At 41.0% G+C, this 124,125-nt stretch overlaps 6 protein-coding genes across 6 annotated transcripts; 4 read left to right on the plus strand and 2 right to left on the minus strand.

The window, feature by feature from the left end:
• Positions 1-11,138: 11,138 nt before the first annotated feature.
• Positions 11,139-60,328, plus strand: megf11 (multiple EGF-like-domains 11; the record flags this gene model as incomplete). The annotated part of the gene is made up of 25 exons (XM_079163635.1): positions 11,139-11,245; positions 12,552-12,653; positions 13,087-13,187; positions 17,443-17,535; positions 17,706-17,726; positions 37,687-37,933; positions 38,105-38,225; positions 39,147-39,283; positions 41,187-41,399; positions 41,879-42,053; positions 46,838-46,958; positions 47,656-47,819; positions 47,927-48,029; positions 50,712-50,858; positions 52,247-52,381; positions 54,434-54,562; positions 55,233-55,361; positions 55,962-56,090; positions 56,254-56,382; positions 56,486-56,722; positions 57,383-57,543; positions 57,630-57,693; positions 58,960-58,998; positions 59,681-59,887; positions 60,153-60,328. The coding sequence occupies 25 exons, from the start codon at positions 11,139-11,141 to the stop codon at positions 60,326-60,328; spliced, it is 3,387 nt and encodes a 1,128-aa protein (XP_079019761.1).
• A 15,027-nt stretch (positions 60,329-75,355) lies between these two features.
• dennd4a (DENN/MADD domain containing 4A) lies at positions 75,356-92,700 on the plus strand (the record flags this gene model as incomplete). The annotated part of the gene is made up of 30 exons (XM_079162236.1): positions 75,356-75,666; positions 75,876-76,122; positions 76,220-76,289; positions 76,433-76,602; positions 77,469-77,707; positions 77,825-77,891; positions 78,056-78,114; positions 78,213-78,357; positions 78,692-78,867; positions 79,147-79,247; positions 80,935-81,153; positions 81,560-81,705; positions 82,126-82,146; positions 83,722-83,855; positions 84,213-84,345; positions 84,702-84,908; positions 85,011-85,139; positions 85,242-85,386; positions 86,265-86,387; positions 87,431-87,541; positions 88,170-88,244; positions 88,340-89,178; positions 89,274-89,490; positions 90,088-90,179; positions 90,284-90,459; positions 90,710-91,052; positions 91,347-91,464; positions 91,752-91,914; positions 92,019-92,083; positions 92,564-92,700. 30 exons carry the CDS (start codon positions 75,356-75,358, stop codon positions 92,698-92,700), a joined length of 5,178 nt encoding a protein of 1,725 aa, XP_079018362.1.
• Positions 92,701-94,933: 2,233 nt separating this feature from the next.
• On the minus strand, positions 94,934-100,389 carry slc24a1 (solute carrier family 24 member 1; the record flags this gene model as incomplete). Its single annotated transcript, XM_079162548.1, has 9 exons — positions 94,934-95,183; positions 95,292-95,458; positions 95,645-95,734; positions 95,824-96,081; positions 96,259-96,347; positions 96,939-97,019; positions 98,282-98,390; positions 98,638-98,697; positions 99,346-100,389. 9 exons carry the CDS (start codon positions 100,387-100,389, stop codon positions 94,934-94,936), a joined length of 2,148 nt encoding a protein of 715 aa, XP_079018674.1.
• A 2,861-nt stretch (positions 100,390-103,250) lies between these two features.
• ints14 (integrator complex subunit 14) lies at positions 103,251-107,571 on the plus strand. Its single transcript, XM_079163711.1, has 12 exons — positions 103,251-103,313; positions 103,628-103,910; positions 104,047-104,154; positions 104,307-104,462; positions 104,655-104,773; positions 104,865-105,007; positions 105,098-105,190; positions 105,578-105,722; positions 105,847-105,980; positions 106,330-106,448; positions 106,764-106,829; positions 106,920-107,571. The coding sequence occupies exons 2-12, from the start codon at positions 103,689-103,691 to the stop codon at positions 107,151-107,153; spliced, it is 1,539 nt and encodes a 512-aa protein (XP_079019837.1). The 5' UTR covers positions 103,251-103,313; positions 103,628-103,688; the 3' UTR covers positions 107,154-107,571.
• Positions 107,572-107,756: 185 nt separating this feature from the next.
• hacd3 (3-hydroxyacyl-CoA dehydratase 3) lies at positions 107,757-111,728 on the minus strand. The gene is made up of 11 exons (XM_079163712.1): positions 111,554-111,728; positions 110,678-110,720; positions 110,515-110,588; positions 110,245-110,409; positions 110,025-110,070; positions 109,825-109,935; positions 109,581-109,708; positions 109,359-109,471; positions 108,369-108,475; positions 108,162-108,293; positions 107,757-108,042 (listed from the first exon to the last, which is right to left on the minus strand). Exons 1-11 carry the CDS (start codon positions 111,629-111,631, stop codon positions 107,966-107,968), a joined length of 1,074 nt encoding a protein of 357 aa, XP_079019838.1. The 5' UTR covers positions 111,632-111,728; the 3' UTR covers positions 107,757-107,965.
• Positions 111,729-111,864: 136 nt separating this feature from the next.
• ppcdc (phosphopantothenoylcysteine decarboxylase) lies at positions 111,865-115,409 on the plus strand. The gene is made up of 5 exons (XM_079163612.1): positions 111,865-112,052; positions 112,865-112,960; positions 113,297-113,425; positions 113,536-113,704; positions 114,682-115,409. The coding sequence occupies exons 1-5, from the start codon at positions 111,909-111,911 to the stop codon at positions 114,774-114,776; spliced, it is 633 nt and encodes a 210-aa protein (XP_079019738.1). The 5' UTR covers positions 111,865-111,908; the 3' UTR covers positions 114,777-115,409.
• Positions 115,410-124,125: the final 8,716 nt, after the last annotated feature.

Below are 124,125 nucleotides of genomic sequence, written 5' to 3' on the forward strand. Positions count from 1 at the left end.
GGCAAGTGATGGATCTCTGTGCTATCAGTGAGGCACTTCGAGCCCTATAACATAAAGCCCCTGCGCTTATTCAGCACCCGGGTACCTTGCTTGTGATCAATGGCCAGCAGTCAGGACAGTGAATGGGGCACAGATTGAACCACATCTGGGATTCGGATGCTGAATAACTGCCCACTCAACAGGGGCGACTCATGAATAATACACCAGGCAGCCGAGTGTCCCGTCTCCTTTGGCCCCTCACAGGCGATGCTTTCCGTCCAGAGAGCAGAAGGTCAGGGCACAAATACTTGGCACCCCAAGCACCAGCGCCAGGCAGCCCTGCCTGCCACAGCCATAGGAGAGTGGAGAGAATAATGGCTGGAAAAGTAACAAGTAACCTGTGAGGGTGTCGAAGAGAGGATCAAAATGTACACCAATGGTCATTGTGGTTAGGTTTGTATAGATTTTTTTTAGGAGTATTTTCTTCATATATATATACAGCACAAGGCTGTGTAGGTTGAGATGGCAGAGAGAACTGCAATCAAAGACAGAGCATCAGAGTGCATAACATTTATTTTGTTTTGTATGTTGGATTGCGTGGTGATATTTACACCATTGTAATATATGACACAATCATATTCTAGTATTTTATACTACGGAGAAATGGAGATACAGGAATAAAGTAAATCTCCAATGAAGCAGATTATTTATAAAGAACATGTTTCAGTGCATTGTTTCTTCAGCCCGGTGGTTGTATTCTGTACTCTAATGATTGTACAAGCAAATTCCTAACACCTTTGACTTTGGATGTGTCTGTTTTTTCTCTATCTATTACATTTTGGCTTCATTTGAGTTTGTCGTGTCAGTGATGAATACAGGCATCTTCCCCGTGTATTCATCAGGCAGGCTGAACAGAGCCATAAGCGCTCCTCTCTCTTTTGTTCATATTTTAAAAATTCATTCAGTCGAAGTACTGTAGGCGTGTTTTGCTCAAGGGGATTCAAGGATATCTAAAAGGTCATGGTGGCAAAAATTGGGCATACATCTTTGATGCAAATCCGGTTGATGGAGCTCTCATTTCACTAAATTGAGATCACCTGGTTGCTCGATGGCCGGGCCTAACGTGCTGCAGAAGCATTTTTTCAGATTTAATAATCCCGATGGTAAATCATTCCTCTTTTTCAGTCATTGACAAGTCATCCAGAAGGTTAATGTGCTACACAAGGGAGTAAACCTTTGATCTAGAGAGAAATGTGGGAGCTTTTAGTCAAATATGAAGAGTTATATTTGTAATTGGTTATTTTTAGAAAAAACATTCCACTTCCCACAGCGTCTTGTATTTCTCTGAGTTAGCAGTAGAGTTTGTTGGCTTGCACTTAATTGATTGTTAAAATACCAAAACTACAGAATGTCACTGGTGGAAAGTAATTGAGTACATTAACCCAATTATTGTAATCGAGTATCATTTTGTGGTACCTGTAGTCGTAGTTAACCACTTTTTATTTCAATTGCACTACATTTTACAATGGAATTCTTCTACTCTTGTATACTGTTATGATAGCTGCAGTTACTTTTCAGATGAAGATTTTTTACATAAAACAACTATGTGATAAGTTTTATAAAGCGCAACAGATTTTTAAAGATTAAATTGGTATTCTGACCCCTTTTATTGGTGACCCCTTATAAAAACATCTGCCTAGTTTTGAATCCTCTTCATGTTTCAGATGTATGAGTTGTTCCACCAAAGATATCCCCTTTTTAAATTTGATTTCATTTAAAATTGTCCAGCATATCACAACAAATAAGTCTAATGATGTCATATATATCAGTCTCAGAGACCATTTTATTGTAGAACCATTTACTTTAGTACATTTTATTCTGTACTTTTATTTAAGTGAGATTTTAAGTGCAGGACTTTTACTTGTAATGTAGTATTTTTAGATCAACATATCCGTACTGCTTTATCTATCTGCGTGCTTCTTCCACCACTGCAGCACTAACAGTGATCAGTACATCACTATGTTATTTGTTTTCCTATCTGTGAGACTAATGTGAAGTGCAGTATTCTTAACAAAAAAAAAATCAACCCTCCTGTGAGATCTCAGAGGGTTGTCTGCACAGAAAGCAAGGTGCATCCAGGCGCAGTGGCTTTTCTGTTTCTCGCTCCCCCCGTCTGCTTCACACACCGCTTACCCTGAGACATTTGGGACGAGTTTCTCACTGCTTGGCTTCTCACATCTTGGACACTGACACAAAATAAATGAAGACACCAAGAAGACTCAAGGTTCAGAGTTGGAAGGGGTTGGTGGCTGAGGTGTGAAACTATTGGGGTGTAAAATTGCCCTGGCAGCCGTGCTGTTGTTTCAGCATTTCATGGCGAGCTGCTCAGCGAGCGTCCCTATACTTGCCTGTTCAGTGCCTTCTCCCCTCCACTTTTTTTCCATTTGTTTTGCTGTCCACAACATTCCTCTGCTGAGTTTGGCCCTCTCTCTGTAGAGGATGTAACTTTTAGCCGTTTGGCTGCTTCGTGTGCATCATTTTGTGGTTGTGCTTCCTTGACCGAAGCTCCAGATTAAGTTCGGTTTTGTTCTCCTGGTGGGAGAGAGCAGACGGTTCAACAGGCTAATAGTCACACGTTAATTTGTCCTAAGATGTCCAACTGTTCTCCAGCAGCTCTCATTATTCGCATGCAGTCACAGGGAGGCTAATTGTCTGTGCGAGGAAGGAGAGAGAGCCTTACTGGTGCGAGGAGGACTGGTGCTTCCTCCTGGTGGCAGCAGGATGCCAGAGTCAGGCCATGGAGAGAGGACAGACGTAGCACAGAGGGCATTGCAAGACATTTGTCTGTCACTGTGATGCCTGGGGTTTGTTATTAGAAGCATGGGGTGAAACATAGTGACTATTCAAAGTAGCATGGAGAGCAATCTGACATCAGGCACATTGTTTTGATTCATCAAGTGCTGCTGTTTCACTAATTAGTTTTCTTAGAGAAAATATACGCCTAAAGCGGGTAATTGTGACATGTTTATGACTGTAGAGATTCCGTGCCTGTTATGTGGAGAAGGGACCAAATCCAATTAATTACACATTTTTTTTAAAATAATGTTTGACAGTAACAAAAAAAAACTATCGGGGCAAAGTTGCTATACGCTCTATTCTATTATCTATATTTGATGATCATGTTTACTCACATTAGTTTCAAATTTTCTGCTCTTTCTTTGAACCACTTCTGAACAGATGGCTCGACTGGTGCCGCTGCTCCCCTCCCAAGTGTGCCTGAATCTAAATTCATAAAACTAACGTTAGACTAGATTAGTTCCTCTGATGTCCATGAGGCAATTTCTTATTATTGCCTGTGGTTGAGAGTGAGCAGACCGCTGCCTGGGTTCACACAGGACAGTGTTTTGTCTGCACAGACGGGCTGCAAAGAGTCTTTGTGCCCTGAGTGAAAGAAATAAAAGTATGAGGAGAGCTTCCCTCCAATGGGCCATGCCTGGTGTCTGCCTGCCCTGCGGTAAGGCAAGGTTATTCAGATGAAAGATGGTGTTGAGATTAGTGAGCCCTGCCCGAGCGCGTGGACGTCCAGCATGCCGCACTGCGTGATTTATGAGAGTCGTGATATCAGCGGTCGCCACATGAATAAACCATGTGGCCAGAATTAAGCTCCTGTTAAACGACGCACAGCATTTTCCCAGGTGCCTCAACCTCTAAGTAGAAATCACAGTCATAAAAGTTGTGTTGTTGCTGTTATGTTATAGCGGTTTCATGAGACCGCTTGTTGACGAGCTGAAGAGCTACCAGTTTTAAACCTTCTCTGGGGATTTTCTTAATTGCTGACACTTCCCACGACTTGACCAGTGCTTTACCAGCTGAGGGGCGGATGGTTACATGTTCATTACTGGTTGGAGAGGGACTTAGCAAACCCAACTTCAATCTCACCAAGTTGAGATGGTTTGACACAGGAGAGTGTAACTCCACTAAATAATGTATTTCCATCCTATAATTTATTCAATACCATAATAGCTTGTTAAATTAAAATGTTTGTATTTATAAATACTGTCCTCCTTTTTAAAATATAGAGCTGCGACTAGTGACTTTTATTATTCTGCCGTTTTTCTGATTGAATGTACTTAACAATCAAAGTTAGAATTTGTAGTGGACACCTGCAATACTCAAGATTAAGTCTTCAAATGAAATAACAATATCTGTATATTTTCCATTCTTTAATACAATATATAATCAGAGGCACAATGCATAGTGAAGTACTGTGCTGGCTGAGGACATCAGTACTCATGGGAAACTGAATACTGCATACAAATGTCATCCATGCTATTAATATGAATATTGCGCATTTGTCTTCGGATCATCTTCACTCTCTGCTTGGGAAATCATATGCAAAACCCCAGAGCTAAAGTAGGACAGAACTTTCTTCCTGTGTTATTAAAATAATGAAAACTCACTATGTCCTATGTCCATTACTGTAACTAAGCAGTGTTATAGTCACACAGTGTCCGGTCTGAGATTGAGAGATTGTGAAGTAAATCCTTAGCTGGATCATGTCAAGCTGGCATTCCTAATCATCCAGGTGTAATAAAAAGTGAAGTACCCAGGAGTGCATTTTTACTGAGATCAGGTAGAAGACATTGCTGCCTTGGCTGCACTTCATGCTGTCAGCATTACGGAAATTCCCATAAATGCAGCGACAAACACCCTCTTGGGCTTTATGACTTCAATACGCTTTATGCCAATGCATGCATTGTCTCTTTAAAGTGATGTGTGAAGAGAGGAATACAACAACAAATCAAGAAAAATCCCTAACGAGATTCTTCATTCCTATAAAGCACAGCACAGATAAACTTTTAATAGACATCTTTGTCTGTGCTGTAAGAAGTGTTTAGATCCTTTCCTGGCAAAAAGGAAAAATACTACAATTTACTCAAATAAAGATCCTTCATTCAAAAGTGTAATTAAAGTATTAAAAGTTAAAGTACTCCTTGTGTAGAATGGTCCCATTCTATCATTATATATTATATTGTCTGAGTATCAGTATTAATGCATGAAGCACTACTTTAATATTGTAGCGGTGGGATTTGTGAGATGCAAGTTGTTTTTTTAAATCTTAATCTGCAAAGCAGCTAATAATTATAACTGTCAAATAAATGCACTAGAGTGAAACATATTTGATCATTTTCCTCTTAAATGCAGCCGAGTGTAAGTATATGTGCACCTTTCATACCAATTTTGCGAATTTTGGAAAAAATAGAAAGTAAAGTACCAGTAACTTCTACTTAAGTACAGTGCTTGTTTAAATGTACTTCATTACTTTCCACCACTCGGCAGAGTTGGAACATTACTAACACTATCCAAGGAGCTTTTAACTTCGGTTTTCGCGGTCAATAGCAGCAGGTTTTAGTTTTATGCTGATTTGTTTCTCCACTTGTCAGAAACCAGCTTGTCCCCCTGACATATCATTGTCCTCCTGGCTCCCAACACATTAGACACTGAGGTGTGTGGCTGAAGCCAGGAAGCAGTGTCCATGATGTGCCACACCATGGCCTTTCTAATGAGGCCTGACTCGTAATGACTCACAGCCCCCAGCAGCAGACAGCGATGGCCAGCAGTGGGGCTTATCTCATTGGCACTCTCTGCTGCGCGGTTACACCTGTAACCTTTAGATCACTCCAAATTAGGTTGCTCTGGGAATCCTTCAGTACTGATTACAAAACAGAGTGGACTGGAGAAGTCTCATAAAAATTGTATATGAGCCCTCCGCTCGAATCTGGAGGAGTGATAAAAGGCTGATTGTGCAAAGACTTGTCACACACACAAGCCCGCAACTGATCAGGCATTCTTTCTGCTGCTCCAGACAAGATTGCAATACCAAGCAATGTTTCCGTTGACTGGTTTCCATTATGTAGATGTAAATTAACACAAGCAAGATGAAACTGAGCATTGTGATAAATGAGCACATGACCAAGTCGAGGCTGAGACGCAGCTGGGATCTATAGATGGGAGGTGAGCCTCTGTCTTGAGTGAGTCAGTCATGCCTGCTGAGCATCATTCATGGAAGAGTGCAGGTGCTGGTCAGCCAGGGGACGGGGTGGATAATTGCATTGCACTTTAATAAGTCACACGCTGAAGACACATGGCTTTAATCATGCAGATGTCTCTGCTGATAGGCGGCGCTGGGGGCCGTAGGTGGCTCTGGCTAATCAATGTCAGCAGGCTGGTGTCCGATGTTAACCATGGGTATCCGTGTCAAGATTCAGAATTCCTTACTCTCACAAACACTACATCCTACATACACCTTAACGCTATACCCTGCCTTTTGCACTTGTGTCTCCATCAGTAGCCTAAAAGATGTTGCTATTTCAGCAGTTTGTCAGCACGATCAGATGCAGCAGCTCGCCGATTGAGATGGTTTCGTAGTCTCAGCTATCAAAGGGGTGAGGAACAGCAGAGAAATGCATAAGCGGGAAATAAGGTCTCTGGAGAACATTTAGTTTGGTGTGAATTGAACACGTTTGAAGTGAAAAACAAAAACAAACTGTTTTCGTGGATGTCGGCGGATACAGGGAGGAGAAATACAGGAGAGCCCCAAGTGATACGTGTCGTATTGATCAGACTTGTCTGTCTTATGCAGTTATGCTTTGCTCTGCAGAATCAACAATGAACAGGAGTTCACTTCGACCCAGTGTACCATTGTTGAAAGTGTGTTACCATTTGTCTTTTCTTAAACATTCAAATGTTAAAATCCATGTTAAAGGACACGGCAGGGGTCTGTTTGGGTCTGACTACAAATCAGGGAGTCCTTGTCCTTGACATTCAGCTTTTTAAAGTCACCAGCCTGTTCTACTGACATATGCTGCGCTGCACACAAATAACTCCGTGGAAGAGAAACTGTGACCAGATCAAACAGGGTAATATTTGGCATAGCATCTCAGTGTAATAATAACAACAGAGAACATTTTATTTCATATCAGAATTTGCAATTGCAACCTTGCTTTTTTTGATGACATTGGACAACAAATGTGTGCTGCCTGCATGGTGCTTGCAGATTATGGGGTGGATCGAGAAATAAATGCAGAGTTCTAAATAATTCCTGTTCACTACAAACAAAAAATGCATCATGTTATAGGCAAATCAAGGGTTTTGGGGCTATTGCAGAAATTCAGGAAATTCATTGTGATTAAGTTCACAAATTTAAGAGAAAATAAAAAATAGTCAAGGTACCTCTTTGCTTCACTATTAAATGTTAGATCAACCTAAATTTGTGACTTTAATCTCAGAGAATTGCTGAGTGTTTTTTTCTCTCGCAAATTTACGACTCAAATCCATACTGTATATAGGAAGTGGACGAAGTCATCATTATGTCACCCATTGGTTTGTGGACTGCTGTTTTTAAGCCTCGAGTTCGACGATTTGGCCGTCGCCATCTTGGATTAGCATTTTGCAACCAATGAACGGAAGTTACTATATTTGGAATGTGAAGGAGTGACGTAGAGTGAAAGTGTACACGGCTCTGGTAGCGACAGCGACCTGTCATTACAGTAAGCCCGGCATGAAGCATACTCTACTTTATGGTCTATTGTACTCTAAATGGGACCATAATTTACTAAATGAACATCATGCTGTATTGAAGAAGAAACTAGCGATTGAGACCATAAACTCATGTTTATGTTTATTGAGGTAATAAATCAAGTGAGGAGTAGAGTTCCAGACTTCCATACACTCGGACATCTTTTTGCAACCAGAGAAGTCCCTTGGTGCTAGCCATTAGAGAAAATGCAAATTCTAAGACATTTTCGCATTGGCTTCATTTGTCAGAACCGAAGGTTGCCGCCTGCTTAAATCCTGTAAATTCTGTATTTTTTTCAGAATATTGCCCGGTCCCCCACCTCCGTAATTATTGGATTTAGTGCTTTGTTGCCTCAATATAGTTAGAGAACTGAAAATACTATATTTTATTATGAAAAAGTCATATTTTACCACAATTGAGCAGAAGCAAAATACCAAAAGTTTATTATGGTTTCTGTTGAGTGAAAGGCTTTTTATCTAATCTGCTCAACTTGACCCAGTTATCAGAAGGTTAATGTCATTTTGTTGATATATTCATGCTTGATATAGTAACGGTTTAGTGTATTTGTTAGCCAGCTGTATGATGGTGCCTCTGTAGACCAGATAATTAGAATTCAGTTCTGATTCAGTCTTCTGTCTCAATGTCCACAATGGCCTTAGCAACAGTTTACATGTGAAATATGTTGAATTATTCATTTAGCCAAGGACAAAAACAGCCATATAATGTTGTAGTGCTTATGTTTACATTTTAATTCAGAATTCACAGCGCATGAAGGGCAGAAGAATCTCAAACCCGCCCTCTGACCTTCTGGAGGAATCATTAAGAGCTTTGTAGTGAGAGAGTTGATAAACACGTCAACGTTCTGTTCATGCTTGTATTATAATTGCAATAACCCTTATGTAGGCTTCGTCAATGAGCACACATAACGTCATCTTGTCACATTGTCGACAAGCCACTTGTAGTGTTGAAGTGTGAGCATAGTTCATTGTACTGGGCCCTCTTGAGTTAATGTAGGCTTTTATTCTTGTGGGTAACGTAGTGTGTCTGTGGATACCAGGTAGGAGGGACACTGGAAAATGGAATAAAAACTGTGTGGTCGGATGTGGAGGCTGCGCACAGTAAATTGGCCTTTCAAGAGCAGCTTTTGTGAACTATATCCCTGTTGAGATTCTTGATCCCATAAAAAAAAAAAATTCATGAGTTTGTGTGCGCGCATGCGTGTGAGAGCAAGCGAGGATGGAAGCATGTGTCTTGTGTGTGTCATCATAAGCTCATTATTTTTCTTTTCTCCCACAGATCTGCAACCTGTCATCACCTCTCCCAGCGAGTGTGTGTGTGTGTGTGTGTGTGTGTGTCGGGGCACAGCGGCACTTCTGTCACTTTGTGCTTCCAGAGCCCCCTCAGCATCCACCAAAAAAAACCACCCAAAGACCACAGGCTGCAGGATTAGGTGAGCTTAAGGCCAAGTGCCTCTGGCTGCTTGTACTGGCTACCTCGCCACATATTCAGGATAATCTTAGTTTTCTCACCTCTCGGCCTCCCGCAGCAGGCTTGTGACTGAGAGCTTGTGAGGTTTGCAAAATGTGTTGAGGTATTTCCACTCGCCCAGAGCCATTCAGAGAAACGACTGAGGGTGGTGGTCCAATCGCAGGAGGAATGAAAGCTTTCTCGTCAATCAAGCAGGGTCCCTGTAGTATTTAACAGGAGTGTTTCAGAGGAGGGGCTACATTTAAAAGCAGCTGAAGCCCTTTAACATGTGTGCATGTTGATTAATCATCCTGTTGCGGAAATGAACATGAATTTAACCTCTGCCTGTTCAAATGAACTGCTACTTAGAGGAAGTGGAGGTCTGATTGATTTTCTGTCGCATGTGAGTGAACTACATGCAGCTATCAATGCAGAAGTTTAGCTGAACATGTGAATGCTTGTGTTATTGGATACAGTCGCTCAGAAATATCGAACACATCCCCTATAACACAACGAAGCACATGCAGGGCACACAGCCTAATGTAAACGCACCATCTTGTGTGATCACCATACATTGAGCCATACAAAGATACAGTTTCCTAGTATTTATTCCTCCTGTATTTGTTGTTTATGACACAACGATGTGTGAGTTTTTATTTTCCCGTGAGGCCACATAAAGTTCAGATTCCCGAGACACATCAGCATAGATAACAATCATTAATGTTACTGCTGTTGGCATCCAGGCATTAATCTAAAGTATGAGATATGTTGTGTGTTAGTCATACATGTGTCTCACATCCTTTTATCTCCGGTAGCGATGTGCTATGGTATGACCTGCTCGTGAGGTGAATCCATCACTGTCATGCATGCCCGTTGATCATATAGACTCTTCCTCTGTACAGGTCTAATGAAATAACCTGCTGCGCTAAACAAATCAGCATCTCCGTCACTGTCAAACAGACGTTTCATCTCTGCAGCCGCTCACAGAGTAGAGCACGTACATTTTGAAGGTCTTACTGAAAGAGAGAAGCACAGGAGCAATTCTTAAGCATAAGAATAGGCATGTATTGTAACAATCCTAGCTTGAAAATTACTTTAAAGGAATAGTTCGGCATTTTTGGGAAATACACTTAGTAGCTTGGCTCTGTGCAAAGGTAACAAAATCCACTTGCCAGTACCTTTTTAACTGTGTATTCAGAAAGTGATACAATTTGCCTTGCATCATTCACGCAAATTACATTTTCACTCCAATGTAATAACTGTACAGGCGTTAGTCAGAAGCCAGCTAGCAACGTACGCACGATCCGTGTGCATGTTTATCTACAGCTCGGCCCCTCACCGCTCTTGGACCTCATCAGGAACTCTCATCTCTGTACATTTATGAAGCCACAGGAGAAGTTCAACTCACTTGGTTGCACCTTTGCCTCAGTTGGTACCAGGCGGCAACCTCCTGGTCTGAAAGGTGAAGCCAATGTGGAAGTGCCTTAAACTTGCGGTCATTCTGATTGCCAGCAGGGGGCGACTCCTCTTGTTGCAAAAATGCGTTTTAGAGGACTGATTGTATAAGTCTATGATGAAAACGACTGTACTTAATTAATTAAACATTGTAGACCTGATTTTAAGATTACAATTGTTCATTTTTACTCTTCCTCAATACAGCATCATGTAAATTTACTAACTGACAGTCCCAGTAAGGGTAAAATAGACCATAAAGCAGGGTATGGTTTAGGGCGTGGCTACCTTGTGATTGACAGGTCTTTACCACGGTGGTGTCCGGTCTTGGTGTTGACCATGTTTTTTCTCTTTGAACTTTAATCATTTCACATTCGGTTTCCATTTTCACGCTCCAGCATTTACGTTAACCTAAGCTAACCGGCTGCTGGCTTTAGCTTCATATTTACCGTACAGACATGAGAGTGGTTTCTATCTAAATGTATTTCTAAAACATTCAAGCTATTCCCTTAAACAAGAATAGGCATGTGTTTTGATGATCTTAACTTAAAACTACTAGATGACTGGAGATGTACCACCAAAAGGTTCTTATTTGAAAACGGATCCAAGTTAAAGCGCAGCCATCTATCTTTCCTCCCCTGTCCCCCTCTCAGAGTGAAGAATGGGGTCATCTGTTGCCCTGCCGTGCCTGCTGCTTGTTCTGGGCTTAACCACTAATGTATGGAGCCTGAACCCGGACGACCCCAATGTCTGCAGCCACTGGGAGAGGTGAGCATTATCCGCATAATGTTTACCACAGTACATTGAATTTTAGATTTGAAAGAGAACCTGCTGTAGTTAAGCAGCGCATGCTTCCAGCACTGACGTTGTCGATCTTGGAACTTTTCCGATGTACCTGCTACAAGCGCTCTTAACTAAAGTTCCAGATCTATTCCCAAATCTATACAGCAGTATATCGATCTCACACAGCTCATGTCGCCAAGCTCTGAGAGATGGGAGGAGTTGCAGCTTCAAATGAAATACGCAGGCAAATTGATCAGTGTACTCTCATCCCAATCAATCACGACAGCCATGGAGCCTGAATAATTATTAGTTGTGCTGGGCAGTGTCATTTATGAGAAATAAGCAGGAATAATTTCTGTCCTCGATGCAAAGGGGAGGAAAGGAAGCTGTGAAGATATATGATCTGAATTATTGCCTGACCAAGGTGAGTGTACTTAGGGATCGTGGTTCCACCTTGTTGGCATTGAAATGAATTCCCTAAGTGGGTTGTGTTCGTGGCTTTGAGGTCCCGAAATATCCTCAGACTGCCTCCGGCTGCATATAACACTAACATGAATCGCCTAAAAGCTCCTTTCAAGTCCTTTCTTTAATATCAAAGTCATTGTATTACTTTGATTGGGACTGTGTCCATTGACAGGACCTGTGTGCTGTTATTGTTTTTTTTCTCTCCAAACATCTCCAAGGAGCATGAAAATCTATGTTCCCAGGAACGTTTACGGTGATTGCAGCAAGTATTCAGATCCTTTAGTAAAGTAAAAGTACCAGTACACCAATGTACAAATACCCCTTAAGTCAAGGTAATCTAAGTATTATCATTAAATTGTACTTAAATTAAGAACGTAATTGTTCTGTAGAAAAATGTCTCCAAAGCAGAATTTGACTCTTATAGCTGGTCGAGGTTGAGTAACCACGTTACAGTTTAACAGTTTAGTCCAGTGGTTCTCAACCTAAGGGTCAGGCCCCAAAGAAAGGCCCCAAAGAAAGACATGACAGATCTGACTCGAGATGCTCCATACGGTGAAAGAAGTAAAAACTAAATTCTGCTTCACACATTATTTATTTTTTGTAATATTCTTAGTTTTTTTGTGAAATATTGGATACTTTTACTTCTTTGGGCCTTCCAAGGCTAGTTGTCTCATAAATGTAGGAGAGTATAAAGTGTAGTGGAGCTCAAGTATAAAGTAGCGTAAAATGGAAATAGTCAAATATAGTAACATTTTCTCACAATTGTTATTAGTAGGTATACAGTCTAACTTTCTACTACTGGTGTCTTTACATTTCTGTCTTTTAGCTACGCTGTGACTGTTCAGGAATCCTACGCTCACCCATTTGACCAGATCTACTACACCAGATGCACAGACATCCTCAACTGGTTTAAATGCACAAGGCACAGGTACGTTTGGAGGAGCCTCCTTATTTGTCCCCATATTTGTTTAATGTGTGACTCACCCTCTACTGTCCCCCAAAATCAGAGCCCAGTCATTGAAGGCCCGGCAATTGTCCTTGTTAATGTGGCTGACAGTGAAGTGCTCAGAGGCATTCTGACTATAATCATCTCACAGTAAATGTTTTAATTACTCCATTAAGGTTTATAGTGGGCATCCAACTAAATAAGTACACAGTCACCTCCCAAATATTGGCTTTTATGTAGCAGGTGTTTTATACAAAATTCCAATGTCTTTTAATTCTCTTTTTTCCTCCTCATACTTTAAAAACTTGCCAATAACAACAAAAGAATCGTGTTACTTTTACCTGCTACATGTTCCGTGCCCTTCAGAAAGAGTCATTTTTTACGTCACGTAGCTGTCTCTGTGTGTTTTCTCCAGGATCAGCTATAAGACGGCTTACCGGCGGGGAGTGAGGACCATGTATAGGCGCCGCTCGCAGTGTTGCCCTGGTTACTTTGAGAGCGGAGACTTGTGTGTTCGTGAGTATCCTCTTAACAAAAAAAAATCTCCTTTGATGATGACATTTCAGGTTATGTCTGCTGGGCTTTTAGAGAACAGGAGTAAATATTAGGATTGATTGTTACTGTGGGTGGCTTGCCGATAAAGCCACTACTCCCCGCCAGGCCAACATCGGCCTTCCGCCTCTGTCGCCCCCCCCCCCCCGACTCCAGTCTGGTCCTCTTTATCATGAACAACCAATAACACGCCACCACAACCTCCTCTGTTAGCATGCCACCATTCATGTGTATTTACTCAGCTTAAGGTGATTGAGCATGATTTAATATGAAGGCACAGTAGTCGGCTCTCTGCTTTGCCCTTCCAATAAGAGTAATTTAATTGAAGTTGTATAACAATGAGAAAAATTAACGAGCCAGCAGGGTCCTGGTTACAGACTGAGTGGGTATAGCACCCGCCATAAAACCACCCTGGAATTCAATAACATAAAAAGAGCAGAAGCCGTGAAAATTGGACTGTAGCAATGTGCTGATAACAACCCTTCCCTGTCGTTTTTATGGCTTCATTAATGGTCATTGATTTCTATTTTTATTCACTCACATCAAACTGAATATTTTTGCATGTTGGCCAAATAAAGACAGAACATATAGCTTCTGAGAGTTACGTTTTTGATATTCTCGCCTTAGCTAATGTTTTATTCCCTTTAAGTAAGATTTGAATCACTTTTTAATATTTTCCTAGACCATTTGCAACATGAGGGAGTTACTGACACAGTGACTGCAGCCGTGTGGGTACGTTCTCTGACCACAGCCAGGCTTGTCCTTGTCTCGACTTTACTGGCCTCAGGGCAGCAGAGCGCCGGGAAGCCAGCCAGCAAAGAAAAAGAGCTGGTGTGATTATCTGGGGGTCTTGAGAAGGGAAGCGCAGATTGATCAATAATGTATTCATTAACCATTTGACTGACAATGGAGCTACTTGGTCATTTACAGTCTTTTCAGGGTGTTTACCAGGTGAATCTACAAACCGAGGAGGCGGCACTCTCATATCTGGCCTCCCCACTGTATTAACAAAAGGTTTTTATTTTGATATTATGTCAGACTCTGAGTGAAAACAGCTGCCCTCCCCTTTAACACTCTTTCAGGTGAAGTGGGGAGACTGAGTTGATAGGGGCCGAGAGGGCAGTTTTGCTTTCTGCTGCCTTTGCAAACTGTTCCACCCCTTTTAATCCTAGCACTCTCACTACAAGGATTAAGAGATTTGTACTCCCCGAGCTTTTTTGCATAGAGTGACAAAAGTGTGCATTGGAGAGCAAATCGACCCAAAATTAACTCAAGTCGTCTATTTCAGGACACTTTGTTGTTTACTGAAAGTAAAATACCCCCCCCTTGTGTATTGTTAGTTTACTGTAGCTTTCTTCATGAAGTCTATTTCATTAAAAGGCCAAAATACTTCAACAGTGTTTGCCTCTTAATCCTGCCTGCTTTGTTTTTTGTCATATGGCACCACATCAACACTTAGCTCCAATGAGAGACATCTAAATGACTCTGAGGATGTGAAGACCTTGAATGAACCAAAATTATCACATAAACGCACACCAGGCGAGTACTTCTAACATTATCTTTAAGGATGTTTTTTCTCTAGTTTGTTGTTTTGCTTCACTCTGTTTCCGGAAGTCATTGTCTAATTTTCTCCCGGCGATATGTTGAACTTGAATCCGTTTCTTGGTAATTAGTGCTTGAAGTTTTCGACGAGAAGGTCTCTATTAATTTTGTGACCTTTTGATCTGGCGTAAGTCATTACCTTAGTCTGTAACCAGTCTATGTAGAGAAAGTGAGGAACCCATTTCCCTCCTAATAAGCATGATTATTACAGTTGTGCATGAGGGGAACTCGCTAATGACAACAGCTCGTAATATCTTCAGAGGCTCACAGGCTCTGCAGGGTTATGAGTCCCTCTTCCTGCGGTGCATTTAGGTCAGATGACTTCTGCATGACTCTTGCCTGTCCAGTGATGCAGTGTAATTCTAAAAATGATTTAGGCGGCAGAATTAATCGGGTTTGGGAAGATGATGAGATTTTTCTCCAGAAAGGGATTCTGTGCCTTTGATTTCATGTTCATTTTTGGCTTTGTTGCATTTTTTTAATGCATCAAAGACTGTTTTTAAAATGAATCCTCTCTGTGCTAGATAGAGGCATGAGGAAGAAGCTTTGGAGGGAGTTGTTTGATATGTTCTGTAGGCATATCTTTGAGATTGATTTATCCATCAGCTTCATCATAATGTTCCACATTTAGTGCACCATTTTCCCCACTAGTGTACTACAAAACTCTACTACAAAAATCACAAACACAGACTTTCGCTGGTGGGTCTTTTTTCCCTTACTGCAGCAAAACTCTCCAAAAACAGGGAGAATAACGCACATAGGGAATAATAAAATCCATTTCATCAGACATTTTAAAAGATTGTGGTTTGGTCAAAAATATAGAATTTATTAACACCGAATGACAATCACCAATTAGCTCCATTGTTCCCTGTTCTGATAACACCTCTGCATAATGAGTTAGATTAGCCTTTTATCTAGATGAAAGACTCAATTTTCCAACAGATTCCTTAGACATGAGTTAAGCAGAGTGATTCATGAATTTCAATTAAAATGAAAGACCTACCTCCTCCTACTTTATTATGCCATCCCTTCAGAACACTGGTTCAGATCTCAGGAGAAGGGTGCGCTTTATCCTTTCTCCCATATTCAAAACTTCATTTCCATATTTCTTTTTTTATAGAAAGGATGTGACACATTTGCATTTCCCTGTTCTCGCTGATCAGAATTTGCTGATTGAAAGTAAACGAAATCAACTCATCGTGGTGACATTGAATTTGCCTCCTCTTCTCTTTTGAATACTCTGCATACTGTGGACTCATTGATTACAGGTAGTCGAACTCACACCTTCGTCAGCATAAAACATTCAAGCTCCGATCCCTTTTCTTTTCGCTGGCTTACTGTAATTAGACGGTTTTCTACCAGAGTACTGATGCTCAGAAATCTGTCCTAAATTATCTTTCAATCTGTGGTTTACCATTTTTGCCTTGGGAGCGTTTCTGCGATTAGCACCGGCTTGTGGGTGTTTGGGATTCACTCCTCTTTCTCCTCTCTCCCGCTGCATCTCTCCCGCTGGCGGCGGATCCTAATCGAAACCTGATTGAGTGATAATCTATAGTAGCACTGTTCAGGCCTGCAGCCAGCTCTCTACTGACCTCTTTGCCTGCAGGATGAGTGCCATAGTGGTCCACACAGAACTGCAAAAGCACCCCAGGGCGTATGTCAGATGCTTTCCTGCTGCCCTTTTCTCACTTTTGATCATAAAACAAGAATAAATACAGAACAAAAGAAGCATTGCTTGGATGAAGTGTTGATCAGTTAAGGCGACGGTCTGACTGTTCTTCTGCCCTTGGATTGTGTATCATCCCTCCACAGGCCGTTAGTGGACTGCTGATTCCCATCAGGCGGGGTTTCTCTCTCGTCGTTTTGGCCTGACTGTCTCATTCCTCAGATAAGAGCCTGTCTGTCTTAACCCTGCTGGCCAGATGACCTTGGCTGCCACAGATTTATTCATACTAAGTGCCTATTTTTGTGATACTTTTACTTCTTGGCTTAACACAAAAAACTGGCACTGTGGCAAAAAAAAACCCATCCATGTAGGTCACTTTATTATCCAGCTGAACCAAACCTCCAACTCGTGTGAACACGCTCCCAGGAATACTAATGCCGACCCAATCAATCGGGTGCCGTGTTGCTCAATATGAATGATCAAGAAAACTGCACACTTAGTAAACACTGAGGTGCCTGGACCTGCAACATTAAAGCATCACTATATGACAAAGCACCGGCTGATCAAATTAGAGAGGATTTACAGCTTGTTCTTTCATTGCTCAGCCTTCTGATAACAGCTCATTGTGGAAAGTAAAGCTATGTGATAAACGGAGATGCTAACCAAGGACTGAATCTCCGAAGAAATCGTTGGGCCCAGCGTCAAGTAGTGCAGATGGATGTAGAATATGAGTGCCATGGCTAAGATTTAGTCCCCTGATGGTATTGGGGAGATATTGAGTGTTCAATTTTATGTGCCATTTTCTTTCAGCTGTTATCTTGGTGGTTTTCATTATGCTGTTTATTGGTGGTTTAATGATGTTTTTACACTCTGCTTATGTGTGTGTGTGTGTGTGTGTGTGTGTGGTAACTCAATTATACACTGATGAGAAAATGTCTCTGTGTGTCTCAGCTCTGTGTACAGAAGAGTGTGTCCATGGTCGCTGTGTATCTCCTGATACATGCCAGTGTGAGCCTGGATGGGGCGGACTGGACTGCTCTAGTGGTGAGTGCACTTTACTCCTAAACCCACAATTAGTCACTTAGACTCATTTATTCCTGAATGGCGTTCACAGCCAGTTAGTCCGAAAGAATTTACTGTGAATCCTTCCAACTGTTTTTGCCTCAATGTACGTCTATCTCAAAGCTGCTCAGCTTTGTATCCTCTCTTCTTAGCAAACACAGCCAGTGGAAGAGGTAAGTCACAATGAATTCATTTTCCTTTGCTGGAAGTGGAAGTGATTTGCTTGATGAATATAACGGATGGATGGATGGTTGCATCCCCCCCCTGTGTCTGCCGAGCTCTCTGTTATGGTCTTAATCATGATTAGACTGGTGCCTACGACTTGTTCACTGGAATGATGGATCAATGCCAAGCTGAAACAAACCATTGTGCTGGCCTTTCTGTTTACTGGGGTTTCCTCCCAGCTCCCAGAGCTGCTCTCCAAGCGGGATGGGAGGGTGGAGTTCGGGCATATCCATCCTGCAATCAGCTAAATGCTGGAAAGGCGTCACCGAGGCCAGAGAGGGGGAAATAATTTATTTACTCCTTTCTGATATTTATGTCTGCAGAGAAATAGTGAATGTGCATACAGGAGGTCAGCGACCCAGTCAACATTTCTGACCCCAAATTCTTAACTTCAGCGGTCTGCTCCCAGTAGCATTTAACTGTTATTGCCCATTGCATATTTAGGAATGATTAATGGGGGCTAAAATCATATCATCACTGTTATTGTATAGATCTATGAGTTTTCATTAGCAGGAGAGCCATTCCCTGATTAGCAACTGTGTGTAAATCAGCTGCTCTGGCTGCGGCAGCGGCGGCCCGGTGGAGGTGGATTCATGATGACGAGTCTGAGCTGTTTGCTGCTGCTCACTCCTACAGACTGGTGAGGGTCCAACGGGGAGGATGTGAGGTTCAGGGCCCCCAGGGACTCTTGTCCCACTCTTGGTTGGTTAGGAGTGCAGCCGTGTGTGCCTTTCAGCCTGCAGGTGCTGGGCTAATCCACCTTATTAAAACAGACTTGATGATTGAGACAGAGGCATTATTCATAACTTTAGATTTCCATACCAGGCATGATTCCAGGCTTTTTCATTTACGAGCTTTCATCTGTAGAAATGAGGAATGCGTGCCAATTTTTAAATTAAATCTGCCCTCTTTTTCCTTCATGTAAATGGTTCAGCGTGGCTTTTTTTGTCTTTCACGGTAAATTTTACTTTCACAGCTCAGGTAGGGGATGTGAGCGTCAGTAGTCCTCGTGTTAGTGGATGCAGCCGTCATATTATTGGTCAGGTGGGCTGAAAAGCACACAAATGACATTTATTCAGTTCCAACACAATCATTGCCGTGGTTTATTTGCTGTTTATTTTACCGCTATTATGTTTGACTTGAGGTATTTATGTTCACATAAAAGTCAATCCCCTGATTCGGTAGCTGGTGATAAGGCAAAGTGAGCCGGTCACATGATGTGTGAATGTGATGAAAAAGTGTGTAGCGCAGGCTTGAGAGATGAAGAGCACCGTGGGATGCTGAGCGGCCTAAAGCCGAAGTGACAGCCTTTCAGCCAGTGATCTGGAGCTACATCAAAGGCTTGGACCTCATTTCTGGAGCAGCACCCACCAGGAAGCGGTTTTGTATATGGGTCAGGTGGTGAAAATAAAGAGTCGGACTGTTTGCGGCCAGAAAAGAGAAGGCGAAAAAGGTGGGAGAGTACGCTGTGTTGAGTGCGGTAGCAAAGGCTGAAGAGAGATCTCCCCTGTTTCTCACCTGCTGGTGTCCACCTGCTGTAGCCATAAAACATTTCATCCTCTTCCCTGCCTGAGGCAAAGGTCCCACTGAGACCAGGCCTGCCCTGTGACCCGCCTGAAGTCCTGGGGTGTCTTAGACTCATCTCAAGGACACACTGGTAGATGTGGACCACTGATAAAAACGGCAATACACAATGTTTGCCGCTGACTGTTGTTTGCGAATGTTGTCTAGTTCTACATCTATCACACGTGGATTTGGAGCATTCTGAGTTGAGGTTGTGTTTTCCCAATAGAGTGATGAATGATTAATTGTTGTTGTTGGGTGGTGTGATTCCTCTAATGCCTGTGTGTTGTGTTTGTGGAACGTGGTCTTGAACGTGTTTCTCTGATCACATGTCATTGAATTGATTTTTTTTTTTTTTACTGTTTCATTGAACAGCCCAGGGCATTAATGTGGTGACATGTACCTGTTCATGTTTGCTTTGTTTGTTTTTCTCTGTTGTGCTTGTGTGCTGTTGCTTTGCCTTCTTCTGTTTTTATATTGAAATGCCCTGTTTGTCTTCTTAGTGCCACTGTGTATACTTTGTTCTGTCAGTAGGGTTCGTCTTAAAAAACAATGTAAATAAAAAAAAAGAAGACTCAATAAAGCAGCCATTTTTGCAAAGGCAATTCAGATAGATGCAGCTCTGCTTATGGGACTGAACAGTATGTCTTTAGTCATTTTAGTTTACTGAAGTATAGTGCTAGGCTTTGCCAAAGTGTTCTATTATTGGGTGTAGTCTGCAACAAATATAGTAAATTGCTGTAAAAACAACGGAGCAATATGAGATGAAATGGGAAATCAAATCTTTGTAGAATATCATGAGTTTATTGAATGAAAACTATAAAGTTTCTTGGGTTTAAAAGTAGACTTTCCTTTTCTAAAATTGCAGAGAAATGACCTCTCTCTCTGCCTCCATCGCTGTCTACATTTCAACACTTGTGATTTAATCCCTCTTGATGAGTGTCACACAGGGTCCCTATATGCTACAGTAATAACACCTTTCAAATAAAGAGAATGATAAAGATAGACATTAAATGTACAAGGTATATTTAGCTGTGACTGCCATCACTTGTAAAATATTAGGTGCAATGAAGCACTATCATTGATTTCATGTGCATCAATCGGATAATGATATGTTCCAAAGTGCCGAGGGAGATGAAATATGCATAAATATGGAGCTTTTAGTGTACGGAGCTTCTCCTTCTTCTTGGATTTAGCTTTTCCTTGTTGTGGTGGAATTGTTTACATTCTTGTGTAGAGATTGTAAAAATCAATGCTACCAAGATAAGTGTCTGATAAGTCGAAGGAGTAGTTTAGCTTTGTTAACCACAAAGCATCTTTTGTGTTTTAAGAAGAAATCTATCACACTTAATAGTCAAATCTAATGTGGTTGGTCAGCCGTGGTCCATGAGGTAACATATTCCTCCCTAATGTATTCAAATGGTAAGGCAGCCACTGCTGCGGGGGGCTATACACATGGTTAATTGATGAATGTGGCCTATGAATACTTGTTTATGGTATATTGCACCAGACAGAGGGGGCTACTGCTACTTATTTTATGTTAATTGTCAACTAAAACGGTAGGATTATTCATTATTAAGGCTTTAAATCGGTGATTGGTTTCATTAGATATTGAACTCATTGGGCTGGGTCAAGCAGGGATGGCAGATATTTCCTTTAGCTTCATTAACTTATTTATTTGCAGATTACATTTTTTCCAACCAGCGGGGACGTGATATGAAAGACTAACCAGACCATAACTGTGGAAGTATTTTGGCTTGAAAAACACCCTTGTGAGGACTCCCTCTGGCACCCGTCGACAGAATTTACGCGTTATGATCAGAAGTGCATCTGAGCCAGATGGTTCCTCTCCAATCCCACAGCAGCAGGACATTGACATGCATCGCTGTCAAAGACCAAGAGACTGTGAATTACACTCACTGGGACAGAGATGCGCACACACAGATTTACTGTGGCTACACTCATCCCTCGAAACGTCTCTGTACTTTTCTCTCAACACTTCTCTCTTCATTAATCGTACATATAGAGAACTCAATGTGTGTGTGTGTTTATCTGTGTGTGCCATTGAATGTGCAGAAAGGCAACACGTCGCTTTTCTTTGAGCTGATGGCCCCATATCAACAAAAAACTGAAAAAAGTGAGGTTTGATCTCCACACCAACTTAAAAAAAAAAAGAAGTCTAAATCAATTGAATTCCTCATTATACAACCATGTAAAAGGAGACATTTTGGGAGAACTATAAATATTCTAACTATCATTCTGAAAGAGGTTCCTTGTTGCATGTAACAGTCGATGCCGCCTGTCTGATTCATTTTGATAGATCAAAGCGCTCAGGCAACTGTATTTCTCGCGGGGACAGAAGACGGACTGATCTATAGTGCCTCGTGGAACACGGTTACGTGTGTGTGTGCGTGTTTATCCATGAAGCCCTCCTGTGTTGACAGAGCTTTGTTTTTGTATACACTGGGCTCCCGGTAGTGTTGCAGTCAGTTTATACGAGTTCATTCTCATTGAGATATCACCTCATTTCTGGCTTTTTATCGTACTGATGAACTAAAGCTGGTTGCACCAGAGTTTTTTTAATTGAAACTTAACCCAAGTTATTACATGTTTATTAGTGTAAATCTTTAGTCCCAAAACTGTCCTGCATTAATACTACGTAAGGGGCTGCTTTGGTGGTTGTGTGTTTTTTAATATACTGGTGAGACACTCGAATACAATCCAGGGAGTCCAGGTTGAGTAACCTCGTAACAAATCCAGGATTTCAAAGGCTTTTCAGACGTCAAAACTCTACACAGCGATTTAAAGTCTGAGACAGCTGGTTTTACAAATCTGGAAAGTTATTATGGCACCAAGTGATTCATCTTCGATCGCAACAACTTTGAGTTAGAAAGAGTAGAAATACGGCATTCAGGGTGCAAAGTAATTAGCAAGAACATGCGCTTCCACGTATTTGAACAGCTGTGTGATGACATCTGGCAAACTGCTGTTTGCAAAAGTTGAGCCAGGCTTCATTTTTTTTGGACAACTTTTGTGTTGTTTTTTCCAGAGCCCTGTGTTAGCACCCTGTGTCATGGGATGAATGAGAAGGATGCTGTTTTTATTTTTATTTTTTAAATGCAGGGTTAACGATTGTCTGGACGCAGCCTTATGCATTATTAAATAAAAATTGGTTTCACCACAAAACATTTTTTTTACCATTTGCCATTAAACATTTACACCCACTAAATGCTAGATGTAATTGTTACGTAACCGACTGAACCAACTGACAAAGAGTTACTGGTTACTTCATCAAAATGCTGTTTTGGGAAGATTTTAGATGGTATCTCCCAAAACACACAATACCCTTCAAATTGACCAAATAACTGTGGTTACAGTAGTTTAGCGTAATGAGATATCTTCCACTCATTGTAAACCGCATAAATACTGCTGTGCAAACTCTGAAACACACTTGTTTCTCCATGTTTGCATATATAAATAAAATAAAGTCATTCCTACATTTAAGATCACAAGGTAAAGTTGCCTTGTAGAGCAGGCGTTCTCAACGGTTTCTATCTCAAGGCCCAATTCTGATTGTTTAGAATTTCTAGGAGAAACCCCTTCCCAAAAAGATGACAAAAAACAAACTTGTTGTAAATATGTGTTGCGCCTCTGTCAAATGTAATAACCAACATATATAATCTCTTTATCACTGCCTGCCAGTGATTAGTTGTCATTTCGCTCATTTTGTGTCACTGCATCCGAGGAAATGTTAGCTATCTAGCGTGGTGACATTCAAACATAACTGTCATCAAAATTAGGCTTTTTGATTTGTATGTTTTTATTTATGTGAATTCTTGGGAACATTTAGATATAAAAAAATACTAGTTTTGTCGGTTATCCCCCAAAAAATATTTCTTTAATTTAATCTAACAATTTGTCAGTAGATGGCGCTCTGAGGCCCACCAGTTGAGCCTGAGTCTTTGCAGTAGTGATTGGGGACCATGAGAGCCACGCAGCTTCTGTACTTAACTGACGTTGTTGCCACGGTAGCTGTTTGACTAGAAAGACTTAACTAATTTTTGAATACCTCTTTCATGACCTATGCTGCATCCAGCCAGCAGGGGGCAATCAAGATGTTTTTGCTTCACCTTTGGACAGCTGTCATGTCGTCCATCTCTTTATACATGGTACACCATGCAACCACATCCTGCTGGTGCTTTTTGATTGACAGTTGATGGCAGCAGAAATGTAGACTGCAAGCTGGATGCAAATAATGCATGATTTCAAAATGAGATTTGTAAGAAATACATAAATGACATTTGTGTTTTAGACTTAGACTTTGACCAGATATTTTCTAGCATCCGATTTACCAATTACCAACCAGCGAGTTCTTTGACTAGTACACAGCTGATAGTAAGAACTTAGGAAGGACTTCACATACAAACCCATTTGGTTTGATTTGGTTGTGCAGTTTAGAAACAGACACTGATGGTGGCGGTTAAATAGATCAGATTGAACTGTGTGGATATTACTGCCGAGGCTCTGACAGAGATGTTTAAAGATGTGGCTCTCGTAGTTATTCACGTGACTTATGTGTGGTGTAAATCACTGTGCCAACCCTTTAGCTGACTGACTGAATTAATTGTGGCACACGCTTTGTAGCTGACAGCCTTCTTTACTGCTGAACACACACACACACACAAATGTTGATAATGTGAATATTAAAATATTCTCAGTGAAATGGACAAACAATCTTTTGAAGAGGTTTCACATTAGTATCATGCATCAACTGGTTTGACGCACACATGCATACATGTCTTGAGAACAATTTCTGTTCATGTAAGCCTCATTGGCCCAGTATGCAGATTGACTTTGCCCGGCTCTTAAGATTTTTTTTGTACCATCCCATTAAGCAGGATTTATTGTTCCCCAAGAGCTCACTGCTCCATTACCTTTGGGAGGATGCCTAAAATGTGTGTGTGTGAGTGTGCTTCTATATAACCTGAGCATAAAAAGCCGATGGATATATCTGCACATCCTGGTGATGGTTAGGATGATACGATAATTTTGAACAGAACAGAAACAGCATCCAGTCCCACTGGTCATTATCACCGCGATGCTTATTAGTCAGTCAGGGAGAGAGAGAGAAGACACTACCAAGCTCTGAGAGTCTGCATAGATGGCTTGATTTAATAAGGACATTAAAAAGCCTTATCTCCTGTCCTTAAGAGAAGGTCAGCGTGTCTAAAATAGCTGAAATGCTATGATAACAGTTTAAGGAGATAAGATATGTCCTGAATACTAATGAAGATAAACGCTGTTTTAGGCTTATTTCACAGTCTATAAGTCACACTTGATTTTGTGTTCTATTGCCACATTTATGAAGTTTGTTAGCAAAGAGTCTCCATTATATTTTTAAAATTATTTTGATTGATTCATTGCCTTTTGGTGATCTTTTCACAGTTCTGTGTGTGTGGTACACATAATTCCACACACCTGATTTAGACTGGCATGGTGTTAAAACGCTGGTGAAGTCTCTCCAGCAGTACCAAATCTTCTCCTTTCAGTCCTTAATTTCATTTTTGTCATTTAGCTTGTGGCCCTTTAAAGTGAAGCAGCATCTTCTTTTGAAGCTTTTAGAGGTATGAAGAAGTAAAACTACTCTTTACTGTAAAATGAAAAGAGAGAAAGATTGGATATCATTTTGTTTGTTACTTTGTTTGTCACTTTGTAATCATCTCACAGCGCCTAAGATTTCTACCCCCAGGTTGGAAACCACTGATCTTGACCAGTGGACATTTCTGGCCCCCTAAAATCAATAATGTCTACTTGTAGCCGCTCCATAATTGATGCATACATGTACAACTTGTGATGATTTCAAAGAAAGTGTGATTCTATTTTTAAAAGGCTAGATGCCTGAAACTACCCAATAATTAACAAAGAAAAGATTAGAGAAACGCCTGAAAGGCGTGAACAGAATATTGCGTAGAAGAAATTATTTCTTTCTGCTTTAATATCCTGTTAATCATTTCAGGACCCCTCAGATTGAATTTTCAACCCCTTGTGGAGGCGTCCCGACACTCAATCTAGACTACACTCATGCAAAGTCTCCTACAGTGTATATTTGCAAGATATTTGTTATAGACACCCGTATCATCTCTCAGGACCTTGGGTTCATGATGATTTTGGTCAGAATAATAGCTTGAGGTGTAACTCTGTTCTTAGGTATCACCACAGTCCTTTGGGAGCTGTGTTGCAGTGTCCTTGGTTTGCTTTGGGAGTGGGAGCATATTAGCAGTCTTTCTCAGATCCTCTGGTGCACCTGCAATCTCCTGATGTTTAACCCTGGACTTCATTGGAGTGTTGCAGTGATTACAGGCCGTCCTGAGGGACATCGATTGTCCTGCTCCTCCTAGGCAAGCCCCACACAATGCTGACGAATGAACTCGTGGCCCTGCCAAGTCCAATTAACTGTCAGTGCCGCATCGACGAGCTCCTCGGTTTGTTGAGAGTGAAGAAAAACAAACTTTTAATCAAATTTGCCTCCGGGCCCCAGGGTATTTGGGGTTGTATTTTGCATTCCACTGTGTTCTGCCTCGCCTGCAGTCGTGCCGAGCTCTCAGAAGGTTATATTGCATGTTGTTTGTGTGAGATAGCAGAATGCCTGCACCTTACTTTAATGACAGCCCTATCTTTGACACTCAGTCTGTGACTGATGAATCATCCAGCGCTTGTATTTTATTATTATACAGTCACAAAGCAGAAAAAGAATAGGAAGCTAGGTCAACTCATACAAAATGTATTTGCCCACTCTGGCATTGTTTTATATAAAACGCAGTGCTTTGGTCTGTGAAATCACAGCAGAGTAGAGTGTATCTTTGGTGTGAGTTTACAGCATTTTGTCACCAGAGCAAGTTTTCTCCCTGACGCCTGACTGTCGATAATGTCTATAAGCACTTGTGACTAGTTGATCAATATAAACTCAGGTTACGGTTGTGCAGGTATTTTTTTTTCAAAGCATTAACATCTCCACAAATACCCTTTGCTAATTCTACCAAGGTCGAGATAAACAAATCCACTCTCCTTTCTGTGATTAGCGTAATGGAGACATTAAAAGCCAGGAAATTCAATTAAATTGGTGTCTTTTTGCACAGAGAAAAAAGGAAGAGGACAAAACGCGAAGAGACTCTATCGCATAGCTAGGGCGTACTAAGTGGAACAAAGAGATGTAGCTTGGGATCCAAACATGACAAAAGGGCATCTGGATGATAAGGATCAAAGGAAATTCTAGAGGAAATGTAATCATTACCAGACACAACAATGCATTCACGAGGATGCAATCTGTGTTGTGCAAAAATTAGTTGAAAAGCTAAAGAATAAACACAAAAACAAGGTCAACGCCACTGACGTCTTGCACAGAGCAGCCGAGCATGTGTCGTCGGCCAAGTCTGAGCAGAAAACCAGACCTATAGGAGTTCATCATGTCCTGTGGCGTGAACTTCATTAAGACCCATCAGTTGAATTAAGATGGATAAAAGACAGAAAATGCTGACTTACTGGTTCAGGCACCCGCATCCTCAAAGTGATGAGTCCCCCCCCTGAGAAATTAGATTTGCAAAGAAACTTGACACCATGTGATTCTCGGAGCCTCACACTTTAAACATTGGCTGGTATTATGATTCTGGGACTCACTTCCATTCCAAGCGGAGGCATACTGTAGTATGAATGACAAAATCGCCCTCAGCCACAGAACAAAAAGATGGTTAAGGTCCATGGATCAATATCACTGGTCTGTGCTCGACTCTGAAATAAGGTTTTCGATAGAAATGTTTTCTCCTATGTCTTCTGTCTGCCCTCAAACTAGACAACTTCAGTTTAATCAAAAGTGACCAGTGATTAAATCTTTTGTTGCCCTTGTTTTAAATATTTTAAACGCTCTACCGTCACTCGTAGTAAACGTCATGTGGACTGAGATTTAGGATTTATGCCCCATGCTGACAGGTGCTGGAACCTCCTGCTCTTCCAGATGGCTCGATTCATTTCTTAGCTGCCTCTTTAATGTTGGTATCTTTCTCCCTCTCTCTCTCACTCTCTTTTTGTCTCTCTCACACACACACACACACACACACACACGTGCACGCACAATACCGCCTAAGTTGCTGTTGTATACTTTTCACTTCACTTTGACTTTGAGAATCGGGGAGAATAATTCATGGACCTCAGCGAGTTTCAGAGACTGGAAGAACAACACTGCTTTCAGAGCCAGCAGTTCATTTGAGATGAACTTTTTTAGGGGGAAGAAGTCTCCAAAGGGTGCGCATTATCCTGGAGAGATGATGGTATAAAGGAAAAACCCTTAATCTACAGTTTTTCTGTGTTAATCAAAGGCTAGAGATGTTTTCCTGTTTCCGTCCTTTCATAGCCATCTATCCATCCACTGCTGCTGCTCTTGGTACCTAATTGAGCATTACGCAGTGTTGTGGTTTTCAAACTTCTATTTTTCAGATATTTGAATATTTCACAGGAGCCAGTGCTAATTTAGTAGACTATTAAACACACTGCTATACCACATTTTTATATAAATATCAGATGGACTTTTGTGGAAGTGAAAATTATATATTTCTGGTCTTTTAGGGCTTCTGTTTTAGTTTTTTTTTAGATCATTTCAATTTAACTATAACTTAACTTAACTTAACTTTCCTCATACAATAAAACATGTCAGTCTGTTGGCATTACTCGTGGTCAGGCTGGTAGAAACTCTTCCAAAGATTTATGGCCTCATGATGAGCATTTGCTTAATGTGAGATCATTAAAAAGCAATTAGCCTTTCGTTTGTGTGTGTTTCTGTATTGTTGGGATTCATTTGGTAGGTGGATAGGCACAATGATTGTCCGTCTTTAAACTAAATCATGTTTGTATTTACAGTGAGGGACGAATCCATACTGTGACATGTTAGACACATAAAATCGGTCGTTTGACTAAAGAACTGACGAGTGCTGTTTGCTTACACTCCACAGACAGAAATGATCAAAGGCGTACAAACATTTTCATTCACACACCTCTCTTTTTAAATGTTTTTAATGCTCTTTGACTCCAATTTTATTCCTTTTATAACTTACTCCAAAGGTACAACCGAAGGTCATTCAGCTAATGAAATTGATGGATGGAAGACATTATTTACACCCTTACACTTCAAAATGTTTTGAATGACTGGTCTGCTCGTAGACGTCCACTGCAAAACATGTGGCATGGAGGCCTGTAAACCTATAGTAATAAGTGATAAAAAGTACCCGTCCTCTATAGGATAATGCTAGTTAAATTTGTATTTTAGATTTGTTCTCTTTGTAAATTTAAATTTTTTTATTTCTGGAAATAACTTCTTCTTTTTTTTCGGACAGCCTTTTAGCCTACTTGATTACATTATTGTTGATCAGTTACAGCTAAAAAAACAACAACAATAATACAACATCTTCAAAACAAATCCATGATTTGTTTCATTTTTTCACTTTCACAGCATTTAGAGCAGTGTGGTGGTGTCTAACCAGATATTAAAGGCCCTGAGAGTGATGGGCCTGGAGGCTTAGGTGCGTTCACACCTTAGGCTCTGGCCGTCGCCATCTTGGCAGTGAAGACACAGCCCAAAGTGGTAAAAGAGGTAGATAGTCTGTCTAGCTGAGACGGGCCCATGTCACTCAGCAGAGCATACAGCAAGCGACCTAGTACGACACCCACCTCACTCACCCAAAGCGGCCACACTCTCAATTATGCCTAACATTAAGCCTTAATATAATTTAAACGGGTGACTTGTAAAATAGAACCACTCTGTACAGTAAAGCAGTTAAAATGTCACTAACAGGAAAATTAGTGGTAGAGACCAAAACTGTTTTTTGCACCACATTGTAAACACTTTTTGCTGTAAGGTTGGGCATTTTAACATGGGGGTCTATAGGTCCTGCTTTTGGAGCCATGCCTTTACTGGCCATTTGAGGACCTGCAGTTTTTGGCACCTCCACATTGGCTCCATTTCTGCCCTGGAAGTTAAATCTTGGAGCGAACAAAAGCAATCAATGTAAGCAAAAAAATGGCACAAAAATATGTGTTTGCAACATGCTGAGCAGACTGGTATAGTCACCTGTGAATTGAATTATGCTGTAGAAGTAGAAGTGTAGAAGTGGCTCCCTGTAGCGTATAGGATCCACTTTAAAATTCTCTGCTGCATCTGTGGCTGAACTACTTCGCCATTATTCACCCGCCCACGCTCTCAGGTCAAACATGTTAAATGATCTGTCTGTCCCACGCACTCGCCTTAAGACCCGTGGTGACCGAGCTTTTGAGGCAGTAGCACCAAGGTTGTGGAATGCTCTGCCTGCACCCCTACGGTTTGCTGTTTCTGTGAACTCATTCAAAACTCAGCTCAAGACACACCTGTTTAGACTGGCGTCTGTATAAAATTAATGTCCTAGTCCTGCTTTTAAGCCATGTTTTAATTTTGTACTTTCTGTTTTTTGTGCATTCTTAAATGTAAATTATTGGCCCTTATATGGTCACTTTGTGTTTTATATGTTTGTAATTCTGCTCTTGTTAAGCACTTTGTGACTAATGTCTTTGAAAAGCGCTTTATAAATAAATATGACTTACTTACTTACTTACTTAAGTAATTCAAGAAATTTCCTGTGGACGTTTTAAAACATTTATTACTGAGAAAACACCATTTAAGTACAATATAACTGCCACACATGTAAGCTAACCGCTGTTCTCTATGAAGGATTAAAGTGCCATGTTTCAAGCCTCAAGATGTTTTGAGCATTAAGTACTGAAAAGACTAAAGGTAAAGACAGTCATGCAGTACTCCTATTGGAAGAAGACATCTTCGCTGCAGTTTTGTTTTGTTTTCGGTTGCTTCCTTTATCACATTTTCTCTGTTTGTGAAGTTTTATGTATAATTTTCATGTTTTCAATGTTTATTCACAAAAAACAACACTGCACGCTGGTGATTTTATCCAGGCTGTGAGAGTGACCTACAGTTCAGAGGGATCATTGAAATTTAAAATCATAAAGAAACAAAATGATCAACATTTAACTCATTCCTGTTTGTTATTTGTGCAAATGTGTCAGAAACATGCGAACATTAATGTTTTCCTGCGGTGTGATGTTGAATGTGATGTGCAGTGTGCTACTCTGAGCTTGACAGCTGCAGGCTGCTGCTGTCTCTATAGTGTGAAAAGCTGCAATGGTACTAATATTTGTACTGCTTTTATTACCTGCTATTTTCAGTACAGCAGCCTGGCACGTACATAGATAATTCATGTCATGTTAATGTTAAAACAGACTGGTTTAAAAAATCTCTTTCAAGCTTGTTCGCCCTGATAGCAAGTCCTAGATTCACCTCTGACTGTCTCCGCCTCCTCTGTTTGGAGAGAAACCAACTTGTGTCACATTAAAGTCTCCGTGTACAGTAATGTTTACATTAAATCCAGATCCGTTCATGGGCTGAGTTGAATTTGTTTCATCTCTGCTGTTGGATAAGTCAAACTATATGACATGGAGGTGCACTAATTAGTAACATGCGCAAATTTAACAGACGCAACTTTCTCTAGTTTAGAACCTAATTTATGACAATTTATGCAAATTAAGACAGTCATAATTATTAGATAACCATTACCTGAGGCACAACAATATCCCTTCACACTGCAGCCTCGCATAAACAGTACAGGTGAAAGAGCTGTCATGTTACCACTATAAACCACCACAGGCTGTGAGATTGCCATGTCGTCAAGTTGCTTTATTATGTAGCCTAAGCTGTAGGCTTCTTTAATGTTGCAGTGGATCGAGGTTGGGCATATTTTATATAAATACTGTTTGGTAGTTCTATCTATGACCATGCATCTTATTATATTTACTGATGTGTTTTATTTGTATCGTCTCAATCTTAAAGGTAACTAATAACTATAGCGTTGAAGTAAATGTAATGTTGTTAAAGTGCAATCTTTAGGTCAAATATGTAGAAGTATAAAGTAGCATAAAATGGAAATAATAAAGTACAAGTAGCTGAAAACAGCACTTGAGTAAATGCACTTCAGTACTTCTTGTGCTCTAAGAAGCCAAATTACACACTCCGCTGCATCAACACCACAGCAAACATTCATGAAATACTTCCTTGATGATTCTTTCACTTTCTCATGATGCTGATGGGGGTGCCCCTATTGGCATTATGTGAACGTACATCAGTCTCCACTCTGTGACCTCACCCCTTCACATCGACTGCTGTTGCCCCACGGCACATTCTACTTCATCCTAATTACGATTAATAATTGAAAATAGGAAATCAATGTGTGCAAATTAAGTGTGCTAACAGTGGGTTTTATCGGGTTGACATTGTTTTTGAGCGGCTACGTCGTTGCCCGTGACCGAGCCACAGTTCTGTGTTATGACCGGGATGCAGCACAATCGTGACTTTATTTATACTCCAGTCACTGTGTACCGCGTGTACTGTAGATAGACGTCCACCTCTGCTCTGATTGCTTTTTTTGTTGTTGTCCTGTGGCAAGAGAGCAAAGGCTTTGTTTTTTCAGACAGGGTGAAGGGTAAATTATTAATTGGAACGAGCAATGGGCTGTGTATCAATTTGCTGATCCAGAAGCATTCATGAGCCGTGTCAGGTTCTGTTGAACAAGTGACTGGTTTACTGCACTGAGGCAACAGCGTCTCTCACAACATGCTTGCGCTACCGCTGAACACAGCCAGTTTTATTAGAACGAGAAGGCTGCTTTAAGTTGCATCAGACTCTTAAGTGCTGGTTTTGAATAAAGCGTGAGGTCGCTTGGCCTTGTCTGTCTCGGTCAACCACCGGCCCTGTGAACCCTGTTCGTGCTGTGCTGCAGAGGAACTGGCTGGCAACCTGCACAGCTCTTATTGATCCGGGTTCACATCCTGAATAGAGCTTGGACAAATGATCAGATCCTCCTCGGGATAAACAACCAGGCTGGACCTTGTAATCAGTAATGTATAGTCTTAAAAGAATTAAGTTATTCAATCATTAGTTTGTGGTTCCGAATAGGCAACAGTCAGATCTTGTTACTTCTTATCGAACTGCAAAGTAGTATCGGGAGGGAGCAGATGGTGCATTATGGTCTCAACGGTCTGAGCTGCAAACTCTGTTAAAGAGAGTCTCCGAGTTGAGGGTTTGGTCCCGTGTTGCTCTTTGCCCCTAGGGGAATGTGAACACACAGGGGCTCAGCTAAGATGAATTAGGGCAGGACAAACGACACGCCCAACAGCAGAAGCCGCAGCAAGCTATTATTCCAATTCAGCAGAACTGCCCCCATGACTATTGGCAGTTTCTTCTGTATATTTAGAAATTCATTTGTCAAGCTCACAGGGATGCATCTGAACTGTTTACTTCTCGTGTCTGGGTTTTCTGAGGACTAATAAATAACTGTGTAATAGGTGTCAGCAGAACATGGAGGGGACAGTGGGGCCTGTCTTGGAGCGTATTGGCAGATTTTACAGTTTAAATTTAACAAAGCTGAGAGACATTTATCACTCAGTGCAAATCTACCACTTTACACAACAATCATCACTTTCCCTCAAGACCCTGGTACCAGTCCTGTCGTCTTTTCGCTCTATTAGTCTGCGTCATTGAGTAGGGGAGCTGTGATGAATAGCTGAATGTTGAGTCAGGCTTTTATTGAATAACTCCTATTAAAAATGACTCATATTGACTCAAGAACAGAATATTACACATTCTTGTGTCAGCTAAATTATAGGCAGAATTGTTTAATTGTTCCTTTAACATTTTTAAATAGTGACTTGCCCATATTAATTCTGGTCATGAAGTATGATTTGAAAATTCAGATCTGTCGAGGGGGAAAAAAGAACAGGAACAAAGCTCGGTGGTACGAAGCGTGAATCCGACAATATGAAACCCAGAGGTGCACGTCTCTCATGAGGTAGAATGCAGGAGATTCACAATGAGTCACACCGCTTTGCCTTGCCACAAGCTCTGCTAATGAGTAAGCGAGGAGTAACGCTGCTCTCAGGAGCCAGAGCATTTTGCCTCCTAATGTCTTGTATGAGTTGAGTTATTCCCCAAGTGTCAACAGTGTGTGTTAATAATAGTGATGTGACAGTGAGTGACTCAGGCAGTGAGGAGTGAAGTCGGGCCGTGTGCCAAATATTCCAATAACAACAATGTAGTTTTCCTTGTTAAAGTTGGCAAAGCAGCAAGCGACTGTCTGCACCCACCACCTTAAGTGGCCAACCTTTATACCGGTCTAGTTTTGATTCACATTGAAGTTTGCTTTTGACTTGCGTCCAGCTGAATAAATGAAGTCTAAAACTCTGGTGGCTTTTGAATGGGGACATATATTCTGTATTTAAAGAGCTTGAATCAGGCCCTCATTTTGAACTTATAGCTTTGAGAGGCTTTCTGTGGCACAGGCTCCCCCTCGTAGAGAGAACCGGGACAAACATTTTGCAGGAAGAGGCCAAGTTCATGAGAACTTCTGGATGCAGTCAGCTGCAGAAAGCTGTTTGGTTTTAATCCTGTTGCAGGCAGCCCCTGATCATGCAGACTCAGAGCACACTTCAAAGCGCAGCACCAGCACGATGGCTCTCTCAGCCCATTCTTTGGACATCACCTTCAGAAGTTTACTATCTGCCGCTACCCTTCATCGTGATCTGTTTTGTTCCAGTCAAGGGGATTATACCCAGCACCTTGGGATTGGACCTTTCCCTGCGCGTGAGGTTATCCACATTCCAACTGTTATGCATTGTGAGCTCTGAGAGTCGGGTCTGACTGTCCTCTGCTTAGGTTCACTGACCCAGGCTAGGCTGGTTAATGGGAAGCCTCTCTAGTTTCAGACTTGTGTGGGATTCACTGCCTACACACCGCAACCCACAGGGGGTCCTCATCACCTCACACAATTTAGCCGTACTCTAGAAGCTGAAGCCTTCATGCTACTTTTTTCTGATGTTTCTCTCTGTCTTTGCCCGCAGCTCATCATGAACTATGACTCCTTAATCACAGTTAAATGCTGTCAGAGCTGGGAAGTGAGAGACTACTGGGTAAAGTTTGAGAACCTCTGTGTAGGAGAAAGACAGCGAGATAATGGGCTTTGCTCCCAATGTGCTGAGGCCTCTAACTGCAAGCTAAAGAAGGTTTAAAACTTCAAATGGTAACATTTGTTGAGCTCCTAAGCGCCAGAAAAGTCTGCAAATTAAGCGCTGGATAGATTTAGGTTTATTTCAGTTTTGCTCCGCCGCTCTGGGTATTTTTTACTGACATGATATTTTGAGTTGTACATGTAGGAGTATAAAACGCACTCTTTATTAATGTGGTCAAGCTTTGGAGCTGAAACCAGATGTGATGATACCCTCAGTTATTTAGGCACTGCCTGTTTTTGTACTGTGCTGAGGGAGCACTGTTGAGCTGAGGGAGCTCTGATGAGTGTTTATAGATTGCTAAAACAAGTTGCAGCTAAACTGCTCATCCATTACCCCGGCCGCCCGCATACACCTCAGATTTAATGTGTAAGGGTCGTTTGCGTGGCAGCAGCTCAACCTTCAGGGAGCTCATTCATGCCAGACTGGAGGCCAGGAGCAGATTAGATCAAATCGATGTGAGCTCTGTAATGTGGCCCCTAGTCTCTCCGACCGCAGAAGTAATACTGCACTAGCCCAGAGTTTCAGGACCCCCTTCAGGGCAGACCTGTCTGTTTCAGGGAAAAGCTGATCATCTTCCTGCTGTGTACCTGGAAAAACAACCTTCAGTGCCGACCATGTAACAGGGTTCATTAAGCTCTCTGTCTGGCTGATCACAGCTCTGGCAAAGCGAGCATACAAAGAGGGGGAGTATAGTGTCTTTACATTCTGCGATGATGTGAGAATCAATAGTGGAATATTCACCGTCCTGGCTGCTGCGCTGGCCTGGATCTCAAGCTGGGCTTTTATGTGAGGCAATACAGCTGCTGCTGGAGAGGCATGAGGCCATACCAATCACTTAAATCACCACTAGATCCTCAAAAGAACAATTACCCTGGTGAGAGTGAAGACTGCCTACTACCCCAGCTCTGTGCCGATTGGTCTTCACATAAAAGCAGCTTGTTCATTTAACCCTTGAAGATTTGCTATTTGTTAGCAGTTTATGGGGCTTATTGAGTTTTTTCTAAACAGAGACATTCCTTGATGAATGTGGGAATTGCTTGTCTTACACCATTCCCTTAGGCACCACTTAGTAATGTAGCTATTTACATTAGCCCATGCAAAGCACCGAGGTTGTATAACTCAACCAATTTTCTTGAGTGCCGGTATTACATTACAGCTGGGAAGACTAATTTTCCTCTTCATTGTTACTGAGGAATGACACGTCTAGGGATTTTGTATTTGCAGTCGACACAGAGTACGAACATGGTGTTTTCCCATCAAATTGAAGCTTTCTGCACTATTACTACAAGAAGTAAAACAATTATTACAGTTTACATTACAGTATATTTTGCAAAGTTTGAAAAGTGAGCATTTGTTACCAGAGCAACAGCCTCCTGAACTTTAAGCTTTTTTCTTTCACGGCTCATTTTGACAGCTGATTGCTGAAGTTGCAACTGAAAAAGGTGTTAAAAGACATACAAGTAACAAACTGTTCCATTTAAGAATCCCTCGTTCCTCGTTCTTAATCTTTGGCTCTTCCCTCTCAGACTCAGAGGTGTGAACAGCTTGCACATTTGCTTCCCTTTTTGCAGAATAATTTCAGGCTGTTGTTAATGCCTTTCACTATGACACTTGTGGCATGTCAACATCACATATACTCTATACTCTATATCAGAGTCACAGGCCTTCACCAATTTCTGAGTGACAGAACTATATATTTTGCACCTGTTTGATAATTTCACTTTACTTGTTGGTAATGCAGAGTTTTAAGGGAAGTACCATTTGAGTTAAATTACATTAAGCCTGTATTCATATTTTTGATTTTACCACCAAATCTAATGCCTCAATGTATAAAATCAACAAGGCTTCTTGTTGTGCTGAAATCAATGAAAGTTCACTCAACTCTACAAAGCGTTTTTGCCTCTCTAACATATTTTTATCATATGCTTGAGTCTGGGTGAAAATGATTAGTAGATAAATGTATTAATGAAATAATTCTCGTAATTAATTGTTTAAATACATTTTTATGCAGTGATGCCAAAAATGTGCTGCTTCTAGCCTTTTAAATGTGAAAACTTTAACCGTAAACGAAATATCTTTGGATTTGGAATTTGTCACTATTTTAAGACATTATATTTACAAAATGATTAATAAATGAATCAAGAAAATAATGCGCAAAATAAAAGTGACAATAAAAACAAAAGTTGCAGCCCTACTCATCAATAACTAGACAGCTATTTAAAGCACGCAAGCTAAACCCATTATATGCTAATTACGAGCCCTGAATGATAAAGTTAGCTACGGTTTGCTGGTTAATACAGGAGAGAATCTAAATGAGCTGTCTAAAATCCAAAAGAGGTCCACCTGGATGATGAGGAGAGCGGTTAATGTTCAGTTAGATTTTTTTAGTTTTGGACAGGAATTTTGGTTTTATAATTGTCGAAGCTTCGCACATACCAGATGAGTGTGTAGGTGTGAAACAGAAGCTCAGTTGTCACACACACACACACACACACACACACACACACACACACACACACACACACACACACACACACACACACACACAGTGTCATTTTGATTCCCGGCTCAGGACATTTCTCCGTGGAGTTCAAATGTTCTTCCTGTGTTTGTGCGCCCATTTCTCTGAATGTGTGCGTGCGTGACTCTGTGATGGATAGCAGCCTGTTCCGCTGCTGTTTGCTCAGGGCATGCCTGGATACACTCCTGCAGCCATATGACCCTGAGCAGGAATGAAGACAGTGAATACATTTAAAAGATATGGCTGGTGATATTCTATATCTTTTTATTACTGTGAAAAAATCCCTTGAAAAGACAAAAAACAACAATTTGTACATCCTTCTTTTAATACTTTTTTGAATTTTGTACCTTGTCTGTGTCTCTCAGCCCCAAGCCCGTTTATTATGACTGAGGATGTAAATAGGGTCATGAATATATGCTTTCTTATGAGCTGAATATGAATGTCAGGAATATCAAGCTTATGGAGCACTGTCTGAAAGTTTTCCCAATATTAGGTAATTCATTGAGGGCAGAGAAACATCCATTATGAACTTTTACATGTACTTCATTAGAAATGTTTATGAAATTATTGAATTTCTTTGATAATTTCAGATGTTCTCAAAGGTAAATGCTGGTGCTTGTACCTCTTTTGCTTTGTTACTCTGCTCTGTCTGATGCCACTTCTCTCTGTGCCTGCAGGCTGTGAGAGTGACTACTGGGGACCTCATTGCAGTAATCGGTGCCAGTGCCAAAATGGGGCTAAGTGTAACCCCATCACAGGTGCCTGTGTCTGCACTGATGGGTATCAGGGATGGCGGTGTGAGGAGCCCTGTGAGTACGGCTACTATGGCAAGGCATGCCAACTACCCTGCCAGTGTCTCAATGGTGCCACCTGCAACCACGAGACAGGAGAGTGCATCTGTGCGCCGGGATACTCGGGGGCTTTGTGAGTACCAGCAACATATTTATTCCATTGCAACTTTCTCTTTGGTGTCCCTGAAAATATGTTGGTGTGCCGTTTGTTGTTTGTCTGAGTTTTCTTTGTTGATACAAAGAACTACAGGCAAACACAAGTACTGTGTCTGAGACATTTGACTCTTGAATTGTGTGGGAACAGCTGCGGAGAGCGCTGCCCCTCCGGTAGTCACGGGCCTCAGTGTGAGCAGCGCTGCCCCTGTCAGAATGGAGGAACGTGCCACCACATCACTGGAGATTGTTCCTGCCCCATCGGGTGGACGGTAAGTCAGACGAGCAGAGGTGCGAAGGCAATTAGGAAGAAAGGCCTGAGAGAATAAAAGGGTTGGATATCGTTTGTGTGTAAAAAATCGTTTATATATCTAATGTAGTTTTTACACCAGAGACTGACATGCTGAGAACATAGACCTTAGGATCAATATGCTGTGTTCAATTATAAATGAGAACACGGGATTCTCTACTCCCTGCAAGAGACAAAGAAGTGGAGTGCCTGGTGGGGATGTTGTGCAGGCTTTCTCAAACCTCAGTTAGTTCACATAGTAATGTCAAGTGAACATGGCCACCAGCAGTCAACAATATAAAGTATTTCTTCAGGGACGTCCCAGTGGCCTAGGGTTTTATTGCAATGTTCCCGGTTGGATTCCAGCTGGAGATTTTTTTTTGTATCCAATTTTGCTGTAAAGACTTCCTCCTCATTGATGTGCATCACAGCCCACAATCAGAGATTTTAAAGGGACCAAAAACATGATATAAAATGTATGATAAAACCTCTGGGTCATCACATTTATATTGTCTCATGCTGTATATCGTAATATTGCCCAACCTTACTTTTAAATCAATTACTTGCCGATATAGCAACGATAACTGTCTAAACCAAAAATATTCACGTGCTGGTGTACATGTATTTTCTACCATGGTATGGAAGTCACTTTGGACTTAAATGAACTCTGCATTAATTTGAACTTTCTGGAGATAGTGTGTGAAAATAGTTTTAGAAGAAGAACTGTGTTGTTCTTGGATATAAGTTACATGCCAGGATCCGAGATGAAAACATAAACAACATGCCTAAATGTTCAAACATCAGTAAAACAAAAGTGTAAGAGTTTTGTCCTCCAACAGGTTCAGTCCTGTCGAAGTAGTGAGCAATGTATCTCACATGGTTCTTTGCTGGTTGTTTTTCAAAGGGTTCAGTTTGTGCCCAGCCGTGCCCTCTTGGCAAGTACGGCATCAACTGCAGCAAGGACTGTTCCTGTCGTAATGGTGGAGTGTGCGACCACGTCACGGGGCAGTGCCAGTGCGCAGCTGGCTTTAGTGGACGCAGGTACACAGCTGACACCTCTGGCAAACAGACTGCTGAATTATTATGCACGCAAGCCGTTTGTGAAGTACTCTCTGCAAACTTTTGTCCTCTTACTTTGAAAATAGGTCAGACAATGGCATGATTTATTGATATTAGTATTTAATGCAAATGATGGTTTCATGCTGACGGTTTTACACATTAAATAGTCACTCATTGACCTATTCTCTTTGTTGACGTCCAGATGAGGCACAAACCTGGCTGTTCTTTAAAAAGAGAATGAGAATGCTCGAGTACTCTGAAGCTCAAGAGAAATAAGCGTTTATAAATGCCCATTAGTCCATTTGAAGGTGGATTGGAAGCTTTTAATATGGGTGTTTATGTTTAATTAATCTTATACTTCATGCTGGCCAGCAAGGTTTCATGTCTTCAGCCATCATCCTTCTCCACTCCCAGCCTGCCCATTGATCTCACCATGGGCTACATGCTGTTGGGATTCTGCTCATTAATTATAAGTAATGGGCTTATATTAAGGTCTCATTGAAATCCACAGATCTTTTTTGTTCCCCATGCCTGCCAGAGCAGCCCAGAGCAGCCTGGGTTTATTAGTTCAGCTAAAGCAATTGTCTGCTGGATGGAAAGACTTCCTTGACAAGACCTTTCCTTTCCTTTTATTATTTTGCAAAATTGCCCTCATTCATTTTGTCAGTGGCAGGTGAATTAACCTGCCAGGAATAATCTGAGATTGTGATAGCCCCACCTTCTCCTGTCTAGTTTAATAATACCATTGTCCCCTGATAAAACTAAAGCCGGAGTAATTTAAACATGAAACATAACTTGCCCATTTTGTAATGTAATTGAGCTATTTGTAATAGCTTTGTTAGACTCTTGAGATTGATACTCAACCAAGATTGTATAGTAAAATCAGTATATTTAAGTGATGATAAAATCAATTTTCTGATCTACTTCAGTTCTTCATGTGGAGAATCTCATCAACTCTGGTTGATGAGATTCGTAAGTCTTGTCCAGCTATTGCAGAACAGTCCTGACTGCTGCTGACCGCAGGAGGCGGATTTTAAGGCTTGATGTCAGTCTTTGGATTCATGGAAATGTTTTCAAATTAAATGTTCATTATTTAGATTATAAAATATAAGAAACTATTTATATTATATATATATATTTTATATTACAGTAGTAGCTGAAATGTTTTATTCCTAAATAAATTTGCCACTATTTTCAAATGCTCACTCAAACAATTAATTGTACAAAACAATTGCATTTAAGTGCTCACAGTTACAATTATTGCTATTGGTCCTAAGAACTTTCCTTTCAAAATAGACACAATTTGTAGAAGTAATAGAACAATAATAATGAAACACTGAGAATTTCAGCTGGCACAATATATACATTTATACATTTCAGTCATAATAGTTAATACTATATAAGAAGTCGATTGTGCAGCAGTAACAGCAGTGGTTGTATAATGAAAGGGAAAATAACACAATTACTAAAATTTAATACAATTATTAGTTCTATTTTCTTAGGCCAGCAACTATTGCTTATTCTCACTGATGAATAATCCGTCAATTATTTTATTGATTAAGTGTAAAGAATGTCCAAGAATAGTGAAAAATGCCTGTCACAGTGTCACAGAGACCAAGGCGATGTCAGACTAAACAAATTACTTATTTTGCCAGACCAACGGTTTAAAATCTAAAGATCCTCAGAGTATGATGATGTTATTGTTGTTGATTCATTTTCTGTAGGACCAATAATTGATTGACTACTTGTCTCAGCTCTAATGTTTTCAATGTGCCATGTGTACAGAGGTGTTTCAACCTTTTTAACATTTTAATTACATGTTACTCTGTGATAAAAGTATGCACCTTTTAGAGCACCAATTTAAAAGACTATTTCTCTCCTCCAGGTGCCAGGACGACTGTCCTGTCGGCACCTTTGGTCCGCAATGTAACCAGAGGTGCGAGTGTCAGAATGGAGCCAAGTGTCACCATATCAATGGAGCCTGTCTGTGTGAAACAGGATTTAAAGGCCCTAATTGCCAGGAGAGATTCTGTCCTCCAGGCCTCTACGGCCTCATCTGCGACAAGTACTGCCCCTGTAATACCACCAACACGGTGAGGTAAGTGAGACATCAGTGCGAGGCCGCACACATCTTCACTCTGACCAAGCCCTGAAGCGAAGCCCCCTGTAGCTCCTTATGAATAAAGACTTCTCCAACTCAATTTTGCTCCATCTTAGCTTTAAGCCAGCGCTCATTCTGAAGTCTGGACACCTCTTAGCCATGTCATCCAGTTAGCTTTTAATCGCGACCTTTGCTTCATTCATAATTTCTCAGCAGCATTCATAGTTAATGCAATGTTAATGCTCTGATTTTGAATGGAGTCGGGCACCGACCGTAGAAGTCATTACAGAGAAAAGAGAAAAGGGACGCCTCATCTATCTGAAACAGGCACGTAGACTCGTAGACGGATAAATTGCTGTTGCCGCAGACTTCACACTTTGACCCTGCTCATGAAGGAAGTGGTGATACTCTCTGAGCTGAAACTTTTTCTCATTCTTCTTGTTGTTTTCCCATCTATCTTTCTCATTATGTTGTAGCTGCCACCCGCTTTCTGGTGAATGCACCTGCTCTGTGGGATGGACAGGGCTTTACTGTAATGAGACCTGCCCTCCTGGATACTATGGAGAGGGATGCATGCTGCCTTGTAGCTGCACCAACGGAGCTGACTGCCATCCTGTCAAAGGCACTTGTATATGTGCCCCTGGGTACATGGTGAGCATCATATATCCTTACTGTACTTAGGCAAGTGGCCACTATCGTGGTAATCTTGTATTGTTATTTTAGACGTTATCTAAGGGTTTTCATGTTAATTTCACCTTTACTTGGTCTCATTAACTCTAAATCTGCTCCTGAGAACAATTCTACACAAACTACCACAAAGACAATATTCACTGAAGGAAGAAGAGCTAAGAAAGGAGAAAATAGAAAAACCTAGAATGTGTTAAACACATTGAAATAACTGACTGACACAGTCAACAAATTACTTTGTGTTGAAAGTGATTTAACATGTTGCCACCTTGCTCTCTGTGTTAATTGTATCACTGCTCTAATAACAAAGTGACAGCTTGTAATTATGTTGTTGGTTACATTCATGTTTTTCTAAAACTGCCATAGGTTAATTGTTATTGTAACCTTGCTCCTTATAGTCTTTGTCATACTTGTGACAATCTGTAGTTTCATCGAATAATGTTGATAAAAGGAGTTCCGTGTAAGGGTATCAGTATTGTGAATATAGCTCTTATTTAGTGAAGGTTATTGCTTTGATTTATATTTCATGTTATTTGTGGTCGTAGTAAAATGTTTGCGTCATGTGGTCGTAATGTTCTGGAAGCTGTCCCGGTATTACTTTAGAGGCTTTTTGTACACAAGCAGGCAGAAGTAAGGTGATACATTTTATTATTCCCTTAGTATGGATGTCCTCAAGAAATTCCTTGCTAAATGATTAATTCTCTGGTCCGGCCCTTTGCAGACATTAATAATGAGTCGTGCGTATTTTACAAATACGGTTGATACACCTTAACTTGTGGCAGCAGACGGACAAGTAAAGAGCAAACGAAGATCTTTATTCCTAGACCCATTGGGAGAAAATCGAGTCTTTGACCTACATAGGTTTCCATTTTAGCAGTTTTTGTGCAGCCATATTGTCCCTTTTTACAACTGTCAAATTAGTTGGGTAACTTCAATCAGTTTTCCCATTGTATGTCTTGTCTTGTAATCTGAAGTTACAGAGCAACAGAGACCGAGAGGGTACATTTCTGCCAACATTACATTTCAGTGGAAATTGCCTGTGTCTTACAGCGGGCCACTGTGGTGAATTGAGCTACCGAGCGGGGCCGCAGACTGTGTCTTAATTTGCTCCACCTGTTCTCTTTGGCGGCTGCTGGGAAGTGCTGCCAGATCCATTAAACAGACCTAGAGGGCAAGAGCTGGATAGAAAAGGAGGCAGTCAGATGGGAACAGAACAGACACACCTCTTATGGAGGATTGTTGTGCATGTGTGTTGTGGAGGGAGGGAGGGAAAGAGGGGGCGAGGACATGTGGTAGTATTTTTATTCAATCGCTGCTACAGCTTTTTTAGGAAAGTAAGAGCTTTGATTTTGGCTCCTGTTAAGTGTGTAACAATAGAAATAGAACGGACATTGAACGTTTTTTGTGGTCATTTGAATAGTACAAAAAAAAGTGGCGATTATTGTTAGTTGCTAGTGTTGTCGAAGCTCGTCGGGAAGACATCAGACGCAACTCTGGGGAGTGAGATAGCTTCTCCTTTTACGGAGAGGGAGTGCGTGAGGCCACCAGCCTGCTGTTCGGCTCAATTTCTTTAATTAACCAGTGTTCAGCACAGCAAAATTGGCAAGATAGCTAACTAGACAACTGCCCATCAGTTAGCTTGCTGATCCCACCATGATTTAATATTACACTGGCTACAGAAAATGAGCTGAACAAAGCTGTCTCACATATGGAGATCGCAATATGCTGTCCTAAACTGTTACGAGAGTTTGTTGATGAAGTATTAAGTTGTACGATTTTACTCATTTACTCTTACAACTCCACTGCTCGTTTTAATCATTAGTGCAAAACCTCACCCCTGTGAGGCTTGCCTCTTGCCAGAAGTCGGTTTAGTTTATATCGTAGTTAGCACACAACAATAGTCGCAATGGCAACGGTATATATAAAACCGGCCACCGCTCAGAATATCCTGCTACATTGATTTGAACGAAAGGGTCCATTCTAGGGCCGTCCTCCACCAGAAAAAGATTCAATTTTATTGACTAATTGATTAGTAAAACTGAGTTTCTCTACAAAGAATCACATAAAATCAAAATTGTACACTATATTTCTATGTGTGTAACTTTTTATCACATGTATTGTACATGATCATTATCACACAGTGGGGCTTTTAAGATGTGGTTGATGATGGTGTTAAGGCTGTGATTGCTGGTGAAGTCGCTTCCTCGGGGGACAGCTGATAGGACTAAGCCTCTCTGCTGCATCTTTGTTCTGGAGTCCCATCAGGGGGCAAACCAAGCAAAGTATTGGAGCAGACTGAGCTTCTGCACGCTTGATTTAGCTCTCGTAATTGGACATGCGCTTTTTGACTGGGACAAAGTGATTACATGTTACCTATTCAGGCATTTTCACTTGCAATCTGCAGCATGTACTCACAGTAACATTTCTTCTCAATGTACAATTTCTACGGATTCTGTTGACACTGTTGAATCTGAAATATGAATGCATTATAAATGGATTCGAGTCTGCCTTTGTAGGTGGTGAAAACAAATCCTTTTTCTATCTCTCAGGGCTTTTCCGCCTCATCAAAAGGTTCAGAGGTTCATTTTCTGTCTTGCTGCATGAATTTTAAACTGCAGTCACTCATCCAGCAGTTAGATGGACTGTTAAGGAGTGAGACTGATTGGTAATTAGTGGTGCCATTTGCATCTAGTCTCAATGGGTACCAGGCTGATCAATGTTGTGTCAGCGAGAGGCTTTCTGGAAAAAAATTCTCTCCAATTACATTAAGATACTAATAGGTATGAATTTAGTACCTTGGCCAAGGACGACCTGGCTGTCTCTCAGCAGCGCAGGTCTGGTTGCAGCCTTCATTGGCTGTGTAGTTATGTAAGGTCCTGCTGCTCTCATGCGATGGACTGACAGCCCGTGTATTAATAATGATTCTCCACATACAGACTTCTATCCTTCGCGGCTCAGAAGGAATATGAATCATTCGACTAATGAGAGAGCTGCCTTTCCTCTCTTGTGAGCAGACCAACCACTGGTCGCTGCGCCACGAGGGTGAAACCAAGTGGAATCGGACGCAGCCAAGGATGCAGCAAAATCCATGTGGTCATTTGTGGCTGCATGACGTTTTATCCATGAGTCCAGCCACCAGTAAATTGCCTGTGCTCTGAAGACAGGCTGAACCCCTCCAGCCCCCACTGGCTGGTCGAACTTCTCTCCGCACTTAACAACTGTAACTGAACTGCTATTGTTAGCAGTCTTGAAGCTGTCATTTTCAGCAGAACAAAGGTTATTGCAACCGATTGATAAAAATTTCATTCACAGACGGGCGCTTTTATGTGGTGTACCGGGAGGAGAGATGTTTTAAGATGCGTGTTCTGCCCCTGGCGTCCACTGGCACATCTCCTCCTGCCTCCTGTTTAAACTGAGTTCAAAATCATAATGAGAGCGGTGAGCAGCCAGCAGTCCCCCAGTGCTCTGGTGAGCGAAGCAAGAGCCACTCAGGACTCCTCTGGGCCACTAATTGGAACTCTAAATCATTGTGTCACCTGTCACTCAAGGCAGCGTGTGCAAAGGAGGGTGTGGGAATCCATAGACTGGCTGTGATCTCCAGCTTAGGGAGGGACAAGACTAGTCGAGGTGGGCTGTGCTCAGCCTTCAAAGCAGAGAAATCCTAATGACAGCAGGCTGCAGAGGACAGAGGAGTACACCATGTCCTTTGCCAGCTAGTTCACTCTAATGCAATGGTAAGGGACCTAAAGGCTGCGCCAGCATGGCTGCCCATCTCCAGTTGGTGTGCTTATCAATAGTAGATTGTGAGTCGGTTGCAGTCACTGGCATCCTGCCGTAACCCTGTCCACCCAGTTCACCATCGAGTTCATTTGTTGTTCAATCATATTGTCATTCTTAGTACTGTTAACAACCACTGTTGGCCTGAGGCAGGTGTAGACGTATGTGCTTTCTCCAATACACATGGTGTCGCCAGCTGCTTCAGCACAGGACGCTTTACAATATTCTTCTCTCATCCTAACCCTTTTTGTGCCTGCGCCTCAACCAACCACTACAAGTCACTCATAAGGGGACAAGGACAAGATCCTCAAACAGTCAGTTGTGTCCATCCAGTTGTGTGTGGATGTAGGGACAACATGGAGGATTTAACTCTGGCCTTGAGCCCTGCATCACTTCACCCCTGGAATTGAGTTTAGAACAGTAATGATTGTATTAAAGCTAGTCGGACAGAGTTGCAGATTTGGTTGTAGCTTGGTTGGAGACGGGACGAGTCTCAATTCTCATGGCTTTGGAGTCCTGCCAGGTTCTCCTCTAATGAAAGTGGAGACCCCCCCCCCCAATGAGACCAACCTAAAGGGAAAGAGAGAAGGAGAGTGAAGTGTAGATGTGGGGTGGAGTGTGGTTGAAGAAAAGCGAAGCGGGGCTGAGAGTAGGTGCTGTCAGAATATATAGAGTGCATAATTGGAAGCTGGGAGGCGATAGCTCTGGGGGGGTCCTCCCTCTTGAACTTCAGTTACGATCATAAATCCATTGAGTTTTGCAGTTGCCTTGCTCCTCATACTGTGCACAGGCCCAGTATGACTTTAAATAAACAGTTCAGTAAGCATTGGAGAAGTGCAATGAACCTTACCTGCCTTTCTGTCTGCATCTATTCAGACTATACATATTATTCCTATTTTTGGTCTGCCAGAATCAGCATTTATTGCCATGCTGATTCTTTGTCTCATGACTTTGCATTATTTCTACATCAGGGTGAGGACTGTGCTACAGTGTGTCCTCCTGGTCTCTACGGACCAAGCTGCATGTCCACCTGCTCCTGCCATAATCACGCGTCCTGCTCTCCAGTCGACGGCTCCTGTATCTGCAGGGAAGGTACAGTATACGGTTGACTCATGTTTAAAGGTTCAAAGCAACTCCTGAGCTTTATAAGATATGCTGCACATGCTGCACTGTATACACGGATACATCTTACAAGCATGGACACATACAGACTTTACTAAGTAGGTTGTTTTCGTAGTCATTTATTCCCTGCTTGCTCTGTTCAGTTTTCGTTTTAATGAATAAAATATCATACAAGCAATTCTTAATGAATGTATTGTTTAGGAAACATTTGGTGCCAATCCCTCATGTTGAGCTATTTCATTATAGAAGTTAAAACGTTGAGGTGCTACAGGGAAAATCATGGGATCATCCTGTCTGTCTTTGTCCACAAAAAATGTCATCATAATCCATCATGTAGTTGTTGAGATGTTTCAGTGTTGACCAAAATGTAGGAATTGTCCAAAACACATTGCCATCTCTAGAGCAATGCTTGGCAACAAATATTTTTTTTACATAACAGAATTATTTTTTTCTCTTTCATATCCCTTGAATGATCTCCTTAAACCAGTTACTCCAATTTATCTTGAAGGTTCGAACCCCAAGTTACTGTATTGTACCGTGATTTTGGTTGTTTAGTTCAAAATAGTCTTTTTTTACTTTAGTTAGTTTAAAATGGTAACTGAAATACAATGTGGCTGTATCCACAATACTTGGTTTAAATATGGCTCTGCTCTCTCTCTAACCCCAGGCTGGCAGGGTATGGACTGCTCCATCCTCTGTTCCAGCGGTACGTGGGGTCTGGGCTGTAATCAGACATGCTTATGCGCCAATGGAGCTGCATGTGACCCTATGGATGGCACCTGTACATGTTCACCTGGGTGGAGGGGAGAGCACTGTGACGAGTCCTGTCCTGTAAGTCTGTCTTTTAACTGAGCGGCAAAGAATCCTGCGGGTCTTGAACTTGGACTGTCTCATTGTCCCACTGTGTGGAGTTTACAGCGAGTGTTTATCGTTGTCAGGACGGCACCTATGGGCTGGAGTGTCGTGAGCGCTGTGACTGTAGCCATGCTGATGGTTGTGATCCAGTGAGTGGCTACTGTCGGTGCTACCCCGGCTGGACAGGTCAGTATTGCTGTTAGAAAAAAACTATTCAGAGTCGGGACAGACGTAACCTCTGAGATCCAAACTGTATATCCTCCTCATCAAATCAAAGACATGAGATCCTAGTCAGACATACTTATTTACCAAAAGAGCGGGGGCACTCATGATTTCTGTTTTACAGTATGTTTACAGAATGTCTCAGCAGTGTTTTTTTAATTAAATGTTCAATTTGTTTTGCCACTGAGCCGGCAGGGTATGAGAATGAGAAATGTTAAGAATTGAGCTCTAAATTAATTCTCTTAGCTAACACACTGGATGCTGGTATGCAATCATGCTTATGTTGCATCCCTTATTGGTTATAGACAACGTCTGAAGTGACTCACTGGGTAAATATTTGTAGAGCGAATCAAATTATTGGCCTAGAATGCTCTCATGAGTTTTAAACATGGCCTCCGATATTTTCTATTTTTGGCTCTGTTAATTATTTAAAGTTCCAGGTTGTTGTGCAATCTGACTGAACCAACTGCCACATGGAGGATTTCTTAGTTGTCATAGGCTCTTTGTTTGATTTCTTGTCATTTCATACATTTGTTTACAAGGAAAGAGGTAGAGGTATGAATGTCACAGCAAGGGTGAGGATCATTATGCTTAAAAATGAAGCCTCGCATCTGAATGTCAAATACTGGGAGCTAGCCGAGGACCTGGTTTCTGAGCCTGGGTGGAGAGGTGCAGTCAGGGAGGGAATAGATTCAGCAGGAAAGGTCAAGCCTGTGAGCTCTCAGCAGCCCACTCCATTCAGCCTCCTGAGCTTAGGGCATTTATTCTGGGAAACAATGTGGGTTTTATTATCTGCAAGAACGGAGCTGGCAAAACAGGCCTCTCATGCTCTGAATCCTGCACAAGTTGGGACCATCTGTCAGCCTTAATTGAGTCACCGGGGTGCAGGGCTGCGGGCAGCGTGCAGCCCATTGGGCCGGACAAACACCCTTACATACGCATGTGAATTGTAGAGGCTTGACAATGGGCTCTCTGAAGGAACGAGCACCTAGAGAGAGGAAGATGTCGGTTTCGTCACAGAACTGAGTCAGGAAAGGAATAAAATGGCTATTTAAAGAAAGGCTGGAGCTATCTTTTTTTTCTGTAAACACTGACATATCACTGAGCATGCTAGCCTCAGAGTGGTTACGGCATCCTACTTTGCTGTCAACTTGCTCTTTGTTTTATTGTGCGGGTTTTTTTGTGAACTGTCAAGACTCTAGGAGTGTGTCCAGTAAGTCGTCTGTGACCCACATAGTTGTTGCTGAACTGTCGTAAGCCTGACATCAGCCTATACAAAGATGTAAGAGAGCGCTGTGATTGGACACTTGATGCACAGGCTTCATGCTAGTCCATGTTAAATAGGACTTCACCTTTTATTTGTGAAGAGATTCCATGTCATAGAGCAGTCAATATGAGTGCGTGTTTACATGCACTGAGAGAGAGAGACTTAAAGAGGGAGAGAGAGGTTTGCTTTTCTCTGCTCACTCTCTACAAATTGGATAGTGGGACCTCTGGCACTTCTCAGCGCAAAGCCTCCTTTGAAGACGCTTCAGTTCTGGCTTCAGTCTTTCTTCTTCTCCCTTGCTAGGCATCCAAAGCCCCTCTGTTTGTCACCATTAGACTGAAAAGTGTGATGCTCTGTCCGCATTCATTTTTTGACAGTAAAGGCAGTCAGTTTTTTTTCTCCCTGGCCTAGCAGAACCTCAAACACACTTGCACACAAGCCCTTGCCCTCCTTTTGATGTCCATGGCCGGGCCTCAGACTAAATCACGGCTACCATGCCCCCTCCTCATCAGCACTAACATTTCCTCTCCATTACTCCTCCGTCTCAGCCCTAAGGCGCCCTGGTTACTGTATAACATCAGTCCCCAGAGTTTAGCCCAGGTTTAATTCAAAGGTACTGCACTAATGCTGCTTTAATGGCCATACCATTCTCAGATATTCTCTCTCAAAGAAAATTTCAAATGAGGCTTCGAACTAAGGGCTGGTGCTTGAAAAGTTGCAGAGTTTGTGCGTGTGCGTGAATATCTGACTCTATGTGTGCATATGTGCCTGAGTGTTTGTAGCAATATATTTTATTTTATGAGCCTGCGTGTATGTACAGTACATGTGATTTACCCTTTTTTGAAGGCATGGCTATGACTGAGAGAAAACAGGCTGCCTCGACGGATGTGCTAATGCATTCGTATGCACGGGGAGAGCACTGTATGGAGGCAGTGTTTCGCGTTTGTTGGTTTGGAGCTGCGCCAAACACACAGTGACACTTCCAGACTGTGCTCTTGTAGCCCGAGTACATCCCTTCGGCTCTGTACGCTACAGGCTGGGCCTCTCTGGAGACCCAACCCTGTTAATCAACACAGTGCACTGGCAGGGAGCCCCAGTCAGATCAAAAATAAAATGCATTTGGAAAGGAGAAACAGAGTCTGAAAGATGAACTAAAAAAAAAAATCACACTTCAAACAGCAGCTTCTTCATTCAGGACTGAAATCAAGCGAGGATCCATGCTGAGTGAATAGCCCTCAACAGATTCACTGTGATCAGGCATTGTGAATGCTGTTCTTTGATGTGTTTTTACAGATGGCAGGCTCTTAAGAATATTTCAGCCTACCACTCTTAGCCTTCTTAGTGTGCATTCGCTGAATATTTGTGTAATGTTCCCGCAGGAATCCACTGTGATAACGTGTGCCCACAAGGCTTCTGGGGACCCAACTGTTCAGTCAGCTGTTCCTGTCAGAACGGAGGATCCTGCTCTCCGGAGGACGGTACATGTGTGTGTGCACCTGGCTACAGGGGGACATCCTGCAAAAGAAGTGAGCCTCTTTCTCTTTTTTTCCCCAAGCAACCTCTCTTTATCCAAGCCTTTTAAGTAATAATGGCACGAGCTTTAGGACGCCGCCATAACAAACTCCATCCCCGTATTGACCTTGCTTTGATTCTTTGCAGAATTCTTGAAGGGTGAGCCTGCTGAGGAGGAGCACTTAGTTGTCGGTCATAACTGCTTGAGTGTAAACCCTTCATCACTGCTATCACTTAATCACAGTGTCTTTACCCCTACAGCAACACACACACACACACATACACTCCTCACCCCGCTGCCCTGTCCTCAACAACCAATGCACAGTGGGAGACTCACAGTCCTCGTCCAAGGCTCATCAGAGGGCGTGCTCACTGGGAGTGCTAGCTCTGGTTTCTGAATGGGGTCTGTCTGGGGCCGCTCTCAAGTGATGAGCTCACTGATTAAGGGTGATATTCACAGTCACAAACCTGTAAACTTAAATTTGAGTGGAATGTAAAACAATTTCTCACTCTCGCTCTCTTTCTCTTTCTCTTTCTCTTTCTCTGTGTATGTGTGAGCGAGGGAGAGGAAGTTATTACTCCTCCGAATTCAATGTTTACACAGATAATGTTCTCATCAGGTGAAAACCTCCTAACTGCAGTTTTGCTGTTTTTTCTGTTGAAACTTTAATTGGAGGATTACATGCTTCACCAGATGATAAAGGCGTATCAAACCTGGTGCTTTAAATCAAATCAAAACCCAAGGGGTAAAGTTAACATTGAATGGTTGTAAAACAGAAAACCAAGGCTGTGTTTGTCTACTCTTAAAAGGTTTATCATTGTAAAAGGACCTGACTGTCTTCTGAGAATGGTGATGGAGTATGAATCTAAGCAAATCACCAGCTATGAAAATAGAAACATAACATGAATTTTTAACGTTCTCCCTGAACTGAAATGAAAATATGTTTTTTTTATATAAATTGCAGTCTCTTGTCATGGTTGCTCAGTTAATGCTCTTTGTTTAAAATGTTAGTATAATTACCTTTATACCCCATTTTTAATATATCTTAATGGTCCACATTCTTTCAATAAAATCTGCATTAACACACAGTTGTGAGTGTTTATAGATGATCAAAACGTAACATAAAACAGACTTTCCCCATTCTCTTAACTACTTTACTACTCCATTTCTGTCAGCGGATGAAATGGAAGTGATTACAATAAAGACTGACTTTTTTGTTTTCTCCACCACCCTTTGCTGTCTCTTCTCGTCTTTTCTGCTTTAATTCTTCCGGCCTTGATTTTTTTCTATACTCCCTTGATCACTCTTGTCATGCCCCGTTTCATTATTATATACCCCTTGTTCCATCCAATGTTGTCGACTGATTCCCTCTGCTCTCCTGCCACGCTCTGCCGGCTGCAGTCTGCTCTCCGGGGTTCTACGGGCATCGTTGCAGCCAGTCGTGTCCGCAGTGTGTGCACAGCACCGGGCCGTGCCATCATATCACAGGCCACTGTGAGTGCCTGTCGGGCTTCTCCAGTTCTCTGTGCAACCAAGGCAAGTAGCCTTTTCTATCCCTTTGACCTTTTCCTGCTGTTTCACTTCCTGTCAAATTCATTCACGGTTAAGCTTTTAGTCGTTAATGGAAAACGGTACGTTAATTTTATATCTGAAAATGTCTGGCATTTGGTCTAGACAGGAAATAAAAAAATGGTCAGGGAATAACATTGATTATAACAAAAAGTAAGATAATAATGTAGGATAGTAAAAATTGTACATCAAAGGTTATTATATGCTGATGCCTTCAATAGCTAATAATATGAAGGGTTCATTTATATGTCCAAAAAAGTCCTTCCTCCTGCCACAGCATTTTGTGAGGACACGTTTCTTTTAAGATCAAATGGATGACCTGCTGTTTCTCCCACTGGCATCTCAGCCTTGAAACTTTGAATAATGGTTATTATCAGTGCACTACAGACCAAAAAGAAAAAACAACCTTCAACAGAAACCTGAATATTGCTGAGACCGACTTTTCTTTAGACAAACAAGTAAATTCTGCTGTCCCTCTGCCTAATTCTGCAAAGAGAGCTGCATGTAAACTACTTTTGTGGACACACAGAGCCAAAGAAACATGTGCAGAAGAGACGTTTTGCCTCTGCAATGTTGTTTGAATCACATAGGTAGATCTTGTTGACAGAAAACATCCTTACAGTTCATTATTTTAGCCTCAGATGTGTTTGATTAGGATTTTGCACTTTTCGCACATCTTATATACATTTTAAATACAAGAGTGTTGACAATATCATAAATGTGTTACTTGTAAAAACGAGTTTTTCGTGATGACGTAGCCATTAGCCTTGTTGTATGTATTAAAGCCTCAGACATTTTAAAGGAAATTTATAGATATTAAGACAATGTAAATATGTCAACATGTTAAATATTTGGGTTGACATGTTAAATGTTTCATGTAAATTCAAAGTATCATCTATTCAAAAGCAGATATGTTAACCATTTGTCCAATATTGACTGGTGTGATGCTTTATGTGACCACGGGTATGTGTCGTGTCAAAGTGTCCTCAAAGTGTAGAGGAATGACACCTACATATAAATGTACTGTAGATTTGATTTTAATGATTCACTATTTTTATTTTTTTGTTCTGATAAATTACAGAAAGGCAATGGGAAACTTTTGAATTCTCTATCATGGCTTTGAGCAATGTCTTACAAATAAAAGTTTAATAGGTTAGCTGAAGGAAGAAAAGAAAAACGAGCCCTAATTTGTCTGGACTGTAATTACTGGTGTGAAGGCGTCAAGCCACGAGGGACGAAGGTGGCCAACAATGTGCACAACTTGCGTCGTCACTCGTCCTGTGTCCAGCACACAAAGTCGCAGCCTAATGAAGCTCTCCCAGTGTGTTGAGCCTTGAATCCCAGAAGCAGCAGTATGGGGAAGCCAACCTCATGGCTTAATGACAACCTGCTTGAAGGAGCTTGAAAGAGCTCTCAAGAAGAGGGGGAAGCCAGTTGCAATGTATTCATTAAAATCACCCCACATTAAAATGAGTGAGACCTATTTCTATCACAGCCAGCCACCTTATCTGATATGTCTTACGCTGGGCTATTCTTTTTGCATAAGACCTTTGATGTATCTGCTGGTGCTGCTGCCTGATCCTGATGGTTAGATACACCTTGGTACAGTTTGTCTCATGGGCCAACAAGAAAACACAATGGAGGCTTCATTGGAAATGAGATCTTTTATTGAAGAGTGCCAGAGAGCATTGAAATATTAATTTCATAAAAAATGTATACAGTCGTCTGTGTACATGGTCTATTTTAATTCTGTGGCACATCACTCATCCCACTCTAGTGAGTGGAAATGGGGCAGTGGTGCCACTGGAGGCAGTGACTGACTCCTCCTTTTGTTTAAACAGATCACTTCACTTCATGTCCACTCAAATAAAACCGTATTATCCATGAGAGGAATATGTTTACACAACCTTTCACAGAATGAGTTTGATGTCATAATAGTAATACATTTTACTAGTCTTTGCATGTAAGTGATAATATGCAGATGAGGGTTGTTTTGTGAAGTGTTTGTGTGTTTTGCAGTCTGCCCAAGTGGCAGGTATGGGAGGGTCTGCGCTGAGATCTGCCTCTGTACCAACAACGGCACCTGCAACCCCATCGATGGCTCCTGCCAATGCTTCCCTGGATGGATAGGAGAGGATTGCTCTCATGGTATGACTTCTCTCCTACCTCCTGTGTTTGATTGGCTTTTTTTATCAGATGTATTCCCTCTCATTGTTTGTCTCCACTCCTAATTTTTCCCTCACAAACCTTTTACCTCACATTACCTTTATACACATTAATCATTTTCATGAACGTACATATTCCAAGAACTACCCTCATCCCCAGCTGATTTAAAACTGATAGCTTTCGTAAGTGATTGTTTCAATAGATTGTGATCTCTGATTTACAGCGCTGTAGGCCAAAGATCATGAGCAGAGCTTTAAGCTGTCATGCCATGGAAAATGGTCCATGGCATGACATGGCATTAGTTTTTGCAATTTTATTGCAATAACTAATTAAAGCAAAAAAACAATAACTTATCATCAGATGGATGTTACATTGCCAGTGCTTTTAAGTTATTTAACCTGACACATCTGCTCGTCGTCTCCTCGTCTGGTCTTGATGCAACTTCCGAGACAAATTTCTCCCATAGGAGACAGTAAAGTAGTTTTGCACTTAACTTTAACTCATGGGCTAGTGACAATATTGTATGTGTGGAAAATATTAATAGGCATTTCCTCAAAATTCAGTGTTGTGTGTTTCATGTATGCATTGGGGCATAGAGTTTGTGTGGGAGGGTGTGTGACCGTGAGCTTGACTGTCTCTCTGGCGTCTGCAGCCTGTCCCTCTGGGCACTGGGGCCCTGATTGTCTCAACTCGTGTAACTGTCACAACGGAGCCCAGTGCAGCGCCCATGAAGGAGAGTGCAGGTGCAGCCCCGGCTGGACCGGACTCTACTGCACACAGCGTGAGTCTCTCCCATCCAGTTAATAGACACACAGTGGCATCTACTGGCAGTCAAACAGAACTGCAGTAGATGACGAGTGGGAATCATGTCTTTAGAGACAACTGGGCAACTAGGTGATTTTTATTTGTATTTTTTAAGGGGGGGGGGGGACAAAATCAAAATAACACTAATGGTCACTTCATTCATTTGCTAATTATATATTCCAGTCATTCACCAACAGTTAGTGCATATCATCTACATCAGTCAACTGATTTGAATTACATTATCTATCACCCTAAGGGTCTTTTTCTTGTGGCTCCTGCTGTTGTGCATGGAAATGTCTTATGTTTTTGCCGTTTTCCTTTTTCTCTCGCATATATACCATTTCCAGTTGTCTTGTTCTTTATTTCCACCTACATGTTACGTTGACATGTTAACCAGACTTTCTGCTGAAGCAGGAAATCTTTCACTTAATTCACATTGTCCTTTATTGAGTATGCTGCAGACACATTGAATAGTATTGATTTCCGTGGCTCCCTGCAATATGACCTTGACTCTTTACATTGTTTTCCCCTCCCTTTGTTTTTCTCCACCCCGACATTTTATACATCTCTGTCCCAGGCTGTCCTTCAGGGTTCTACGGCAGGGACTGCTCGGAAGTCTGTCGCTGCCAAAACGGCGCAGACTGTGACCACATCACTGGCCTGTGTGCTTGCCGAACAGGCTTCATTGGGACGAGCTGTGAGCAGAGTTGAGTGGGCCCAACACATTCTAGCACTGAGCAAAATTACTCTGTGGTTTTGTGTGTGTGTGTAGGTGTGTGTGTGTATGCGTGTGTTCTATAAACACTTTGGCTCCCACTCTAAGTGCTTTAATTTTGATGGATGTAGTAATGCACCTCTCTCCCATGCAGAGTGTCCTGCTGGTACGTTTGGATATGGTTGCCAGCAGCTGTGTGAGTGCCTGAACAATGCTACCTGTGACTATGTGACTGGAACGTGCTACTGCAGCCCCGGATATAAAGGCATCCGTTGTGATCAAGGTGAGAGGTGATCGAGATGATCGAGGCTCATCACTGTATTACCACTCAAACACTGATGTGTAAACAGTGTTTAAACAACCCACGATCTGTGTTTTCTCTGTAGCAGCTCTGATGATGGAGGAGCTGAACCCGTACACCAAGATTAGCCCAGCACGAGGCTCTGAGCGACAGTCAGCAGGGGCCGTCATGGGCATCATCTTTCTACTCCTCATCATCATGGCCATGCTCAGCCTGTTTGTGTGGTACAGACAGAGGCAGAGGGACAAAGGCCATGAGATCCAGCCCAGTGTGTCCTACACACAGGCGATGCACATCACCAACACAGACTATTCCCTGTCTGGTAAGATGTTTTACTGACTACTCAAAATATTTGCTCACTGTGGACGGATGCTGCATACTGCGATGGACAAATGTGGAGCTGCAATGATTAGTCAATTAATCGATTAGGTGAGAAATTTCATTTCTCAAGCAAAAATACCAAACATTTCATGGTTCCAGATTCTCAAATGAAAGGATTTGCTACCTTTTCTTTGCCTTGTATGATAGTAATCTGAATGTATTTGGGTTTGGAGTCTGGGAAAATTTAATTTTTTTTAATCACAATTGATGAATCAACAAAAGAATCAGCAGATTAATCGATAATAAAAATTTGTTACAGCCCTAAATCTACAAACTCTGCATTTGTCCATCAATTAGATTTTACTTAGGATTAATCTTGATTTTTTTGTTGGCAAAATACATTTTTAAATCATGTATAAACAAAATAACTGGCATGCTCGACTCAATCATCTTTAGAGTGCCGACCCGAAAATCACAAAAATCACAAATTAAGTCATCAGCGCTCACAAATGATGCACAGCAGCTAAAGGAAACAGTCACGTTTCAGGCTGAGTGCTGATGACTTTATTTGTCAGTACTTTGAAGGTGGTAGACACAAAAATATTGACACACAAATACTTATTTGGTTTTCAAACCTCTCACCTGTCGTTTGAACCCTCAGAGTGTGGCAGTACTGTTGCGATGAGGACCAGCGCTGCTGAGGTCAACCAGAGCCAGGGCACCAGTGGCCAGTGCTTCTCCAACCCTAGTTACCACACTGTGGCCCAGTGTAACGTTGTCTCAACCATCTCCAGCAACCTGGATGGCACTCTGACCCTCAAAGTATGGCCACTCTCAACTTGCATTAACAAACAATTTAATCATACTACAGTATAAAAGCAACACCAAAACTGTGCTCTTTCTTTCAGTCAAGCACTCTGAAAAGTCGAAATGGCTCAGAATGGAGAGCCTACTGCAACCTCAACGACCTCGGTCAGTTTCTCTTAATTACTATAATACTCCACATACAGCCTGAATTTTTGGACTTTGTAGAATCCTTACTTCAAGGGCAAAGACCCATGTGTCTTTAGCACAAACCTCATATAGGCACCAGCCAGGACACAAGCCACCCTGCTGTGAATGAAGATGAATCAGGGGTTTCTTGTTCGACATAACCTTTGCTCTGATTTTGATAAGATATGTGGGTGGGACAGAGAAAGCTGTGGTGAGGAGGAGAATAGGGTTCACTGTGGGCTCATTAGTCCTCATTCACTTCCCCCAGTGGCACATTTCTCAGTGATGGCGTGCACTGGGTCAGATACTACACTCCTTGGTTGAGAATTGTAGAAAATTAAACCTCACAAAAAAATTACTTCTGGTTCAAAAAACCCTTATTTTAACCTTATAAACAATACATTAACATTTCATAAAGGGTTTATAACACTCTGCAATGTAGTTGTGAGCAAATGTAAATAATGATTAATGTATTTTTCAAAACCTACAACTCCTCCTTCTGTGGGCATTAGGACTGGTGTATAAACAGATAATGAATGACAATATAGTAAAACACAGTTGTAATAATATAAAATGTCTTTAAGATGCCCATCTGTGTTACTATTGTATACATTTGTTTAATGGTTATACAGCGTTCATAAATGCTAAATAGTGGGTACTAAAATACAGTTTTACTGATATATATATATATCTATATATATATATATATATATATATGTATATATATATATATATTCAACTAGGCTTATGTACTGATTTCAGTCTTGTTAATGCTGAGCGACATGCAAAATCCCAAAAATCTATGATTCGTTTTTTTGTAATGCTTTACTATAAAGTCCGATATCTCAATCTGCACATTTTCATTTTGTGTTAAAGCAGACAGCAGATCAATCATCATGACAGGTCCCTCTTAAAAAAAAAAGTCTTGGATGTACATCCTGCTGTACTTAAGTAATGGACTGATGTAGCCTTAACAGGCTTGTCCTCTCTTCGTGATTTGTTGTTGTTTGGCAAGTATCCCGTTATGACCACAGTTGATTATATAAGCTTGTAAGCCTTGGGGGAATGTGATAGCAAGCAGGTGAAACATCCAGTATCTCCTCAAATTCACGTTTCTCGTATTCTTCTAAATAAAGACATACTACGTTGAACATTTTTAATGATGTATTCCCTGTCAACCCTCTCACATTAGGGGAATGAATTCAAATGTTGTGTTTGACTATCATGTTTTGACATTTGCTACAGATGTTCAACAGGGAGAAACACAGAGAGGCTCCAAACAAGGTAAGTCATTAATTTGAGTAACTGTGTGCGTGCGTGCGTTTGTGTGTGTGTGTGTGTGTGGGTGTGTGGGCAGACATACTGCGTGTGGAATCCTGTTCAGCTTCACCAGCACCAATATTACAAAATTATTTTTATGCTCAACATCCCATGTATCAATTTGCCCATTTGGTTTCTATTCCCCTCAGAGACTCTCTGACCCCAAATCCCATATCCTTATATTCTCCATGATTTATGTGAAAACTCTCTGCAAGATCATGGTGGGCTGAGGTTTTGTTCCAACGGTTATTGCTCTCCATGGCTCAGTGCCCAATACTGTGCAGTCGGTGGTCAATGTGGGGGACCCAGGGGTGTGGAGAGTGGTCTGAAGGAGCTTTGCTGCGGTCTCTAATGAGGCCTCTTATCAGACTGATGAGACTGTTATGGATGAGATGAGCCTTCAACTCTCTACCCTTTGTACTCTGATTACTATATACCACCATTAGTCACCTGTCGGAGACAAAAGAAGTACAACTTCTTCAGAATGGCAACGATAGTCATTGCCATTCTCCAGGCCGCAGACTCTGTCTGTTTAAATTTTAGTCGTGGATTTCAGAGTCCAGCATTAATACCACTGCAATAAGTCAGTGGCAATCCATCCATCTTTGTTGATGCTGAATATGTCCTTGTCTCGCGGCTACTGCAGATTACATCAAGGGCTCCATGTGCGGCAACAGCTCCTGCTCCCTGAATAGTGAGAATCCATACGCGACCATTAGAGACCCACCAGGGCTGGCTTGCAAGCACACAGAGAGCAGCTATGTGGAGATGAAGTCCCCCTCCCACCGTGAGGTGCCCTTTGGAGGCACTGCCACCCTCCTGGGCAGTGCAAGCAGGAATGTCTATGATGTTGGTGAGTGTGTTGTTGCTCTGGTGTGTGGAGCTCAGCAGGGTCCTGCAGCTTATAGCCTCTCTGGTCATGTCCCCTGCTGTGAGCCTGTACAGACTTTGTAAGCCTTGAAAAGAGGAAATGTGAGCCGCCTCTCCATTGCATGCACCTCTCCTTTCTCCTTTGTTCCTCATCCTGTGCCTGCCACTCTTCAGCCTCAGTGTTTCTTACCTACCTCTCCGACTTGTTTCCTTCCTTCTTTCCTTCCTTCTTTCCTAAACTATCACAGAGCCAACCGTGAGCGTCCTGCAGGGACCCAATGGAATGGCCACCGGCTTCTCCCAAAGCCCCTATGACCTCCCTCGCAGCAGCCACATCCCCAGCCACTATGACATACTGCCCATGCGTCACAGCCCCACGCACACCCCCCCGCCTCCCCCAGAAAGCCCCAGCTCCCTGCTCTAGAGGGCGAACCCTCCGTCCGGCTCTGAAAGGGTGCCGGCATCCAGGCAACGTTCAGCCAACTTTCAACCAACGGCCCTCCCTCTGTCTCCGAGTGTGTTCAATTAGATACTGAGATGTTGAGATGGAGGGACAGCCACAGCTCTTCTGGACCCTGCACTCTTTGGCTCCCTCACTTACACTTTTTCTGTGGCCCTGAAGGAGGGAGGGGAGGAAAGAGTGTCACACACACCAGCGACCATTCAACCATTTTATTTTCTTATAGAACTGATTCAAACTGCTGCCCGGCCTCTTTATGGACCTCCTGAAGTGGAACATAATGGTTCCAAACAGTGCTAAGGGCAGCGCACATGGATTGGGTGGACAGATTATTTACAGGGAGAGAGCTATGTTCACGCTCATTTTAAGCTCATGATATAGGTTTACTATTCTGGAGCAGCCAAGTGTTTATAATGCCCCATAAACGGAAGTGATTTTCTCCGCAGGAAGGAAGGTATGGCAACCTTGACCATTTCAAAGCGGGTGAAGATTTACTACATACAGACTTCAGAGTTTGTGAATTGTTATTGTGTGCAGCAGCTGCAGATCACAACACAGCTGACATGAAGAGATTATGATAATTTGCTCTGAGGTGAAGAAATGTTCAGTCAAATAGTAGAGAACTCTCTGTTCAAAATGTTGAAAAAAAAACATGGAAACGCAGCTGAGAGTGATCCAAGTCTGATAAAGCATGGATAAATCGTAAAATATTGTAATGGTCCTTTTATTCACTGTTATCCAGTAATGATCACACAGTTAAAACTAAGGCGTAACATTTTGTGTGTAACTCCAGAGCTTCTTTTAAGTTGCAGTGTAAATGAGGCCTGGTGTATCCAGAGATGCATTCGGGTCACCAGTGTTTAAGCATCATGCCGTTACTCAGCGATACACACATACAGTAGGTCTGAAGTTTGGATTTTCTCCCCACACTGATGAGGGTATCAGATATTGTGTTGTTTTCTATGTGAAAGCATTTTTCTTGCAAATGTCTTAGTTTACATTTTTGAATTATTGGGTGTTAAGCAGGGATTACTTTGTCCTTTTATGTTTTGTATTTATACAGCTAATTGCTTTATTTATTAATTTATATTAGTGATGGTGACTTTTTATCAATGTGACACTAGAATTAAAAAAAAGATGAGCATGATCAGATAATGGATACCCACTGATGTAGATAACACACAATGTATCTTCTTGTGAGATGGTCAGTGTCATTTTGTGTGTGTGTTTTTGAAGTTACTTAAAATGTTCTTTCTCTCTCTGTCGGATTGTAAATTGAAAATAAGGTTTTATCTGACCAAGTCAAGACCCACAAAGTATTTACAAAGGGAACTACACCGTATGTAAAAAGTCCATTTCTAAAATATTTTCTGTTTGTATCAGGCAAATTAAATTATTTATTAATTGAACTGAATTTATTCATTCACTATGTGAATTCCATTTCACCCTCTGTAGAAGCAATAACATGTTGACAATCGATGCCCAGACAGCGATTCATTAGTGCTGGACATTATGACATCTTTGACCAGTGGATCATATTTTACGTGACTGTTTTTCCTCCGAGGAAGATTTTTCCCAGTTGCTGTCATATCAATGCTGCTTGTTGTTTTGGTAAATACGTTTCAAATTAAAAGCCTATTCTGCCATCAGAAACATGTTTTGGTCAGGTTAATACCTGGATAGATAGAAGATGAATTTACGTCTTGTGTCGAGTGTTAAACAGGATATGTCTCTCTTCATCTGTTGCTCTGAATATTGAAACATTAATGACAATGAATGTTGACAAGCCTGATGAATGAAGGATTCCACTCTCACAAATAGGAAATGTTACTAATGTCTGTTACTGGGTGCCAAAATCTTGTCCAGAAAAATCATGGCCTCACATTTTTCTTGCTTCTTGATTCATGAATAGGGACATTTTGTCAAAGTACTCCCATGTTAAATAAGCTATTCCGAGAGGTGATCACAGGATTTACGCATAGGTTTCACAGTTCTGTATAACAACTTGTAATTTAAACAGAATTTTATTATTTTGAAGTTCTGTAAAGATGTTTTCAAGATTATTTATTAATCCAATTATATAATACATAAAGATAACAAACATATATTTGCCATGTAACGTTATAGTGGAATAATGTCTTCCTGTGCAGAGAATTAAGTCTCTCCGTCTGTGTGTGTTATTATCCGAGCTTTTTCGTTCTTTGTTGACATAGCCGGGCCGGCCGTGTGTGCTTTTAATGCATGTTAGTGCATATGAGCCTGCCTCACGGCCGCCATACTACACTGCTCGCATACAGTGGTTACAGCTGATAACGCCGTCCTGACTGACGGCTGTGTTGCTTAAATGTAGCACCAACCCTCCGGTTCCCCCCTCAGGTAAACACTGTTTGTTTGCTCTGTCAGCACATTTGTTGTTTGCACTGTTAGCTGAGAGCCGCCGACTCAGCTGTCGTCATGTTGAGAGGCAGTAGATTTGCTCCCAATTTCGCTTTCAGCACCTTTAAGTAAAATTGTGAATGCTGGACTTTTACTGGTAATGCAGTATTTCTACACATTGGTACAGCTACTTTTTACTTAAAGGATCTGAATAGGCTTCTTCTTTGACCACTGCACAGGCATCACCACCAATGTTGCATTTCAAATAAACATAGTGCTGACAGTGTGAGGGAATTCAGCACAGTTTTCTTGCATAATTTAGCTTAAAAAAAGGCTAGGGTTGAAGGTTTCAAACCCGTTTCACCTCTGACCTGTAGCCTACATCACTGCAGCAAGGGGAGTATGAAAACATTGGAGGTATGCAAAGACAGAATGTTTAGGGGGTGTGAAGTTACTTATTAATTTCCTGTCAGGTGTGCAAACAGTTGTGCAAAATCTAAATATGACATTTAAAAGCAGTTTATCGCATATGTTACATGACTGCAGTCTTTTCTGTGCATGCACTGGACTCCTAGCACAGTTATTTAGTTTCTTTAGCCACAGCATGTTCACTATATTCATGAAAACATGCATCTTGTGCAGTTAAAACAATGCGTAGTGTAACGTTAACCACAGTAACTCGTAGTAAGAAGCAGCCTTTCCGAGCACCACACATGACAGACATGCCGCCCAGCTGACAGCCAACAAGCCCTGCGTGATGCCCCACTGCAAGGAAATGTAGCCAGTAAGTCAAGAACCTGATGGACCAAATACAACTGAGTACTTCAGAGAGAGCTCGAAAGAGAGGGAAGCATGAAAAGAAGAGGTCACACTGGAGCGGAAGAGAGAGATTTCGATTTTGCAGCTTGTTTTATATCCTCCCAACAATTAATGTGCTTTCTCACAGCTCACAGGGGACGGAGAGTTAAAGACGGCAACAGAACAAAGATTTTATTCAATTTTTTAGACGTCAGATTGAGAGCAGAGCAGGGCAGAGACTGAAGGGTGAAAAGTTTAAACAGTGTGAAAATGAAATGTCTCCCAGCACGACTTACTAAAAAGGTGCTGAAACTACTACTCGTGTTTAAATGTATCTGGAGAACACAGAGTCACTGTGACAGTAGAAAAAGCACATTTTTGATTTACTTAGATTTTTCATTGTTCAGACAATCTGGATTAAGTTTCAATGCAAAGTACATTGACCATTAAATATGTAATTGTAAAGTTATTTCCCTCCTCTGCTCCGATGATTAATAGTCTCACTGACACATTCACATCTGTACACAACCATCCTCCATCATTTCTAATTTCCTGTAGCGGCGTCAACTGTTTCAGGGGATTTGTTTTCTTTTCTTGCGCATTTACATTTTAGGTATGAAATCAATCCTGGCAGGAGAAGAAAAAAACAAATTCCTGTGTGATACATTGAATAATTAAGTTATACAAAGTTAGTTGCATATTATCACCCGATTATCTCACTATTGATAATTTTGCATTGCATGTTTTCTGGTGTAAAAGGGCAAGTCAATTTAATTGATGTAGCACATTTTATTAAATAAACATTGAAATTCTTAAAGCAACAAGTAACATGTGCAGAAGAAGAAAATAATAAAATCTAACTACAACCTACAAGAAAAAACACCCAGTGAACCTCTCACCCACCTCACAAAAGTGTGAATGTACAAGTTAAATATCAATAAACCCTCATTCTCCCAGTCATAGAAGCAGACAGAAAGTGAACTAACTTTAATATGATTAAGTTGATAAGTGTTAGATTCCCAAACAATATTTGTATGTATTTGATTAAAGGTTCACATGCTAAGGAAACGGGTTTGCTGGATCTGTAATATACAAAGCCCTTGTCTACCAAACTAACAGACAATATCAGATTGTGTCATTACAACCAACATTAGCAAAAAAGAGCGCACGTTTCTTTTCAGACCGAAGAGGCCGAAGGGTTTCATCTAAAAATATCCCTCAGAAGGTTCATACAGTGTAGCATGCAACACATTGAATAAAACAACCTGGACAATGTATCAATTCGAGGTAGGACTGTCTTCTGGCTGATTATTAAAATGTGAAATATTGCAGAGCCAAAGAAGAACTGCATGGACGTTCGCTTACTAATGCAGGCTTTGGGCGTAATCCTTTCTGCTGCAGTCAGCCTGTCAGCTACATCTTTCAGCCGAAGCTGTTTTTCACGGAGGCTGACACCGGGAAGAGGCTATACCTCTGAATGTTCTGACAGAGTCCCGCCTTTATTTTATTCTCAAGAGGCTGTACCTGGATGCTGACCACACTGCCGCTGGATAACCTATCACCTTCACTTCAGTCTGACTTCAGCTGTTTAGAGCCAGAGTAGATTTATGTGGGGTGAGGAAAAATGAAGATAAAACATTTTTGAAGGGACTGGCACACGACTACCTCTGTTAAAGTTTTGTATATTCCAGAAGAAATCAAGAGTTTAATCCGTGCTCCGTTTAATAGTGCATGTGCCATTTGACTGAACTCTGTTGTGGATGAGTCCGCATCAGAGCTCAGCTGCAGATCTTTATTGCGGTCACGTCCTGCTACAGGAACTGTGAGGATCCATCACACTCGAGCTGGATCTTTACTTAATGCATAATCAGTATTCAGCAGTGAGGGTGATCATTTTCACTTCTTCCGTGTCTATAATGGCTCCCAAACTCAAAATGTACCTTTACACACGCAAATCCGCACCAATAATCCCTTTAAAGATTATTCTGAATTAGAATAAATAGAGAGGTCAGGAGGACTTTGTGAGAACACTCTGGATGTTTCCATATTAGTTTAAGATGGGACATTTCAGACATTTATCTGAACAATAGCTGATTATTACTCTTGTCACAAGTTTGGTGGAATTTAGCAATATCATCTACATCCATAAACTCACTGTAGTATACTTGCTGAGGTGAACGTAGCAGGGAGATAGATGATCAACTTTATGCAGAAACATGCTTATTAAATGATCATATTTAAATGTAATCAGTTGCCTTATAATTTAATAACATAAACGAGCGAAAGGGTTATTCATTATTAAACTCATTTGAGTTTAAATTGTTTACCCACTTTGAAGGCCAAAGTTTATCCAATCCCAAGTCATATTGTGAATTATATCAAGATTTAGTCAGGCAGCTAGAATATTATTATTAGGTGAAGCTGGGTGTTCATGCTGTAGCCCTTAATGACAGTTCAAAGGGCTTCACAGTACCCACATTATGAAAGAGCTAATTAAAATAGCGTTCATTATTCATAATCATAGTCCCTCCCTCAGAACAATAACAACTACTTCAAGAAGTTTTGGAAATAAGTGAACTGGAACAAAAGAAAAAGGAGAGGTGTTTAGATAAAAACTGCTGTTCCGCCTATTGGCCACCAGGGGGAAGACATTGTGACCACGTGTGAGAGAGGATGAAGCGATGAAACCAGTGACAAGTGAGTACAGAGTTTTCTTTCTTTGTGGATGCCCCCTAATCATTGCCCCCCAACTAAAATCGCAGAAAAATACAAATACAAACCATGAAATGTTCAACTAGCTTCAGGTGTGTTGTGGCTGACATTTAATCAGAAGTGGTTCATGGTGACCTGAAATCCCGCAAATAACTAATACAAATGAACTAATACTGACACCTAAGACAAAATAAAAAGCTTTCAATCTTTTTAAATGACTAATATTTCGGAATTAGGCCTAAAAATTAAGTAATGCTAGAATAGTTCATAATAAAAGTGTTCACACTTTTTCAAATCTATTTATTTCAGGAGAGTGATATATAATAATCAGCAATAATAAATACAAATATTCAAATAAATTCTGAATTATATGACTGTTTTGCAATAGTAAAGACAGCGGCCTGTAGGACACTGAAAATGTGTCTAAAGGGACACTGGAGCTTAAAGAATAAAGAAAGAAAGAATAAATGACTGACTGATGTCCTTGTTTAACAAGGTTAAACTTGAAGGCAGCAGGGACACTTAATTTGTGAATAATACCAGTTGATTTTGTATGAAATGGTGACCCCTTGGTTAACCAGTTCTATGACCCTTGGAACCTTGACTTTGGATAACAATGTACTCTTGAAAAAGATTTAACTCATCATTACGTTTGAGCAGATTTATGATGGTGTCGTGGAAATGATAAGCGCCTAAGCACACACAAAATAATGCACAAAACACTGATGGGCTGAAGATTAAACATATTTTTGAGACCATACCTTCACAGAAAGGTCAAAAAGAAGTGTCTTCTCAAAGGGGGGATACGGTTTACTTTTATAGTAATACAGGACAACGAAACAACACATGATTAGCCCCTGTGCTTCTTATACAACAAGCTTTACTTTGTTTTTCCTAAAGCTTGTATGGATGATACTTACCTTAGCCTTAGGTTGACAATGATATGCCACACACACACTCACACACACACACACACACATAAGCTTCATGTATTCGCATATGCAAAGAAATTAATAAAATACATGAACAAATGGTAAAAGTTAATGCGTCATGTCAGTTTACCTCCACAAAGGTGATGCGGCTTGTATATTATCAGTATTGTTGTTGAGCTTTTTGTATTTTATGATATATAGTATTTTCTGTTAGTTATAGCAGGTTGTCTGATTGATGTTCTTCCAGCCTTATTTAAGTTTATTTCAATAGTTTTAAAAAACATTTTTGATTCCTCTTGACCATGTAAATTACCACCAACGATAGGCTCACACCATCAGTGGAGCAGTCTCAATTATAAGGTAACTCCATCTGTACTTTTCAGCAGAGATATTGACCAAATCGGTGTCTATGATTCATCGTGCTCTTATTAGTCATAACTAATGACAGGCTGTCTCACAACTCAAAGATGACAGATTGTATTTACAGAAGACAGACCAAAGTAAAGCTGTCACAGTATTGGTCTGATTTCAATTCTCAAAATAAGCCGCAACACAACTGTAGCTCCTTGTAAATATCCTCAGTGAAAACAGAAGATGCTGTTCCTGTGAAAAGTCCTTCTCTCTGTCACGTGTTTGTAGAAGAGGCTCAGACTGTTCAAATCACCCTGTTTGGCTCCTTCGTTTTGCAATAGGAAGTTTACTTTTTCAAAATAGGCTGTTGCCATGGATGCTCTGTTTCTCCCCTTTGACAGAAGACGTATTGGAGGTATTGACAAGCCTTCATCTTTCCATTCTCCTTGTTATTTGATGGAGTGGAACTCCAAGCTGTTTTTTGATCTACTGCTCTTGAGGGTCATTTGATGTGTTTCTGCAGAAGCTATACTTCATTGTCTCATGTTTCAGTCGGTAACGCAAGAATAGTCAGATGGCCATATCTACATTGAGACAGTTTGTCTTGCTGTCGTCATTCCTCCTGTTCCTAATGGACGCTAAGACTTCCCGTATTAACCTGCTTCAGAATCAGTGATGGGAGCAAAATCCACACAAAGTTTATCTGAAGATAACGTGAGGCTTCAACTGTCTGAGAAGATTTTTTTAGAACAAATTTCCCTCTTTGTGTTACGATCCCTCCATTTCAGCTCAGCAAAGACAAAAAGGGAAAAAAGACTTTATTAGACTGCTGGGGCCTCATATTTCCTTCAGATACATTTTTGAATGTATTTTTGCAGATAATGAGGGTTCTGTCTGCCATCACCCACATTACATTGGAAGTGCTGTACAAATGAATATTGTAGAGTAAATATTTTGTTTTAAGACAGACTGGAAGAAATGTGAACCAATCCTTCAAGGTAACACAAAAAGACTAACTCAGGGAGCGAGCCCTTAACATTTTAAATGTCTTCTGATTCTTCATTCAAATTATTCATAGATCAGTATAGCAGTACTATTTTAAATGCAAATTATTTGTTCCGTTAGGTCACAAAATCATTTAGTGATCTTCCATAATGAAGACAAGAAAACTACATTTCAACATGACTGTTGTCAGCGAGTATACATACATTTCAAATAAACAAACTTCCATGGACCTTTTTGAGTTTCTTCATTTATTTTTCCCAGACAACACTATCGCGGTAGATTTGGAGACCTCTGTTGAATTGCTATTTTTAGTTTAGTCAATATTTACCCTGTTTTCCTTCACAAACCCAAGAGTTTTACATTAAAGCAATGGTGCAATCATGAAAGTCATCTTGGAATATCACAAATGATACACAGGGGCAAGAAGATACAGACTATGATGTGTGATATGGAAACTTTAATTTTCGGGGCGTGAAGCCTTTTTCTAATCGGTTTGTTTGTTTATTTATCTTCCAGACAGCAGTAAAACAGGGGAGATTTGAATGCCTCTGGTGAAACGGTCCATAACAGTGGATGTCAGATAAAGTAAAGCACCTTATCTCATTTCCTGTGAACACCTTGACATCTGAAATACCAGACAACATCTCTGTGTGATGAGGAAGCTTGGGAGGAAAGCAGATAATTCATCTTTTTCTATATGCCGATATCTATGACTGGAGTCAGGGGCTTTCAGTCTGTGTATGATTCAATCTCACACAAACAATTCAAAACCCCTGGACATTGTCTGTTGCTGCTGAGTATTCAAGTTGACTCTCCTTTATAAATTCGTTATTCAACATTTGCTTCTCTACTCAAATGGGACAAAGGTAACCATGCAAAATGTGATTTATAATTCATAGATTCAGTCCAAGTTACATCTCTTATATACTATATTTCATCCATTGTAATCTCTAACGTTCCAACTGTTTACTCTCTGTAAAGGTCATAACATGTTTAACATTGTTTTATTTAGTGAATATCATGACCACAAACCTGCAATGTGGATGTCATTATCATAGAAATATAGTTACAACATCAAAGAAGACACAGTCAATGCTGCGATCTTTCCGGTATACAAATATGGTCATTTGTCAATTTCAACAGAACTGTATGTCTTGATGATCACCACACAAGGGCAGTAGAGGGCAAGACAATGGACCATGTTCCCTCAGGCTACAGGCACTGCTGCTTTTCTGAACCAATTCGACTGACTGTCTGTTGACTGCAGCTTCTAAAGTTAAAGTTAAAGCCCTGCACAAGTCCAAGTCTAATCGAAACAGTTAAATTCCTTTATTGCTCGGCTCGTCTAACATTTTAGATATTAGTCCTGGACTGTGCATGCAATGTATATGATGTAGATATCAATCATGAATCTTTCTTTATTGTCTCTGAAGGGGGATGTGGTTGGCAACCAGGTGGCCAACTACATCCCACAATAGTATAGATGCTGTGTCACGCAGACTAAAATGTTTAAATAAAAATATTGAATATACAGTTAACCATGTACATGTTATTTTGGCAGAAAGATATTGCAAGAAGCATGAAAGGTGGCATATTAAAAAAATGAATGATAAACAATGTACTACTACAAGTATTATTATTATTATTATCATTATTATTATTATATTAACCTGTCATCATATCTGTACTTTTATGGGAATTTGGGGGGTTTTAGCAATCTGGGTATATTCACATTCTACAATTACAAAGTAACAATTGGTGGATATTATTTTATGAGCTGACATTAGTATTATTTTGACTTAATATATTTAAATGTAACTAGGCCACCAAAAAGTATTCAGAGTTTTTTTTTATTCCTGGCAGAAGGCTGTAAAATAAAGCTGAAACGCTTCATGTATTTGTCAATTGAAATAAAATTGATCAGCAACTATTTTAAAAACTGTATAATCTTTTCTTTGTATGTAGAAAATCACAAAATGTGCTGTTTCAATCTTCTCTGGTGTGAGGATACTTGTTACCTTGTCATAAATGATTAAGTATTTAATAAAAAAAGGAGAGGCCTCATAACACATCATTCTTATTATTGTTAATAATTATAATGATAATAATAATCACGGTCATAATCATAATGGTAATAACCATAGTCATGACAATAACAGGCTGTGATAAAGCTCTATCTACATATATTTTTCTCATTCCTTGTACGCAGTTGTGCCAATGTTTCCTCAGAGACACATACGTTGCTCTTCTGTCAGAGCTGCCAGCAATGTCATCAGTGACGTCGGCGGTGTTTGTAATCAGTCACGTGAGCCGCGCTGTTCTCGATAAAGCGCTGCTCGCGACTACACGGGCAGCTCGGATTCATCCATTCCGCTGTGAATTATTATTTTTTTATGACAACAAATTAAGACATAGATTTAAACAAAATAGCTGAAGCATACAGTGAGGAATACTATTTCTTATCAACAGATATATCGGTTTTGTTTCGACGTTCATTCGACAGATCATCTTTCAATCGTGATGTGAGTAGATTCTTCTTTTATTGAGAATAAAAACAAACGTCGCCCACACACCCAGTCTCTATAATTAAGGTGTGCTATATGGTTATTTTTTAACATTTTGTGATGTATTTTGTGATGATTTATGTTAGCGTTACGATTGAGATCCTTTGATGTATTATGTTGTTGTTGGATGGTTGATTAGGACAATTGACCGACAAGGTAAATGTGTTATATTATTGTCGTCCAGCTATATGCATTGCGAGAATAATTCAATGCTTTATAGCGAGCATCCAGCCCGTGTGTGATTCCCTATATTTACAGTGCGTCCATTGGTAACAAAGAAGCCGTATGGAGGCTTATTTTATTGCATTTCGTGTTTGCTCCATAAGATGGCTTCTTGTGATGTGGGCATATGAGAAACCCCCTCTGTAGTATTGTGGTTGCTATGGTCAGTTGTGTTTTCAAAGGACCAAATGCTGCCATGGCTTAGCACGAAATGCAAGCAAGCATATCATCATACAGGATTCTTTAATATTTCTCCACCACTAGCTTAGAGTATTTTCTCCTTCATCTTTCTGCTCTATTTATCTTGGGCGTGTGTGGTTTCCCTCATCAAGCAGGGTCCCCCCCCCCCCCCCCCCCCCCCCCCCCCCCATGTCAAACATGAGGAATGCGAATGGCTGATGAGGGTAGAGGGCTGTCTTCATGGCTAAAAGGGAACAGATGCTGAGTGAAATGTTGTGGTGGTTCCCTCCACCGATCACACTGCCCATCCTCCCTGCCCTCCTGCTGTTCACACAACCCTTTAATCCCTGCACAGCCTGAGACTGACTGTCCAGCAGCCATTGCCTCGGTCTCCTGGGCCATAATTACAACACTGTGATGCTGAAAGCAAAAGTAGAAAGGCCTTTATTTCTGAGCTCAAAATCACATCCAGTGTCTCGGGAGGTTCAATTATTTTTAAAGGTTCCGTGTCAAAATCAAGCATTTGGTGAAAATATAGAAAAATAGATGTTCTTGCATGATAAATCAAAAGGTATTTCCAATTAAAGGCTCCAATTATAACATCCATTTTGGATTTGATCTCATTCCGTTTTGAATTATTTTGTCACAGTTAAAGCTCTAAACAAATAACATTCATTATTTGTATTTTTGTCAAAATTGAGCCTGATTAACCTGACAAACCATTTGGCAGTTCCATCTTTACAAACTGGTTCTGTGTGGACAAGCAATGATAGGTCCGGTTGAACTACAGGGGAAAGGGTTTAAAAGGATGAAGAGTTTTTACATTGAACCAATGGTGCAACCACAAAGGGCATATTGCAATATTTTAAATGAAGCCACGAGCAGATACAGAATACAAAGTGTGATGTTCTCAAACAGTGTGGAAAGTTTGTGACTACTTCTGGGTCAAATTAAAATGTTGGGAATATTATGGGTCAAGAGGTAAACAAATCACTACATATCTGTCATCTCTGCAAAGCTGGCAGTTGGAGGTGACTCATAAAAACAATAGTGGATGTGAATAGGGAAGTTGGCTTGTTAGCTGACAAGAAGAGGAAATCCGCCATGTCCTTATTTGTGCTGCTTTTATGAAGAAAACTGTGGTGAATGAAAAGAGTGCAGTGAGTGACTCACTTCCAGTCTTGGGCTAACATAGAATTGCCTACAATAAGGGAGATAGGAATAGAATCGAAAATTGTGTAGAAAATGAAATATCAAGTCTGGTTTGGTCGCAGGTCTCAAAGGATTTTAGAGGTATTTCTAGATTGATGGACTGAACCATTAAAGGGATGCAACACTGTGTACAAACAAAGTACACAACACATGACAGCAAAAAGGCTGTTTCTAATCTAGTGTAGCCGTACACAACATTATCAATCTTAGACACTAATAGAAAACAAAGCAAAACCCACAAAAAACCTTGCTGGGGGAAAAAGGTAAAAACTGTGGACAGGCTAGTTCACTGAGAGGTGAGATGAGTGTGTAATAGCTTCCAGTTCAGTACAACAAAAAGGCCAGTAACATGAAGGAAACAGACAGAAACTATTGCTATAGCGTATTTATATTCAGAGTATATCTGTCAATATTTGCTTTTAAAACATTTTATTCTCAGGCTGTCTCAGAGACTTCTTTCTGAACAGAATACATTTGAACCAGAACCATGATCCCGACTGGTTTCAGCATCAAAGGGAGAAATGATCGGTCTTTCAGTTCAGTGTTCAGTTTTAATGTTGTTGCTATGGTTTAGATATAATTGTATTCCTCTGCGTCGTGCTGAGTGGGAGGAATAGACACAGTAGAGGATGTAGTCGTAGTTGGAGCTGGAGATTACATCTATATTTAATCCTGAACCATCCAAGTATTATGCGACACATCTGCCATGCCATCGGCTGTATTTTTAGCAGCATTCACGCGATACCTACTGAGAGCAGGTATTTTCAGACTGGAATAAGTGTTGTGTCACACTAACAAAAAGTTAAAGTTACAGAACAGACACATGTTGGCCTTTAACTTTCCTAAAATTAAATGAAATGGATGTAAACACAGATAACAATGAAAATATGCATCTTGATTTCATTTCTAAAAGCTTGATAATAATATAGTTTATCTAATAGGAAGAAAAGACCATCATATATTCTATTGTAGACAAATCACTCAGGGAAATTTAAAGTTATTGTCTATTATTCTGCTTAGTGTAAGTGCTTTGGGCCACTTGTTAAAGTGCTAGCAACATGGAACCAGTGGGGCAACATGGACAAGGGACTAGTTAAGCAACAACTTTAAATGTGCTTCTATTGTGAGAATGCAATGACGTCTTGAAAGTGTGTCAATTCCCAGAACTTTCTGATTTTCAGAAATCAATAGTACAGCTCATAAATACTGTCATCCATCAGTGCAACTGTAATGTATTTATACATACTGTAATGGTACATTTTTACTTGGTATATATTTCCACGACAATACTTTGCCCTTTTATAAAATCCAGTATTGAAGGACATCCGAAAAAGCTAAACACCTTTTTGGTTCGGCATGCTGAGTCATCGGGTTTACCCTCAAGGCTCAACACTGCAGAGCACAAATAACTCGCGTCATAACAGCCGTCAGTTAATCAGGGAAAACACTCAGAAACACATGTAGGCCAAAACACTGCAACACCATAAACAATCTTGTGATTATGAGTCATCATTTTAAAAGACAACTCTCACTGATGTACATAGCAAAGCTGCTTGTCAGTCAGGAAATGCATTTGACTTCATTTTAAATTGCTTAGGATGGTCTTATGGTTTCTGGTAGGCTGAGGAATGCGCTTGCTACTATAGATTATCTTCTGTTTTCCATGTTCTCATGTTAGCGGTGAGTTTCACGCCCTAAGCCTGTAAGCAGTGCTCATAGCTCTCTGTCGCATCACTCGGCCACATGGGAAACGGCACATAGATCCATTGGCTTTAAAGCAAGTCCTAAGTGGGTGAGATATGGTCACCGCCTCTTGTGTGCCATGGCTCTTAGCAGTGACACATCCAGTGCAGAGGAGGGGAATAACTTTATGCTAACTCCATCACATCCCAGTGGGGAAAGTAATTGGCAGCTGTTTATCGGTTTGCTAGTGAGTGTGGAGGAACTGCTGAGAGAGATAAAGCAGGCTCTTCAGCTGAAGCACAATAAGCTGGCCCAGTGCTGCGAGGGCTCCCAGGGCCCCATGCTCTGTGATAAAGCTGTAACAAGCTGACTCACAGGCACTCGCTCTGTTCCTTTCTTTTCCATGACATTGTTTCACGCAGAATATATGTTGCCGAAATATTACTTCACTGAGAGCTCAGAAAAGGCATTTTGCTGCACTCCAGTGCACCCTCTCTTCATTTCCCAATGCTCTGTAAACGTTCTGGTACTTTTCCTTTCTGCGCAAATCTTTTTCTTTTTTTTCTATAAAGGCATGTGTTTTATTTTACATGATCGGTCATGGCATACAGCAAGGTCATTGGTCTTAAGCCCTCCCATATTTCTTGTTGAAATATGATGTTTTTGCAGACAGGAATGCAAGCTAAATGGTTCCAGATGCTCCCATTATATTATGTTGTTTCTTCAGTATAGTATGCATTAGTAATGAACTTCATGTCTATTTTACATGATGCATGGAATCTTTATTTTTGTGTTTAATGCAACAGCCAGCCTACTCTGCTCAGCCAGGTCGTTTCGTGGCCCATTTTGTCTTGTTTTAAGACAAAACTACAGCGGTCAATGTGATTAAAATGAATAATGGAATTCCTCCCCTCTCTCCCTTCTATATATTTCAGCCCACAGTGTGGGAATGGGAAATGATGGAGGATAAAGGGCCTCGTGTAGCCGATTACTTTGTGGTTGCCGGCCTCACCGACTTGTCCAAGCCTCTGGAGGAGGAGCTTCACTTTGACGATGCCGGCCCCAAGTCTGTGAAACCAAAAGCCCCCATCACCGACATAGCTGTGGTGATCCGCTCCCTTGGTGAAGAGGTACCCCCGGGTTTCACCTGTGTTGAAAGCACCCCCTCAGGCCTCTCTGCAGAGCTCAATGGAGCCAGCCTCAGGGGCCCGCAGATATTCTTGTGCTTCAAGCGAAGCAGAGATAAGCCTCCATTGACAGATCTTGGGTAAGCAGTAATCCTCAGTCACTGACCCATTACTCACCCAGCACCACTAATCACTTGGGTCACTATAATCTCCTCTTAAACACATCCTCTAGTCTGATATCGCACTGATTAAATACACCATCAAAGCGCTCCAGTAATATTTCTTTAAAAATGTCTTGTTTGAAAAGGATCAAATAAAAAAGTCAGTCTAACAATCCTTTGTATTTCAGGGTTCTGTACGAGTGGAAAGAAAAACTGAAACCTGGATGTCACATCGTCCAGACCACGCCCTCAGGTCGCCCTGCCAACATCAGCAGCTCGTCGTCCCAACGCATCTACATCACCTACCGCCGCGCCCCAAAGAGCCAGCCCCACACTTCACTGGCTGTCACTGATGTCTGCATCATCATCCCCGGCAAGGGGGAGACGCCTCCTCACACCTTCTGCAAGGTCGACAAGAACCTCAACAGCAGCATGGTGGGATAGATCTCTGAGATCACAGTTATAGCTCTCGAGTGTCTGCACAAATAATGCAGGTTTTCATTGATCTGTGATGTATTTTCTCAAATTTCAGTGGGGATCCTCAGTTTACATTTGTTACAAGAAGTCTCTGGCTAAAGCAAACACAATCGCATACAAAGCAGGTAAAGTGGCGTGCAGAATTTGTATTATGGGCAAAATATAATTAAGTAATCAAATAAAGGAATTCGATTTTATTCAGGTACTCTGCCTGTAATTCAACATGTAACGGCCTGCGGTTGACTGTGTTGTGTACATTTGTGTCCAGGTCTGCTGTGTAGGTACCCTGAAGAGGACTACGAGTCCTTCCCACTGCCTGAGTCCGTGCCTATGTTCTGCCTGCCCATGGGGGCAACGGTGGAGTGCTGGCCAGCACACACCAAACACTCCCTGCCTGTTTTTTCCACATTTGTACTGACTGGTGCCTCTGCAGAGAAGGTAAAACCACCTATTTACATTAACAGTAACAATAACTATGTTTCCTTTCTCATACATTTTCACGATCACTCATCTTTTTGTGCCTTTGTGCAAAGCACACACAAACATGCAAACATGCATACTGGTTGTGCCGAGGAAACCACCACTCCCTTCAAAGTCCTGTTAGGTTTCATTTACATCATCATTAATTAACCCTAACCCTAACCCACAAAGTTGGCATCAGTTTTCTACCCTTAAATACATAAATCCTCCCTTAATTGCTTCATTACAGGCAGCCTCTCCATCTTTCAATCCCCTTGTCTCTCACTCTCTGTGCATTAGAATCCCTTATGGATTAGTTTGTTGATGAACTGCAGTAGCTTTTCTAAAACAGACAATCTTAATCAACTTCTAAACTCTGACTGGAATGAAAAATGGTCTGAAGGCTGTGTTTGGAATACTAAAAGGCTGTAAGCCTTTGAAAGCAATGCAGCATAAAATATTTTTTTTGTAGCTCATCTTTTGAATAATGGATAGCTCATGCACCAGTTGGGCTGGTGCTTAAGTTTTAAATGCTGAATGCCTCAGTGCTCACTCCTTCTTCCCTGCAACCTCTAGTCTTCTGCAGACTAGTCTCCTGGAATGATTCGTTTATTTATTTGGGAGGAACAACTTCAAAGGACTGAGTGTCTTAGCTGATTTATTACGATGAAAATTCTCGACTGGAGCCGACACAACAGTTTACCTGAATAACTTCTTTCAAACGACCTCTGACTACTGTGGTTCGTGTCTTTGTAAAGTTTGCATCCGGGTGTTAACAAGTCTTTTTGTGCGTGCACTGGTGCATGTATTCTTTTACGTTACACTGTGATTATTTTTGCTTGCAGGTGTACGGAGCTGCCATCCAGTTTTATGAGCCTTACTCAGAGGAGAACCTGTTTGAGCGTCAGCGCTCACAGCTCGGCCTGCCAAGTGCTGATCTTGGACCTGACGGGACCAGGAGTGTTTACAGCAACAAGAGCATCTGTCTGCTCTCCCACTGGCCCTTTTTCCAGTCCTTCAGGAGCTTTCTCACTTTCCTCTACCGATACTCCATCTCTGGACCACATGCCTTGCCGATTGAAAAGTTAGCAGTGTTTTACACACGTATTCTCTTTCTTGAAGTCAATCAGGTTCAAAGCCTCAGGTCTATTCTTAGTCTCGCCCTTACTGCTTTATTAAGTCATTCTTTTTTTACTCACAGGCACATCTCTCACTTCATGCAAAATGTGCCGTTCCCCTCCACTCAGAGACCACGCATCCTAGTGCAGGTGAGCTTAAAATGTGAAATTTGATGAATGAAGAAACGACTTAAGTTCTGTATGCTTGCACCATTTGGTTTGACATGAATGTCTTTAAACACGCCGTAGTCACAAGCTAAATCCTCCCACCACTGATGCTCTAATGCTCTAACACTCCTGTGCGTCTTCCACAGCTGTCTCCACACGACAGCCTGATACTCAGCCAACCTGTGTCCTCTCCACTGCCTCTCAGGTAGAGAAACATCAGTAAAATGACAACTTATAACATGAAGACCTACTATATTTGCCTCAGTCTTGATGCGGGACCATTTGGTTTATTTGTGTGTCTAGTGGTGGAAGCCTCTCCACATTACTACTGAATCTGGGCCCGAAGAACGCAGCCACTCTGCTGGTGCTGGCTGTCACAGAGCACAAGATCCTGGTTCATTCCCTGCGTCCAGCTGTGCTCACAAGTGTTACAGAGGCCCTTGTGTCCGTAAGTCTTTTGTTCTTCTCCTTCCTTTTCACTATTCCTGATAATACCACGAAAGAGGGTGGTCTTTAATGTGATTATAGCTACAATGGAGGATAATGTAAGAGGCAGAGCTGCAGAGTCAATGAGCTACCCATAATCACACCAAAGAAGACCTTCTGTTATTATGTTCAACAACAATTACCTAAAGAAAATGCTCTTCAAAGAAATGTGCATATGAAGTTCTCAAAACAGAGGGGGAAATAAGAAACATGTCTGATTAGCTCTATAAACCCCTTCTATCGTCCCTGCAGTGTATGTATTGATCATTTTGTAATGTATTGATCCTCCCTTTCAGATGATCTTCCCCTTCCACTGGCCGTGCCCGTACATCCCTTTGTGCCCTCTGGCACTGGCCGGTGTGCTCAGTGCACCGTGCCCTTTCATCGTGGGTGTGGACTCCCGATACTTTGACCTCTATGTTCCCCCTGCTGACATCAGCTGTGTGGACCTGGACACCAACACAATCTCCCAGTAAGTGACCTCTATAACCGCTCTGTGATAGATGGCCACCTTCAACCTTAAGACTCTCTGCCAGAAATCATCTGCTCAAGGTTTAGGTTTCCACAACTTCTTCCCAAGGTTATTGAAATCTGTCAGTGAGAGCCTCTTGTGTAATGACACGAGCTGGAATGTGAAATATTCTTAAATTGTCAGTGCTGAAGTCAGTGAGTCCGTCTCCCTCTATATATCCTTTTGCAATGTTCCTTGACTGTCCTCCCTTGTAATGTAAACCATATGGTGTGCTTTCAGAAAAGATGACAAGAAGGCTTTAACGTGGAAAATCTTGCCCAGGAGAGCCTGCAAACATCTTCTAAATACTCTGAATATGCTCTATCAGCAGCTCACTGAGGGTGAGTCCAGTCTGAGTTATTTTATATGTGGTTTCATGAATAATTTATTTTGGCTACTTGAGTCTGTTGAGTAAGCCTGTACTGTCAATTTTACAGGAAAACTCATTGGAATGCGTACACTGTTATATGAAACCAACAATGTTAAGTGCATCCCAGGGGATATAAAGTGTAAATTAGTCTGTATTCTCTCCTGCTCAACCTGCCTCATCTACTTGGATTAGTCATTTACCGAGATTCCCATGAATCCCAGCCTACAAATGTTAGAAAAATTCACGCAAGACCGATGGAAAATCATTAATCAATTGGCCATTTATTCTTGCAAGAAGGAGACAGAGTTGATTCACATACAGTATACATGGATCAAGGCTGCTCAGAGGTCTGACTCTGAGCCTCGGATATTTATACCAAGTAAACAATACAGTGTCACAGGCAATACGTCACGAAAGCATAACACACCCACAAAATGGCGTCCACGCCATGTAGTCCAAGTAGATGTCTGCAACTTTACCTGAGCATTTGTTCTGGCACAAAGGTCACATTCTCATAGTCAGGAGGCTAAGTTCTCATAACATAGCTCTGTACCCATCTTAACGCTCCCACAGTCCTTATTATCATTTCAATCCAGGACATGCTGCTGAGTGTTCTTTCGCATAGACTAAACAACTGTTGTGAGGCAGTTCACACAACAAGGACACATAAGGACACCAAGCTTTTAAAGCACACCTTATAATTAGTCATTTCCCCCAACAGTCATTTACTGAGATTCCCATGAATCCCAGCCTACAAAGGAGCTTTTTGATTGCAACAGATTTACATGTGTGTGTTTTTCTGCTGATCTGCTTTCACTCCATTTTGGCTGAATTGAAAATATAATGATGTAATGTCAGGTTTAGCCAGTGATACTGAAACATACAATCACAAAAAACAGAAATTAATTGCGTGCTAATAGTTGTTTATAACCATGGTTTAGGTGCATTTTTGTGTCACCCTGTGGCTCTGTGGCAGTGGTGGACGGTCCTTCATTTTGGTCCAGAGTGAACATTTTGTACAGACATTCATGATCCCCAGAGGATGATGATTGCTGAACAAAAACAACATTTTAAGTTGTTTTTTGGTTAATGACCAAATAACGTTACATGCACAACGAACGACATTTTAGCCTCAGCTGTACTTTGTGTTTGTTGCTAATTACCAAATGTTAGCATACTAACAAGTTAAGCTAGACGCTGATCATGGTAAAGATCACAGCCAGCACATTAGCATTGTCCTTGTGAGCATGTCAGCATGCTGGCGTTAGCATTTAGTTCAAAGCACCACAGTGCCCGCTGCCTCACTGCACCTCTAGCGGGGATGTGATCTCGTTTAGTTTAACAGTAAGAGTTTGGCTTAGTTTAGTCTGGTTGTCCTCAGCGTCACATTCATTGTGCAATCTGTATTTTAGCAATAGATAACGGTTATTTGGTTAGCTAATGTACTCTATAGCCAGAGCTGTGTGCAGGTTGCATAGAATAACAACTAACCTGTTGAAAACCCATTTTCTATCTGCTGTGCTTTTCTCTTCTTGTCCTCCACTGAATATTGTGTGACAAACTCGATCTGTGCTGTAGTTGTTTGGTTTTAAATAAGCAATTATGTGTTGCTATGTTATTTATGTGCTTATTTGCTCTGTACTGTTGTGTGCTTTCAGGTGGTCAGCTGAACCGTGAAGATGTGCAGATGGAGCACACAGTAACTGACAATGAGCTCAATGGTGGGAAGAGCCTCCACACTCTGGAGCTGGAGATCCAGGAGGCCTTCCTGAACTTCATGGCAGCCATCCTCCGAGGCTACCGTTCCTACCTGCTGCCCATCACCCAAGCCCCCTCTGAGAAGACCACCGATGCCAGCTCCCTCTTCGACATCCAAGGTACTCTTCAGTCTTCAATGTTGTATTGTAGCCATGCTTGGATGTGATTCAGTACTGTAGTAGGTCAAGGGGTTATGGTCTGAGTGCTGCTGCATTAAAGATAGGCCTAAATAACTGCTGTAATGACTCTGGTGATTTAGCTTAAGCCACAGTGGAAGTTAGGTTTCGATGACAAATTTTTTACAGCCGACTGTCCTCACGCATCTGTGTGCTCTTATGCAAGCGGAGCAGCAGAGAACAAATTGTTTCATTCAACAGTATTTATTTCCTGTAACTGTTGGTTAAGTCTGCATGTCCACCCTGCAAATGTTCTGAAACAGCTTGATAAGGGAATGTCCGGTTTTATAATCCAATATTAATATCCACTTTTCATGTCTGTTATTACATAATTTGATTTGTTTCATAGGCTTCGTAAAGAGCAGGGACCGCTCCCACCAGAGGTTTTACTCCCTCATGACCAAGACTCAAATGTTCAGCCGTTTCATAGAGGAGTGCTCCTTTGTCAGCGATAAAGACGCCAGCCTGGCTTTCTTTGATGAGTGTGTTGATAAGGTGAGCTTTGCAGATGATCTTTACTATGGATTCTTCAGAAGTACTGCATCATTCTAATGTGTAGAAACAAGTGCTCCAATGACAATATTTAGTCTGGCCTCCACCTGCTAGGAGAAGAAACAAAGCTGGGGCTTTAGGGAAGATTATTAACATGCTGTTCTTTCAATTAAGATGTCTCATTAAGGTCTTGGTTTGGTTGGAAATAAACAAAGATTAATGAACACTCCACTATCTCACTTGAGCCGCTTATTAACATCAGTGCTACGCTTTTCTCATCTATAATGAGTCCAGTCCTTTTAAAAATCCTTTTCAGTCTTCTTTTCTGGTATTTCTCTTGCTGTCCTCCTCTTCTTCCTCACTAATTGTCTGCCCTTTGCTGTCTCTGCTGCTCTGTTTGTCCTCATGCCCGCTGCCTGGTAGCTCTTCACCACTGGAGGCAAGGTAAGCTACCAGAGCTTAAACGCTGTTGTTTTTTTTACACTCTTCTACCATTTTAGCTGTAGTAGAATTAGGCATGAGCCTAAGTAAAGTGTTTTCCGATGTTCTTAGTGCGTGACTCGGCTCAGAGTGTTCTGTGAGTCTGGACTGAATAAATCAAAGTGAGGGGAGACGGGAGTGGAGATAAAAGTGCAGGAGAAGTCTATATTGTGAGGATGTGCATTAGCTGTCATCGTGTGTCAGCAATCTGCATTATTGAACCAGGTGCCATTAGAATAAACCACACAAAGAAGTTATGCAGAATTATTAGAGACTCTGAGGTGACGTTGAGACAGTGACATTTTGTGCTTGCTTTTTGCTGAGATGACTGCGGACTATCACGACTAGAAGTCTCTCTGAAATCTAATATAGAAAAATGAGGAAAGACAAAATGGCAAATCAAAATGTTATGTGTATTTTTGTTGAAATCCCAGGGAGCGTGGACTAGTCCTGTTCATTGTCAGTAAGAGGGTTGGTCATTTTGGAATTAGACAGCTTTTATTAATGCAAGCTGCCTACACATGTTTTTTTGTAACACACAGAAAAAGACAAAACATCACCCTCTCCTCCAAAGAAAACTCAGTGCTTGCACACTTGTGCAATCCGGATGTCACATTTACATCCTGCATGAACAGTGGGAGCTCTTGTACAAGTGGTCATTGCGGTTATTATTGGGAAGTGGAAGCATTAAGCGTCATTCAGCGTCAATGCTGCTGAGGTTGACAAACAGTGTGTGATTGAGAAAGACCCTTTGGGTGTGAGAGGAAGGGCAACAAACAGAGCAGAATCGAAGCGAGGGCAAATAGGTCAGTGAGATTTAGTTGACTGAATCATCCACTCGACTGAGTGGAACAAACCCTGTAACGTGGTAACACTGGGGAGCTATTTAGCCGCTGCCATTATATTAACGTTAGCTGTGAAGCTCATGTCCAAGATAAGCTGGTAATCGATTCCGATAAGCCAAGTGAATGCACACCAGCATAGCAGGCTTTTTTATGATCTCCCAGACAGCTATTCAGTAGGGATTTTCTGCTAAAAGAGAACATGGCTTTGCTTTGTTATGCAACACAAAGGAGTGCTACTGCTGTTGTTCTCAGACATGACAGGAAGGCAGTGGAGCTTTGCTCACATTTCTCCATACAGCAGATCGGTGGAAAGGCAGCAGTTTAGTATCAAGCACTGCTGCCAAAGCAGTACAGTTTAATTGTTTCATGTCCCTGGAGCAACATGGCATCCATTTTGTCCAGGTCACTGTAGCCTGGATTCATTTAGTCTTGGGGGAGTCCTAGGATCAAGCCCCTAGCCGCCTTGGCAGTGCCCTTTAGATAAATGGATGGGCCATATTTCTGATGTAGATGGTATCATTACTTACATCTGTTTGTCCTTGCTGACCCTCAAATCTGATCTGATCTGAGCGCTCATACAGTATCAGATGCCCGCAGGCAGCATTAGTATCTATACATGCGTGTTTATAGCTAAAATAAGAGGAAATAACAGAGGGAAGAATAATGACAAATGTGTTTTTCTCTTGAAAACCAGATCGACAGTGAGCGGCCAGAGGAAACCAGACTGATCGAACTGGATGAATCCCACCTCAGTGAGCACACGGTCTATATCAACCCTCCGGAGCTGCCTCCTCTACCACAGGGAGAAGAGCATCCTCTGTGCTATAGGTAACACACTGCAGATCAATCTCTCAACAGTAGATACAAGACAGGCATGTTCTTTCTTCTCTGTCTTGAAACACACTTCAATAGCATTTCTCACCGACACAGTGCAGCTCCTAAAAAAGAGACATAGCGTAAGATTGCCTCTGTTGTTGAATAATTTGTCAGTGCTTTAGGGCTTTGTGATTATTTTGAGCCGGAACACATCGCTTTCGGATCCTTATGTCAGTGCTCAAGCTTCCAGGTTGTGAGACTCAAACCGTTGTCAAACCGAGAGTCAAACACTTGGCTTACCAGTGTTTATGTGGGATTGATGTCTATTTCAGTTTGTGTGTATATGAGTGAATATATGTTTTTCTGCAGCTACTCTGGGTTCCCTGTGCTGAACCCTGAGCTTCTGGAGCCGCTGGAGGGACCAAATCCTCCATCAGCAGGCATGGCCTCTCGCCACAGCAGCCCTGCCAGCCCTACGGCCATCTTTAGGCGCTCTAAACAGGTCAGCCATATGAGTAGTGAGGTTTCCTTGAAAATAGACTGTAGAGGTGAATATTGACTTATTGTTGTAGGAATACCATAAGTAAACCCTTCATTTTCTGCTGTTTTTTTAATCTTTACAAGCTTTTTCTATTGTGAAGCCATATAATTATAGATAAACATGAATATGTTCAATCTATTGTCAGACCTAATCCTTATTTGTTTTGTTTAATGTTTGCACTTTAAGAAGTTGAACTCATTTACTGTTGCATTCATTTTGCATAATGATGGACACTGGTATAAATATGAATGCAAAATGCAAATCTGGTTGCTAAACAATAATAAATGAAATCTACATGTGATCTTTGATTATCTCAGGAGATCAAATCAGCTCAAAGGATGGCCAAAACCTATTCATCTATGCCTCAGATGTGGTCCAAGTGTCTGCTGCGTCATTGCTATGGTCTTTGGTTCATCTGCCTACCAGGGTTTGTTGGCACCTGCCACTCAAAGGTGCGGGCTCTGCGTACAGCTTACGATGTGCTGAGAAAGATGCAGGACAATAAGTTGCAGGCTCCAGATGAGGTGGGAAACTGCTGAGTATAAGATAACCATAACCATATAGACAACTATATACATTACCATTGTAGGTACATTTTTTTTAAATCCTGGTGTTATCTGTCCAAGGTGTGCTACCGTGTGTTGCTGCAGCTGTGTGGGCAGTATAGCCAGCCGGTCCTCGCCGTCAGAGTGTTGTTTGAGATGAAGAAAGCTGGAGTTCAACCCAACGCCATCACCTATGGGTACTACAACAAGGTGCGTGCTCTTTCGATGCACTGTACATACAAGGAAGCAATATACAAACTAATCTGACTCTGAATGTATGACCACATATACTGTACGTGTGCTTTGTTTCAGGCGGTGTTGGAGAGCACCTGGCCCTCTACCACCAGAGGAGGCTACTTTTTGTGGAGAAAGCTGAGGAACGTGGTTTTAGGTGTGCTCAAGTTCAAGCAAGCAGGGAGAAAACAACAGACGCCGCACAGAGATCCTCAGCTTTCAGGTAAGAATACTAATGTCCTGCCGACATAGGGTGCATTATATAATCTATTTACTGATATCGGGTAACCCTAACTTTTCAACTGCGCACAAACTCATTAAATGAGAGACTGAAAGTATATGATTTTTCTTACTTCCTGTAGTTCTTAATGAACGCCATGTAAATGAGTGTGATCCTGAGGGAGCAGTTGCTTCTTGAAGGCCAATTTCCTGGTCTCATAAGGTTTATCCCAACTCCAGCCTCCTCAAGCACATACTGTATCGTTCCCAAACTGCATGTCTTTAATGACACTAATTAAACAGTGGAGAGGTTTTCCTCCACAGCAGTCAAAGCACACAGGTTGCTCTTTGCAATCCCTAATTCCCACAACGGCCCAGTGAGACTCTCATTACCGTAATGGCATGTTGTGTTAGGGGCTCTAATGAAAACATCATGCTTTACATTTACTGTACTTTAATGTTTGTTGCTGTGAGTTCGTTTTGATTTCATTCACCTCACAATAAGTGGTTATATTCCCAAAATGGTAACGTGATCATGTTGAGTAGCCTGATTCTTCAGTTATTTCAGTGAATAATTTTTCTGTGAATTTAATATTGACTGAAAATGTGCAGTTTAATGGGATTTGTACAGCCCTCATTTTGTTCTCCTTTAAGTTAAATATGAGACAGAAAAGTGAACCTTTAGATCTCTTTTGGGAGTCTGGCATCCTTTTATGTCGTTCAATTAAGATGACAGCTATGTGGCATTCAAAGCATTCCTGCAGTGGATGATAACGATTGCAGCACTATTCAGTGATTGTTCACTCTGGATGTTTAATCCTGTTGGTATGCTGATCATTTGTTTTAATCACCCTCTCCCTTTTCTGTTATCTCTCCCTTCAGATGGCAGTGATCTTGACACAGTCAGTCATGGCAGTTTGGACAGTGCTAACGATTCTGCTGAGCGTACTTCCATCGACACCGACTTCCCTAAAATGGACTCCAGTGATGATGGATTTAGTACAGGTAGGAAAACACACTTCTGGTTCTCTCTTCTTCCAACTATTTCTTTCTCATCCTTTAATTGTGTCACTTCTGCTCCTTGTTGATTTGATTTAATTCTCCACCGTAAAAGTAGTCAAAGACCATGATTCATAAACCTTAGTTTTTCTTTCTAAATGTTACTGTACTCAAATACAGTTCTGATGTCATTGAACATTCTGCTTTCTGTCCATAACCTGACAGCCACAGAAAGAAACAAAAGTATCTAGAACCAAGATGTGCTTCACAGCTGTGCCACTTTTAACTACCAAGTCAAAATGTTACAGCAGCTTATCTGAATAGTCAAAAGTATACATCAATACATAAATAGTACCATCCACAAGTTCATTTTATATTATTAAGAATAGCAACTGCTAAAATGGATAATTACATTTCAATGACATTAAAAGGTGATTGGGGAAATTGTAAATAAGGCAATCATCAGGAGGCATGTATTTATGAGAGAAAAAACATTTGTGCAAAAAATGTAGATTAGACTCAAATGGATTAGTTGGTTTCTGCATCATATTATGACTAATGTACTGTAGATAAATGGCAGTAGAGACAGCAGGGCTTATACTGGTCTATCATCAGGATAAAGCTCTTACGCTCTAACGATGCCATGGACTTGAATCTGTCTCACAACTTGTCTCATGTTTCTTATCCCTCAGCAGAAAACAACTGAATAAAGCAGAAATTCTATGAGAACAAAATAAACTAGAGTAGAGATTTGTGCTTTTTCCTGCAGTTTGACCTTCTGAATATGATGCACGTTTTCAAAGACTCTACTTCTCTCCTGCTGCTCCTACTTTTCTATTCTGGGAGGGTTGTGTGCTGCAGGGAATGTCTCTGCACTCTGTTGATGAAAAACTCAGATCAGTTGTCACTTACAAAGCAATCCACAGAGACAAAATTGTTGTTTCTTGATTCACTCAGTTCTTTCTGAAAGAGGAAACTAAGCAAGGTGAAAAAACACAACAAAATAACTTTCTTTTTTTCAGAAGAGTAAAGCCTCTTATCTTTTTCAGGTGGACAGTCAGACCAGGGCTACGATTCACTATCCAAAGAGGAGGAGAGGATGTGCAGCAGAGAGAGCAACAACTCCCCGGCAGTGGGAGACAAAGGACCGAGGCAGTCCAGTGAGTTATGGATTAGCTTCTATCTCCAATCTTTGACACTTAGCTACCATTTCTGCAGGAGTGAATCATCGCTTACTGACAGCAAGATGAGCAGTCTCTCTTTAAAAGCTTAGGTATCATATGGCAGCGTGGGTGTACTGTGTTCTCCACCCGTCCATTTGCTGATATATTTAAATGTTTTTGAGAAACAGTTTCTATTGATGGATGAACGTTTTGTGTAATCAGGTGACTGTTTGGAAGACAGGATTTATCCTGAATGCTGTTGCTAATAACAGCATGCCGTGTCTGATGCAATCTCTGTTCCAGCTTTCGTGATCAACAGTCCTTACTAATTGGTGTGGGCGTTTCATCAGTGGCTTAATTACTGACTTAATTTTTTGGGATTGAATACAAGAAAGACATATTTAAGATGAACAGCTGTCCCTCAAGGAACCATGTAGCTGCTCGTATTACGCTTCTTCGCCCAACTATAATAGCTTTATGCTTACATAAATGGCAGCACTCCAGCAACTGATTATTTTCTATATTAAATATAGATTTTGAATGCATGAATGCAAATGTTGAAAATGACATTTTTGATGGACTTGCCAAATGCATAAAAATAATTTGGTATCATTTAAATCTCCAGCACTTGAGGTCGAGGTTCCAATCGGCAGCATCTCTCCTTCTACAAGAAACTGCAAATCAACAGACATCAGTGCCGGTAAGTTTTATTTATAAAGAAGAATATCAATGGGCCATTATAATTGGGTATAAAAGCCACAGATCTCAGTCTTTCTACACATGTTTTTGTCACAGGCAATGGCAACAGGCTGGTTTCCAGTCCATCAAGTGACATCATTCTGTGTCGACCTCAGCCAAAGACAGAGAGGCCAAAATCTCTGGACTTGTCTGGTGGACAAGAAAGTCTTAGGCTCACCGTCCCTCACCTTTGCTCAACAAAGCAGCGTCACCTAGCTGCTGACAGACTGCACGGGGTAGAAGAAGAGGAGACAGAGACTGGTAAACAGAAACCTCTGGAGAGAAGTTTCAGCTGCAGCGGTGCAGTGGAGAGGCCAGGTGGGTCCATAGTGAGGAGTGTCAGCTGCAGTGCTGGGACTGTGAGGAGAACGGGCATTGAGAGGGGGTTTGATCCCCTGACATTGATGGCGACAGATGCGGTACAAGAGTGCGATCAGGAGAGCAGTGGCACGCCCACAGCCCGCCGCGACCTCGCTGAAGAAATTGAGATGTACATGCATAATGGAAACAGCCCTCTGAGCAGCCGCACATCCAGTATGAACCTACAAAACCCCTCAAGCCCTTTGTATAGATCTGTCTCATCGCCTCACTCCTCCCCACGGCCCTCCACCCTCCTCCACTCCAACACACACCTCCCGCTGCCTGTGAAATCTAAGGAGAGGCTGAGGCCGTCACCGTCTCTTCCTCTGGGTGTCTGTACCAAAGACCGGGAGAGGCCTTCCTCTTTGGTGTCACCCTCCTCACCTACTCTATCATCCTCATCGTTCTCCATGGATTCACTGTTCACCCCATCTCTGGACATCTTCAAGAGCAGCTTCCTATCAGCAGGGAAGGGCGTGGCTGAGAAGGCCAGCCGCTTCTACTCTCGTCTGTCCTCCCAGACTTCATTAACTCAGGTCGGTAGTGCAGCACTTCCCCTTACTGATGATTTTCCCAATATAACTGCTGATAAAACTACCTCAACAATGAATTTTCTCTTCCTCCCCTGCAGGAGACGAACTGTGACCGGATTAGTGTATCCTCACTGACCTCAGGAGAGGCAGACTGTTCCTCACTGCTAGATAATGATTCCTATCTGGACCCAGATGGCTTTACCTCTCCCCAGCACGGGAGTGTATCCCGACTCAGGAGGAGCCCGGTTGTGGGTCATACCAACCTGGGCAGCCCCAGCAACTCCGACAGAGTGTTCAGACACAACTCCTTCTCTGGTTTGTTGCACATCCTTTAATCGGTCTGCATAACAAATGCTGCTGGTTTTGGTTTAATGTTAATATACGAAATCTTGAAATATTTCATATATAGAAGAACAACACAATCCACAGTAGTTAGCTGCTTTTATGGAAGCATCTCAGATGTGAAAAAGTCAAGGCTTACAGCCATGCTCGTTACATTTCTGTTTTAACTGCAGCGTTGTATTTGTTCCCAGTAAGAAACACTTCTTGACGATCTAAATTTAGAGTAAGAGTAGGGCTGTGTTGTGTGCGAAACTAGGCCAGCAGGCATGAGGGCGGATTCACTGTGTAGGCTGCTCTGCACCCAGCCAAAGGCCCTCTGCTACACATAAACACGGGAACATGCACACATACATGCACACTCCCAGACACACCAGTGTGAAACACAGATTTGATAAACCTGCAAAACAACAAGAAAAAGTCCACTGACTGTACACTTTGTAGAACGAGGCGCTGCTTCATTTCATTTTTCCACTTGTGCTGTATTTAATCCAGATATATAAAGCTTTGATTATTATTTAACTCTTGGCTTTGCATTGCGTGTCTAATTGTATAATCCTCTTTCGTACCCAGGTGGTTTGGCACTTCCTTCAAAAAACCCTCGCACTCCAGATTCCTCCCCCGACACCAGCCGCTTCCAACCCACTCCCAACTACACCATCGAGGTAAGTTACTCTCTTATAAACATTCCTTATCAGTCGCCCCTCTGTAGACTGACTCAGACTATCATGATTGAGTGTTACACCATATCTGCTGCTTTGTCTTGTAGGTGCTCATGTCCAGCTCGTCACTGTGTAAGACGTGTGACTGTCTGGTGTATGATGAGGAGATCATGGCTGGCTGGACAGCAAACGACTCCAATCTCAACAGCGCTTGTCCCTTTTGTGGCACAGCCTTCCTGCCTTTCCTCAATGTGGAAATCAAAGACCTGAGACCACAGAGCAGGTAAATGCTCCCTTTCCACAGACCAGTACGACCACATTATGTACACAGTATTCAGATGAAGTACACAATGCATAATTCACGCTGAATTCACTGATAATGAGATTTAATGTCTCTGATCTCTTGTGCTAGATTAGCTATTTTATGGTGGCTAGCTGTTTGGCACTTTTTCCAACAGCCCTGACACACACACACACACAATCTTGTATTCTTGTGGCCTCCTTAAACATATCCACTCTGTGTCTCCCCTCAGGTCTTCTAAGGAAAGTAATCCTGTTACAGAGGAGATCACGTCGGCATCTCTCATTCCCGAGGCCAAAATGTCTGCCGCAGACTGTACAGCTCTGTCACCTGAGAGCAGCGGGAATGCTGGGCCGACTCAGGTGACGGTGCCCTACTTGAGCCCCCTGGTTCTGTGGAAGGAGCTGGAGAGCCTGCTGGTAAATGAGGGCGACGAGGCCATCTCTTCCCCCACTGTTGTCGACCAACACCCCATCGTCTTCTGGAACCTCGTGTGGTACTTCAGAAGGCTGGAGCTGCCGAGTAACCTGCCGGCTCTTATCCTGGCCTCTCAGCACTGTAGCCACGGAGACCAGGTAAACATGCAGGTGTCTGTCAAGCTCACCCGCGTATAGTTGTGTGTAGAATGACCCGTTAACCATGAAGCCATCATTTGATCAACTCTTGTTGTGAAGGAATAGTTTTTTGGTGACTCCTAGTGGTAGTTTCAAAAAAGACGAAACAGAGCAATACTTAAAAGTAGCACATAGACAATAGTGATTTTAACAGTGGCTTTTTTAATTATTGAAAACTAAATGCCTTTTTAAACACTACATCACACTACCCTCAAGGGCTGTAACATACACAGTAACACGTTTTGTTCCTTTCAGACTCCTCAGAGCGTTTCTACCGAGGACAGTAAGCAGGTGCTTGTGAGGATTATGTGGGACAACCTGAAGTTGCACAAAGAGAAAGTCCAACCCTGCTATGTCTTGTGGAACACACATTGTAAGTCACTTAAGTGTTTAATTCAACAGACTGAGGTATAATATATTTCAACGGTGAAATTATTTACAGAAAAGGATTTTTTGCTGACAAGTTTGATGAAGGTCAGACATAATTTACATGTAAATTAAATAATTCTTATGAAGTAACTAGAAAATCATGCATAATTCAGTTCAGGACTCGTATTAGTCATGCTGCCCTTTTCTGTGCTTTACTTTCAGAAATGACTTTGAGTGATGGAGATGAATGAGCCTTCGATCAGGGTGACTTTTATCTCTTGTTCTTTGCAGGTGCAAACTCCCTGGTGCGCTCTGGGCTGTGTGAAGAAGGCCAGCTCTTCACTGTGGAGCTACTGCAGGGTTTTGTGAGGAACATTAAGAAGAGTGATGTCTATCAGCCCATGAGCCAGATCATCCAGCTGCTGGGGCCAGAGCTGGGTTTTAAAAGGCAGAGGTGGGGTAATAAAGAGTTTAGTGTTAAGCCGTGTGTGAAATATCATATGGATGGAAAGTCTAATTGTTTTCTTCTTTTTCTCTCTCTCTCTTTCAAACAAACAGGAGCCTCTACAGAGATTTATTGTTCCTCGCTCTGGTGGCTTTGGGAAAGAACAACATTAATATCAGTAAGTCCAAAAACATAATATCCTGTTTTTAGCCATGCTATGTTAGCTGTTTATCTGTTGCTCAGTCCCCCACTTTAGTCATGACTGAAATATATCAACAACTGTTAAATGGATTGCCATGACTTTTAGTACAGCTATCCACTGTGGCCAGAGGATGAATCCTACTGACTTTGGTGATCCCATCATCAGGTCCAAATTATTATTATTATTTTATTTTTCAGTACTTGCTTTTCAGACCAAATACCTGCAAAACAGATGATATCATCCTCAGGCGTATACTTTGTGTTTAGTGCTTAATTAGCAAATGTTAGCCTGCTGACATGCCAAACTAAGCTGGTTAACATGGTACACATTATACCTGCTAATCACGTCAGCACGTTAGCATTGACCTTGCTTTGTCGAATACATGCTTCCCCAGGCTAATCTATTAAATACATTTCAATAACACATTGCTTTCACATTTCTCATCCCTCTTTACAGATTCTTTTGACCGGGAGTACAAGTTGGCATATGATCGCCTCACCCCCAGCCAGGTAAAGCTAACACACAACTGTGATCGGCCCCCCGGAGCAGGGGTCATGGAGTGCAGGAGGACTTTTGGGGAGCTCAGTCTGTAAAGTACTTCTCTTCTTCTGTCACATTATGTTTTTTTTAACTATGGTCACTGCTGCTGTATTTTTTCTGGACTGTTGGTCAGACTCAGGACCAGCTCACCTGACTGGAGCACAGAGCTCTTAAGCACAATGGGAACATGACACTTCATGTAAAGTAACTGCCATGGGTTTCTTGAATACTGTTAGAGCTGAGAGGCGTGGAGTGACGACCTAGTGTCTGTAAATATTTAGAAAATCCACTGTATTTTCAGTATAACTATAGTAAATTGTTTGTACAGTTATTATACAGTCTATTTTATGACTTTGATTCTGTTGAAGCTGTATACAAGTCAGTGTATGATCACGTTGTCCAAAGTGGTCCTGGTGACCTTGTTAAGACTGTTGTTGAGTGTGTGTGTATAATAAGTACTTGCTTTTAGACATTTGTGTTTTTACAAAGCACTTTGACGAGATGAGCTCTTGCCATTCTTTCTCATTTACGTAACGCTGTGGCCCAGCAGCCTACGCTTAAATGACTTTTTATTTGGCAGCTGCAGGACTTACTGCACTGTCTAATATTTCCATTACATACAATTAATCTAGCAAAGAAATTCCTCCTCATCTGCACCCTGTGCATATAGCAGGGCCATGCTCATATACCTGAATACACTAAACTAGATGGTAACTAGTTTAGTTAAATTATTAAACACAATATTATTTCTGAATCAATGTATATGCACAATGTTTAGTTTCTTTGTTTATCATTTTTTGTACAATGAACCAAAATAACACAAAAGGGAAATGATTAATTTACAGTTTTTTAGCAATACCTTTTTATATGAGGATTTATGTGTTAAATGGGACCACTGAGGATATATTTCCTTAAAAACAGTACAATCAAACCAATTGAAAAAAAGAAATGTTTTCTGTTAGTTTATTCAAAAATGTTTTTTGATAAAGAAATTAATTAATTGACACAGTAATGGATCTATAAAATGTACAGAGTATTTGATTCTAGTATTTTCTATATTTCCTTCTTTTGGTCTTCACTGTATAGTGTAGATGTCAGTTTTACACAATATGACAACAGTGCACTGTTTAATGTGACATCCAGAGCAAGGACATTTTAAATCTCTTTGAACAGCTGACGGTGCACGTTTCTTTGCACTGAACATATTAATAGATATACTTAATGTCAAAGGTGTTAAGTTAGAACAACAGCTCTGACTTGCACTAATTCAGAATCACTTCCAAAAATGTTTCACTGTGTTAATATTGTCTTTCACTTTTAACTGACAAAAACCTGTTGGTCGTAATGTGATGCAGCACCACAGCTTATTACTGGACTTCATCACTATAACTTTTGATGGTACGATGCTAGATTCGACAGGGTTGTGTGTTTGGAATAAACACCGATATCACATCGTGTAAATTTGCATTTTAATCACCTTAAAAAAAACAATCACTGAAGACCAAAACATCATTTGATGTGTACATGTTGTTTGCACAATTTGTCAATTTAAACAGTGTTTATTAAGTATTATTTATCATTTGTAACACAGATACTAATTTGTATGATTTTTATATGAAAAAGAAATGAAATTTCTTCCCTGGCTGGATCTATAGTTTGCTTTCATTTATGAATAAACACATTTATTCTACAGATGTCAAGTTTTTTTTTCCAAACTGGGGGCTATTGCTATGCCTGACCTTTTTGTACAAAAACTGCTATGCATGAAAGAACAATGAATTCAAGCAAGCTCAAGTTCTCTATGATGATTGTTATAAAACAGTTATAGGCGTAAGTGTACACTTACATATCATACAAAATTCATATTTAGAAACATACATTTTTCAAAATATGCATGTATTCTATATTTCTAATTATGTAGATTCTGTTTTGTAAACAGTGAAAACATGTTAATAGTCCTGTTAGTGTTCATTCATTTACACTTACCTACATTATTTTAGTGCATCTCCTTATGAATTAAAAGTATATAAAAGATGCCATTGTTACTAAAAGTGAGTATGTAACAACGTCTAGTAAATGTTCTAGTATTTGTATTGTTGCTGACATACTGGACACATGTCACTGGCAGCAATGCAGAGCAACTACAGTAGCTTTATTCACAGTTTCTACAGATATCCAGACCCATGGTCATGAGACTCGTACATTACATACAACTGGGTTTAACAGTCGTGCTTCAGGTCACAAGTGAAGAGAATGCCTTTGTAGAGGTGACTTCCGCTCACACGTTCAGATGGAAACAGGGCAGATAATGATGCGATCCTCCAGCATCACGCTAAGCACCAGAAAGATAAAGTAGAGCAGGAACATGGTGAAACCCAGCAGCTTATTCATCTTCCACTTACAGTATGCAATGGAGATGATGACGAAGAGGAGCATGATAAAGAGCAGCACGATAGCACAGAAGAGCCCGTTGCTGCTGACAGCCACTGGAGCAAAATTGTGGAAGGATGAGTACAGAAGCCACGGCACTGGAAGGCTTTTGAAACAAAGTGACAGAGAGAAATGTGAGACCAGGAGATGTATCATTTGAGTGTTCATCAGCATTTCTTTTTCAATCGTGACACGTCAGAATATCGGAGCTCACCCCACTGTGATGTCGAAGATGTTACTGCCCACAGAGCTGGACACAGCCATGTCCCCCAGGCCTTTACGCGCCACTATCACACTGGTAATGAGGTCAGGGATGGATGTCCCTGCAGCGAGGATAGTCAGGCCCATAATCTCCTCTGAGATGCCGATGGTCTCACCTACCTACAAGGGCAAATGAGAGTTCAGAGTGAATAGAAGCTACAGAAAAGGAAAATTACTTTCATGTTTTTGTCAACTTGACTGATTCAGGACACAATAAAAAGAAATACCCACAATGCCACAATTTCCTATCAGGAAACACGGCAATGCATTTCAAATTCCATGTCTACTGTTACTACAGTAACTGACCTGATGGGCCCACCACACCATGAGGTAGGAGAAAACAGCAATCCACACAATAGAGCCCAGGAAGGTCATCGCAAAGAATTTTCTGGATTTCTGTTGAACCAAAGTAAGTGACGTAAAAAATCAAAACACAGTGTTGAAACATTTAAAATAACACCGCATCGATGCGTGTGGGTCTTCACCTGGTTGCGAACATCTGGAACTGTGAGCCACAGAGGGAGGATTATGGGCAGCAGGAAGAGGTAGGTGGCTTGTTTACGTTGTGTGTCAGGCCACTCTAAAGACAGAGGTTCATCTTCTTGCTCCTCGTCTTTCTCCCCCTCATCGTCATCTTCCTCCTCATCTTCTTCTTCTTCACTGGACTCATTGCTGTCTTCATCGCTATCTTCTTCATCACTGTCGGAGCCTCCTAATCCATCGTCTCCTGCTGGCTCCTCCTCCTGAAGTGTTGGGGAAATAAATCATAAATCAACAATTGAAGTAGAATAGAAATAAAAGCAAAGACCAAGGAAGCGTCTTTGTCTTAAGTTGTGACTTCATACATTGACTCTTACATAGACAGGTGTCAAAGACTGACTTCTGGGCTTTTTGATAACCAGGACAGGATTGGAGAGTACCTTCTTGTCCACTGGCTGCTCCGTCTTCTCTGTTTCTGAGGCCGGGGCAGCCTCTGGCTCTTTGACTGGCTCAGTGTTACTTCCACCATCTGCAAAAGGAATCGCAAAAATCGTGTGCATTTCCCTGATGCCTCTTACTCATTCAGTTATCTGAAAGAACTGTCATTTTATTAGCCTTTATGACCAGTCATGTGGAGCAATGCAGTGAATGTGTTGTTTGGACTTACGTGATATATGAGGTCATGGCGACTGGACTGAATGAACTCATTGTCTGTATTTGCTTGTGTAGGTTCTTTGCCTATAGTACTGTTTGTATGTTGTCACCAATATGCAATTTGATGTCTTGCATTTTATTTGCACTATACCCTGTAGCTTTATATTTTGCAACTGCTCACCCACCTACAGTATGCAGCAAAGCAGCACATTTTCTAATTGGCTGCAATAAACCATATATTATTATAATAGAGGGACATGCATTATACACATGTAATCTTTCTGTTGTCACAGCACCTGTTTGACTCACTCAGTTCACATGCTTAAGTATTTTGGCTGGAGGCTTTTTGCAGCCCAGATGATGAGCAGCTTTCCGACTCTGTTAATGAGCAGACTCTGAAAGCTTAATAATGAAAGGCGCCTGATTAGTTTGATCAGTGGATGACCATCACATCCTTCCATGTTACCTTCACTTTTGTCTTGAGTTTTGCTCTCTGCCGTCCGTCTAGCCACATTATTCAGAGTCTCAGCCTTATCCATAAATTTCCCTACGAACAATCAAACAACCAAAAACAAACTTAGAAGAATTCTGCGATGAGTTACTCAGTCATAATTTGACAGTATCACAGTTATATGGAAGACAAATAAGCAGTCACATCACCCAGGTGTCAGGCATAGAGCAATATACTGGCAGTGTTACCTCAATAACAACAAGCATCATAGTCCTGACTTCAGAACAGAGCAATGTCATGAGAGGACAAGAGAGCTTATCAAAGGGATTGCACAACACACAACGCACAACACAGCATAAAACAAGACAGGTTGTTGGTTTTTCTCTCCATTGAAAACCCATTATACATGAATGCTACTGCTCCTTTGTCTATATTAGAAACAGGGATTTGTTTCAAAAGGACACATAGAGATTTTTTCTAAAATAATTTACTGTTTGTTTTGAACCAATGTCAGATTGAAAACACCAGCCTTAGGCAAGCATAACTTATAGCAGAGGTCAAAATAGGTAACCATGATATAACAAAGCATTACTTTCCCTTTCCCTTGGCACATATTACAAATACATTTGATTAATTGTTGTGTCTTTTACTTTGGCTGCATGAAATTATCTAGAAAAGCCACAGATATTTGTAATGTTGCTTTTGGAGTGGGTTGATACAGGTGCTGATTATTGTGAATGTCCCGGAGTGGTGGAATGTTTGCTGCCTGAAGGCCTGAGAGACGAGCAAACCAGGCGCCAGGGCCTCAGGTGAGACACACGGTACCGTAGTCCTGCCTTAGGCAACCACAGACCAGTGGGCTCTCCATAGCATGATGCAATATAAAGCTACTGTAACCTTACTAATATATCAGGAATAACACTGGGAAAGCTGTCTAGGGCCAGTCTTTCACCACATTGTTTAACAGGCAAACAACAAACCAAAGTTAACAGATTAGATTCCCTTTTATCATCTAACTGATTTAACAGAAATATTAACACTTTTTAGTACAGAAATTGTCTAGAAATCATAAATGATTTCATAATCATGATGTAAAAACATCTTTCATCATAGCTTTGGGTGTCCTAAGAATCTTTTTTATTGACTGTGGGCCTACAAATATATCCCTGCATAGACTGAGGTAGGTATTTATCTGCTTAGTATCAATCTGGACTTAGTGCTGTCTTCATTCGGGACACTTTGCTAATCCATTTTACCATGAGAAGGCCGTAGTCCCCAGACACTCAATACAAGAGCACTTTTAAAAGGGAGACAATGCTCAATCATTAGAGCAATCAGTGTGGAGATATAGTACTCACCCTCTCCTAGAGGGTCTAATGTGTGGATCATAAGTTGGAAGATGGTGTTTCTCATGGTGCTGTTGTGTAAAGAAGCTGAACTTCCCCCTCGCTGAAGGGATGGCTTCAACTGTGGAAAGAGATGGCTGAGGTCACAACTTTGGCAAATCACAATAACAGACAGTGACACGTCAATGTTAGACAATCGTGTAGTAATGGAGGTCAGGACTTGTTTTCTCGATGTTGTGATGAATGGGACTGTAGAAAGGTCAATAAGACGTAGAATAACGTGTCGCTAAATGAACACAGGCCTGTGAGGCTGTTGTATTTTGTGTCTTTCTTTCTGCAGCGTATTTGTTGGTTGTTTTATTTTGTACCTTTAACCGATTCTTGTCATCTGGAGCAGGTTGGGTCTTATCTTCAGCGTCCACAATTGTCTGCGTGAAACAATGTTTTTTCAGTCATTCAGTGATAGAGATAGACCAAAGTTATTTCATTTTGGTAGAGCTTAAATATTAGCATACACTATGGTTTTATACATTGCTATTTCACATATTACACACTCTGGGGGTCTTGTTAGTGCTGCAAGATAGTAAAAGAGATGGAGCTTAGTGTTGTGTATGGGATTATAATGTTGTGAAATTATTCCTCACACTGTTGAAACAAAGAAGTCCCTCTATAATAGGATTCTGTATGATGTGAAATAGCATTTTCAACACATCAAATAATTACATTTGCTCTTTAGGAACACAGCTCCACCAGTAAATCCAGCTCAACAAATACCCTGAGTGTGCACAAATACTGTGGCTTCACCGTGTGTAAATTAAGCCTCAATCACACCTACCAGGGTTAAACACAGTATATGTTGATGCTACAGCTTGTACAGAGACGTCTCCTCGAAGGATTAATTTGCCGTGGCTGATCAGCTTTGGTTCAACCAACGCCTTTGCTAGTAACATTTCACTCTTTTGACAAGACTTGCATACAACCCCACACGTGGTACTAGAGATATCACAAGTGATGAGTAAATCTTTCTTTCTATTGAAGACATGAAAAATCTGACAAAGTTCTGTCAAAGTTCTTACCTTTTCAGGCTCTTCCACCGCAATCATTCTGACAATGTTCTTGTTTTTGAGGAGTAGGCCCTTGAAGGTCTTCTCTATCTGCACATTGAACTTCATGAAAGTCACATAGAGAGTGTAACAGGCCACCAGCATCATGCTCTCCCACCACAGGATGACATTATCCAAGAAGAAGATGATGAGTAAGATGAGGCCAACTATGTAGAAAGATACGTCTCTGAAAAGTGGCCACCAGGTTAGTTGAAGTACCTCCCGTGAAAACAAAGCACACGTTCCAATCACAAACAAAATGTTGAAAACTGCGGAACCAACGATTGTGCCTATACCCACATTGCTGTGGGCAATGAAGACTCCTATTAAGGATGTGAAAAGCTCAGGAGCAGAGCCTCCGGCAGCCATGAAAGTGGCTCCTGCTACATCTTCAGAGATGGCTAACTTGTCTGTGATTACCCCCAGCGCAGGAACAAAGAACTCGTCACACACAATTGCAAGTGAAATGAACATGTACAACATCCCAAAAATATGGAGGACCACCCAGCCTCGTCTACGGTCATCAACGGAAAAAATATCTTCAGGGTATTCACCCTTTATATGTGGAGCATCACCAGGAGAAGCTGGAGTGATGGTGGCCACAGGAGGTGCTGGAGCTGGTGTGGGTGTCTGCTGTGGAGGCTCGGGGGCCACATAGATGCAATGCACAATAGTCCGGTTTGTAGTTGGTGATGGAGGAGATTCAGTGGGGGTCAACGCTTTAAAGTCTGAAGTTGTATCTGAGTGATGTGTCACATGCATCTCTGGCGTTGTTTGATCTGTGGGCTCTAATTCATGTGTTGCAGTGAGAGGTTCCTCCAGCCCCTGAGTCTCTACTGTAGCCTCCTCAACCCCCTCTGTTGAACCTTCTCCAAAATCTTCTCCAATCTGAGACATTGGCAAAGGCTGGTACAGTCTGGCACTGATGGTCAGCTGGTAGAGCGTACAGAGAAAAACCCCGGAAAGGAGAAACAAGACCCGGCTCAGCTGCAGCCGCTTCCTTCTTGTGCAATACATGTTCCTCCAAAGCAGTGATGATACTGGCTATGGAGAATTAAAGCTGCATAAATGGGCTTTGGTAGAGGACAAGTCCAGCTCCCTCCCCAGCAGACCATGGGGTGAATCTAAAACTTCAGCAGCGTGATTCATGTCATCCTCATCTCCTTGGAAATCCCAGCCTAGACAAAATGACATTTATATAGCAGGTAGCACAACAGTATTCATTTGAAAGCATTAGAACTATTCAGACAATGCTCCGAATCATTAAATAAATAATGTCTGTCACAGCATTAGTGATAAAGCCATTTTGCCCCCTCGAAAACAGAATGAAATAAAATGAGTGACAGACAAACACAATAGACAAATAAATAAATGTCCCCACAAAGAAAAACTGCATAAAAACTAAAGTAAATGTCACAACATACATAAAATACAAAGAGAAGAAACAACACCATGCATTTTATTAAAGATGCAAACTTACCACACAACCAATGTCTTGCAAAGTCAGGGGTGCAAAAATCTCCAACAGCAGGTTTCCACTGTTGATTATTGCAGCACAAGCAAATGTCCAAACTGTTTCCAATGGCCCTTGGGTTATGTAGGACACAGGGCAAGTCTTCACAATGGATCAACATAATACCTGAGGTCTTCTAAGAGGATTATGTGCATTGTCTCACTCTCACTTTATCATGAGCATACAATATTTAATTTATTGCAAAATAAAAATTATGTTGCACAACTCCAGCAAAAACATCATTTTATGAAGCCTGAGACGGACACTTGAGATTAATACTCTTTATAGAACAAACATATAAATTTACACTGGAACGACTAACTTCAAACTCCGGCCTAAAATGTGTAACATTAGATTCATGTCACATTATTGTTTTGTTTTTTTGTGCCAACTTTTTCAGCACAGGAATGGGAAATTTCCCATTTAAATTGTGTAACCTCATCACATAGGATCTATGTATTCGAAGGCACACTGTTTTCACCCGGACATAAGTAGTGATGCACATCTCAACAAATGTGACTGCGTGAGTAACACAGAAAGAAACACATATATTTATATTCTGACTAATAGAAAGATGTTATTTTTCACTCAATCAGCCGTCTCTGGGACGTTAAATCGGTTTGTTTACAGAAAGCTAGAAGAAGTGACTAACGGACAGCAGCTTTCAGCAGTGACTCGATTATTAACGTGTTAGATTTAAACGTCTTCAGTCGTCGCTTTTTGACTTAGATTAGTCTCAGTGTAACCCTTAAACTCTTTCAAATCTGGCACAGACGCAATTTTGTTCCATCCAGCAGGTACATTTTTGAAACACTATTTTTTTTAAAGGTTAGAAAAGTCGAGAATATATAATAGTATGTAACACTGAATATATAAACTATTATTGTAGTATGTCTAAAATTATCCAAGTATAGTATGGTGTACAAATGTCATAAAAAAAGTCATACTATAGTATCATTACAAGTCAAAAATATCTTTGTGTAGTATGCCATAAAAATCCTAAAAATGTCATAGTATGATATGCAATAGGAATATGATGTCATCTAAAGTCAAACTACCTTCTATAAAAGTCATTGTTGCAGTAGAAGTCACACATGTATGTCAATGTGATGCAAATGATCATGTTGTTCTTCTCTTCTCTCCAGATTGGTGCAGAATTCGGACAAAGAGGAGGACGACAGAGTTTCTTTACTTTGACCACATTGTCCAACGTCTTCTACAACCGTTGCTGCAGTTTTCATCTTTTCTTGCAGAGACAGTTCTCTGGTCAGAAATGAGGTGTTCTTTGTTGATCTTGTTCACATTAACAACAAACATTGTTCAGAAAGCTTCAGGAGTGGGAGGGCAGGATTTGATCCCCCCTTTTCATAGAAAACAAATGTCTGATCTTTTGTATTGAGGATTTAACTGTTTTGTTTTCCAAGTGTTGAAAATGTCTCTACAGACACCTGAAGTTAAAATCTCTTTTCAGCTGAACTATGCCCAAAATAAAAACTGAAATATTGTCTTTGTTGAGTGCACCGCTTCCCATATTTCATGCCATAACACTCCTGTTGTGATCCAGAGTTGATTTAATACATGCTTCATTTAGCATTAATGAGAGACAGAGAAGATTATTTTCATTACATATTATTGTGAGTTTTGTATCTTTGCAGCTGTTACCCTCCTGCCCATCAGCCACTTTGTCTTTTGTCCCAATGTTGTTCATGAGCTAACTTTATATAACAGGTTCATAAAGGACAGGCTTTCATGAATGCGTTGAGTGAAGAGGCACCGTGGGGGACTTACTGTGTGCATATTCGACATGTTATATTAAATAACTAAAGGTTGAATAACAGCCATTCAATTATGTCATTTTCTTTGTCATCTAACATGATCTCACTCTGATCTCGCAACGTTTCCTGGCTAACACATTATGCCTGAAGACATCACTCATATTCTTTTGTATTAAAAGAAAAGGCAAGGGTAAAGTTCTTCTTCGTTTTGTTTAATTGCGGTAGCTGGAATGTGGGCCAGAGGAGAAAACAAGAAATCTAAACAAACTAAAGAAAATATAAATCTAATATGTATTAAACTCAAACAAGACTTTATATTTCCTTCCTCAATGCAAATAAATTGAGAGGGGAAGTTGGGAGCTTTCGCGGTCGCTGGTTCGCGTGGTCCTAGTGCGTGCCCGTCATCTGGATTTTTTTGTTTTTGTTTTTAATATAACGTTAGTTTTTGGACTGTAAAAAGTATAGAGGTACAATACTTTTATCTGAAATGGGGACATGTCGTTCTGTGTAGACTTTTCAGCACAGAAATATGAAAAATCCAAAGAATATACAGGAACTATTTATTCTAAAGTACACTGTTGTCGCCCGGACGGAAGTAGTGGTGCACAGTCATACACACAAACACTGATGGCGAGCAAAACGTTTAATGGCACGTATACATTTAGTTGTTATCATATTAATTACTCATTTCATAGTTTAACTTAAAGATAGTTATCTTCTCACAATTGTTAAATGGTAAACAGAACTGTTTGGTCTTCTGGTGTTACATTACAAAATGCTAGCGTATGTTAGCAACATTTGCTAACCTCTGCTGTGACCATAGGTTGTGACATGTTTCTTTTCTTAGCTTTAATGTCGTTAATGTTCGTAGTTTCGTAACACGTCCCCAAAGACAGTAAGTGACACCATGTAATGTTACATTTGCTAACTTCTCATCTTCCTCTTAATTCTGTTTTCTTTCAGTGAGAGCACATTGGTGGGTACTATAAGTCCATTGTATTGTTGGTCATCTATTCAATCAGTGCGCCATGCCTACCGTGGTCCTAATGGACGTGTCTCTGTCCATGACACGGCCGGTGATGCTGGATGGCAGCGATGAGTTTCAGAGGAAGAACCTGGCTGTCCACGGACTAAACATGTTGTTTGAACACATGGCCTCAAACTACCGCTTGGAGTTCACATCACTGATGGCCTTTTCTTCCCTCTGGGAGCTCTTGGTGCCTTTCACCAGAGATTACAATGCATTGCAGGTACAAATATAAATAAATATACATCCTCATATGAGAAATCAATCTGAAAAGTCAAAGCATGTTTTTCTCGTTTTAGAGAAGATGTAACATTGGAGAAGAGTTGAGGATTAACTAATGAATGTATTTGTGTGAACAGGAGGCTCTGGGCAACCTGGAAGACTATGACAAGACATGTCTGGAATCAGCTCTTAATGGAGTTAGTAATGTGGTCCAGCAGGAGTGGGGCAGTGCCTGTCCCTGTCAGGTAAATTGGCAGGTCCTTTATACATCATCATCACACCTCCTTAATACAGCCGGTGTGCGGTCAAATGATGTGTTCATTGTGGTTTCATCCATCTGTACCCATCTATTGTTGCATGGGGTTGTGTTTATGTGCCTCCGTCCTTTGTCCTGCAGGTGGTGCTGGTTACCGATGGATCTCTTGGTATTGGAAAGGGTTCCCTACGTCACTCCCTCCAAACACTGAAGCATCGAGTGGATGACAAGAAGTTCCCACTCCCTTTCCCCTTCCCTACCAAAATGTTCATCATGTCTGTAGCCAATGCAGAGGAGGTACTGACTGAGTCAACAATTGATTTCTACTTATTTGCATCTTGACCTGAACACAGTCGGTGTAAAACTATGGAGGATCTGTGATCAGATACCATGCGACCAGAAGCAGCTGGTCATACAGAAGATCTAAGGTCTGCTGGGCCTTTATAGCTTCGATATTGTTGAAGCAATCCTTGTCTTGTGCTATTGCAGTTACAGATGACTGATGCCATGGACAACTTGGAGGAGCTACTTCGTCTCAGCGGAGGTGATGGACAGATCTTTACCACGGAGGGACCTCTTTGCATGAAGAGTGTACAGGCCATGTTTGGGTATGACTCTCCCTGGGAAATAATCCAGAAAGAAATGTACTTTTCAATGTTTATATATTTACTTTCGGAGAATGTGTTTGTGTGTCTTCAGGAGGCTGATCGATCACGCGTACACTCCCCTCCATGCTGTGCTGCACTGTGGGAACTTGTCCTCGGACGTTCAGGTGTTCCCTCGGCCTGAGCCTATTGTGATGGATGAAGAAGTGGAACCCATGCCCCGATCAGTCAATATTGGTACCCGACTGGCTTCAAATTTCACAATTTAGAGTTCACGTTCAACAATTTTCCCTTCATCGCATCTTTATTCTGTTATACTTGTTTCAGATTTGGAAATTGTCGGCTTCATTGAAATTGCTGACATTTCCAGTCCTCCTGTTATTTCCAGACACCTGGTATTGCCCATCAATGTAAACAAAGGTTAGTGTTGAACATTTGTTGTGTTGTTTTAAAGAAAAACTAAACCTAGACAAATCAGCTGTATAGCTCTTTGCTTTAATTTTAACAGAAACTATGCTGATTCCGTTTAAAGCAGCAGATTGTTATAAATCATCCACATCTATTTGCAACAAGGAAAGCTCAGACTGTGCTTATAATATTATAATGTATAATATATAAGACAAAAAAGGGGAGAAAATATGAACAAGCTTCTGTTAACGCAACAGAGCAATCATTTTTACACAGCTTATTGTCACCTTCCATTCTCAAAGTAAACATCTTTTTTTAAAACACAAAAATCTAAATCAATGAGCCCTCAGTATGCAAGATTATGGTATTTTTAATGTGTTTTATTTGTATTGCTTTCAGAGGTGGATGAAGTTGGCACAGGAACCACAGATGAGCTTGAGGAGGAACCCTCTGCCAGTCAAATGGCAGGCAAAAGTCCAAACTTCTGTGTACTTTTACATGGCAGCCTGAAAGTGGAGGGCATGGTGGCACTGGTTCAGCTGGGGTGAGATGCAGCAGAGCGTTAATATTTAACATATTTGAATTCTGTTCAAAATTGAGTGCATTTATATTTCAACACACCTGCAGAGTAAATGAAGAAATGGCCCTAAAAGTTAGTTTTTCCTCAGGCCCGAGTGGTACGGCATGCTGTACTCCCAAGCTGACAGTAAAAAGAAATCAAACCTGATGATGTCTCTGTTTGAGCCCGGTCCAGAGCCTCTGCCTTGGCTGGGCAAGATCACACATTTGGGACCAATATCGGGTAACCCTTCCCTTCTACTGTTTTCTCTGCAGACACAAACAAGCACACAGCAAGTTGTAGAACAAAACATCGCCATCGTCTCTTCTGCACTGTTTATATACTCCGTAGCGTCTTGTTCCTGAACGCATCATTTTCAGTTTATGACACGTTTGGGATATTGTAAAACTCTGCATTTTAATGTAACTTATGACCCACTATGATAACCCTTGTAAAGGTAACTGCTTGTTGTTTTTCCTAAAGACCAAAGGCCTTTCTGTTCATAATCAAGCAGTTAATAATTTACAGTTTTCTGACTTTGATCCTGATACTGACTTCTCTCTGACGTTTCATGGCCGTCCTGGCATTTCAGAGGCTGCTGAAAATCCCTACGGAGAGGACGACAGTAAAAGTCCTTTCCCTCTGCAGCCCTCGGCCAAACGAAGCTACGCCCAGAACGTCACTGTGTGGATTAAGGCCAGTGGACTACAGGTAAAGTAAAGTCACTGTATACAAGCGCCGCTGTTTGTTGAAGTTAAAGAGAAACGACAGCGGAGTCATAAATACTTGCCGTCCTTGGTTTGTGTTCCTAAAGTCTAAATGCCGTGGTACTTATGAGAGACTGGAGGGAGTGTTTTCTCAGTGCATTGCAGCTAGGGCCTTCCTCAATTAATAGTATCAGTTTCAATTTAGAGAGTAATTAACTGGCTAAAAAATTAACTGAATAAAGCATGACCATACTGAGATGTTATTCAAAACATATTTCTGCTCATCATTCACTTAAGTTATGATGCTGTCATTCCACAGACTGATGTCCAGAAGATCCTCAGGAATGCAAGGAAATTGCCAGATAAAACTCAAACCTTCTACAAGGTAAATCAAGCTGAAAATGGCTCTGAACTTTGAACTTAAACCATATTTTGCTGATTTAACTTACAGTTTTGATTTTTTTGGATCTGCCAGGAGCTGAACCGTCTTCGGAAGGCTGCCCTGGCTTTTGGTTTCTGGGAGCTCCTGAAGGGAGTGGCGGACCTGTTGGAGAGAGAGTGCACGCTGCTGCCAGACTCCGCCCACCCGGATGCCGCTTTCCAGCTCTCCCACGCCGCACAGCAGCTCAAACTGGCCAGCACTGGTGACTCCCAGTATGCTGCTTTCGATCACAACATTGCTCCAATGCACACAGACTTTTCCAGCTGAGCCACGTCTCAATTAGTAATTACCTAAAATATAGTATCCTGTATGTGTGCTTTATGTGGTTTAAAGAAATCTAAGGGAACCCACATGTGGAACCTAAAGAAGTCTATTTGTTTGATAACGTAGACTCCTTTGACACTGCCTAAATATGGCGAAAGGTACATAATGAAGTGTTTGTAAAATGTTACATGTTTCTTAGTATGACCGTTTCCACAAATTGACCAGATAACATTTTTTTATTCAGTGTCAAATAACATTTACATGAAATGACTGTTATTGTTGGCATTTCAAATTCAGGTGAAAATAATTAAATAAAGCGGGGAAGGCATACAAAGTCTACACAGCCGGAGATTATTGAGCAGAAGTGACGCAAAATGCTCAGATTTTAGAAGTCACCAGAGTCATTTTTCCTGAGGTTTGTTGGACGGTTCAAAAAATCTGGAATGTTAACAATTAAAGTATTTCTTGAGATTTGTTCTTTCATACACAAATTACTGTATCTCAAATAACACTAGCAATACCACTGCAAAAGAAACAGTATCACAAAAGGATAGATATCAATTTCTATAGCTCTTCACATCTAAGAAATACGAACTTGCATCTTAAAGAAATGAATCACCAGTTCATGACAGTCAATGCAATGATGACATATTGCATCTATAGGATGTTCATGTTGATAACAAATTAAAGAAAAACAACTTCCTGTAACAAAAACTACTAATTTGACTGGAACACTGATGAGTATAATTCAAAAGATGTTATCCAGAAACAAGCAGGCAGCAAAGGTGTTAGAGGAGTGGTGTTGGTGCTGAAGCTCAATTTGCTTTCCTCTTTTTGGTACGGAAACGCTTCTTCCTTTGCTTGTGAAGATGACGAAAGTTGATAAAGAGTCCTGAAGAGGGGGCGGTAAACCAAAACGTTGATATCAGAACAAAAATGCTGACATTAGAACAAACTATTTGCTTGTATATATATATATACATATGATTACTGTTTCATATGAAGACTTACCCAGAAACATGAGGACGAGATAGACGTACAGGACGTAAGAGAAGCTGATGGAGGTACCGACGGCTTTGGGCAGAGGAACGCTGAAGAGTTTGGTCTCGTCAAAGATGGGAATGGATTGTACCACAGCAACAGCTACATGGGATTGGGAGATACAGTTCAGCACTTGTATGAAGAATTAGTCATTCTGAGAGAAACAAACCAGCTCACCTTCAGCTACAACACCTAATGGGTACAGCGGTATCCAGATCGTGTACCGCAGCCATGTGAGCGTCTTCCACTCTGTATTGAAACAGCCCAGCATGTAAAATGGATACCTGAAATTGGTGCATCATGAAGAAACAACGTGTTAATCAACTGACACATTAATAACTATCCGTCTTCATAACAATGTAGCCTGAATGACCCGTTGTTTCTTGTAAACCTTCACCTCAAAAGCTGTCAAACTGCACCTGTGTAGCTTCTGCACTTTGCCCTTTTACTTACAGTGCAGTTATTGTGTTGACAGTTAGTCTTAACTTCTGTTGTAACACTGCAACTAAGAATTATTTTTAATACCAAAATCATCTGCTTATTATTTTTTTCCGACTAACAGTCCAAACCCCAAAATATTCAAGTTCCTTGCAAAAAATTGTCATATTTGAGAACCTGGAACCATCAAATGTTTGGCATTTATGATGGCATATACACCATTGTGTATAATTGCCCTTTCAATGGGCAGTCTGCTTGAACTCACAGCATTTTGTACAAAAGTTTTGTTTTGCAAACCCTTCATACAAAACAACATTTTATAAAGAGGACTCTCTACAACCTAAAAGCATGAGACAGTTCAAACATATAGATTAGTCCTCTCAGCCATGTAACTTACAAAATAAACTTTTGTGCCAGGCAACCCCAAGTTTTACAATATTGTTTAAACTACACCTTATTGACAACTATATCCACTATTCAGCAGAAGTTCATGTCCATTTAGAGAACTACTGACTTTATACAGAAGATTGTGTGGAGACATTGACAATAACCATCAGAATTTACAATCAGACGACTGTTCACCTCGAACAATTCATTTAAATTCAAGAACTATATTGTCATAATGCATGCACAACAAAATTGCAGTTGCGTCAGCCTCAAATAGAGCATTGTATAAATAACTTCACACACACAGTGTGACAAACACCGACAAGGCAGATGCAGAATTACCTAAAAATCTCAATGGCGCTCCACAGATAGAAAACGAAGAACACGACTGGCTGGTTGTGCATTTCTTCCACACTACCAAAAATGGTGAAGAGAATAAAATTCCTTCCAACCACCTAGTAAAAGAACAAAACACACAAAGATATAGTTATTACACTTGAAACATATTCGCACGGTTACAACAAGCAGGTGTCACTGCACATCAAACAAATGAGCAACCCATACCTGTATGAGAGTCGGAATAACACCCGTCCGGACTACACCAAAAGCAGCGTTGAGGACCTCTACCGAGGCCAGGGTCTGGCAGAAGAACATCACGTCCGATATGGTGTGAAATGTGTCGTACAGAGAATCTGACATGAGAGGAGAGTTTAGAAATGATCGGTCTTGCCAGGTTGTCGTGAAGAAATTGATCAGAGCAGGAAAAACAAATAGAAAGTGAAGCCCCAGACATCTTCGGTTTCCTCACCTTGGCCAAAGATAAAGAGCCGCACGGTCATGTTGACAAAGATCCATGAGAAGCCAAGAAACTGAACCAGATTATATACAAACAAATATCCTGTTGTCAGGCTGACGAACCCTGAGACAGTTGAAAGAAAGAGAAAACATTGAGGCAACTGAGAATAACAACTTGCTTGAAACGCTTAACTCGGACAGATTTGCACTCACCTTCCTCTTCGTGCCTTGAAGCCTTCAGCCTGTTCTTTTTGTCCTCCTTATCAAAGTAAAACATATGTATACAAGTGTTCAATCTTTGGCCTTGTTATCAATAGTACATTCTGAGCCAGTTAGACATTGTGCAATATTAACTATTATTTAATACAGCTGTCAAATGCACAGGGTCGTTGCGTGTAAATGTCCCTCAGATGCAAAAAAACATGAATCTCACTTTTTCCCGGATCTCCATCTCCGCATCGGACTCGTCCAGCCAGCGGTCAAAGTCTGGTGTCAGGAAGACTGGTTTGCGCTCCTGTAGCGTCAGCCTTTCCCACCAGCCTCGCTGCTCTTTCTGCAAAGTGATATTCACCTGCCGCTGCGTGGACCTGTGGCTCACCTGGACACACAGTTAATGAGCACAATCAACAAAACCAGTAGGAACACAGGGAGAGAAAAAAGGAGCAGTAAATATGTAGGAAGGATTTTTTAAATGGAGACGTACCTCTGACTTTACTGGTAAAAGAAACTCCAAACTGAACTCGTATTCATTTTGTCCTTTTGCACCATGGCCCTGGGCTACACACAAAAACACCACAACAATGTTACAAATCATGAACTTCTAGGAACATTTGCATTGCAGAACATGAACATGAAGTGTGTGTCACCTCTAAACTGAAGCACTTTCTCATGCACTTGGACGTCGATGTTCTACAAAAAAAGAAGCAGAAAGGCAGATGATGATCTTATACTTCCTCTTAAGAGTTAGAATTCAAGCATTATATTACAACCGGTGCACACTACAGCGGAAGAGAGACAACAATAAAGTCTATTCAAAGTCTAAGCATATTCAAAACAATAAAACTAAGGCTAGTTTAACAATCTACAATCCATCACCCATAGTGACATTTGATAATGAGCCACAATCATTTCCTTGTTTAAAGAAGATTGAGGAAATGAGCCGTTTCACATACGATCCACCCTCATGTTACTGTTTGCATGTACATGTATAAACAGTACATCAACATGCAGCACTATAAAAAACAAACTATATGACTATGATGCCAACATTTAGACAGGAGTAAACTAAAGTGTGCTGAAGAGTGTCCTTCGAGCAGCCTGACATCTTTGGACGAAGCAGCACCTGCCTTTTACCCTTATTAATAACCACAACTCATGCAACTGACCGCGCGCGCGCGCACACACACGCGCACACACACACACATACATTCTTAAAACCATGATACTCATCTCTAAAGTAGCGCATCTCTTCACAGGGTTTGTGCGATTAAACCCGATTAATATCAGGCCTTAGCAGAGGGCTTTTTAAAATATCAACTATCACCTAAAAACAACACGCATTTTTCCATTCAATTATGCAAAGTGTGCAGCTACCAAGCGGTGTGGCATTTTCATTTTCAGGAACCTGCACCCTTCATTTGCTTACTTTAATATTTAGCTTTAGATTACATATAATAGTGCACGAGCCTTAGATAGATACAAGTGAGTGCAGGTAGTTTGCAGGTCCTGTCTCGTTAGCTCACCTGAGCGTCCGTCAGCTCCACTCGCAGGTAAATGTCGTCATGGCGTTGAGCCCAGTAAACGAGAGGCGTGAGCGGCATTGTTTTTTGTTGTTGGTTCAAATAAATATCAGGCTGGACGAACGATGAATGGTCTCATCGCTTCATGCTAACTGTCGTGCGAGGGCTTCAGCAAATACTCAGAATATTCCGCGAACGCGCGCTCACAATCCGTCAACGTAGTGACGTGCTCGTGCAGGAGACAGAGACGTTGGTTGTGCTCTCCTCTGATTGGCTGGCAGGTGAATGTTTACGGAAATAGTGAAAAGGTGTTCTAAAGAGCGACAGTTTGTCGACCTCTTCGTATTGATATACTAATATGGAGACAGCGGAGCATGTTGACGGTCTAAAAACTGATTTTTCGAGATCTTGTGGGACATTTCGTGTTCTTGTTGGCGTGACGGGAAGCGTCGCATCATTGAAACTGCCTCTTTTAGTATCCCAGCTCCTTCAGCTCCCTGGGGTGAGCTACTTCCACCTTCATTCTTTTTATTAAGAGCCTTCTGTTAACGACCGTATCTTGTGTCTGTCTCAGTCACTTGTACACCAAGTAGATGCCTCATGCACCCTCACACATTATTGTTTCCCCACGTGGCACAGCGCACAACTCACCCCTGACGCAAGATGGAGATATTGCAGCTGCAAGCCAGCTGTGTAAAACATCTTGTTATAGTCCTATTAGTCAGATACGTTATGGTTTAAAGCCTCACAAATGACAGTAACAGAGATATCTGTATTATTGTGAGACATTTTATGAATAAGGACAGTGTTAGGGTTTTATATTGTTATACTAAACATATTTGAGAGCTGTAACCATCCTAAATAGTTGCATAGATCATTCAGCATGAGAGAAACTCAAACTCTGGGAATTACACTAAGTAATGAATTTATCTAGAATAGTTTGTAATAATAAATATAATGGAAAAAGTAATAATATATAAAATCATATAAAGGGTCAAAAAAAGTCTTACTATAGTTTGTTATTAAAACACAACATAAAAGGTGATCCTTAATACGATACTAATGTATCATGAGGTCTTTAGAGGTGCAGTCAAAACCACATGCCCGGTGTTATTGTGAAAATCTTACCACACAATTCTGTGAAAGGTGCTAACTTTTTCTAAAATGTAAGACCCATAAATAGTCTCCAAGATAAGATCAGTTACTCAACATGTGTATGAGTCTCATCTTAGTTTTCCACCTCTTCAGCACTATAGCAATACTAATAAGTGCTTTAACATCCCTGTGACTGTTACTGTCTGTTGTATGCTTTAGGTGGATGTGAGAGTAGTCACCACGGAGCATGCCAAGCACTTCTACAACTCTGAAGAGGTTTCAGTAAAAATCTACAGTGACATGGATGAGTGGGAGGTAACAATGAATTTAAATGTCCTAGTGTAGCCATTCTTTACTGACGGTCTATAGCAGAGTTTCTTAAATGTGGTGCTTCTGATCAGCTGACTAAAATACATATAAAATGCATATTTTAATAACTTTTTTTAGTATTTAATAAGGGAAATAAGTATGACATATACCTCCATACAGTCAATTTTAAGGTCACTGTATGCCATTAAAATGTAACTTTTGAAACTTAAAAGAATATATGCAAAATGCCATTGAGTGATTTTTAAACTGGTCTAAAGTATCATTCCACGAGGAAGTGAGTGTGTCATTGGTTGCGTTCCTGACAGCATGTCTCTGTTCTAGCTGTGGACTCAGAGAACTGATCCCGTGTTGCACATTGAACTACGGCGCTGGGCAGACCTACTCGTCATTGCCCCCCTTGATGCCAACACTCTTGGAAAGATTGCAAATGGAATTTGTGACAATCTCTTGGTAAGAAGATGACATTCTGAAGTGATTACCTACAAAATGTTATGGCAAATAATAATTCATAACATGATTTCTATGGAATTATTTCCAAGTTGATCATTGTCTTTTGGCAGACATGTGTGGTAAGAGCCTGGGATACCAGTCGCCCTCTCCTCTTCTGCCCCGCAATGAATACAGCTATGTGGCAGCATCCCATCACAGCCCAGCAGGTATCCAGGCTAACAGAGTTTGGATATGTGGAAATCCCCTGCATTTCTAAAAAGCTAGTATGTGGAGATGAAGGTGGGTTTAAATACAAGGAAAAAAAACGGAAGATATTAAGTATCTACAACCTCTACTTTTACCTTGAGATGTCTCAGAATGTGGGACACAACAGGACACATTGGAAACATAAACACTGCTCTAGCTTAAAGTGCTTCCATTATATAGATTATAACAGATAACTGTTTTATGTATGCAGGTCAATCAAGAAATAATTCTTACCTTAAATTACATAAGTTGTCCTCAATGGCAGTAATTGTAAAATAATAAGTCAAATTGTTGCATGTATCTTATGGTCATATCTGACCACAGACTTCAAGCTTTCAACCAGAGAAAGCCTAACCTTGATTTAACTACTAGCTCATCAGTTATATTTGTGCTTTTCATTAGAACATACTTAAAACTCTTAAAGCCCTAAGAATGAGCTCTTCAGCTAAGAGTCTACTATTTACCTACTTCCGTTTCCAACAAATTGAAAGAGGTTGGACCCGAATGGGTTGGGGATGTTTGTTTTTCCAAGCGACATCCATTAAGTAAGATTAGATTGTTTGATCAACTCAGTCATGTACCGACTGGTACAGCAGAGGTCAAATTGTTCTCAAAAATTTGCCAAATGCCAGAGTTTGGGGAGAATATGTCCTTTTTATGTCCTTGATTAACTCCTCTGCTTTGTAAACTACTTTCTTTGTCATGTGTCTTGTGTTAATGAGAGTTAAAAAATGCTGTGTCTCTGATAGGGGAGTGTCCCCTTGATGCACTGGTGGGTCTTAACAATGCGCTTAAATGACCCGGCCAGCAACGATTTAGATATGCAAACCCTGGGAGTGTAGAGAATATGTTTATCAAAGTGTGTTTGTGAGCATGGAGAATGTGCATAGAAAGTAAGAACAGGTATGTGTCTTCATTGTATCATCACTTCCAGGCCACTGACTGCTAATGTATTCTTTCCTACAGAAGGTGATTGTGTAACTCTGCTGGAATTCTTTACTTTGTTGCAGGTAAAGGGGCCATGGCAGAGGTATCGACTATAGTCAGTGTTGTTAATCAGTATCTTCAGAAACCAGATGAGACATCTCCGACAACATGCACATAACATTGTACTGTATATTCAGCTGGCACCAAAACAAATAGAAAATAAAGCATGATGTCTTGTCTTTAAAATGAGTTTGTGTCCATAGCTCCAAGGCCCGACACACCCATGACAAACTCACAGAGTTGTTTTCATCCATTTCACCTCTTCTTGTTGGGATTGCACAGGTGTATAATAATTGACTGGCGTCTTCCTGACTCTTCTGTTAGTTTTGTTTCAGGGCAACATGCAAACGTGTGAAAGTGTATTTCTTTTGCAGCATTTAATTAGTGGCATGTCATCAAGCGATTTGTCAAATGAATGTGTAAATAAAAAATGTCAAATATTCTACCTTCTTTAAAAAAAGGTAATGGTGATTCCTGCACTGACACACTGGAGTTGCCTTTGTGTTATACATAACAGACAAGAATTGGAAGAAATACTGATAGTGTCAAAGATTAAATAAATTTGGATAAAAAACTATTTTCAAAAAGGGATTTTAACCGTGTTTGTAAATGTTTTGTATTCAAATGTTTTCTTTCAAGGCTAACGTTTGACTCCATTTTCCCATATTTTGTATTTAAGTGACTAATGGGGACATTTTTATTTAGAATTTGTCCAGTTTTGCTGTTTTTCAGTCTAAACAACATTATGGAAAATGACTCTACAGGGAAATAAAAATAAATCTTTACCTTTTGCTTCATCCGGCCTATTTGTTCTTGTGACCAAGTCCCACTCAAGGCTAAGTCTGAATGTGGAACAGCAGCAGGTCCCACTCTTTGCAGCGTTCTTCCTCTGTGGACCTTATAAAGCCACAACACCTACATGAACACCAGGAGTCTCCAGAGCTTGGTGGCCTTGAAGCAGCTGGTTCACCCTCCTCTTCCTTTCGCCCCTCTTTCTCTCTCTGTCTCTTTATCTACATATAGGACCACATAAATACGGGCGGCCATCGAATTCAAAGATCTTATGCCCATTGTCAAAATCATCTAAATATTCAATCATGACAATATAATTACTTTAAGATAACACTGAGCTACGATTATTTCTGTACTGAAACACAAACTCTTCCCAGCCGGCACCATGGCCAAGTACACACATTGGAGAGGTTTGCCTCTTTCTGCCAGGGATCTCCTACAAGGCCTCGGCAACATCCCCACATGGTTACATTTCGGACAAGATCATATTTTGGGTGAAATGGGTAGAAAGCCATGAAGGCAAAGTTATCCAGTGTGTGACCACAGGTGTGCGAGATTAACTGGTTTTTAATGAAGTGGTTTATTTTCACGTGCATGAGGCAGGTATGTCGTAGGAGTGAGCCGGCCTGTACCTATGTCGACTAACCAGGAAGTCAACATTCAGATCGATGATCCTCTCTGTCTCGTTCTTTTTTATACGATAATTAAATATATTTCTTTGTCATCAAGCTGTAAACATGCACTTATTTCCAACACATTCAAATGTCTCTTCTCTCAGAAAGTCAATCCTTCTTTTATGACCAACGTTTATGTTGCTTATGTTAATATATGACCAACAAAATCTAAATCTCAAACGGTGACGTGTTGCCAGAAGACAACAGTGGAAACTTGAATGCCGGTGGGACGAGATTAACTGGTTTTAAATCTGGTTTTCATTTTACAGCAAACTGTTCCGTTTATTATAGTCTTTCAAAAGACACTGTCAAAATAATGGGTCCAGAAAGGCCACTCCTAATACCTGCCTAACGCACGTGAATATTCCCAGTTCATTTAAAACCAGTTAATCTCGTCCCACCGGCATTCACGTTTCCATTGTTGTCTTCTGGCAACACGTCACCTTTTGAGAGTTTGATTTTGTTGGTCATATATTAACATAAGCAACATAAACGTTGGTCATAAAAGAAGGATTGACTTTCTCAGAGAAGAGACATTTGAATGTGTTGGAAATAAGTGCATGTTTACAGCTTGATGACAAAGAAATACATTTAATTATCGTATATGTGGGTCCATTACTGTTCTTTCTTGGTTGAGTATGTACACTGTCCATTCAAAGTGATCCCGTCCATCCAGACCCAGTTGATACAAATCCCTTCCTCAGTGTAGTGTGAAGAACTTCTCCAGATATATCCAGAACATTCAGGAATCTCCTTGCAGCATCCAGCACCATGTTGATTCTGTCCAACTTCCCCTGTATTCAACCATACAATAGAGTGGGAGTCTCTCCATAATGCCAGGTACTTATAATAAAAATCAGAGGCTGTCAGTGGCAAAAACAAGCACTTTCAATGGACGTATATGATGGTGCCAGTTTGCCCCCATAGGATTACTTTACATTGTGTTGTTCCTCAACACTGGACCAATTTCGGAAATTGTTGTCGACAGTAGTCGGTTAGACTGATGGGGACAACGAGGAGACTAATGGGGAGAAAGATCAGGTTAAAAGATACAGCAAACTGGTCATTATGTACTAAAAAGTCAATACATGCAGGTGCTTATGAATTATGAAGTCGTCAATTTTAGCGTGAACAACATTCTTCTTGTCTGAGTTGTTGTAGTTTGAAATATGTTTTCCATAAGGCACTTTGAGGTATGTTTTTCACAGATTCAGTGACGATTGGGTACAAATAGTGTCTTAATTTGATCAACTTTTATTTAACTTATGGAGACAATATTTCTGATTAATAATTTGGAAAAGGGTCCTTATATTATTGTGGCTTGGATGAGATGATATACGATACTTTATAATTACACAAAGTGCTCTTAGCCATGACTGGAAGCAACAGAGGTCAAAAGTGATGAAACCCATGTTTAACGTAGTTTCACATGTTTATCTCTGTGAAAACATTTCATCTTAACAAACCAGTCTGCATTGTGTCAAGAGAAGACAGAAGAGAATGTCTAACCAGACAATGTTTTGTTTATATGTTAGTGAGGGAAAGCAGATAGTAACAACTGACTTGCTTTAGTTAAACGGTAAAAAGCTCAGCCTTGGAGATATGTCTGCTCTGCCTAATGATCATGTTGAACAAGGATCTAAATACTCAAACATTGTCATCCAGAGAACAAAAACATTTGGCAATAACATAGTTGCAAAACAGATTCACAAACACAGCGCTGTTGAAGTTGATTATTTAAATTCCTCTGTATTTTTTATTGTTTTTGGAAACATGCATTCCCGGTGAATCCTTAAATGTATTTCTTTGTCATCAAGCTGTAAACATGCAATTATATCCAAAACATTGAAATATCTCTTCCCTGAGACAGTCAACTCTTCCTTTAAAACCAACATGTGTGCTGCTATTGTTCTGTTTGTCTATGCTCTCCAGATACCGGTTGTTAGATTTTATCTTAGTTAATGTCTGTTGCCACCAAATCCCAGGGAGGCTGGGAGAATTTGATTTGCAAATAACCGGGGGCAATGATACTGTTGAGCTGTCGAGGTTGCAGCACATGGAGGCATGTGAATGGCTCTCCAGATAAACATTCTTCCCTGAGCCATAACTTGTCCTGCTGCTATTGGCTGCTGAGTGATTCTGTTAATGATGCCAAAAGAGCATTACATCAGCCACAACGATAAGGGCGGTGTTGCTGAGACCTTGGGCAGCCTGCAGGTGTGACTATTGTGTATAACACCGTGTTCTCACAACTATGGAAGAAATCCTCAAAACTACAGATAGGCTGTACTCAGAGGCAATGTGCTTTCAAGACTACTTATGCTACTTTCTTTCTCTTTTTCTCTACTAATTAAACAACCTGTTTATCAAAAGATGTTTATTACAAGAGCTCACTAACTAACAAAGTCTCCCAAAAATACATTGCAGGACAAAACTGTGATTCCCACAAATTCTAATATAAACACTTTTGTAAAGGAAGGCTTACGTATCTAAATATAAAAAAGCATATCAGCTCAATCCCCATACGGCCTTCATACTTCCCTGTCACTGTCAGTTAAATGATTAGCTCAGTTACAAAACAAACTAATTACTACTGTCGTTCCAATCTCAATATAAAGGAATGGTTCAGCATTTTTGAAATTCATCAACTTAACTTCATTTAATCATGTCCACATTGCAGAGTGCATACTTTTCACAGAGCATAGTCTGTGGAATGACAAACACGGATTTCACCTATAAACACTCAGTGTCACAAGTGTGCCTGCATGTATGTGGGTCTCGTTTGTCTATTGCAACTCGAGCAGTCTCCGGGCTCAACATCTACGCTGTGACCTCTGGGAATGTTCAACAGTGTTTCATCAGAAACTACATCCTGAGAGATCACCTGCTCTACTCCCTGTGTCTCCACATCTCACCTTATTGACTTTAAAAGTGGTAAACACAATATGTGACATATTGTACTTAATATATTTATTATGTGTACTTATAATGTACTGTATGTTACAAACAAATGCAATTATAAAGTTGTGTATTTCTCATTAGAATAAATATAAATAATAAAGTAAAAACAATAATAAAATATAATTAATTTACAGTAAAACATCCTAATAAAAGTCCTGTGAAGATATGATATTTTGTTTAACAGTTCATTTATCACTGTTTTTGATGGCCCCATGCAAAAGACAAACCTTTAAGATCATTTGTTCATCCTAAAAAAGGTTACGTTTATCTGCTAAATGTTTGCAACGGATTATTTGGGTGTGTTTATGTATATTAGATATTTAACAAAAGCAAGTTTCATGGAGGGAAATAACCTTCAACAAGACAGTACTGCCATTTATGCTAACGGTAAATATTTGCGTAACAGGAAATATGATGCAGGAGATTACAAAAGAAAGATGAAATAAAATAGCCGCTTCATTCGGTGTAATCATTCACTAACTTGGCTACCAATGGGTCCCCAGGAAGGATTATGAATGACAACACTTTGCACTGCCTGTGTATTCGCCTTCCAGTCTACAATACTGTAAGCATTATATGCATTATTTTTGCCTGTAAGATTCGTGTTGCTGCATCCGCATGGCACACTGTTCACCCCTTAATGCTCTGTGTTGGTTGGCCTTAAGCTGTAATGCCATGGTAACTGGAAATAAGGGAGATGTGAAAGCACTCCGTGGGGAAAAGTTCCTGCCTCCTCTCCTCAGTCAAACCCCCTGGCGAGCGTCTCTTTACCTGCGAGGCCACAGGGACTGATGGAAGCTACCAACTTGTCTAGACTAAACTGTGGCAGTCCCACAGGACACATAAATTAGACTCCAACTCACAGGTGAGGAGGGACTGGTATGATGCAAGTGCAACAAGAAATTAAGTCATTCAGAGTTTGAATCAAGCAAGTGGAAGAATTTAAGCTTACAATAATGCTGGATTGCTTGTATTTTTGTGTAATGATATGCCGCGAAATCAAACATATACTTTACTTGTGATATTACACTGTCAATTAATCATGTTGTACACACATCAACTAGGCTCATGGACAAATGTGGGGAAATTCTGTCTGAGGTAATAGCTGACCTGATTTTAACTTTGGCCAACCAAAGTCAAACATTAACTACCAGATACAAATGGGGATTCTGTGCTAGAGAATTTCTTCATAGCAGTTATTTTTTGTCTATACAGGTGATATAGACTCTGCAGTTCATGGTGAAATGCAACCTTTGGCAGTCTAGACAGCATGGTACCTGCATGCATGAGACTTTAGCCGTATTATAGCAACTCTAATTATAATGCCTTTTAAGGGAAACACTACATATGATTGAATTAATTTCCTCATTCATCATTATAGAAATGGACTCCAAATCCTTTGGGGGTTTTGTTTGTGTCCTATTCGTCATCAAAAGCTAAACAGATTGATTCCATTCATTACTCTATATTGTATACTTCTCTTTGTTGTAAAGGTGCAGTGGGATAACTTTCAGGAGGTCCCTTTTTATAGCTATGTGAACAATAAAAAAAGAAATGGATGCAAGTTAGAAAAGGTAAAAAAAGACTCGAAAAACACAATGTCTTATTTCTACTTCCACGGAGTGAAATCATATTCAGATTATTTAATTGTGGTGATTGAAAAATCCAGATGTGTTGTCCGTCAATTAATGAATACACTCTAATTACAATTAAGGTGGCATCAGCATGCAGCCACAAATTAAGATAGAGCCAATAAAAGTGAAAACGTGTAAAGCGGGAAAACATCACATGTGTAGACAACAAGCCATGGAGAGACAGAGGGTGTGACTCCGCCTATTGATCAAAGTCCATCCTCCTCCCTTTTGTCTTTTCTTCAGTTTGTTAACTTCTCCAAAAGCCGCATGGACTTCGGATGAGCCGCCCAAACCGCTTGGCTGGCCTTCGTTTCAATTCGTTGGATATTGGCACATCCGGACTGACCCGGTCCGTTTACAAGCAGATACTTTCCCCTCCTTTCTCAGCAGTGGTGTTTCATGGAGTCGTTGTGGAAATCATTTATTGTCAACACAGCAGCGAGGTAAGTAAACACATTTGCTGCTCAATCTTCAAAAATCCAAATCAACAACAGATTATGATATCATCATATCGAGCTTAACAAACACACACGCATGGGTGTATTCTCTAGGAAAGCATGACAGATTGTGAAACTAGTTGATGTCGCCAAAGCATCACAAGTGTTTGAAACTGTGTTTTTAGTTTTTGCCCACAGTGTGGTTTTAGTTTTGCCGTGGTTTGCGACGCTTTCGCAGCGTGTATGGAAATCACTTGCACTGTGAACGAGCTTTTGCGCTTGTATTATTTTCATATTATTTGCGTTGTGTTAATTTTAGCAGGCTGGTCATGCTGGCAGAGCAACAGGCTCCTATCTTATTTAGTTTAATAAAAACATTTGGCCTATAAGCGCCACAAAAAAAAGAAGCTGCGAAGACACTTTTTTCTCCGAGTTTAAGTTCCTCTTTTATGTTTGTACTGAGTCATTTTATTACTTTGAGACAGACTACTTTGCCGGAAAGAAACTTTTTTTTATTGATGTCACGTGAACTTGCTGACATATTCCAACTTGTTTTAACCTGACAGCGCCGACAATTAATCACCAGATTATAACTTTTAGACCGATTCTTTTTTTTTGCCGAATCACTTCTTTCCACGTGGTTTAAGGCTCCGCTTGTCAATTTGGACGGTTGCTCTCGGAAGTCACACTCTATGGCATCACTCTACAGATCTGGGAATGCAGATCACATGCACACAACACACACAAACACACACACCCTTCACAGAGTGCAGCTTTCAGTCATCTAAAAACAGCCCTGAGCAGTTTCCTCCATGCACATAGCCTAAACCCTGTCAAAAGAGAGCAGGGATGTTTTGCAGTGTGGTCTTTTAGTTTTTAGGAGGTTATTGAAAATGAGTGTCCACTAGTGGGAAAACAAATAATGCAAGTTAGAAGAAAAAAACTCACAACCTTTAAAATATTTCATGCTGTATGTCTTACCAGTTCATACAGATGTTTGTGTGGCAGAGTTATGACTTGATGAGGTCATCTTTCCTTCTCCTCCTACGCCAAACGGACAAGCTGTTGCATTATGCTGCCTTCACATGCCTGTTGGAAAATACAGATATAGGAGTTGAGCATGCATAAATACTAAGATTTTAAAGGAGTAAAAAAAAAAAAAAAGCTTGAATTTTCATTGGTTTATCTTCACTGATGTTGAAGTTGATCGATATTATAAAGTGCTAAATAATCTGTCCATCAACTGAAAATGAATCTGCAACTATTTTGATAATTGATTAATCGTTTAAGTACATTTTCAATGCTGAAATTAACTTCTTGAAGGAATTAAGTAATAATTGTTCTGGACATATATTTTAGTACCGTAGAAGAATTTTCTATATGGGAGAAGTGTATGAAAAAGGAACAAGGGTATGACTCAGGGTTTGTGGTAATACAATGCAGAATTGAAACAGCCGACTGTAATGTTGGTTCTCAGAACATTGACCCGAGATGAGAAGTGCATGGTAGATGAAGCGATAAGTTCTGGTTTGATAAAAGCCAGCATGAAGCTCTTCGATGTGACTGGGATGACACATCTGAAATGAGCCATAGTAAGACCATAAAACATCAAATATGACTCAAATGCAGTATTAGAGTAATTCAGTCCCATTGTAATGTTTATATATACAGACATGGCTTCAGAGTGAAGACTCCTTTTAATCACACATGGATAATATATCACCATCACATCAACCGGTAAAGCTGTAGGCTCCACCGTGAAAGCTGGTTTGTTTATTGCAAAATGTGGCAACTATCACATTGGCCCTTAGGAAACGGACTATGAGCTATGAATCATCATTACACATTTGTACTTCTTTGCTGCTTGTTGCATTCCGCTTCCATCTATGTGCATCAGCTGAAAAGGGTTTATGTGACATGTGATAAGCCACAAGATTCACCATGTTGATAAAATGCCTCACAGCAGTTATTACCTAAAGATGACCTCTTAATGTGTGCAAAAAGTGTTTTTGTCCTGTCTGAGGTGGGAGTTTATTCACGCTAATTCGAAAAATTGCTCCTTTGAAACAATTTTGCATAGATATTAAATAAAGAATGGCAGTGTCTAATTGTTGTTACTATATTCTCAGGTCTGGAGCTATATCATTGCACCATCATAACAAAGGACTATATGATGAGCAGCCAGTCAATGCACACCATTGTTGACCCAGTGTTTCGAAGCAAGATGCCACTATTGGACGGGACGATAGCATCCACAGGACTGTCAAAACCACAAACTATGTCTGGTTTCCTGGGTAAGCAGATGCTGCAGTACAGCGGGGCCTACTTCACTCATGATCCCAGAGGAAAGGACGAGGCGGGATTCACTCCTCCTTGGAGCAACTCAAAGGCCTCTCTGGTGGATCGCAGGAGTCCTGTGAGTCACTTCCCTGTCATGGATGGACAAAGCCACATCATTTACAGGCAAGACAGCAATTCTTCAGAGGAAGGCCATTGTCATTCTTCCTCTCTGCATCACGCACCAGTAAAACAGGGCTTTACATTATACACTAAAAGTCCTGGGATCGGCAGTCCTCCAGCTGCTGCATCAGGGGCTCTTAGAAAAGTGAAAACTGGAGGTGATAATTCATCTCCCCCATCTGAAAACTCTGTTTACTTAGCGATTCCTAAGCCAGTTTATGTGCATAACCCCTGCTGTAATGAACTGGGTTGTGTGATAGGACAACGATACAGTGTGGAACACGGCTCTCCGAGGATACCGAACACTGTATATGAGCATGATTGGATGCAAACTGATACTCACTACACTGAAAGATCGCCCATCCAGAGGAAAGCACAAGACACACTGTTGCATCAAAGAGGTTTACAGATTGAGCCCAGTGCAGAACCACTAAAGAGGATGAATGTGGAGACATACAGCCCCGGTAGAGCAAGGACCTTTCCTGGTATGATTGACCCAAATTATAGCA

The sequence above is a fragment of the Pholis gunnellus genome (assembly GCF_910591455.1).
Source record: "Pholis gunnellus genome assembly, chromosome: 7".
Taxonomy (NCBI): Eukaryota; Metazoa; Chordata; class Actinopteri; order Perciformes; family Pholidae; genus Pholis; species Pholis gunnellus.

Excerpts from the sequence above, each read along its gene's own strand:
- ppcdc (XM_079163612.1), top strand. The coding sequence starts at position 111,909 with ATGGAGACAGCGGAGCATGTTGACGGTCTAAAAACTGATTTTTCGAGA. Across the intron at positions 112,053-112,864 it reads AGCTCCTTCAGCTCCCTGGG|GTGGATGTGAGAGTAGTCAC; the intron begins GTGAGCTACTTC and ends TGTATGCTTTAG. Across the intron at positions 112,961-113,296 it reads GTGACATGGATGAGTGGGAG|CTGTGGACTCAGAGAACTGA; the intron begins GTAACAATGAAT and ends TCTCTGTTCTAG.
- ints14 (XM_079163711.1), top strand. The coding sequence starts at position 103,689 with ATGCCTACCGTGGTCCTAATGGACGTGTCTCTGTCCATGACACGGCCG. Across the intron at positions 105,723-105,846 it reads GTGGCACTGGTTCAGCTGGG|GCCCGAGTGGTACGGCATGC; the intron begins GTGAGATGCAGC and ends GTTTTTCCTCAG. Across the intron at positions 106,449-106,763 it reads TTAAGGCCAGTGGACTACAG|ACTGATGTCCAGAAGATCCT; the intron begins GTAAAGTAAAGT and ends GTCATTCCACAG.
- hacd3 (XM_079163712.1), bottom strand. The coding sequence starts at position 111,631 with ATGCCGCTCACGCCTCTCGTTTACTGGGCTCAACGCCATGACGACATT. Across the intron at positions 110,589-110,677 it reads GAAAGTGCTTCAGTTTAGAG|CCCAGGGCCATGGTGCAAAA; the intron begins GTGACACACACT and ends TTTTGTGTGTAG. Across the intron at positions 108,294-108,368 it reads ATTAGGTGTTGTAGCTGAAG|CTGTTGCTGTGGTACAATCC; the intron begins GTGAGCTGGTTT and ends AATCCCATGTAG.